This window comes from Misgurnus anguillicaudatus, chromosome 11 (genome assembly GCF_027580225.2).
Source record: "Misgurnus anguillicaudatus chromosome 11, ASM2758022v2, whole genome shotgun sequence".
NCBI classification, from domain to species: Eukaryota; Metazoa; Chordata; class Actinopteri; order Cypriniformes; family Cobitidae; genus Misgurnus; species Misgurnus anguillicaudatus.
The window spans coordinates 22,935,371-23,053,512 of record NC_073347.2 but is presented as its reverse complement, the minus strand read 5'-3'; the positions used below and the strand labels follow the sequence as shown (position 1 = coordinate 23,053,512).

The 118,142-nt window shown below is 38.2% G+C and overlaps 1 long non-coding RNA gene across 1 annotated transcript; it reads left to right on the top strand.

Moving 5' to 3' along the window:
- Positions 1–4,709: 4,709 nt before the first annotated feature.
- Positions 4,710–44,652, top strand: LOC129416779 (uncharacterized). Its single transcript, XR_012372165.1, has 4 exons — positions 4,710–4,919; positions 15,068–15,705; positions 32,646–32,768; positions 44,390–44,652. It is a non-coding gene; the product is annotated as an uncharacterized lncRNA (long non-coding RNA).
- The last annotated feature ends 73,490 nt before the right edge of the window (positions 44,653–118,142 follow it).

Below are 118,142 nucleotides of genomic sequence, written 5' to 3'. Positions count from 1 at the left end.
AAATGAATCTTTGGTGTCCCCAGAGCGCATATGTGAAGTTTTAGCTTAAAATACCATATAAATAATTTATTATAGCATGTTAAAATTGCCACTTTGTAGGTGTGTGCAAAAATGTGCCGTTTTGGGTGTGTCCTTTAAAATGCAAATGAGCTGATGAAATTCAAACACTGATCACAATGATGGTGGTTTGTTGCAATTCAAAATCAATTGTGCTTTTCTCTGCACTAAATGGCAGTGCTGTGATTGGATAGTGCAGATTAAGATGCGGTATTATTATAATAAGAGCTCCTTATGACATCATAAGGAGAGCCAAAGTTCAACGACCTATTTTTTCATGTGCTTGTAGAGAATGGCTTACCAAAACTAAGTTACTGGGTTGATCTTTTTCACATTTTCTAGATTGATAGAAGCACTGGGGACCCAATCATAGCACTTAAGGAAAAAGTCAGATTTTTATGCCACGGCCCCTTTAATATTGTAATGCATTACTTTTAAAAGTAACTTTCCCCAACACTGGGTGAAACCATTTAAAAAAGTACACTTTTTTTTCTTTTCATCTGCTTTGATTATGTAGAGGTAAAACACTGCAAAACAGGTGTTGGAAGCTACCCTCTCCCATAAACACTTTAATTGAGCTAGTTGATGATTGATTTTCATGCTTCACTGCTGGTTCTATTGGTCCATGCCATATAAATGTTGATTAAAAAATAAATATCACATACCTCCCACTGTCATATGAGCTCTTGACTTGTTAGAGGTTTGGCACCTGTGATGTAAACAGTAACACACTTTAAAATAATTCTGCGTAGTTTCCACCTATAGTTTAGTCAAAAATTTTCATTTTCTAAGTTAATTGGGTTTTTCCATATTTTACAAATCCATTGAATCAACCCAGCATTTTTCAGAGTGTGAACACTTTTATTCAAAGTAACATGCAGTGCACTCACATTTTATCACTATGTGTGTTTCCTGGGGATCGAACCCATGAGCTTTGCAAAGGCGACACTCTATCAACTAAGCTACGGGAACACCAAGCACTGCCAACAAAATGCTCCTTCAGCTTGCGGAAATCTGGCTTCTGATGTAAATGCGTGGTGTGGATATATTGCTCCTCTGATTATTAATGATGGTGGGCCAGAATGGGCTATATGATGGGGGACCCAGGTGAGCTCCAGGAGAGTCAGCACACCACACCCTGGGGTCCCACAAATATCACCCTTGTAATTTCATGCCTCTGATTATTATTGCACACTGTAGCTCTGAGCATTGCTCCTCCACCCATTCTCTTTTCTTCCCCAGCTGAGCTACTGTTTTAACAGGACAAGCCCACCTCCTGCTTCGCTCACACAAACACACGCAAATATGGGCACGATCACCTACTGTATTCACTGACTCTGTCTCTCTCTCTCTCTTTATCTCTGAAGTAGACACACACACATAAATACTCACACAAACTTTAATCTTTATTTTTTAATGTTTTGCCTCCCTGGACCAGTCATGAGCCTTCTCATTTCTTCTTCGCTCATTTTCTGTTAATTCGCTACCATCTGCCTCAGCATCTGTTTGAAGAATCAGAAAAAGTGTCTTCCATGATGCAAAACTCTCTGCTTTTTCTTTCTCCCGTTTCGCTCGTATCTCTCTTTTCCTCTCATTTACATGCCGACCCTCTTTGGTCTTTGTTTGGGTCCGTGCTCCACCCCTTTCACCCGATCTTTTTTAGCATAATCTCTTCTAACGCCTCTTCTGCGCCCTCGCTGTATTGGACAGAGAGTAAACCCGTGTTTTTTTCCTCTGTTGGCCTCAGAAGGAAAGGACAGAAGAGGGAGTCATATCCTTTCCATGTCCGACTGCTTACTTAATATCCACTGTCAACAGGAGAGCACAAAGGATTAGAAAAAGTGCAATTGTAATGCCCAGACAATAGCACAAGGCTTTCACAAGGTCCTCAAAACATCTCCCTTCCCCCTGGTGCCCCCCTTCAAATCCCCAACCTCCTCCCCTCATCTTTGAGGCTGGCCGACAATAGCGGCAGGCCTGCTGCAGAGCAGAGCCCAGGCCCGGCATCACCCCCAGCCAACCTGCCGATTACAGGCATTCTTTGTGAGGGCCAGGGTTGCTGCGGTCCCCCCTTCGGAAGAGGCCGTGGCGGAGGCTGTGCTGTGCCTCGGGCTGCATTCTTCTCTGTTTAGAGAAGTTATTGTGTTACCCCTGTTTGACTGACACAGAACCCATCATAATCTCCTCCCCGCGGGGACTTGCGCCAGTTGTCTAGCAGACCTTACAAACTGTTTCGACCCCACATCCTCTATTCCGTGCCGCATTAGTGTCATTTAATTAATTCAGCCTCGCATTTCATCTTCACTTACATCTCCCTGTGGTGTCTTTGTAAAATACACAGCATTTTAATATTTATAAATATATGGAATGAAAATTATTTTCAGATGGAAATGGTGCGGTATGCGTGTACTTTTAAATAAATGTAATTATCTTAAGTGCAACGTTGTTATAATTAAATTGCAGCGATAAATTGTGTTGCGTCTCCTCCGAGGGCCAGCACGAGCTCCCGGGTATAAATGATGTTGGCCTCATTATTTTATGCAGATTTTTAACTCTTGGAATATTTCTAATCCATAACCTATTAGGATTAGGATTATTTGTTTCACGGTGACACTGACCGACCGTTTCTATATGATCCTCTTGGCATTGGATAATAACCCTAATGGAGTGGATGCATTTGGCCTAGGGTGCAAGTGCATGGCATTCATTTCCCATAATGCCTCCCTCGCTCTCCCTCTTTCTCTCTATATCTCCACAGGGAACACTTTGCTGATAAGTTGCTGTATTACATACTAACTTTTCAGCAATAGCTCTGCCTTTGACTCCTTTATGGTCCAAGTCCTAATGGTTACCCTCGGGCTCTGCCTCAGGCAGTCATGTCACAAATAAATAGAGGCTGACACAGTCATTTACTTAAATCTTCTCTCTGCTTTCGCACCATTTTCCCTTGGAGATTACTGCTGGAACAACAGTTATTTGAAATGTCACTGATTCGTGCCTTTAGGGCATAGACAAATGAACATTATAAATCTATTAACACCTATAAATATTTTAAAAAATTGCATTATTTATTTGAATTTAATTTACGTTTTATTATTTTAGTTATTTTTTTCTAAGCTAAATTTAAATCCTGCTTTGTGAGTCAAGATCCATTCGCAGACTGTAAAACAATGTTTCTTATTTACTTTATTAATTATGGCATCTTTCACAACATGTTAAAATTCATTGTACTCCTCTGGTCCATTGTAACTGTATAACAAGGCTTTGTTGATGTCCGAGCGTGAGGTCATCTCCTTTGATGTTTCAGTATCCGTGGTGATGAGAGGATCTGCTATGGTGACACTGGAGTTGCCACGGGGACTTTGTTTGTGTTTAATTTCCTAGCTGGCTATTGTTTAGCGTGGCCGTGTTTAGTGAGGAGAGAGATCTGAGGCTGCTGTCACAAAAAGTCGTTCTACATGACCTCCTATAACCTCTCCTCTGCCCTCTGTGGCATCCCAACATCCCTATTGACCGCCTTGGCTGATGAAGATATTTTTACATGCACACACATCAAATAGGTAGATTTAAACAGGAATCAGTGTGCATGTCCTAATCGTCTCACAGCCTCTAGCATTAATAAAGACTCCTGGAGGATCAAGGCACCGTCCCGACTTACCTGTACTATTACATAGGTAAAATAAATTGCTCGTAGCGCTTAAGTCTTTACATCAGACTACTTTTATTCCACAGAATTAAAGTGCACCCAGTCGTATTCCACTATTGCACTGATGTCCACTTAAAATATGATGATATAATGATATTGCTCACAGTATCAATCTATTCCATTTGATTGCCTTTTTGAGATAGCCTCAAAATCCATCTAGGAATAATAGCACCATCTCCCTTTTTATATTGCATGTATTTGTTACCTTTAGCCCAGTAGCAATAAATTCAATCTAGTCTTTTGGATTTGGACCACTGACCACTAGGAACTGGTCACAGTGAGCTGCCACAGACCACTTTACCTCCACCACAACCCGATGACAGCACCATAACACACACACACATGCACACACACACACACAAAGTTACTACCTCACATCTTCATTCCACACACACCTTTTCAGTTAAAAATTTTATAAGATAACATTTATATGAAATCAATATCTTTTTCTGAAGTTTTCCATGTCAGCGCAAACTTTCTGCTTCACTCATATTTTTTAACTAAAAGACATTTACAGTAGTTATTAAGCGTAAAAGGTTTAATTATGAGTGTTTATAATTACATAGAGCAAAGTTCTGAGCAACTTAGAAATCATTCAAGATAATGCAACCAGTGTTTTACCACGGTAACCATTGTTATATGATGTGTTCGACTTTTACTGCACGAACCGGATGACATCAAAGTACCGCGAGAGCGGTTCAAGAGATCATGCGGATGAGTTTGCTTTCACATAGCTCTCGCGGTACTTTGATGTCATGTCATTTCTTGCAGTGCCGTCTGAAGTAAAACGATCAACGTGCCATTGGCAGAGCGATTCCAAAGCCGTCCTTCTTATCAGGTAACATTTTGATATTTTCTTTTTCAATGCCTAGTAGCTTTACTTTTCAAATTGTAACCAATCACTTTAAAAAAATAAATAAAGAGTGTGGATAACAAACACTGGTGATTAAAATATGCAAGTGGTGCACATCTTTAATAGGACCTGTATCTTATTTTCCGCGTTTATTAATGTTAACTACACGGTTAAACTGTGGCTGTAATTGGCGGGTTTTAAAATAGCGGTGTGTCTATCATGGTCACGCGTGAACACATGTCGCAGACAGAGCAACAGCATCATGCATACAACGTCAAATTTCTTGACGCGAGCTTTGCTTGAGTAAGTGATCTTTCCTATTATCGTGATAAGTGTTTAATATGTCTACTGGGAACGCAGTCTCTGAGTATCTCACTCATTAGTTTTTAAACTTAGCGACATATTGTTTCCTGTGAGTACAAACATTCAGAAAGTAAATTGCTTATGAGTGATTACTGTCTTTTATTACTGTTCCCACGCGAGATGTTAATGGAGCCCAGATGGCATGTAAAGCCACTTTTAGAAGAAAGAGAAATATAGTGATATCAGTCTGTATAACTTACATGGGGAATCAAAAACGAGATAAAGATTACTTACGTGCTCTGCTATTAAGTTACCTTGGACCTATTTTGTAAAGGACTCACTTTATGTACTAGGTACACAATTTTCAAAAACCCTTAAGCTCAAATTTTATCACATGACTAGACTAGACAGAGCAGACAATGCCCTTTACAAAGAGACATGGATTGTAAAAATCCGTTGAGGATTGAGAAAGTTATGATATTTTTAATATTACAAATCAGAGGAAAAAGTTATATGGATTTCAATGGAAGGAGTTTGACCGAAAATACTGTTTATTCACATGTTTTTGCTTGTAACTTCTATCATTTTATCAGATATTTGCATGAAATATTAACAGAAGGTAGAATTTTGCTAGTTGTTTCAAATGAAATCATGAACATTTACTGTTTTAGTTGAAATGGGCATCGGACTTTAGTGGAATCGGCATTAGACCCATGGCACCCATTGTTTTTAGGACGATGCCTGCAGTGGACGTTCTGATTATGTTACTACCACAAATGTGACTACCAAATTTCCGCAACTTTTGTAAATACCTTCTCCACTATAGATTTCGATGAAATTTCGTCAGTACCAAGATAAAAGATATATTCATGTGATCTACCTTTCATTAGTGTCCAAAGTTTAGTAGAAGCACACCAATGTGACACAAATTTTCAAACAGTTGCTGTGAACTAAAAACACCTCAGGGCTGAAAGCTCAAAATATGAAAAGTTTCTGGTGGTTGTTCTTGTCGTATTTAGTAAAAACATACTGCATGACACACATTGTAACAGTACCACGCAGGCTGAAACATATCTTTGACACATAATTTCAATGTGCGTACCCGCGATGTCAGCATTGCTATTACAGTCACGTGGATGTTTGATGTATGAAAATTTCTTGGTGAAAAAACAGGGATCTATAGACTGTTTCAGCAGTAACAACATAAACAAGCGGCTTTCGTTATAACAAGCAAAATAAACAACACATAGATTACATAGGAACGCAAAACATTTGTTATTTTCGACGAGGTATTTGTTTAAGAATTCAGTTTCAGAAAATAGTCAGACCATTAAACAAACAGAAACCGGAAGTAAAGCTCGGACCAGACGCTTAGCGCGTCACCGCACGTGCGCCCAATGAAACGGTCTATAGAAGACGTTTCAATGAATTTAGTGGTTAAAATAAGAATTATATTGTTTTAAATGTAAGCTATAATGATCTCTACTCTACTGGTAATGTGTTCGGTCCTGTTTGCTGGCAAATGGGAACCAATAGAACATCATTAAATAATACTGGAGTAATGTCCAAAACACAGAACATGAATTATTTAAAGGAATAGTCTACTCATTTTCAATATTAAAATATGTTATTACCTTAACTAAGAATTGTTGATACATCCCTCTATCATCTGTGTGCGTGTGCACGTAAGCACTGGAGCGCGCTGCGACGCTTGAATAGCATTTAGCTTAGCCCCATTCATTCAATGGTACCATTTAGAGATAAAGTTAGAAGTGACCAAACACATCAATGTTTTTCCTATTTAAGACGAGTAGTTATACAAGCAAGTTTGGTGGTACAAAATAAAACGTAGCGCTTTTCTAAGCGGATTTAAAAGAGGAACTATATTGTATGGCGTAATAGCACTTTTGGGAGTACTTCGACTCGCCTGAAAAGTCCGCTCCCCTTCTCGCTCTCATAATGGGAGAGGGAGGGTGTTACTGCGCAGAGGCGAAGTACTCCCATAAGTGCTCTTACGCCATACAATATAGTTCCTCTTTTAAATCCGCTTAGAAAAGCGCTACGTTTTATTTTGTACCACCAAACTTGCTCGTATAACTACTCGTCTTAAATAGGAAAAACGTTGATGTGTTTGGTCACTTCTAACTTTATCTCTAAATGGTACCATTGAGAATGAATGGGGCTAAGCTAAATGCTATCGAAGCGTCGCAGCGCGCTCCAGCGCTTACGTGCACGCACACAGATGATAGAGGAATGTATCAACAATTCTTAGTTAAGGTAATAACATATTTTAATATTGAAAATGAGTAGACTATTCCTTTAAGGTAATAACATATTTTAATATTGAAAATGAGTAGACTATTCCTTTAATAACCTGATAACTGTTTGTAAACCACTTTTTTTATTCAGCAGGCCCATGGCAAAAGTGTGTTCATGACGTGTCCTGGTTGAATTTGTGATCTATTAGCTGTGGATTTAAAAGTTCAGAGTGAGTTTTTGAGGAATTACTTTAAATGTAATAATGAAGCTCAGAAGAGTTGCATGCGCAGAGCTGCAAGCAACAGGCCAAAGCTGAGTGCTGCACTAGACTGCGCCTTTTTAGTTTTGTAGAAAACGCTGTTAAGTAACTAGCACAGTAATTAGAGTGCTTGCGTTATAAATGAAAAATTCAGTGACTCCCGTGACAGTGATGTATTCTACATTGATCATCCTCTGTAATTTTGACTTGCTAATTAATCAACTTTATTTATGCAGTAAAGGGAAAAAATTCCTAATGAGCAAAATGCCTCAGCAATCCAGACACGCTCAATCATATAAACTTTTAGAAATACGCTTAATATGTACATACTTTTACATAGGATAATGAACCATTTTCAAAATCAGTGTACGCTTTGTGGTAAACCTGAATGAGCATAAGATACTCTTGAGAGTTTCCATTTGTAACTAACCACCATTATTTAGGAGGAGCGTTGAATGAAACACTAGTTAGCAGGGTAGCTTGATATTAAAATGGCCACATTTTGTTTAGGAGATTTTCATATAGCACACAAGGTAGTGATCAATGCCCAGGTTTGACTTTTCGCTTTCGGCTGAGATTTAATAATTTCTTGGCCTTGGCCGCCTTGCACAAGTTTAGCTACTACAGAGTTTCACCTAATTCATTAGACCCCAAAATGGCCTCACATTATAATGCAGGTAAAAATATGCACACCCTCCACCCAAGGATTTTTGCATTGGGCAGCTCACTGTATTTTATGCAGTTTCTCTTGTGTTCATTTGCATTTTTATGCAAGGTTACGCACAGGGGCTCGATTACCGTCGTGAATAGATTAAGGAAACTATCAATCACATCTCTTGTCGGACACAATGAATCAGGCACACGGCTTACCTTAACACTGGAGGTGTGGACTGAAAACTGTCTATTCAGAAAAAGATGACCTCTGGTGGGATCCAAGTAATGTCTTGCAAGGTGATGTTAGAGGGGGAACTTTAAAAGTTATTATAAATGTCTGGACTACTCTTTACACAAAGATGCACTGGTTGCAGAAAATCAATGGCAGCTTAAATAATGAACTATTGTCTATTTTATCTACATTTTCGTATTCAGCAGATGCTTTATTCAAATATACAGTGCATTGCAAGGAAATGTTTTTATCAATATGTGTTTTCATGTGCACACGATGTACGGTGAGCGGGTCACAAACTAACGCGGGGTTAATTGTAACGCAGCTACTTTATATATTTCTTTCTACAGGGCTGAGCAATCTGTGCTTTTGGTCATTTTCTTTTACTCTCAGAAGATCTTCTGTGAATTTGTGAAAAGTTTGGATGTGTTTTGGTTAAAACATTGAACAAAGAGTGTTTTGGAGGCATAAAAGTATATTTCTGCGTCTTAAGTTTTTTTCTATTTCTGAGTTGGGTGTGTAAGTCACCAAATCCAACCATATATTATTTATAATCACTGTCTCTTGTTAAAACATAACACCATTTTGACACTCTTTAGTAACTGATAGCTGGGATTGAAAATTGTTTACACAGCGGGGTTAGTTGTAACACAGTGTTAGAACTAAGCCTCCAATATACAATGATAATGAAATGAAAACAATTCAAATACTATTCATCAAAATGATTAATAGATTTTAATACAATATCAGGAGAAATAACTTACAATTATGATTTTTTTGTCTTAAAGGAACATTATGTAAGAAATGTATATCAAATAATCATAAAATGGCCCTGATATGTCACTAGACATTAAGAAATTATTTTCATTTCAAATACTTATATCACTCACAACAATGGTCTGGCCAGGATACTTTCATTTAAAAAGTGGAGTTGCAGCCCTCAACTGATGTTTATGTTGTCATGTTGTGTATTGGCCACCAGTTGTGGGATTGCAGTACCAAATTTAGCCACAAGGTTTGTGATTGCAATACCAGTTTTGGCCACAATCCTACATAATGTTCCTTTAATTGTGCAGCCCTTTGAAAAAAATCTATATGCATTGATGCTTAATACAAAAATGATTAGATGAAGGATCATGGATGGATGAATGTGTGGATATCTATCTATTATAGGCAGATATATAAACAATATCCACCTTTAGTATATAGACAGAATTTGATTGAATTATCTGTGTTTAAACTAAATTTTCTAGCAGGTGTTACAACAAACCCTCTGTTTGTTACAAAGAACCCCACCTATGGTTAAATTGTAACGTTTGCACCCCTGTCACTTTCGTTGTAATTGTACAATAACTGTAGGACCCACAAACTGAAAGTTTAAGTGTTAATTTGTAGCTGAGATGTGTGTGTTGATTCTGTAAAAAAATGAATAATCTAACTTAAATATTTTTTGTAATGATAGAGCTAAAGCCAAAAAGCGTGAGGTTGTGCCCCGCTCTCCCCTACACGCTCTTAGGTATCACTACATACAAGCAAACGCTTTTCAGTGAAAATACTATAATCTGTGTTACTTTTCTGGGGTGAGATGGGCTTAAAACTTCTGGCTAATGATAACAAATGACAGCTAATGAGTTGTCCAAACATAACAAATGAAAAGAATTAAAGGCTTAGAAGCACCACTGTTTCATTAAAATGCAATAAGGAGAGGAAAGATTAGGTTTATGGATGAGTGAGGATTTTTATTGTGCAGGTTTGGTTTGAAAATGGAAATTTACGAACAAGGGCAGAGTTGTGTTTGGTTAGCTGATTAGATGCGATAAGCAAGCACCTATGCAATTTTAGCCTGCCTTCATAGTCCGGCATATGGCGATACATGTATTTTGCACAATTTCTTCAGCTTTCCATTGCTTTTGTGTTTTTTTCCCGATTAGCCTTGCTGTTTAGATGTTGTTGCTTTTTTGCATGGTTTGTAGTTTTATCCAAAGTCTTTGTGGTCGACATTGTGCGTGATATCATTTATCTTTATGATTGTATTCCTTGAGTAGCAGTTTTCTTAACAATAATCAATATTGAAGTCGCCATTGGCCAAAGCGACCAGAAGAGCCCAGCTGTATGAAGAAGGGGGGAGGTAAGGGAATTCTTCCACTGAATTGACCTTGTCAATGTAACAGTGCTGTTCAAGTTTGGCCCTGAGCATTCAAACACGCTCTCAATCACCCCTGAACTCAGCAGTCCACACTTGGCTGCAGTAGTAGCCCTTTGCTATGATCTCAATTTGTATGTTGTCTCGGGCTGTTACGACTTGACATGGTAAAATAAATGGATTGATCTATCGTTTGAGTATATCTCCTTCCTAGAGGCAGGATAAGTTGTTTTTGAAAACTTGTGTGAAGAATAAATAATTGGAATGTGAGAGATCACTAAATATCCTGAGGTCGGATATTGGATTAAACTAATTACCAAAAATAGTTTAAAGAAAAGCATAAGCATGATGATGCTTTATTATTGTTCTGTATTTTTTTTTCAATCATAATAGCCCAATAATTTTCTTGTTTTTGAATAATTTAGTTAGCGTTGCTCTCAGTACAGTAGTTTATTATTCGGATTTGCTCTATTTGCTCTATTTGCATAAACTGAATTTACATTGATGTATTTTGTATGTTTTTTCACATTGCTAGGCCCGGCTCATTTGTGTAATTTTGTTTTTATTCCACTGCAGCTCTGCAAACCATATAGTCTCTGTTTTAACTCTTGACTGCATTACATCTGCTAATGAGCTCGCGTATTCTGAATGCCACTGTGAATTACTTGGCGTGTTTTTCAAATGCCCAGCACACACTGGGTGCTGTGTGCTACCCATCTTTTTGCAGTCCCCTAGAGTGAGTGGAGAATTACACTTATGTTTACTGCAGAAAAGGAGGCGTGCTCACAATTAGATGGCAATAGAGAACCCAGCAGTCCACTAGACTTCATGCCAGGATTTACAGAATGAATACATTTAGCCATCACAGTGTCAAAAGCTTCATTTGTTTTCAACTCAGTGTGATAGGTCAACATAGGAAAGCTGTAAATACTGTAGTATGGTGCAAAATAATTGAGTATTACTGTTCCCAATCCTGTAGTCAAATAGACCTTTTTTGAAGTTAGGCTTGGGGCTATACTATACAATGCCATACTATACTTGACTATACTATAATGCTAAGTTCAGTGGTTCTCTGCTGGTTTTGTTTTTAGTATCATCAAGTGGCGACCCAACACAGTTTAAAGGGGACATTTCACGAGACATTTTTAAGATGTCAAAAAAATCTTTGGTGTTGCGTACGTATGTGAGGTTCTAGCTTAAAATATCATAAAGATAATTTATTATAGCATGTTAAAATTGCCACTTTGTAGGTTGTAAGCAAAAATCTGTCGTTTTTTTTGTTGTCCTTTTAAATGTAAATGAGCTGATCTCTGCACTAAATGGGAGTGCTGTGGTTGGATAGTGCAGATTAAGGGTGCGGTATTATCCCCTTATGACATCATAAGGGGAGCCAAATTTCAATGACCTATTTTTTCTTTTTTTTAATGTTATGTTTTTGGCCCGTTTTTTGCTTTTATTAGATAGACAGTGTGGTAGGAAAGGACAGGAAAGTATTGGGTGGAGAGAGGGGTACGGGATCGGCAAAGCACCTCGAGCCGGGATTCGAACTCGGGTCGCCGAAAGTGCGTCTGCACCATATGTCGGAGCACTTGCACACTACAACATCGGCTCCGACATGACCTATTTTTCACGTGCTTGCAGAGAATGGTTTAGCAAAACTAAGTTACTGGGTTGATCTTCTCCCATTTTATAGGTTGATAGAAGCACTGGGGACCCAGTTATAGCACTTAAACATGGAAAAAGTCAGATGTCCCCTTTAAACATTTTTTTAAAAAGTAGAAAATGCGAATGTATTTACTTATATTAAAGGGGCCATGGCACAAGACCTTTTTAAGATGTCAAATAAATCTTTGGTGTCCCCAGAGCACATATGTGAAGTTTTAGCTCAAAATACCATATAAATAATTTATTATAACATGTTAAAATTGCCACTTTGTAGGTGTGTGCAAAAAGGTGCCGTTTTGGGTGTGTCATTTAAAATGCAAATTAGCGAATGAAGTGCAAACACAGATCCCAATTATGGTGGTCTGTTGCAATTGAAACTCAATTGTGCTGTGAATTATTTTTTATCTAAAATAATTAAGGGGTGGTATTACTATAATAAGAGCTCCTTATGACATCATAAGGAGAGACAAATTTCAATGACCTATTTTTTCACATGCTTACCGAGAATGGTTTACCAAAACTAAGTTACTGGGTTGATCTTTTTCACATTTTCTATGTTGATTAAAGCACTGGGGACCCAATTATAGCACTTAAACATGGAAAAAGTCAGATTTTCATGCCATGGCCCCTTTAACATAATGCTGAAATAATACTGATATCGGCAGCCAATAATTCACAGCAAAAACACTTTTTGAAACAAACCACATTTATTCTCCGAGTCTTTTTTTCTCCCTTTAAAAGCTTAAAATCCAGTTTACTTTATGATCGTAAATCTGCACAATTGTATGTTAAGTTGCATTTTAATATTTGTATTGTTTTCTTCACTGGCACAACAGATCTTCCTGAATCACCTGTTAAGAATCACAGCTTTAGATATGAAACCTATGAGTGTTAAAAGAAATACATACGTGTACGTGTATTTTTGCGTGTGCGTGAGAGGAAGAGAGAAGCAATATCAGCAGTCACTAAATCATCCTGTAATCAGCTCTCTGTGTAGATCCATCCATGCATGTTGAGAGCGGAGTCTTAGTGCGGCCTGCCTTCGAACGCAACCCCCCCCCTCGCCACCTCCCCGTCAGCCGACCCCATCTGTAGCCCATCTCCTTCTGCATTATCTGGAACCTATAAAACTCCAGAGCGGCACAAAAGAGTTAATGATTCCTTTTGTTTTGCGGAGGGGGGACGGCACACGAACAAATGACAACAACAGATCCATCAAACTTAGCGGCGCTGGGCATATCAGCACTTTCTCTTCACCGCTGAAGTGCACATATTGCGCGCTGCCCCCCCCCCCCCCCAAGGAATGGCAAGCAGACCGCAGGGACAGGGCGGCCCTTCGGTGGCCAGCCAGGACTTGATAAATGACTGGAGCAAACTTCCCTGTCGCCAGCCGGAGAGGAGCCCCCTGCAGTGAGCTACATCGTCCTAACAGCATTATTCTCTGTATGCTGTTTGTCGATAAAGCCACCCCCCTATGATTGGCGTGGTAACATGGGCAGGTTAATTGGAAGGCTGAACTGTGAAATGGCACGGGAAGTGCACAGATATTGTCCCCACACCATAACATATGAAGACTGTGTATCTGTCTATCGATTACATGCTGGGTTCACGGCTTCTCTGTGAGCCACAGATGATTGGAGATGGGTGATAAATGTATGCAGGGACATTTTTTTTTAGTAGTCAGAACTTGTATGAACCTTTTTTAATACTTTGGATCTTGATAACCATAAACATGCCGTCACTGCCCATAGAGAAGCAATTCACTAAAATAGTAGTCACTTTGGTTATACAAAAAAACTTTCTTTCATGTTGTTTATCTTTCCATAGCTTCAACTCTAATCTTCAAGCATGTATACATGTACAAAATGGGACAAAATGTTGGCACGGTAGGTATACAGTATTATGTCCGCAATTGAATGAGAACTTCAATGAACTATAAAAGAACAATAAAACTTTCCTCTGGGAGACAATTTATCAGTTCAACAATCTTTGGCATTTGACTAAAAATGCGTCTTCCCAAAGGTTGAACTACATTGTGGATCAGTGCTAGTGTCAAAGAGGCATGGCAATGTTTAGTGTCTGGTCTCCTAGCTCTAGTAGCTCTCTTTAGACAGTGATCCTTTGCATCAGGAGGCCTTTTGATCAGAGGGCCATGCCTAACATCAGATGGAGGACACATGATACCAGACAGAGGAGGTAATATAACACAACGTCCTCCTCTAGAACTTTTGCTCTCCGTCTTGCGTGTCTGGCCACCCTGCTCCCTGATGCTATCAGTAAGAGAGAAAGACTGACAGTAGCTCAGTGCCAAAGGATAGGACATCAGCTTTTTACAAAGCCTGACAAGGGTCAGGTATTTAGTTGCTGTGCCTTTTTCCCTAGAGAATTTCATATTGACTGGGTTTATTTTGTGGCGGAAACGTGCATGTAATTTCGGTCGTGTTTGTTGGTCTTAACATTTGTGTGTTTCCATATGCCTGGCTGATCGGGTTTGTTTGTTTTCCTTTCTTAACATGTCTATCTGTTACCCGCGTTATCGCTCTTCGCATAAATGAAGCATTACGTGGTCAAAGTGCAGCCATCTTGGCAGCGTGATACTTCAATTACCGCCCCATCATTCCAGGTAGTGTCATGATTCATTGTTTGGGTATCAAGATTTTCATTAGAAATTAATTGAAAACGCAAAGTGACATTTTACAAGAAATGTTTAGCACGCCATGAATTATTACTTTGCTAAATTCGACGTAAGGCAAACGGGTGCATATTCTTGACTTAAGAGTTACAAAAAGTAAGTGGCTCATTTTTTTTGGTAAGTATTCGGTGATTGGTCAAAGTCAAAATAAATGCTATTATGGCACTCTATTCTAAAATAGACAGGCACGACTGAGCCAACCATTTTTTAAGTTAATCTCAATTTTTTTTTATCTTGTTCACAGTGGGACATCAGAACGACAGCTGATGGCGACTCGCTTCGACTTTGAGATCCGTTTTGCCGACGCAACTTCTGTTGCCTTTATACTTTAGCATGTTGTCAGATATCATCAGCAGGACAATTAAACCATCTTGCAGTAGCCTCAAGATCCATGTGTCCGCTTCATCTCCCGTGGTCTCTATCCGCACAAGCCTCTGTGAATGGGTGGAAGGCCCCAGCAGGCAGTGTTTTGGCCGCCTCCATGTTTCCTGTGCCTCCTGGGGCTGGGTGAGTCTGCCTGTTCTCTGGGTGGATGGAAAGATGAAGCCGTCCCTCACTGCACAGCACTGGGGTCCAGATTGCTATACTGGGACAGTCTGGAGGTGGGCTATGGCACTCCAATTCATCTCCCGCTGTAGCTCACCGAAGAGAGCGCCTAGTGCCCACTTCTCATCTGTGGGAGCGCTCAGGAAGATGGATTGGTTGGCCGGACGATCAGAGGAGGCAAAGCGTGTGGCTAAGAGCCTATGTAGCACGTGGCTGCTCTCATATGCAAGTTTGATGAAAGACATTTACAAACGGAGTCTGGGGAGCTTCTGTATCAGATGTCTCAGAGTGGCCTACACTTTAGAGATGGCAAAAGTATGAAACCGACACACGCAGGTAATGGCAATTCATCACCTGGTTTATAATTTTATGACTTAGTATCTGAAATACTTTGCAATATTACAATTATTAAAAAGCCACCACTGAATGCCAATGCAGAGATGTATATGATGCTTTAAAGCCTGCGTTTCACCTTGCGTAAACCAGTACTCATAATTACATGGGCATGTCCAGAAAGGCGACTAAATTACACAGATATAAGATGAGGTGCTATCAGTAATATTCTTATGATGTTCCTATTAATCAGCTTGGCTGGTTTTTATCACAGCCCGCCCTGCCCACCACTGGCCAGGCAATAATCAGAAATACATAAAGAATTTCTAGTAGAGCCGAGACCCCGGCTTTGTCTTATTATGGAATAAACCTTGTGGAAAATATCGGTTCATCCCCAGAAGCGCCTACAAATTGGTCCTGCGCGACACGCTCGGAATTTCTGCCGCATTCCATGACCTAAAACAAAAATGACATGAACATTGACAAATTTGACAAAGAAATTTGCACAAAAAACAACCTCTATTTGGTCAGCCAAGCAGCAAATATGTCGGATGATATGCTTTATTAAGCAATCCATTTTTCAGCAATAGCTGTGCCATCTGCAAAGGTTAGCGTGCATCAGGCTACAGAAATTTCATCTGCCTCTGTGGGCCTCGGCGAACACTCCGGCACATTTTTCATGTACATACAATTTTGGATGCAAATAGAATACTTGATGAAAGGGATGACCTTCTGAAGTGACTCCTTGGCAGTAAGGTAGGACAGAACAGGCAGAAGGAACCGAATGAGTTACTGCCCTGGCTGATCCAGCAGCACTGTAATATATGACTACTGTTCACACACAGACTGAAAGCTCACCCCACCGCCACACACTCTGCTACATCTCGTTTTGCTGTCCTGCCTTTAAAAACTTGGCCGAACTTGGAGGTGATATTCTTAAAAAAATATTATTATATGTTCTTGACTGTTTATAAACAAAAAATCTTTCACCCTTAAGCATTGTACATTTAAGCCAATCATATTAAACCAAAGGGTAAATTAAAAAAGTAACTACCTTTTACAGTAATTTATTTCTGATAACGAGGAAAATAAGTGACTAGTAAATTACCTTCAGTAACACTTAACTTGAAGGGGTGTTTATATAACTGACATGACACCTTCATAATTGAACTTCCATTGAACATGGAGTTTTTATGCACATTTATGACAACTGTCATGTGTTCAATGTTATTTTTAATGCAAAGATGACATTGTTTAAATTGTCTTTGTTATGACAACTTGACATAAACCAATACATCATAAGTTGTCATAAACATGACATAGCAGAATAATTATCAGACTTTAGATTTATGGGTAACCATTACATTAAACTGTCATTTAAATGTCATTAAGTGTTTATAATATGTGAAATAATTTTAAATACCATAACAAAATGCAACAGACACGTCAAAAGATTATACTTAACTTTATGTAAAGTACTGTGCAAAAATCTTAGGCCACCATGCTACCAATAGATAAGTTGTTTTTGCAGTGTTTCCCATACATTGATTTATTTGTGGTGGCCCACCACAGATTTAACACTGGCCCCCACAGATAGAATTTTCATGATTCCTATTTACATTTTTATTTCACTATTTAACAGCTTAATTCGGCTTAAAATTTAATTTGATATAATACAGATCAAATACAGATACAGATCAAAGAGTAGAAGTAAAACATATTTCAGGTGCCAACACTAGATCAAACGCAAACACGACATGATGACATCACATATATGCTAATTAGCAGGTGACGTCACCACCACCACAGTCTCCTCCTTTGCAATTTTATAGTGGTCGTCATATAATTATTTCTCAGTGTCTTTATTGGAATACAACCAGAAAATGCAGGAAATGTGTATGTAGTATTAAAAACTGTATAAAAGTATAAGCTGAAGTGTCAAGTATTTAGGGTAAACTCCTCTTTCACTTGAGCAATAGCAGGCAACTGCAGGATTTCTTAAACCTAAATAAAATAAAATCCTAATTTCTAATTCTAATCGAATGACTTCAGGACTTCAGTCTCCTCAAAAAAGCTGAAGATGTGTTTCGTGCCAAGAGAGGTCACACTAAATACTGACTGATGCCTAAAGAAGACATTTAGTTCTGAATTTTTTTTTGTTTTTCATTTTGTGTACATATTTCCTGTATTTTCTGTTTGTATTATAAAAAAGAGTGAAAAATAAATATGCATGGACATTAAAACTTCTAAAACAAGAAAGCTGGTGGTGGTGGCCTAAGACTTTGCATAGTACTGTATGTGCACAATGCATACAAAAACTGACAACTAACAGAACTTCCTCACACAGAGAGTTCTACATAGAAGAAAAAACTAACAAAACATTTAATCAATTTAATGTAATTAACTTTGCAGCAATAAGGACCCAACACTGCATTCAATAATGTAATTCTTGAATATTAATATTATTAAACACATGGATGAAACTTAAAAAAAACATTATGAACTGAAGAATATTCATGATGTTGTTATAAAACTATTTGCCAGAGTATTAACACTTAATGACATTTTAATGACACATTATTTTTGTACCTCTGTAGTTGAGGTCAAGAAAAATATTCATGACGCTGTTATAAAACTATATGACAGAGTATTAACACTTTTTAATGACAAATTTGTATCACTGTTAAAAAGTGGTCAGTTATGTTTTCTTGGTAATGTCAAGTTGTCATGACAGGTTATGATGTTTCATAACAAAGACATTTCAAACGATTGTCATCTTTGCATTAAAAATGACATAATTAAACGAATGACACAGTTGTCATAAACGTGCATAAAATCTCCTTCATGTTCATAGCACATATCATGTCATGATTATGAAGATGTCATGTCAGTCTTATGAACACCACTTCAAGTAAAGTGTTACCTTGCCTTCCTTTATATATAATTTGTAACACGTTTCAATTATTACACTGAGCTAATGTTACTGTGTACAATTAATGTATACAATGTTAGCTACAGGTCTTTGAGTTCTTGCCTGGCTGCCAAACCTCTCCACACAATTGTGATCCATGCTCGTCGTTTCCCCTCTTCTTTAGCATACCAAAACATTTTATTTTCAATATAAGTATTTATTTCAGAGATCAGTTTAGCCACTAGCCAGACCCATAAATAAATACATACCGAAAGTTCATACATATTCACGACAACGAAAATGGATAAAGAGACGGGACACGGGTGAGGCTGAGGTGGCTGGTGGCTAAAACCACGCCCGCCTAGCTTGACTGTAGTGACAGCAGTTGCAGTTCACCCTTCACCCAAGTGGCCACGCCCTTAATTAAGCAGAACTTTGAGGCTTAATATAATTTAAATGGATGAGTTACAAAAAAATTCACCCCCTCACGGTTTTCATGAACTATATAGACCAAAAACACTTTTTGTACCAAACTGTAAACACATTTATTTCTGCTCTAAAGTTGGGCATTTTAACATGGGGTCTATGGGAATTGACTCCCTTTTTGGAGCCAGGCTCTAGCGGACAGTCGATGAATTGCAGTTTAAGTCACTTCCGTATAGACCCTTTTACAGCTCACGTGATCAAATAGCCTGCGCGCGCATTTAGGCAACGGAAGTGGTGTTATTCCCTATTGGTTCTAACTTGTTAGCAACTCAGAAAGTTTATTGAAACGGTTTCCCAGCATCAAATGTCTGGTTGTTGCATTTGGTTGCACTAATATAGTATACTTTACGTATATATGTATCTGGCAACTTTATTTTTGGCCATCTACGTCGTCTAACTACTCCACTATAGTACACGGATCTGGTAGCTGTGTTGAAAATAATAAAGTCAACTTTTTAAAATAACTTTCTCTGTCTGTGTTGCTTCACTGCTGATTCTTACCATACTTCTGTTGCCAAAATGCGTGCGCATACGCTGCCACGTCATCATTTTGTACAAACAGTAAAAAGATCTATTTGAAGTCTTTATGGGATTTTATGTATTTGTGTGAATGCACGCAGATAATGTAATGCATATAGGTAATATATTGTTTTATATTTATTGTTTTATAAATCTACATATATTAATAAAAAATGAAAATGTAAAAGACTTTGGAGAATTTACGATGTTGATGACAGCTGTAATCAAAGTCTTGTGAAGAGTTATGGTAGGTTACAGATCAATAGAAATGATCAATTCCAGACCTCGCGACCATTTTCTTTAAAAAGAAGAGCAGATTTTAAAAGTTCTGCCTGAAAAAGGTTGAGTTAATTTACAAAAAACAACTTACAGTAGCTTTGCCTTAACACCGGCGGGTCATCATCCTGAATAGCCCCAGTATGTTCACGCATCGCGCTGGTACTGCTGTGATATGCTTACCAAACCTTACCGAGTTTACAAACATGCCTTTTATTACCAGCTAATCTTAAGTACTCCCATACTTTAGACCCATTTGGCCTTTGAAAACTAACTCTTTGACATTGCACTCGCTACATCCATCATCTTTGAAAACGGCGGACTTTAGAGATGGTGCTAGACATAAGGTTCGTGCCTACTAGTGGTGTGGAGAAAACGGTTATTGAGAACAAAATTTAAAAGTTAAATAATGTAATCGATTATAAATATTGGTGTCGAATAATTATCAGCGTCGACTCAGTCGATTGTGTCGATCAATCGCGACAGCTCTACATGTGTCAATATAGTTTTCGAAAACATATCAACAAAGTCTCAAACTATAATCAGATTCTATAATCAAGTCAAATCGCTCAAATGTTCCTTGTTATATTCTTCACTGTAAAAATGTTGCTGTAATTATGCAGCTGGTTGGCAGTAACTTACCGTAGATGATAAAGACTGAAAATGTTTCATGTTCATTTAACTTTGAACAAACTGTTGCTAGTAAATAACATACATTTTAAAATCTACAGTAAGTTACTGTAATTTCTACAGAATTTTTTTTGAGTGTTCCAAGACCAAATAATCTGAGCTATAAGACTTCTAGGCTGTGAAAGACAGCAACCTCTGATAAATAAAATTTAAATCTAAGGTGACTACAAATATTTCAAGCCTGTTATTGGTTACCTAATCTGAGTGTAGTTTTTTGTCTCCAATGATTTCATCACCACGTAAGCAACGTTCAACTCGCTTTGTCTTTGTTGTCGGTGGTTTAACAAATGGACAGTCAGACAGCTAGTGTTCCACTTACTCAGAGATGTTGGTCTCATCTGTATTGTGGCTGGCAGCAGAGTCATCTTCATTCTCTTTGTCCTTACTGAGGAAGGTGATCTATCAGACCACAGACATCATGGTGAATCTAGCTGGCCTCTGCCTTCTCCCATTTGAATTGAACACACACCGTTTTAGTGCTCCGCAAGCTTTCCTCTAACCGGGACAGGATTGAGAAGGAGTGAGCTGTCCTTGGCTTGTATTACTGTCCCAATATGATTGAGTTCCTTAGCTGGAATTGAAGAAAGGATGAAAATTGAGAACTTGACTTTTTGAGGCATAGGAATCAGTAATGTCATTTCCATCTAGGTCATTTTTTATATTATGAGAAGTGTAGTATTTCATTAAAACTTTATGGTTGGTTTTAAGCCAACATTATGAATACAATTAGTTTTCCAAATGTATACGTAGTCTCCTCTAATGCGATCGCATTAGGATGCCATTTTATTTCAACAACTTCATTACTGTTTTTGTAATTTAAGATGTCTTGTGGTTAAAGGATATTTAAAAAATAGTTAGCTCCAGGGGAGGTTGAACGCTGCTCTGTACAGTATTACGGAGCTTATGTTGTGTATTGATCAAACATGTTTGTTTTGCTTTCATTTGTGTATAACACTCAGCAGAAGTCTTCTGACTCAGGTGTGCGTGGACGATCACCGCACGATAATTCAAATGACTAAGAAGTTCCTGCTTCGATGACTTTATCCCACGGAGGGACGTGACTTTCAGACCCGTGTTGATTGATTGTTTACTTGGGAGCTGAGGGAAGTGAGCATCTAGTTGTTTCCCAAGGTGAGCGTTTTTCCAAACACCTGCTTTTAAATAAGCGGGGCAGACCTCTGGCCACAGCTCTTCGGCCTGGGGAATACACCACCTTTGTCTCCGTGATAAAGGACTACAGCTATTTATCCAACCCCCCCCATTCTCTCGAAGTGTCAACGGCTATGTGCTTACGCTTGAGTGTTATATATAGACTTCCTCAGCCTCTAAATAGAAATGAAATGGGATTGCCAGTGTTTTTGTTGGGACAACATCAGAGGAAAAAAATTAGAGATCCGCTCGCTGTGTATTTCATCACCTGCAAAGCCAATGAGGGAGAGCGTCGTGTGCCCGGCGACTGTAAACTGCGCCCAGGTTACTCCACGCTACACTAGCCAAGAATACGTGCTTCTGTAGATGATTAAATCAATACAATTTTGACAAGACATGTAGGAACATGCCTCTTTATTTCACGCAGTTCCTTCCTCTCCGTCAGGGGCATTTATCACCCGACCCGGGCGCCGTCATCTAATGGAGATTGTTCTTTAGTCTGTGCTTGATCGAGAGGCAGGATTATGATGCATGTCGATAGTTTGCCGAGGTATTGACAGAGGGACAAAGAGCACAGCCTGCAGCCGGTAGCCCGTCTATTTGTGTGACACGCACACACACAAAGTCATCGCAGAGGTATCCCCTGTGGATGATTCTCATTGATATCCCATTGATGAATCAGTCCGAAAGCCCGGATGACTGGAGGCAGTCATTAAGACCCCCACAAACTCATTCAGCTAGCGATTAACTCTGCCAACGTCTGGCACGTTTCTCATCTTTATTTACCCCATCGAAGAGCGCACTTTCTCGGACTTTCTCTGTCCGTCCTACCATAAGAACTTGAGAACACGTCATCGGGACCTTATCGCCAACATCTCTTATCAGATCACAAAGGGTTAATGATGAAAGACAGCACGTGAGAAAAGAAGGCAGAGGGATAATGAATATGAAAAGGGGGGGCCGTGTTGGAAAGAGGAATGAGAGGGGGGTAAGCTAATGACAGGTGTAGCTGTAAATTCTTCATTCTGCATGGGCTGATGGGAAGCACTCGGCTGTGCGTTCGCCTGTGACTTTACAACTAATCCTGTTTGTAAGTTATTATTTATCTTCGGCAAACTTTGTCAAACTTGGGCTTTGATTTTTTTCCCCTTCCTCCGATTTCCCTCTTGTGGCTCGCTCTTGCACATGCTCCCCACATAATTTATGACTGCCTCTGGTCCTCGTGACAGATTATTAAAAGTAGAATTAGTTTTTTGCGCTGGATTTTTCCACTGGGAATTGGGAAGGCAGTCCTCTCAGAGGAAGGTCTCTTACGAGGTCTCCATTACTAATAGAAGTTTTTTCCTTTTTTTGATGGGGGTGAGAAGACTAATGATTTGAATTTACTGTAGCAGGCGTCACGTGGTCGGAAAGGCATCAGCAGACGAGACAAGAGGTTAAGTTCTTCCCCGTAGAGAGCTTTATTGGATTGTTTAGCAGCAGAAGGATAATGTTTTTGTCATAGACTGCTGCTGCCGTGCTGGAGTGCGCTAGTCTGGATGTAGAGAACAGAAACGAGAGAGAGAGAAAACAGAGAGTGAGCTCTAGATATAAACAGGCAGAGTTGCTACTCTGTTATGTGGGTGGGATATAGAAACAAGTGCAGGGCGCGCATGCAACATTGTTTTATGTAATTCACCTGGACAAATTCAAAGGTGCGACTTTGAGGTTTAGAAACACAATCTATTTTCTCTTTTGTTCTTTCGTTCTTTATGTCACGAGCTCAACACACAAAAAATACAGGATAGATGGGCGCACGCATGCACGCACTCACACGCGCGCACAAAGTGCTATTTCCATTCACCTGATGGCCGTTTGGAGCTTGTTCTCCCAGCATGCTACTGCAGCATGGGAACCAGAGGGGAGTCACAGCACAGCTGAGAGCCTCGGCTTAATCTTATGCATCATTAAGCACTCAGCGGCAAGCCAGCGCTGTTCATATACATCATCCACGCTTAATAAACATAATGATGACATAAGATGTAATTCTAGATGAATTTTCATTTTATAGGGAAATGGAGAATTCCTGTAGAAAGGAAAAGAAAGAAAAAGTAAATTATCAGGGAAGAACAAAATAAATGATGTTTTTTTCAGCAAGATGAATAGCGGTGTTTTGGGCTTTAGAGCGGGAGTGGAGAGAAGGTGGTTATGTAGGAATGGGATGAAGGGGCAGTAAAGGCGACCGGGAAAGGGGGGCACCGGCCATTTGTACGTTTTAATCGCGGGAGTCTGATAGACAGGCTGAGGGAGTCGGTCTGGGACTCATCCATCATGGGCAGTGAAAATCAGTAGTATGAGAGGTAGAGTTTCAGCCCGGGTTGCCTTACAGGGGAGGAAATAGGATTCTGATGAAAGTGTGAGGGGAGAGTGGCCCTAGACACTTGCCATGGCGGCCAGGGTCACGGAAAGGCAGGGGAGACCTGAGATTGCCACGCCTGCTCCGAGAAAAGGAAAGCAAGGTCCCGCCTCGCCACCTGCCATAACTTTGTGATGCGATTGGGACATTGTTGCAAGCCCTGAGATGAGGGACCTTCTATGATGTAGTCTAGTCAACTACATTTAAGTAATGAATTTCATCAACGGCGCTGCGTTTTTTTAAAAATGAAAAAGCAGAGACCCATCTCTGGCAAAGACACCGCTCATGCCGATCGCACATCCCCATACGTCTCATGGCACAAGAGCGAGCGGGACCCATGAATAAATGCAAACAGGAGAGAGATGAATCGCCCTTTGAAATTAGTGAGCACTCTGAATTCCAACGGAGTGGGCCGGGCAAACTACTTCCCCTCTATCAGTGACTCTTGACACGGGTAGATAACGGCGCAGAACGAGCATCTACAAATCAAAGCGTAATTACGACTGCTGGCGTCCCATAAACGCTTTAGTCAAGATGGCCGCTCGGAGCTGTGCACTGTTTGTACAGCTGTGTGAGCCCAAGCTTCAGATGCGGTAGAGACGAAACGCCAGCAAGTGCACAGTTGCATGTCTGCCAAAAGGCTCAGGAAGTGGAATGCTCCGCTTCTGTCTAATGACTAACTAGAGCAGATCAGCCCAAACACAACATCCCTTATGCAGTACGTGAAACATGGCTAAAATATGTTTCTTTTTTACAATCGGCTATCAGGAAATGTGTCGTCTAATGTAATGTTTTATTAATTTCTCAATGCTTTTGACCAATTCATAGCTGGCATTTATTTTCATTATAGACTGCATATACATCGGTATATATTAGTAAAATGCATCAGAACTGATGCTCTGTGACTTTTTTGAATTGGGTGACAATGACAACCGAATTGCAGTTTGTACGCTTTGCACTTCTAGGATTTTATAATACTCGAAACAAGGAATGAAAAGCAAAACAATTCTAATACAATGTATTGGTATTGGTAGATGTGATTTTAAGTACATGAATATCTGTATCCTCACAGAAATTTGTATCGGTGCATCCCTAGTAAAATGTCCCATATATGCGTTATATAAATAGATTATAGCCCTCTGTATTTGTGAATAGCCAGATTATACACTGTTTAGCACGCCACTGTATTGCCAGGATGTGTCCCAATAAACTTGCTGCCAATGCTCAACTGGATCTCTTCCCAGAATGCAAGTACTTGTTAATATGGGCATGTAGAGTTTTCCAAATTTATGAATTCACGATTTACATAAATCATACAAGTGCAAAAAACAAAGAAATGAGTGAACAAAACAAATTGTTTCACGTGATAGATGATTTGCAAACAGCTTTCCACACCATCACTTAAACAGGTTACATTGCAAATATTATTTAGAGCGTTTGTTACCCAGTCTGTGAAAACCCAGCTAAAGACATTTTTTTCTGATTTACTATTTTTTGCATAAAATCATAAAGCATAATATAATATAATATATGGACTGAGTAAGGCAATGTCAAAGATTGAAATTAAAGTCAGTGATTGAAATCAAACTTCGAAGCTCCAAATATTGTAATTAGACACACATTTACTTAAATAGAAAAAGAATAGAAGTGAATCTGAGGTGATGTCATTATATATGAAGAGTTGGGCTCCAAAACGCGATAAATGGCATTTAAAAAAACGGGTTACTGCCAAAATCAGTATTATATCAGGTCAGTATTTAAAAGTAAATTCTTAATTTTACGCAAAATCCAATATCCGCCGTGTTATTCTGTCATCTTTTCTCCCTTTTTTCCCAATAAACGCCACTCCCCCTTTTCTGCAGAATGCAATAAATCCGCTCAACAGATCACAGTGCACCATTCCACACATTGTAAACAAACAATGGCGGCGCGTTGAACATACGGAATGCTAGTTTTCCTCATCTTGTACTTCATGATCAACAAACAAATACAAAATAAATACTTTGCATGGCGTTGATAAACCTGTGGTGGTTTTCTGTGACGGGAAAGAAATGTAAGAAATGTAAATGTCTAATAATTTACATGAGAGGCACTCGAGAGACGAAAAAATGCCGCTGACAAAATTCCCCCGACAGCATCAAGCTTCTGTCATGCTAACACATTGACCCCAGGGGATCTTATGAAAAACTTTTACTTATTTTACGCGAAGCCAACGAAAATTGAGCAGGACAAAAACATTTTACAGCTGATCGCTGTCAAAAATGTTAAGCGACGACGTCCCAAGTATAACCGCAGCAATGACAGTGTTATTAATATGACAAAGTAAGTGTTTTGGTTAATGCCATTAACGTTTATAACGTATAACTAAATGAATATAACATGGCAAAGATGAATGCACATTTATATATTAATTCAATAGATTTATAGCATTTTGAAAAAAAAACTTTATTAGTTTTTATAATAAATCTTTGAAAATCAAATTATGGATTTGAATTATTATGTTTTTATAACATAAAGATGCTATGTGAAAGTTTGTAACAGAAAAAAGTGGTTTCGTCTTGTCACTTTCTTGGTATAGAAAACACGTTTTTACCAAAATTACTCAAAATGGGTTTATTGCGTTTTGAAACCAAACTCTTCATACCTAGCACCTGTAGTTATATTGACAGTCTTCTATTGACCTTCAATTTGTGCTTTGTACTGTAACTCAACGTTAATGTCTGTACACCTGACATAATCTTTCTTTCATAAAGTGAACTCTCAACCATGAGCTACTACTGGTACCACCAGCATATTACATCTTGTTTCTCCAACTATTAAAAGTGTCAGCGGTCTTCTATTGCTTTTATATGCTGTTATTAACGGCGCAATGCTAACCTCCTAGAATGTACATCTAATTAAACCCCCCGAACAGTTACAGCGAGGAATGAAACCAAAAGATAGAATATAATCATTGCAAATAATGTTTTTTTTTTCCTACTGCTATTGGAGACCAGGATGTAATGGGCAATCTGTATTCATACTGTGGGTTGTGAACCTACCCAATGATTGTTATAGACCGCTATTAAAGTTGTGACTTCCTGTGTCAGCTTTTATCACTGCTTGCTCTCTTATTTCAAAGCCTCTTGTAATTTATTATATATTCATTGGATTTGTTATTTGGGACTAAGGTTAATTTATTGAAACACTGCTGATCTTTTTAGCGATAACCTTTATAAACTACTTTAAGGGTATTCATGTAGCTCAGCTGGTAAAGCATGGCGATTACAATGCCAAAGTCAGGGGTTTATACAGTACATAGACTGATAAAATGTATATACCAAAATCTGCTCAAGTGTCTATCAAATGTAATGTAATGCTGTATGTGCCTCATTTGATTCACTGAAGTATGACCACTGGTGTGACGCTTATGCATAAGCTAATGCTAAAATTTTGAAACAAAACAATAGGCTGGTGCCAGTCTCCAGTTATTATCTGAAAAAGCAAGGCTCAAACTTGAGAGTCGTGTATGTGTTTTCCGACCACTGTGATTTAGATGACAGTCAGTGGGGTGGTTTAAATATATCTTTTTGCTGTAATGCATTTTTGTCTGGTCGGCTGGGGTCTTCATAACCCCCCCCTCATTCCTGCCCTTTGACATGCTCATCTCCCAGACCCAAGCCTGTTGGCCTGCATTCAAGCCTCTTGTCTTAACCTGAAGAATTATGTGTGCAGATAATTAGCTCTTATAGGTACACTTTCCATTGCTTCACTTCACTAAGCACATCATCTTCCGACCCTCTTTATTGTTTGCTTTGCTTTGTCAGATCGATGTCTTGCTACCGCGTAAGTAGCAGTCATATCTAAAGCAACATAAATCACAACAAGGTTCCCTGTCGCACCAGTCACCGTGCACTCTGTCTTGAAACAGTAGGGAGCTTTTTGTATTTCGGTTGTTTGAGTATCACTGCGTTTACCCTTTCAGTGCTATCTGTGTGGCGCTGTGCTCACTGGTCTTTTGCCATGTAAAATGGGATGTGATTACACAGTGCTTCGCTTTGGCTCTCAGATGCTGTCAGAACGTCAGGCATTTGTGTCAGATCCCTCTCCGCCCATCCCATAATATCCCCCTGCTCTCTTTGAGTCGGGACGGACCGTTGAGGGGGAACTTATCAGATTATTCCCTATCAGGTGCCTCGGTGGGGAGAGGCAGGGTGGGCAGCACTTCTTCTGCCATTACTGCCAAGCCCTGTGATCATGCCCCGCTAATGAATTCGCAAATGCAAATAGCCCTTCTCTGTAAAAGTTGACATTGTCTCCTGTGATAAATTTTCTGCTGAGGTAAGAGACAATTTAGAGTGGAATTACAAGCAGGCTCTTTGTCACTCTTCGGGTCCATTTACATCCGTAATTAGCTGTAATTCCACTGCACCCATTAGAGAGAGAGAGAGAGAGAGTCGCCACTAAAACAGATAAGCAGTAAAAAGGGGTGAGAGAGAGAGGAAAAGAGGAGCGGCAGATCTCTTGATGCTTAGCACAGCGCCGTCAGCTGGTGATTTATATGCGCCCGTACGCGGCTGTCGCCACGCCAATGGGTGTAAACATTGATTAGGGGCAGGAAATGAGGCACACACTTTGTCCTCTGTGTCAGGGTCTTCGGGTCGCGCAAGAGGAAGACTTGTGGTCTTAATGTGCGCGGTCCTTAACACCTGAGCGCGTTTTAGAGGGTGGCGTTAGATACGCCTCTCAAGCATTACCCAAACAAACACATGACATTGTGCCACAGCGTTGTTTGAGTGACAAGCTCAGACTTGTCACCGAGTAGCTCTCAGACCCGTGACACTCGCACGCACACGGCAGTCTCATTGCATGCTTTAGATCCGTGACAACGATGTGATCTGTATAGGCCGGAAAAACAAATGTGGATTGATGGAAAGCTTCGAATGAGATGCACAGGGTTATTTCTGTTATGCGGTATCTTTGGTGCTCTTACAACACAAGCAATTTTGATGTAATCAACTACTTTTTAGTGAGCAAAACCTCAAAGTAAAAATACTGCATTTAGCTTTGCTTATAGTTTATTATAATATGCAATGTTTTGTAATATAAGGGTTAACTCTCAAAGTACTGTAGTTGACGATGACTTTATCTGTAAAAACCCCAAATTCAAATTCTGCCGTGCACAAGAGGACAAATTATCTGCAGTAAAGGTTAAAGTGCATGTCTCCTTCCTTAACACAACATAATTAAAGTGTTTCCTCTCTGCATGACATCTTTCATGGCCAGTTCTCCATATCCAGTCGTAAGGGCTAAAACGCAATGTTTACTTAGACGTCACAATGTTTGGTTCATATATGTTTAAAGGAATATTCCATTTTCTTAAAAGAAAAATCCAGATAATTTACTCACCACCATGTCATCCAAAATGTTGATGTCTTTCTTTGTTCAGTCGAGAAGAAATTATGTTTTTTGAGGAAAACATTGCAGGATTTTTCTCATTTTAATGGACTTTAATAGACACTAACAATTAACACTTAACTCAACACGTAACAGTTTTTTCAACGGAGTTTCAAAGGACTATTAACAATCCCAAACGAGGCATAAGGGTCTTATCTAGCAAAACGATTGTCATTTTTGACAAGAAAAATAACAAATATAAAACGCCCATTTGCGGACCATTGTAAACAATAAACTGACACAAAGACATTAATTAGTATCAGTTGACATACAACAACGTAGGAACGGTCCTCTTTCAACCACTTGTAAACACTGGGGCGGAGTTTTGCGTTCGTCTTCTGTGACCTCTTGACGTCATGACGTATTGCGTGCGGATCTAGACGAGAAGTTGTGCTTTAAAAGTGTATATTTGTTATTTTTCTTGTCAAAAATGACAATCGTATTGCTAGATAAGACCCTTATGCCTCGTTTGGGATTGTTTATAGTCCTTTGAAACCCCGTTGAAAAAAATTGTTAAGTGTTAATTGTTGGTGTCTATTAAAGTGCATTAAAATGAGAAAAATCCTGCAATGTTTTCCTCAAAAAACATAATTTCTTCTCGACTGAGCAAAGAAAGACATCAACATTTTGGATGACATGGTGGTGAGTAAATTATCTGGATTTTTCTTTTAAGAAAATGGAATATTCCTTTAATAAGAAACTAATATCAACAGCTTCCATTAGTACACAAGAGGTGTCAAACCAGCCTGATCACACGGCATAATGTATGATGTTAAAGGATTAGTCCATTTTCTTAAAAAAATCCAGATAATTTACTCACCACCATGTCATCCAAAATGTTGATGTCTTTCTTTGCCCAGCCGAGAAGAAATCATGTTCCCCGAGGAAAACATTTCAGGATCCTTCTCATTTTAATGGACCCCAACACGTAACAGTTTTAATGTGGTTTAAAATTGCAGTTTCAACGGAGTTTCAAAGGACTCCAAACAATCCCAAACGAGGCAAAAGGGTCTTATCTAGCGAAATGAATGTAATTTTTGACAAAAAAAGCACTTTTAAACCACAACTTCTCGTCTATGTCCGGTCCTGTGACGCACCACCGCGATCTTACGCAATACGTCATCACGTCAAGAGGTCATGGATGATGTATGCGAAACTACGCCCCAGTGTTTACAAGTGTGGACAAAGAGAACTGTTCCGACGTTGTTGTATGTCAAATGATACTAATTAATGTCTTTGTGTCAGTTTATTGTTTAAAATGGTCCGCAGATGTGCGTTTCATATATGTAACACATGACCTTTCTACGTCACTACGCAATTACGTGAGGTCGCGCTGGCGCGTCACAGGACCGGAGATAGACGAGAAGTTGTGGTTTAAAGGTGCATACTTCTTATTTTTCTTGTCAAAAATGACAATTGTTTCACTATATAAGACCCTTATGCCTCGTTTGGGATCGTTTATAGTTCTTTTAAAACTGCAATTTTAAACTGCATTAAATCTGTTACATGTTGGGGTCAATTAAAATGAGAAAAATCCTGGAATGTTTTCCTCAAAAAGCATCATTTCTTCTCGACTGAACAAAGAAAAATCAACATTTTGGATGACATGGTGGTGAGTAAATTATCTGGATTTTTGTATGATTAATAAATAAAGCAATTATGAAGCCCCACCCCTAAACCTAACGTCAGTGGTGCTAAACCGGATTGTATTAAAACATGAGATGTATTAAGGACATTCAAAACATCAGATATCATTTGGGTAGAGACTCCACACTCGTAGATTTAAAAATAGTTGCCATTTGAAACAAATCATGTACTGTATTTCTACCTCTGCTTTCTCGACAGTAGCGTTTCACTCTTTCTTTTTTTTCCGTCTGTGTGGTTTCATTCCCCATGTACCTTCTGGTCTGTTACCCTGGTGCTGTAAAACATAGATGCCTGAATTGTGCATTAGGGCATCGTGATTACATCCATCAATCATGTCAGAGATTTTGGAAATGATGGTTTAATGTACCTTTTTAACTACATGTAACTTTGTTGCTGCCTCTGTACATATTTTGTGGCATGGATATGAAATGCGCGAGAAGGAAGGGTAGAAAAGAGAGCAAAAACCCATTGTGTTTTTTCCCTGTCATTAAGCTGTGCCTGGGAGATGATGTGGAAGCCGTATGTGGTCCAGGGGAAGTATTTATGGCCCTGCTTGAATCTGGTTGGGCTTCGCTGATAGCTGAGATAATGTGAGCGAATGGGATGCAGCGAGCTGTTCTAATGGCACCAACAAGACATGGGAACAGCCAGGATAAATAAATGTTAGCCATTTTCTCCACTCCACGCCATTTGCATGTTCCATCATTAAAGCTGCTTAAATAGTTGCGATAATAGAATAATAATAAAAGTACCAGTTGCATTTAAAAAGTGCAAAATGGGTCTTTAAATTTTCCTAATGCATTTAATGCAAAGGCTCCGTGTTTCAATTGAATCGCGAAGTTGTGTTCGGTTGAAGATAGCAGCAGCTTTAATTTTAATTTGTTTTAATTCTGACACTTATGCTCCAGTGGCTTTTCTCGTGAAATGGGGATGAATACAAACAAGATTTCACTTCATTAAACAGCAACAAACTGTACGGAAATTGCACTTACTTATGGAAATGGATTTTAAGCATGCGAAGCATTACTTGCTCGGTCTACGCTGAAATTTGAAAAACATTACAGGGTGAGCCTATTAGCTCTGACAGAGTTGAGCACAATTACAGAACGGCGAGATCAAGGTACTGCTAAACCCATGGTGATAAAAAGTGACAAGCTATTAGGGAAGTATATTGACCTTAAAGAGCACTTAATTTAATAAACCACAGTTTGCACAGGTGGCATAACTCTGAAACTGGCATAAGAAAAGACAATGATAGAAATATCATGCTGCCAAGCTCTTGAGGTTTATTTTACAACAGGATCTCTATGTTGTTTATAAATTATTTTTATGTTGCATTAGCTTGCACATTATATAGTTGTATACAACACGTATGTAGGTTGGGTTAGTGACTCTGGTACTGTTAGTTTACTTCAATGTTATCTGCATTTTCAGTGTCTGTTTGGAATGAACTAGACTGCTGGATTGTTAACAATGGACTTGATCTTCCTTCTTCTGAAACGGCTGTTCAAAGGCAGATGGTGGTGGTACTGTTCACTTATTTACCTCATGCAGTAGGTAAGGCAGCAATTAGAAATATCCTAATTCATAAATATTTACTACATTTTTGATATAAATAGGGTCCTTTTTGGCGAATGCTATTTACACTAGCTCCACCCAGGGGCGTAGCGCAAGGTTCCGGGCCCTATGCATAGGCAGTCCTGATGGGCCCCCCCATTTTTCCATTTTAGTTTTCTAATCACTACATGAACAAACTGTATGATAACCAAACAAGACTTGATTCAGTCATATTTTATTTTGCTGAATGAACAAGACATTACATTTTTACATTTTTTTAGAACATTTATTTTTTTATTATGCTTTTTTACTTTAAGGCATACATAAAATTTTAAATATGCCATTTTAGTTTTGTACATTAACAAAAAGCTCCATTCATAATAAAAGACAAACAAAACTTCACTGTCACAAGTTATTTTTATCTTGAGAAAAAAAGGCCTAACGAAACAAATGGTATTGCTTACATGCTATAGCTTCCTCAAATGTATAGCTTTTATACTGAAGTTTATTCCCCAGTAAATGCCCACTGGCGTTTATAATATAATGTTGACATGATATGTAGGCTACTACCAAGCTACCTATGACACTGATTAGCCTATTATTGCTAATTTTAGATATTATAACCTATAGAAATTTACGCTCCACGAGATGCTCAAAAACGTAAACAAAATGCGCGTGCAGATGGACTAAACCATTTGGCGCAGCAAGGGGTGGGACCGTAGAGCGATTGGCTTGTGATGCGATGTCGCTGGTTCAAATCTGCCTTTTGGGTTTTGTTGCATAATAAATGTGTGTGTGTGTATGTAATTGTTTTGGATGTTTAAACACAAACACACACACGTATACTGACCTACAAAGGCTAAGTGCAGTAACTACGCAAACACTAAAACTGAGAAAAATGCCCTTAACGTTTTTTTACACCAGCCAGTCAAACGTGTTACTGCAATTTTGGCAAAAAAGTGAACCAGGAGATTTTGTCACAAGACACAACAGATCTCACAAAGCCAATTTCAACAGCATAACCAAATGCGTAGTTACTGCGCTTTGGCTTTGTAGGGCAGTATACATTTTTTTACATTTATTTAATGTATATAATGTAAAAAAAACACTTTTTTTGTACGCGATTAATCAGGAATCAGTAGTCGAAGTACTCCCAAAAGTGCTATTACGCCATAAAATATAGTTCCTCTTTTAAATCCGCTTAGAAAAGCGTTACGTTTTATTTTGTACCACCAAACTTGCTCGTATAACTACTCGTCTTAAATAGGAAAAACGTTGATGTGTATGGTCACTTCTAACTTTATCTCTAAATGGTACCATTGAATGAATGGGGCTAAGCTAAATGCTATCGAAGCGTCGCAGCGCGCTCCAGCGCTTACGTGCACGCACACAGATGATAGAGGGATGTATCAACAATTCTTAGTTAAGGTAATAACATATTTTAATGTTGAAAATGAGTAGACTATTCCTTTAATAATTCAGCTTTCATTTAATAATCTTACGAATATAATCATTTACACTCTGTTATCTACAAAAATGCTGAGGTGCAAATAGTATCTGCCAATATAGATATCTAATTACTATTTACACTTTGCAAATTTTGATCATTTTATTTATTAAATAAAACTTATTTTCACCTACTAGCGCTAAAAAAATCCAGATCTTGTCATTTATAAATAAAACAATCTCATTTTTACTTTGTGTAAACAGCATCTACAGCTATTTGCTATATAGCTAGTTGTGTAAAAGCAGCTGCTGTTATGCTGTTAACAGAACTGCCAGTGATCTTAAAATATCTGGGATTTTTTTGCCATTATTAAACCATGATTGTACTTACCTTGTAACATTGTACTGAAATAGCAAATGAATAGGCTATAAAAGAAGATAAACAATAGATGTTAGAGAATAATTCACATGGTTATCGAGGCCTATTAACAAACTAAATTCTTAACAAGCCTTAACACAAGATCCTCCTCCAGCTTGCCTTTAGAGTTGAATGATCTCGGGAGGTCCGACATGACTTCCCCGATCCTTTGAGACCGGGATAAAGCAGTCTCCACCAGCTCTTTTTTCCTCCTCTTGTGTCATCTTGTGCTCGGTCTAATCTCCCGAGCGTCTGAGGCCCGAATGCCGCTGAAAGTGAATGGAAACTTCAGCCGTATTGTTTATGTGCCGCTCAGTGTGACCGCTCTTTGTGTCCCCCACCTTGTTTTGTTTTTCATGCTACTTAACAGTGACATTGAATGCCATGTGTGTTTATCTGTCTTCAGCGCGTTAATCTATTTGCATTATACTGCCGGTGTTCCCGTAGTCCCATTATATATTAGAAAAGCAATTATCACTTCATTAAACATAGAAGGTGTTAACACAAGTCATAAGACTAAGCCATCTGTTGAATTATCTTTTCGGTCTCTTTTTGATACCATCCACTAAACGACGCTTCTCACCAATTAAGGTTATACTTGGTAATTTAACTTTGAAAATGGGAAGTGTTCTGTTACCCCTCTAATAATAGCAATGCATATGGCGGTTATTTAGACTTTTTAATGAGAGAGATGGCCTCTTCAATTTATCTTTGAGATCTGGAAAAGGCAGATTGGACCCCGAGGACTCAATTCACCTGAGCATATGTTAGAATCCGAGGCATTTTTTTTGCGTGCGGTGGCAGACGTTGTAACATTTTTGGCCTATTTTCGTATTCTGCTGTGGGATAAAAGCATGATTTCACTCGTGTTTATTTTTGTCTGTCGCTTTGTTGTTTTCAAGGTCAAAAATGTTGGTAAAATTCCAATCGGTTTGTTAGAATAATAACCAAGTTGATATATTTTGTAAGGGAGTTACTTTGTCACCTCTACTCGGGTTACGTTGATTTGCTGTTTTCCAAACGCTTGAAAAAAAAAACGTACCGTCACACGTGAACGCTGTGAAATATAGTCCTTTAGTTCTTCAGTTTAAGTGCAGAGCTGATATGTCAAAAAGCCTGTCATCAACTTAACCTCATCTCACTTCGTAAAATCAATAAATCAGTGCTATAATTGGGTCGCTTTAACATGTTCTCTGTTTTGAATCACATGCTGGGGTAATTTGAAACTTAGCAGTCATAAGCTAACATCTTGAATTATGTGACATTTAGGCATCTTCAGCCTCTTAAATCTGAAACGGAAGCATTAAGACAGATAAATGCGTTTGAAAATCAACTGGTTTTAAAGGCAAATGCTTATTTTTCATGCTTTCAGTTCATTTAGTTTAACACATTTTATCCGGTTGGAGCCGTCTGTATTTTTGAGATGTTTTTAATGCTGATAGAAACAAGATTTGTATCACTTTAGTTTTAAAGATGATGTTATCCCCTTAGCTGTGCCTGTACTGATGCAGAGATTTAACAGCTTAATACCGCTTACCTACTTCTGAAAAATAAATGATATGTTTGGCTAAGAATATTAAGAACCAATATTATGTGTTAAAATAAAAATGTAATTAAATGTAAATGATATTATAGTTGCCAAACGTAACATAAATTTAAAAATATTTGAAGACAGTACTTTTGCTTTGCTTTTAATGTGGTTTGGTTAAATTAATGAACTGTATACAGTTAAAATAGAGATAAAATCATAAGAGGTTAGCATTCATAAATGACCAAGCTTTTCTGGAAAGAAAACAAAAATGATGCATGATAATACATCGCAATTGTTTAGTGAAACTTTGCGTCTTAGAAAGCCGCTGCAGTCCACCTCTGACTGTGAATGTAAAGGTTTTCTCTCAGCATCTTGCCATGTGTGAGTGTGTATTGACAGCTCAGATGGGAAGCTGGCAGAGGAAATGGCCTCATTTGTTTCCTATGGCTCGGTAATGGCAAATCACCTCTTAGGGGCAGTCAATTGACAGACTCCAATCCTAGTGCGCAAACATCCATGAGGATTTTATTGGCTTCCTCCTCAACTCCTCCACCTAATGTGGTTAGCCCAATGAGGCCCAAAAGTTGTAAAGGTATTACAGAAAAAAATCAATCACTCGCTGTCCGGGCGAGTTCTGTTTTAGGATGGATCGTTTAAATGAGGACATCAATCAGACTTGTTGTGTTATGTTTATTGTAGTCTTGTGCCAGATTATTCACAAAAGAATGGTGATGCCACAGCTATTAGAGGGAAAAATATTAATAACAGCATGAAAAAAGAAGAAATGTTGTCTGTTTTGCTTTTTTAAACATCAGAAGATGGATTTTTCTAATCAATTTAAAGGATTAGTCAATTTTCTTAAAAAAAAAAAATCCAGATAATTTGCTCGCCACCATGTCGTCCAGGATGTTGATGTCTTTCTTTGTTTAGTCGAATAGAAATTGTTTTTTTTTTTTGGAAAACATTCCAGGATTTTTCTCATTTTAATGGACTTTAAAGGACCCCAACACTTAACAGTTTTAATGCAGGTTAAAATTGCTGTTTCAACGGACTCTAAACGATCCAAACGAGGCATAAGGGTCTTATCTAGCGAAATGATTGTCATTTTTGGCACGAAAAATAAAAAATATGGACTTTTAAACCACAGCTTCTCGTCTATCTCCGGTCCTGTGACGCGCCAGCGCGACCTCACATAATTGCGTAATGAAAGGTCACGTGTTACATATATGAGACGCACATTTGAGGACCATTTTAAACAATAAACTGACATGAAGACATTAATTGGTATCATTTGACATACAACAAAGTCAGAATGGTCCTCTTTCTCCACACTTGTAAACACTGGGGCGTAGTTTCGCATACGTCATCCGTGACTTCTTGACGTCATGGCGTATTGCGTGAGGTCGCGCTGGTGCGTCACAGGACCGGACATAGACGAGGAGTTGTGGTTTAAAAGTGCATATTTTTATTTTTCTTGTCAAAAATGACAATCATTTCGCTAGATAAGACCCTTAAGCTTCGTTTGGGATTGTTTAGAGTCCTTTGAAACTCTGTTAAAACTGCAATTTTAAACAATGCAATAAAACTGTTACGCGTTGGGGTCCATTAAAGTCCATTAAAAATAAGAAAAATACTGGAATGCTTTCCTAAAAAAAAAACATAATTTCTGAACAAAGAAAGACATCAACATTTTGGATGACATGGTGGTAGGTAAATCTGGATTTTTTTTAAAGAAAATTGACTAATCCTTTAAGTACACAATAGCTCTTGACATCCATCATTCTTTCTTAAGCTGTTGTGCGAAGAAGAAACGGATGAAAGTTGGGATTTTCAAATCTTCTGCCTTGTCTTAATGAACAGGTGTCTACATAACACAGCCCACCTCACAGATGGCTATATAATTAGCATTCATTATGGCAACCCTGCCAAGGCCAAGCTCTGTGTGGCCAAAAAAAACTTGCTAACCTCCTCACCTTCAAGCAGACCTCTCCCTGTAGGAGACTGACACCTCTTTTTCATGGCTCCGCCAAGATTGGGGGCCCTCTCAAAAAGTGTCATTTTAATACTGGGAATTACTGAGACATGAGGTTAAATTCAGACGAACCAAAGGTTAAAGAATCCAAACCCAATCCATAGCCCAAAAATTTGAATGACAAAATATAAATGCATGTCTCCTAGTATTCCTAATGCACATTTACTAATTGTGACAACACAATACAATGCTTAAACAACAAATTACTCAGAGCGTAGGTATGCAGAAACCATACATTCACTCAAGCCTTTACGGTATAGCATCCCATCTCGTCGAGCTTAAAACAATACAGTTTACCCCTGTAGTCACGGTAGTGGCAGCAGTGGTCAGGTCATTTCTCGAGCATGTCAACTTTCATGCCTGACTGCCTTCGTTGTGGGGCGGGGGGTGGGACAGAGTGCATGGCGCAGGAGTAGGCCTATAATTTTCTCCACTTAGAAATGAATTCTATCTAATCTCATTTCACCATGTCAAACGGCAGCGTGACATGCTGTTTTCCTCAGTAACATTTGGTTATGCTGCAGCACTCGACTGCCCTGCTGATGCAGGCTGACACCCTCTGGTTATTAAAAACTGTTTGTACTTTGCGATATTGTATGATGTGGGTTAAATGCAGAGCAATAGAGAGACTAAATAAAGCCGCTCTGTTTTTTAGTTTCGTGAGATGATGTCTCTTGCAGGTCACTCATCTCTGTTTCCAGGTTGGCTGGCTGTCAATGGGAAATAGAATAAATGGCTTATATATATATATATATATATATATATATATATATATATATATATATATATATATATATATATATATATATATATATACATATTTATTTATTTATTTATTTAATGCAGGTGTCTGTACTTATTAAAATGTACGTGCAGTATTACTAATTTATAAATAAAAACTCAGTTTACTCTGTGCATGGATCAATTTATAATACCAGTGCTTTATTGGCATGTTCTTTGTCATGTAAGATTGTGTATAACAATTCAAAACATATGAATAATTCAATTTCGAAATAATTTGAGTACTTCAGATGTTAATTGGGAATAAATTAGTGTCACTTGTAGATGGGGTCTGCTGAATTTTACAATTTTGTAGTACATGGTTTGCATAGCACTTCTTTTATTTTAACTATCAATTAGGTATAAATGAAAAATACATATCTTACATAGATCATAGTTTTTACAGTAGATTTTTGTTCATAATTCTAAAAACAGGCTTTTGTGCATTGTACGTTAAGACACAGATTGATAAAGATGTTATGCATGTAGCAGTAAATACCAAACGCACAATCTTGCATTCTGAGTGCCGACACACATGCGCGCACACACACTGAAGCTTTTCCCTTCACCTCACAATAAAGAAGTGCACATTTAGGAGATGGAGTTGCACACTCTGAGTTATTTGCAGGGCTAATGTATTATTCTGTTCAAGTAATGATCAGGTAGTGTTAGATGAATGCGAGGTGTTCAGCTCCATTACTGGCCGCACATCAGTGAGGCATTATTACATTATCACTGCTCCTTAGCAGGAGATTGGCTGTGTGACCAGGTTCTGAATACACTCATACTGCTCGGGCTGGCATAAATTGCAGATTGGCTCATTGCTTTCAATGATAAAAAGTAAGAATTGCTAGTAAAAAGAACATGGACTCGGGCTGCTCCGCAGTTGTTTGTCAACTAAACATGTTGGTGCACACGAAAAAAAGGACGTTAAACATCTGCACAGACTTGTAAATTGATGAAGAGGTTTTCATTTGGTTTGGAAATAAAAAAGGCAATTTTAAACATGTCATATGGGTGATTCTCATGAAATCCAGTGTCCAGCATCACAATAAAAAAAACTTGAAGCCAATTTTTTGAACATATAAGATTAAAGTCTGAATTTACTATAACTATTTTTAGAGGATTTAAAACATATTTCCTATAAAATTATATAAATTTTTTTAGATTATCATTATAAAAAATTATCATTACCGCAACATGAAACATGATTTACAAATGAGAACTAAAAAGTTGTCTAGGTACTATGACAAACAAAATTTCACTTTTTATCTGGAGAGAAAAAATAAGAACTGCTTACCTGGTAGTTTTTTTTAAATGTTAGTTAATTGAAAATTGTTGCGGAGGATGAGAAAATGAATTATTTATCCTTATTATTGTCTCTACATTTACCAATGATCACCAAACATCACATGTTTCTTCGCTGTAAATGTTTATAGTAACATGCACTGAAGCTTTTTATTTTTTTAGATTTTTTAATTGTAAATATTTCCATGTCAAAGAACCCAAATCCAGTCATGGACATGTTGCGTTAATGACAATTTTCTCCTTAAATGTGGAAAAAACAACAAAATTGGTTTGTGTGATCTCATTTGAAATCATGTGCATTTAGTACGTGAAGAGATGTTTGTAACTGTATGCTTCTTATTTTGATACACTTACTTTGCATTTACTTTTTTATCAAAATGTTTCATGACACCTCATAAGTCTAATTTCGCGAGAATCACCCATATATGAATAAGAAGCTAATTTTGGATGGCACAGAAAGAGAATAAATTCATATACTGTATGTAGATTTTCTGACTTTTGTCAATCGTGTGTATGGCTTGCTAATTGCTTTTATTTACTTATTGTTTGTCTGGCATACTAGACCCTGGATAATCCTTAGGAGGGAAGGAAATCATTAAAGCAAATTAGACTGTAAATATTCTAAAGAGCATTTGTCTTGAGGATCAATACTGTATGTTCTGCTGTTCCTTACCAGATTCTGTAGTGTTTTCAGGTCATCATGAGAGAGATTATGTGGAGAGTCCCTTTATTTGGCGTAGAGATGGATTGATGTTATTGACAGTTAGAAAACGAATGACTAAACTCCCCTTTATCTTGCTGCAAGACCGTAATAGCTAAACCAATTTTTACTTAGAAAATGCCACATGGCAGTATTGACGTAAACTACTGATACAATTATTCATTTACCCTACATTTAGTTTTTCAATGTTGTTTTTTAAATGGGTAAAATATGTATCACTAATTTTTCACATTTTGTTATTGTCAGCTTTAGCATATTTAACTCAATTCATTCATGACAGCACTGTACAGTGCAGGAAAGATTAAATTGATGAAAGTGTTCCTTTTAAAATCGGACAATATCACATGCATTCATTTCCTCCTCTTTGTACCTTTTTAAGCTTATTTTCACAAGATGAAAAGGCGAGAAGTGTCTTCACTAGATAGGATTTAAGATAGGATTTAAAGCCCAATGTAACCAAAGCTCTTTTGTCATTTACACAGTCTGGGCCCCTAACCTATTCCCCAGTCATATGGCTGAGGCCTATGAATTTGTGACCCCCCTCTCTACCCGAGATAATAAGTCTTAATGGCAACAAAATGACTCCTCTGTTTCATTCTGTTGTTATGGTAAAAACAGCTAACCCGAAATGACCACTCTCCCCATCTCAGGCTGGGATGTTTGCCTTGCTTTTGGTGGGCTGCAAGTTGGAGATCCTTCTGTTCTCCATATGGCAACATTGTCTTGGTAATGTGCTACAATGCCCCCCCTTGGAGCGTGCTGCAGGCCCTGCTGCTAGAGGATAAACTATTGGTTTCACTTTTTCTCTCTCAGAGCCCCTGGAGGCAAGCCTATGGCCTGGGGGACATGCTGCTCCCTGAGCTGGGGGGCTTTCAGCGCGTGGCGGCCCCGCCACCCCCGCCGCGGCTGCCCGAGAGGGCCCTTAGCCAACACAAAAAAAGAGAGGGAGAGAGAGGTTTTCAAAGGAGGGATGCGTAACTCTTGGGGGCACTGAAACAAAAAGGCAAATTCATTGTGTTCTATATATGGCGGAAATACAAAATATTGCCTTTTTAAGACTGTACGTATTTTTTTTTTTTGCATTTTCGATGCATTCTGCTTTTTAATGCTAATACAACAATTAATTCTCAACCTAAAAGAAATCTAATTGTGCATCATGCATAATTTTTCTTCATCACCTTTAATTGACTATACGCAGTTTTCTTTGAGGGGATTTTTTCAATTTGAGAAAGAGGATCTTATTAACAATGCACGTTTAATGCTGGTCCTTTAAAAAGATTTAAAACTTCGAAGATTTTAAACTCACCCTTGAGGCATCATCTCAATCAAGAGCCCAAATGAATAATGGGTCCAACTAAAATAATTTTAAGACCATTATATTATGTAAATGTATAATCATAAAAAGTGCTGCATTTGCAAATATGCATATGATTTCATCCTGACTGTTTTAATTAACCATGTTGTCCTGCCTGAGAGATAATATGATTTATAATCTATCATTAGCACATGATGCTGTTTTGTAAGTCTGTTTGTCGAAGTTGTCTGTAGTGTCTGCCACCGGATCTGTTGCTTGGTTGACATATACAGTAGTTCACCGTTAATGGAAAAATTTATTGCCAAGCGACATCAAGATTGTCATCTCTGAAAATATATATAAAAAAATGTCAGTTTGATCATGTAAACTAAGTAGAAGGGCTATATCACCCCACATCAGTAATTAAAAACATGTAATCAAACTAATTTATTAAGTTTAATTCTTTTTTAAAGCAAAACCTGAAGCTAACTTAATCCGACAGTGGAGATGCTTTAACGTTACAACTTACCCCATAGGTGGAGTTAATTGTAACAAACGGAGGATTTGTTGTAACACCTGCTAGAAAATTTTGTTTAAACACAGATAATTCAATCAAATTCTGTCTATATACTAAAGGTGGATATTGTTTATATATCTGCTTTATATTACAGTAGATAGATATCCACACATTCATCCATTCATGATCCTTCCCCTAACCATCCATGTATTATGCATCAATGCATTTAAATATATTTTTTTAAAGAGCTGCACAATTAAGGCAAAAAGTTCATAATTTTGAGTTTTTTCTCCTGATATTGTATTAACAGTTATCATTTTGATGATAAGTGTTTAAATTGTTTTAATTTTATTATCATTGTATACTGGAGGCTTAGTTGTAACACTGTGTTACAACTAACTCGCTGTGTAAAAATTTTTCAATCCCAGCTATCAGTTACTAAGAGTTGCTGACATATTTCAAAATGGTGTTATGTTTTGGGTAACAAGCCAGTGATTAATATAATATAAGGTTGTATTTTTTTGACTTACACACCCAACATAGAAATCGAAAAAAAACTTAAGATGAAGAAATTTACTTTTATGCCTCCAAAATGCTCTTTGTTCAATTTCTTAACCAAAACACATCCAAACTTTTCACAAATTCACAAGAGATTATCTTCTGACTGTAAGAGAAAATGACCAAAAGCACAGATTGCTCGGCCCTGTAGAAATATGCAAAGTAGCTGCGTTACTCAGTATACAAATCACGCTAGATTTAACATCAAGTGCTACCCAAGACATTGCATTGTTTGCTCTGCAAATTAATCTGACACATTTTTTCTATCATTATCCTGGGATGAGGAGTATTTGTAGGATTTAGAGTTTTATACAAATAATGTGCGTGTTTTCATGAATCCAGCTGACAAAAAATCAGCATAGGACTGTGAAAGGGAAAAGAGGATGTCTTGGGTAATGAGGAGAAACATTTTTTAGAGAATTAGGAGCTGAAGAGAAACAAATAGCGTATATTGAATGTTGTTAAAAATTGAATATTAGTATTTAAATTAGTGTCATACATAAAAAAAGATTAATTAATATTTTTATAATTTTAAAATATTAATAACATGTTCGGAGACACGTATATTTAAGTAAATATATTTAATATATTTTTTATCACAATTAATTTATAAATCAATATGCGTATCAAGGTTTTTTTTCTTAATTTAACCTAAACACAACTTGCCTTTTAATAAAATGACCTTGACATACAGACATTGTGGTATAAAGAGGGTCTTCTTTTTTATATGGTTATGTCACATAACAGCAAAATAACTTTCTGCATGTTGATGGACAATTTGGTGAACAAATAAATAACATTTAAATTGTATACATTAAAATATTTTATTTTAGGGAATGTATATTCTATTTTACTGTTAATTTAGAACGTAACACTAAACAATTTTTTCTAACTTTGTTTTAATTGCATTTTAATAAATTTTTGATACATCAAGAACTTAATAGATCCAGAAGTTTAACATATAAAAAGAAATAAGCAGAAACGGGTATCTGTTTATCTGTGTTTGTTCTGTTTAGAGACCTTTAGGACCAGATTAAGGACCTCTGAATATGTCTAAGTACTTTGCTTGTAATTGCATACAAAGTTCCAACTTCAATCGATCTAAAGTTCTCACAAGTGTCTCCAGAGTTTTTCTTCTGGCCACTTTCAAAGTTAGATAAAGCTCCTATGGTTCACTGCTCACAGGACAAACTTTTTTCACTTCTTTTTGTTCTTCCCCCCTCTGGGATTGTTTCTACAACACACATTTGTGAATCTTGAATTGATGAGAATGTAACAAAGCCACTCTGTTGTGGCAGGATGAAGGGCCTGTGAGAACACAGGGCTTATCTGCTCAATAAATATGATGCTTCCTCATACACCAACTCTTTGTCACTGACAAAGAGCAAACAGCTGGTAGATGAAATGCTACATTGCAGCACAGGACAAGAGACATTTTCAGCTTGGCTGACCAGACACCAGCCTTTGAGCTGGCTCTAGGAAGGCTGTTTGTTTGACCCAAAGGAGTGGAATTGACAGAGAAAGCCTGCAGCACTTTTCTCTTCTATGACTAAGGCCGCAAATTATTTTCCAGTTTCCTGTGTGAGGTGCTGTGTTTGTGCCATCTCTCTCTCTCTCATGACCGCATTGCACCTGCTGTGTCCACAGGGTGTGTGCTTCAACAAAGAAAAAACTTGTTTAGTTTTAACATTTTAAATACTGATTCATAAAAAGCGCCTCATACTTACTGTAGCATTTTATCGCAAGATTTTATTGTCGGCAGACCTCACAGGTCACATATAATGGCTATCATGGGTCCATCAATACTTGCCAAAGTCATATTGATTCTTTTTGTTTTAAATTATAGACCTGAAGGGGCCTTCGCAGGTAGCTTATATGCACGCCAGTGTCTGTTGATATAAACACTGAAATCCAGTGGCATTGATTTATGATACAGGGCACTCACAAATTGACTTATATGCAAGAGATGTAAATGGGGAAGGCTGTTTGATGGAGACACTCATTTCCTTCTATAAATGTTTTAAATTAACTCAACCCTTGTGGCAGAACAGCACAAGCTTTCTTTTCCCCCCACTTTTCCTTTTTTATTTGCAAGATTATCCTCATTATCAGGCAATTTGTTTCATAAACGGAAACATTTCCCTTTGATAGAGTTAGGACGAGGGAGTTTGATTAAGAGGATTCATTTCTGAAAGTAAACCTATGAAATTAGCCAAGGAACGAGCCATGTTAACAATGATGCAGAGCAAAGATGTTTATAATCAGAGCTTTCTGACAGCACATAGATCACAGTAAAGGTGGAAATAAAGCAAGATACGAAAGAATCACAGCTCCACAAAATGATACAATAGTATTCATTTATCAACTTTGCGGAGCTATTCCATCAGACCGTAGTCAATTACCGTATGCGTATGAATAGTAAAGATGCATGTGATTCGGAAAAACCTTATTGGCTTTTTGCGGCATATTGCTGTGCTTGGGGAAAAGAATATACATTTTGACAATTTTAAGTTTCTGCACAAATGTACTAAACACGTGGTGTACAGCGTTGTATATGTATACTTTTAATCTTCTCGTATTTTCTTGCATGACGTAATGTTTTACGAGTTCTTTGAATTTGACGTATTTTTTGTTGCTTCTTAATCTTGCATATCGAAACAAATTGGGCAATTTAATTTTAAACTCTGCGTACCTCTCTATCTCTGCCTCTGACTGCACATATCCTTAACTATATGGTTTTCAATTATACCTCTGTGCCAACAGACCTTTCAGACATAAAAGTTATCTACCAGCTCAAAATCTGTGGCTCATGCCTCCTAATGGCATGGTGTTAAAATTGTATTAATTAAAGAGGAAATATGGAATATAAAGTCATACGTGGTGCAAACACAGAGACTGCTGTGTGATCAGTTTTAAAGCGGGCACCTGCATTGCTCGCTGTTAGAGGGAGGACCCCTACTGGAGGCTGAGCATGTTATAGCTCTGCTGTGCAATGGGGCTGTGATACAGTATCTCCTAAATTGCATAAATAGTGAAGATAGTGACGGCTTTAATTATGTATCAAACTTTATTGAAATATTTTTTCTTAGTGATATATAGCTGGTTTTGTGACTGGCCGATTTTTGTCTAACTTGTGTAATTCATGATGACCATGCATTCATATACAGACATCTTGACATTTGCTCTTGTTTTGATGATTATCTGAATAATTGCATGCATGCTTAGTTTATGAGGTGAGCAGTAAAACTGTAAATTACTAATTTAAACTATTTTGGTGGGATGATTAAGCAAAAATACCATGCAATTGCAACACTAAAATGTGTTTTCTTTTCAAATGTCTGCGTATATAAACAACAACTTTTCAACTGGACACAGTACATTTTATTTTTAAGCATACATGTATGCCAGGTAAAATAAGCGTTTAAATTATAATATTATTAATATTATAATAATTTTCTTTCAAAAAATATATTAAATATTAACATCAAATAAATTGCGTGACTTAATGATTTAATTATTTTTTTGTAAACAAAGCTCACATGTTGGAAATGGTATCACACAACATTTTTGTGGTTTTGAAACCTTGGCTCTTTAAAACCTTAGTATACCTTGAAACCATTAACCGGACCATATACTACTATGTAATTTTTTTGTAAGGTTTAGTGTCAGATTTAAGAAAATCGCTAGACTTCAATAGATTTGAACTTAGACTCTTTATTCACTCAGCCTGCATATACAATAAACTAATGAACAGTAAAAAACAAACCTTAAACGGTTGTTACACGTAATTTGTGTGCTTTATGGTAACACAACTTTTTGTAAACGGTTCCCTCAAATGCTTTATCATGTTTTCCATGGTGACTATATGAAGAGTTTGGTTTCAAAACGCGACAAACGGCATTAAAAAATGAGTTACTGCCAAAATCAGTACTGTATCAGGTCAGTATTTAAAAGTAAATTCTTAATTTTATGCAAAATATAATATCCGCCATGTTATTCTGTCATCTTCTCTCCCTTTTTTCCCAAAACGCGATAAACGACACTCCTCCTATTCTGCAGAATGCAATAAATCCGCTCAACAAATCACAGCGCACCATCCCACGCATTGTAAACAATGATGGCAGCACGTTGAATACACGGAATCCTAGTTTACAAAGTACAAGATGAGGAATCTTGTACTTTGTGATCAACAAACAAACAAAAACAAAATAATACTTTTGATGGCATTGATAAACCTGTGGCAGTTTTCTGTGACGGGGAAGAAACGTAAGCCATCAACATCTAATAATGTACGCGAGAGGCACTCGGGAGACGGAAAATGCCGGTTGCTTGTTCTCCCGACAACATCAAGCTTCTCTCGTGTTAACACATTGACCCCAGGGGATCTTAGGAAAAACTTTCCATTACTTTACGCAAAGTCAACGAAAATCGAGCAGGACCAAAGCATTTTACAGCTGATCACTGTGAAAAATGTTAAGCAACGACGTCCTAAGTATAACTGCAGCAATGACAGTGTTGTTAATATGACAAAGTAAGTGTTTTGATTAATGTTTAATCTGTGTATACCACTAGTCAACTAAATGAATATAACATGGTAAAGATTAATGCACATTTATATATTGCTTTAATAAATTTATAGCATTTAAAAAAAGATTTATAGCATTTTATAATAAAAAAAAATTGTCATGGATTTATTGCATTTTGTGAAAAAAATAATTAGTTTTTATAATAAATCTTTAAAAATCAAATTATGGATTTGAATTTTTAATGTTATTATAACCTAAAGATGCTATGTGAAAGTTTGTAACAGAAAATAGTGGTTTTCATCTTGTCACTTTCTAGGTATAGAAAACACTTTTTTACCGAAATTAGTCAAAATGGATTTATTGCGTTTTGTAACCAAACTCTTCATATATTGATAAGGCTGTCAGGTGTAGTAATGTAGCATTTCAAGTCATTCAAAGAGTTTCCCTTTGCAATGGCTGTACATTTATTTACATTTATGCATTTGGCAGACACTATCCAAAATGACCTACAGTGCATTAAAAGTTATACATTTTTTTATCAGTATGCATGTTCAATGGGTTCAAACCCATGACCTTTTGCGCTGGTAATGCGATGCTCTACCATATAGGAGCACAAACAAGAGCTGTGCAGCAGTTTCACTGGCAGCTTAGTGTTTTTTAAACATTAAAACCCCTTTGTGATTAAAAGATCAACCTTCTTATCAAAACAGTAGTAAAAAATCCTTCTCATCTTTGATCAGTTATAACACACTATCCTCAGATGGTTATTCAGTATCTTTGTTCTTTGTGTATTTCACCGTTATCCTCTTATACAAAATAACTCTCTTCATGGGTTCATACAAAATGAATTGGGGGATATGTAGGAACGAAACCTTAGTCCTCTGGGAGGGAATTTGTTTTGCTGTACTTAAGAAGCAGGACTTGTAAATTATAAGCTCCTAATTTTTTGTAATTAAATATCACTTGAATATTTAACACCATTGTTCGGGTCCCCGGCAAAATGTCGTACAATGTCGTTCGGACTATCAAGTGACTATTGTCTCCCTTATTGGGATAAGAACTAAAGTGCAAACCAATCCCTTGCTCTTTTCCATAATTTATTTGCATAATTAGCTCTTAATTTTAATTCACTATGCAAATATGTGCCTCTTTTAAATTGCATTTAAATGTGAGCTGAGCTCACTGTCAAGACTAATGTGAATGTATTGTTAAATTGTGATGAGAAATGATAGAGAAAGAAAGCCTGTATAATGGAGAGCAGACAGCAGAATGTGCTCGTAGACCAAATCTATTGGCTATTTAATCTGTTGAGGTAGCGTCTGTCTCTGTAGGTCTTTTACAGATTATAGAAACTTCAGTGATTTGATTTCTAAGAAGTGAACCCGAGTCATTTCAACAGCTCTTATTTTTAATCTTGTTTTAATACACATGCCAGAAATATCTATGTCTAATTTGCCCAGTGTTGATTTGTGTCGATAGTTGGAGGACTTTATTCTGTATCCATTTCTGTTTGGATGCTCTTATGTCAGTTAAGGGAGTATTCGCTCTTGTTTCTCTACGGGAAGGGAGGTATGCTTTGAGGACACTTATTACCTTCTATTATTCAAAGATATCAAGTGGTCAAGAAATGAGCTAACTCTTAGTGGCTAAGCCCACCGTCCACCCCAATGGTGGCCTTTGTAGGGAAGGGAATACAAACCCTTGGCTAGGACAAAGTGAAGGGAAATTGACCTGCTTGATCCTTTATAGGGGAGCGGCTTTGTCTCTTTCATCTTCTCTTGAGGTCCGTGATCTTGAGTTAGCGCTTAAACAAATGAAATTATGCACCTGCCATCAGGAACTATCAGAGGGACTATCCTCACGTTTTATGTATTTATCCCGGTGTGTTTTGTCATTTAGTTAGAAAGCAAAAGCCTTGTTTGTCATCATTTGTCTTGGGTCAAGTGATTTTCTTTAACTTCTAAATTGGATTTCTTGAATAAAACCCATAGTTTTAGCCATAAGAACAAGACAATTCCAGGATGACGGTAAAAGAGAAAAGCAGCAGAATAGAAATATGAGACTGACAGGCCTTTAGGCCGAGGAAGTAGCCAAAAGGGACAAATTAGCTTTAAACAATAGGGGATCTCTTCCACTGGGGGATAATTAAATGTTTTCTTCATCAAAGCCAAGACAGTTTGCAAGCTGCTCATTTTGTAATCCTATCATGTTTGCCCCTGAGATATGCATTTTGAATTTCTTCCCCCTTTTTCTTTAGGTTAGTCACTATCTCCATTGATGGCAATTCCATTTAATAACACTGTTGGGGGCATTAATTATGCTAAGGGCTCAGGCCAGCCTGTTTCAGGCTGCTGCTAATGCTGTGCCCTATGTTGAGTCTGTGGGACTCCAGCCTGATGGATCAGGGCAAACAAAGACCTTCTCATTTTCAGGTGAAGAGCAGAGTCTGTCAAAGACCTTCAGTTGTTGGGATGGTATTGTGTGGAAATATTTTAAAAGTTTCCAGCTTTTGTTTTATCTTATATTTTTAAATAAGTGAGCCTTATGTTGGGGACAAATTGGTAAAGATTAGGATTTTACAAGAAAAAAAAATATTATTTTGTTGTTTTACCTCATGGTGGGTTATTTAACTCACGGTGTGGTCAAGAAAGGACAAACTCAATTGTTGTGTTAAATTAACCTTAAAATAGCCATATTTGACCCAGCCATGAGTTGAAACAACCCAGCTTTTTGAATGAAAACAACCCAGTATGAGTTAATTTATAACCCAACAATTGGATTAGGTTTTTTTTTGACCCACATTAATATTCTTATGCCAAGAAATACAATTTTACTCTATTAAATTGGAATTTTTACACTCTTATGCTGAGTTTACACCAACCGCGTTTCAGGTGTCAAAATCACGTCTACCGTGCGTGGTTTGCCGCTTGAACAATTTGGATGCATTCGCTCGTATAGAGCGGAGTAGACGCGTGGAAAAAGCAAGCATTTGACGCGCGTCAGAGGCAAACTCCGCTTTTTGTTGGAGGGGCAAGTGCTATGCGGTTGTCTGTTTGCAAGATGACTGATGTTGATTGTGCATTTATCGAGAGAGTAACCAGTTTGTTTTTGTTAACCTTATAGGGCAAAAAAAAACGACGCAGGTCGATAAACGTCACGTGATTCAAAAGTGAAGTGTGTATAACAACGTACCAGATTGCCCAATGTCCTCACTGACACTCTTCCAAGTGAGGTCCTTTTGTTTTTATTCCTGTCTCCTCTATAGAAATAAGAACTTGTGTCATACAGCTCCGGGTGACTGCTTACAGACAATATCAACGCTTTGGTTGAATGAGTGACTCCGGGCGGGGCTGCCACCACAGCAGCAAGCAGGCTCCTGATTGGTTAACGCGGCGCGTGAACCGCAAAATGCACAAAAAGCACCATTCGCGCGTATCGCGCACAACGCTGAATTCGCGTCTTTCGCGCGAGCATCACGTGCGAAAGAGGCGGAAACGCGTCTTCCGTGCCGCGGGACCTCCTGACGCGCGTCAACGCGTCTTCACATTGACTTAACATTGAAATCACTCGCGCTTCACGCCTCTTCCGCGGTTGGTGTAAATGCAGCATTAGAAAGGATGTGTTAATTTTTTACACATCTTTGTACGTTACGCTTTTAACACATGATGGGCTCTATCATACACCCAACGCAATGCGCGATGCAAGTGTCTCTTGCTAGTTTCAACCCAGCGCAATGATCATTTTCACGTTTAGCGCCGCGTTATTTAAATAGCAAATGCATTTGCGCCCAATTTTGCGCCAATGGTCGTTCTGGTCTAAAACGAGGTGTGTTCAGGCGCATTGTTGGCGTATTGCTATTTTGAGGCAACTAAAATAGACTATGCACTGTTGTTTTTGTTATTTAATAAGCGCGTTCGTAATACCAACACAATGCGCGTTTGCTTACACACATGGATGCGCAGCAGAACACAACCTTTTTTTATATATGAAAAAATTAAAGGATTAAAATGTAAACGATTATTATTGAGTCTCTTGGACATAAATGAGGACCGATTACGAGACGTTAGAAGGCGTAAAGAGCAGCTTCATCTCCTGTAGCCTGGTAAGAAATTAAATGTTATGCTTTAAACAAATGCAAATATTGCATTTTGAAAGTTTTTTAAATGCTACCCCACGGATTTACTGTATATGAGGACTCTGTACCTGTGGATATGGTGAGATGAGAAACATTTTTAAAGTAATGCTTTAAAAAAAAAAATCTCATGACGCTGTCCGAGTGCTAAAACAGCTCTCCGCACGTTTGTAAATTCTTTATCTCCTGTTTGTTACAAATACAGTATTTTTAGAGTACAAACCTTTTCTTACATAGGCTACTTGTAAACTTTTTTTTGATGATGTTGGATATTTATACATTTACAGCAATTAAAAGCCTGCTATTTTTACTTCCATGACTAAAAAAAATGTTTTTTTAAGGTTTTAATCCAAATAATAACAATGTTAATACAAATAAAAAAACACAATTATTTAACATTACTTAACATTAAAGTCTGTTATCTAAAGAGGGATTAGACATTGCGCCAGCGCAACTGGATTTTAAAGGGGATGAGAGTTAAGACTTTCATTGGTTTATTGCACGTTACGTCCAAAACACACCCATTACTCATTAGGGGAATAGGAACAACCCTTTTCGACCGTGCACTCGGCACACAAACCATTTCACAATTCGCACAAACTTGTCGTTGAATTAGCAAAAGTGGATTCGGACACACCCCTTTAGACTGTGTGCTTTAGACCATGCGCTTAGATCTTTAAAATAGGGCCCTATGTGTCATTTTGTGTTGATTTTGTGTTAAAATATAACACAAGTTGTGTTAAAAGTAACACAAAATGTGTAGTTTCAATAATAACACAGAGATGGGTGGATTCTGGGACAACGCATTTAGTGTGTTGTCTCAGAATAAAAACTTATGTGTAGTTTTTAACACATTCGTTCTAAGAGTGTAGAAGACATTCAAGTTCACCATATTTTTCCACATAATTTAAAAAAAATGTACACTCTAAAAATTATTTCCAACCCACGATTGAGTCAAAAAGGGACAAACACAGCAATAAAAATAACCCAGAAAATGTTTATATTTGAGCAAACAATGGATTTAAACAGCCCAGCATTTTGGGTTGAAACAACCCAGCATAATTTACCACCCAGTTGGCTGCGTTCATCTCTTTTTAACTTAATGCTGTATTGAAAATAAATTTTTAGAGGGTTTTTTTAAATGGACAATGGTTATGATTTCATAGAAATCGCGAAATGTCCTGTAGATTTAAGTTTACACAGTCCCACCCCAATTATATTGTTTTCTAGAAAACTTCACACTATACTTGAATGTATATCTAAAAAAATGCTGGGTTGTTTTAACCAACGGCTGGGTTAAACTAAGCTAGGATGTTCTAGATCAATTTGAACTGTTGGGTTAGTCCATATTTGACCCAAGCATGGGTTGAAAGAACCCAGCCTTGTTTTAGAAATACACATGCAAATAAATACATCAAAGGCTCAAACCTGCACGTAAACATGTGAAGATGAGCTGAGTGAAACTTTCACTGTTTCTCCTGGTTTGTCCAGCTCAGTCTGTCCCATCTGCACATGTAACAGGGCCATTCTGTGCCCGCTCTTTCTCTTTGGCCACTGAGCTGTGGATTACATGGTTTGTTGTATGCCGAGGATCAGAAGGAGGAAGCTGAATAATATTGCCCCTCTCTTTGAGGGAGGCCCACGGTCGGCCGGCTTCAGAATAGCTTTAACAGGATATCTCAGAGGAAACGATGGCTTTTGTCCAATGCTTTCCAAAAAAGGTTAAGTCAGAAAGAGCCGGGGGTCGCCTTTTAAACAGTCGCTGGAATACAGCTTAAACCCGTGCCCACAGCGTTGCCTATCTAACCTTGTGACACCATCAAACGGCATGCTGGGATGTTCAAATCTTAAATACGTCCCAGTGCAACATGCCGACTGGTCCCTGTGGGCATGGCTGAACATTAATACCGTCCTTGAAGCGGAAATTTTTAATGTAACAGAGGGAACGAAATGCATATGGTTAAAATAGATGAATACATTGTATTAGGCTGTTGGCACATATTGCTGATTTGTTGGAGCTCTCGTTTTTGTGAATATCTTTGGGTAGGAGGGTCATTCCAGCATTTGCTTTGCTAGTGCCGATTTGGCAAGAGGATCCTTGAAGTGGAGGAAAGGATTAGCAAAGATTATCAGTCACAACGAATAAGCAGAAGTATTTCACCTTCCAGGGCCCGTGGTGATATGAATAATCAAACGCTCCCCAAGCACCTTGTACTCCAATGCACACATATATTCACACACACCAATACATTTGCAGTCCCTTAAATTATCTCTTTTTTTTCTGGCATGGAAAAGACAATATGTTTTGAGGAATAAAGCCGTGCTAAAACAATTCCAGTGCCTTGCCTCAGGGTCTGACACAGACTCTGGGGATTGTGTTGAGCTCTGGGGCCTGTTTGCTCAACACAATCCGTCCTCTTTTTCCCAAAAGGCCTGTCACTGCTCAGATCATTTAAATAGCCATTTCTCTAACGGGAACTGAAGCCTGTCTTCTGAGAGCTAGTCTGTGCATGTTTGCTTACTTAGAAAAATTGTGTATTTAAAAGAAGTGGTGGTATTATTGTGGAAAATGTTTCAATAGAATAGAATAGAATGACATTTTAAACTAACAGAATGGCGTAATCTTTGTTGCTTTAAAGATATTGATATATTTAAGTACATTGTACAGCCTCAGATTTCAAGTCCTGAAATTCTTACTTTCCTTGTGAATGTATATCCTATATACCATGACAATGACAAATGACAGTCCCTGTTTTACATTTTAACGTGCTTAATTGAAATACCTATGTAATCTCAGTTTGCACTGGGAGGTGAGTAGTAATTCACAAACCAATATAAAATAAATACATAATCACATTAGAAAAACCCCAGAGGCAGTTTAATAGCCCTCCTGCCGTTGCCTGGGGTCCCTTATGAATGTTGTTTTAGTTGAAAGTGATATCTGGGAGTACATTAGCTGACAAAACTCATAAAAAGTAAATGTATAATGGCTCTGTCAAGCCTGATGGATTTGCAGACCATCTGAAGTATAGCCGCCTATACAGAATACAATCACACTGTGCTTTATGTAAACAGGCAGGACTAAAACTAACCCCTCCTTTCAAGTCACAGGCCGGGCAAAGCATGGGAGCCCGGATCAATAATACATTCATCCCTCAGTAAGCAGTAAGACAAAATACATGATGGTTAAAGAGTTCAGTCCATGAATCTGAAACGGCTCGTGAGGGTTTCTCGCAGGGAGTGTGTTTTTCCAGCAGTTTGGCCAAACGCAATTAATGGCAAAATGGGCTTCAGTTCATTGATGATAGCCCCGTCATTACAGATTACTTTCTGTGAGTAATGAGACCCCACTAGAGAAGATAATGCGATTCAATAACATGTTAACTGCGGAAAGACAAAACGTCCGTACCTGTGCAATTATCACCCAAAAATTAAAACGTATCATGTTCCCTCTCAGTTTATGAAGGATCAAGAGTCTATAAATAAAAGGGTTTGATTGACACAACGATATTATTACTTCATAAAGCTCTAGCTACACCTGTGCCCATATGAATATTTTAATCTAATCCGGGTCTTAATTTACAGAGTTGCAACTGAAAAACTGTCCTGCAATGCCAATTAATTAGGTGTTTATAAATATTTTAATGTCTTTGATACAAAGGCAACACCACACAGATACGATTTACATCCGCCTATAGAGAATATCAATAATGCAGAGATGTTATGTTTATTCTCACCTTTCAGGCATAGCCAATTAAGATATTTTTAATCACTCTATTCAGGCATTCCCATTTAAATAACATCCATTTTTAGCCTTTACATACACTGAAAACCCTAATAAGTTGATTGAACTCAAATGATTTGAGTAAACTCGTTCTCTCAATTTAGTAATGTAATGGGGTCTCCCAAAATGTGCATATTTAAGTTTACTTAACTTGGTGCTTATGTAGACTTGACTTAAATTGTTTAGTTCACCAAACTTTACGATTATTTAATGTACTTAAACAATAAAGTTCACTTAACTTAATTTCAAGTGTACTTGTATGTTTAAGTAAACTCAACATGACAATTTAACTGAAATTAGAATTTAATTCTAACGATTCTTTATTGACCAAAATGTCAAATGGAAACGAGTCACACCCTGTCACTGTAAGCCTGGATAAGTTGAGTTTACTTTAAAAAAAAAATGAAGGTAACTCGTTGCCTTTTGACATACATTGTCAGTACTGTGTAGAGAAATACAATAAAATGTTCTGAAAAGGGTTCATGTACAGAAACACTGATAACCTGAACGGTGACTTCACAAAATTATAATTTACAACAAAACAACATCAATAATATAAGAGCTTGAACCTATATGACATTTTATTAACAAATATTTGAGTAGAGAAAGTTCTTATCAGTTTTTATTCTGTGAAAAGGCAGAAAATAATCAAAATATTCAGGCACAAAGGATTATAGGTATTCCTCACAACATGAACTAATAATTTTAAGTTCATTTTACTTGAATGTTTTAGTTTAATGGATTTTGTAAGCTTAAAGTTAAATCAACTAAACTTTTTTAGCTTTGGCTTCAAAACAGAAAAATTAAGTGATGTTTACTTGATTGTTTAAGTAAAGACAACATTAGAGTTTACAGTGTACATTTATGCACATACGTATATTTAATACATTAAAATTACAGTAAATGTCAGGCCCTATTTTTGTGCTGTTTTGTTGTCTTTTCCTCAGTTATTGTACGGTAGGTCATCTGTTGCGGACCATTAGCTGAAAAGAATACCTTACAGATTTTTATGTCCTGTTAGTTGTTTGTTCAACTTAAAATTAGTCTGGGCTTTGTTACTGTTATTAAGGCTAATTCGTGCCACAACTCCACTCAGTCACTGTACAGCCGCTTTGACACAAACATTATGATACGCATTGGTGCATTGGTTAGTGATAAAAAGAAGCCCATTATCGCAATTATTAGCATTTTTTGGCACCCCTGTGAAAAGGCCATTAACAGTGTGTGTGTATGTGTGTTAGTGTCAGAATTTGATCTGTGCACAGACACGGCAGGAAGCCTCTCTTTCTACACTAATTCACATCAGAGTCAAATCAGCATGCTCATTGATAAGTGACATCAATGCTGTGTGTTCCAGCCCAGAGACGGCCCACCGCCATTAATCACCATTATTGTTATTTTGAGATTAGATGACTAAATGCTGATATTGGGGGAAGAGTCACAAGACCTTCAGTGTTTCATTTGCAGGGCCTGAAGGCTAGAAAGAAAGATAAGTGATGGCAGTAAAGTTGTTGTTTTCTCCTTAGTGATGTTATATTGTTAACCAACTAGACAATTTTGTATTCCATAGAAAGGATGTGTTGGTATGACATCCAGTGTCATTAAGTGATAAAAGAGGTATTATTTTGTCTGCTGGACACAAAGTGGCAGTTTCCAGGATAATGCTTAGATTAATCCAGGCCTAGGCCTTGGCGCAAATGGCATGTTTCGCACGAATTGAGTGTTGCCGCAGAAAACGTGCGAGTTGAAAAATCAGAACCTCACCAAAGTTCAGATTTTCCCGCATGGTAGGCGTGGCCATTCGCGTCGCGCCTACCTTGCCGCAGGATGCCTAATAGGGCTGTCACTTTTGTGAAAAAATCATTTTCGATTTTTAATATATAAGTGTTCATTGAATCGATTGTAAAATCGATTTTCCATGTCTAAAAATACGTTTCCATTTTCAACGCCAAATAACGGACAAACGTGAAGAGAGCGCTGGAAACGCACAAGTCAGCAATATTTCTTATTTTTTGTCATTAAGTTTCGTGCAGAATAACAAACAGCAACAGTAGTGCAACATTCTCGAAAAAAATATGCAGAGTGGACTGCTGCCATAACATAAATAAAAAACATTACTGCAGGCTTCAAACCGGCTGCATTTATGATTTAGGCAATTCAAAAATTATTTTAAATAATGATTCAACCCATTTCAAACAATTGTTCAAAAATGAAACTTTAAATAGACTTACTTGAAGTTGAGAACAGGCTGTGTGTTTTTTTATTAAACGTAACAGACACTTAGGCGGCACTAGGCAGGCATAATGAAATGCGCAAAAAGGCTAGGGCCATTACAAATTATTAATCAGGAAAACAAGTTGATCATGAACATTTTCGGGGTCCAGAGCGTTTTTTATTCACTATATGTCCATCTGTTGAGAAGACGCGCTCTGACCGCACTGATGTCCCAGGGAAACTCGGGTACTTCGTTGCCAGCTGCGCAAGGTGGGGGTATGTCGTACTGTCAATCTTCCACCACAAAAGCGGTTCGCTGTCAGCTGGCAATGGTGGCTCATGTAAGGTCTGTTTCGTCGCTCTCTCGTGTTGCGCAGGTTCATTGACGTTGTCCTCCATTTTCTTTGCAAAACAGATGCAGGGATTGAAAGCTTGAAACTATAGGTGCGTAAAATTGCTGGGTATTTTCTGTCTAGCTTTCGCAACGCCTACTGCACTTTCGGAATTCTTCATTTTATTTTTCTGCTTGTTTTATTACGTCTATATTTTTAATTGTTTAATTCTTTAAAAATTAATAGTGTACATATTTGGTAAAATCGATTACCTATTTTCGTTTTCGAAACTTTTTTTGGTTGGTCCGATCGATTGTGCAATCGATTTTCGAACGAAAAGTGACAGCCCTAATGCCTAATCGCGTCTTTGCATTGACTTAACATGTAAATCACTCGCGCTTGCCGCCTCTACCGCGTCTGGTGTGAACCCTGCATGAGACTAAACTTAAGCCTTGTCCGGAGAAACCGCCCCAAAAAGCAAAAAAAAAAATTTTTCATTGTCCATTATACAGTATTACATTGTAAAAAAAATGATGTTAGCTCAATTAATTATTTTTTAGTTATAGTTCCACAGAAATGTTACATTCAATCAATTTCTGCCTCCAAAGTGTTACCTCGATTGTTGTTCCCTTTCAGTCGGTCACTACGACGTCACGTCGTGACCGACGAATTGGGAACCGCTTCGCGGGTGACCTATCTACTTCGAGAACTATCAAAAACGCCAATGAACTTGGCATGCAGGTATTTGCATAATGCCGGCGCCGCCCCGCCAGGTGCGTATATAAGGCGCAGGTGCATAATACCAAATCAGCTTTATTGCTTCGAAGCCGGCAGACATCTGCTCACGAGAAGCTATTCTAAAAAACTGATCTTCGTAGATCCTGTTCTGTGGGAAGAAAAAGATCTCAGCTTGCCAAAGTTGGTTGGGCGAAGACACCTCAGCGGAGGCTCGCAGTGTTTTTTCTCCACCCTTTCTCTCTCTCTCTGTCTCTTTAATTTAGGACTTGAGTTCGAGTGAGTGCGTTGCCTCTCCCTGTGTGTTTCACCAGCTTGCACAAAGAGTGATTTCCCTAAAAGAGCAGCACGTTTGAGCTTTGTGTCTTTTTAAAGACAGCCACTCATTCGTGTCACGGTCGGGGTCGTCTTTTTAAAGATGGATTTCCGTCCGTGCTCCGTTTCTGGATGCGGTGTGTTCATCGCCCCCCAGGATGGCCACAAGCGTTGTCTTTCGTGTCTGGGGCTCCAGCACGCAGAAGCAGCGTTGCGTGATAGCTCATGCTCCTTCTGCGAGGGCATGACTATGGCGGATTTGCGGAGACGGGTGTCGTTCCTCCGGCAACGGCTCCCGCCTTCCCAGTCTGGTGCTGCTAAGGGCGCAGCTACCAAACTTGCGAAGGATGACCTCCGTATAACGGTGCTGGGTCGGTCTGCTGGTTCGTCCAGTAGCTCCCAGCGCCCTGATCCGTTGCCAGCGGAGGTCCCGATGGAGACGAGCGGCCCGTGTTCTACGGTGTCCTCGCGCTCTGTCGAGCCTCCACCTGACGCGATGTCCACCGTAACGTCGGAGGGGGGGTTGTCAGCCTCGGACGTCGATCCGGATCCGCTCCCGCCTTCGGGCCAGGTTGCGGGTTCTGCGTTCGACCCTGAGATGGCAGCCATGCTCGCTCGGGCGGCGGAGGCGGTCGGCTTGGAGTGGACTAAACCTCCCCCACCTGAACCGTCCCGCCTCGATGATTGGTTCTTCGGGGGTGCCAGGGCTTCTCAGTCCTCGCCCCCGGTGCCTTTCTTCCCCGAGGTGCATGAAGAGCTGACGCGGTCGTGGAAAACCCCGTTTTCCGCCCGGAACCGGCCGTATCAGCCTTCGCCTCTCACCTCTCTCGAGGGTGGGGATGCCAAGGGGTACACTGGTATCCCGTCAGTGGAGCGCCCGGTCGCGATGCAGTTGTGTCCGGCCGGTGTCGCTTCCTCCTGGCGGGACCAGCCTACTCTCCCCTCACGGGCCTGTAAGCAGTCTTCGGCGCTGTCCGGTGCTGCTTACAAGGCTTGTGGGGAGGCAGCCTCTGCCCTGCATGGCATGGCATTGCTGCAGGTTCACCAGGCTAAGGCTCTGAGGGACCTGCACGCGGGAGGTCACGACTCGGCTGAGTTTTCTGAACTGCGTGCGGCTACTGATCTGGCGCTTCGTGCGACCAAGGTCACCGCACGCGCCGTCGGGCGTGCGATGTCTACCCTGGTAGTCCAGGAACGCCATCTCTGGCTGTGTCTGGCGGACATGAAGGACGCCGATAAAACCCGGCTCCTGAATGCTCCGGTTTCCCAGACCGGCCTGTTCGGCGAGACGGTCGAGGAGTTTGCGCAGCAATTCTCCGCGGCCAAGAAGCAGACTGAGGCCATCGCTCAGATCATGCCACGTCGGAAGCGTCCTGCGCCTGCCCCATCCACGTCGGCGCCTCAGCCTGCTCCTCGCCGAGGGCGTCCTGCGGCGGCCGCCTCCGTTCCTCCCCGGGGCTCTTCTAAGAAGCGAGGAACCGGTCGTCAGCAGCCCGCCCCGCCCGCTCAGCCCGCTTCAAAGGGTGGTAAAAGAAGATCTAAGCGGCCCTGAGACGGGCGACCTAGAGATGGAGGGGATCGCTCTTCGGGAGATGGTGAAGGCACCACTCCCCCCACCGGAGGAGGGCCGGTTGGGGAATCTTTTGTTTCCTTTTTCTGTTCCGCCGACTTTTCAGTCGGCACCCACAAATCCACAAAAAGAGCGAATTCCACTTCCATCTCTAGGTCTTCAGATGAGCGCCGGAGACACGAGCGGGCTCATAACCCCCCCTCGTTCTCCGACTCATCAGAGGAGAACGAGAACGACGCACGGGCTCATAACCCCACCGCGCTCTCCAACTTCTCAGGCGGTAGGAGACAGCTACGGGCTCATAACCCATCGTCTCCCTCCTCCTTCGCCAGAGGGTGCATCGAGTGGTGTGAGGTGTCTTCAGCAGAGCCTCCCTTACTCAACCACCCAGCAACGGACTCAGGTGAGTGTTATCACACACAACACTGCTGTCGGTGCGGCCGTTACGCACACACCGGCGATCACCTCCGTTGCGCCCGCCGCGTGTACACCGATCGTGCCTTTAGTCCCCCTCGCACGGTATCTGGGGGCGTGGGAACAGCTTCCCAGCCCGTTGCGTTGGCTTTTACGCACGATTCGTCTCGGCTATGCGATCCAATTTGCCCGGCGTCCCCCCAAATTCTCCGGCGTTCGTTTCACTACGGTGAGAGCTGCCGATGCGCACGTCCTCCGTGCGGAGATCGCTGTCTTATTGGCGAAAGACGCGATCCAGCCGGTCCCTCCAGCCGAGATGAGGTCGGGGTTTTACAGCCCTTACTTTATTGTACCCAAGAAAAGCGGCGGCTTGCGACCGATCCTGGACCTGCGTTCGCTGAACCGTGCACTTCACAGAATGCCGTTCAAAATGCTGACGCCCAAACGCATATTTCCATGCATTCGTCCAAACGATTGGTTCGCATCTATCGACCTGAAGGACGCGTACTTTCACGTATCGATTCTCCCCCGACACAGGCCGTTTCTCCGCTTTGCGTTCGAGGGGCGAGCATACCAGTACAAAGTCCTCCCATTCGGGCTCTCTCTGTCGCCCCGTGTATTCACCAAAGTAGTGGAGGGGGCTTTAAAACCCCTGAGAGAGAGAGGTGTGCGCATTCTCGCGTATCTGGACGATTGGCTAATAATAGCTCAAACACGTCAGACGCTGTGCGATCACAGAGATTTAACTTTAAAACACCTCGCTCGTTTGGGTCTTCGGGTCAACTGGGAAAAGAGCAAGCTTTGCCCCGTGCAGAGAATCTCTTTTCTCGGTATGGAACTGGACTCGATCGATTTGACAGCTCGTCTAACAGAAGCGCGTGTACAGTCGATTCTGACTTGCCTGAATACATTCAAGAGCAAGAGCGCGGTCCCGCTGAAACAATTTCAGAAGCTTTTGGGGCATATGGCAGCAGCCGCAGCTGTAACTCCGCTCGGACTGCTTCATATGCGACCGCTTCAGCATTGGCTTCACGATCGAGTCCCGAGGAGAGCGTGGCTGCGCGGCATTCACCGTGTTATCATTACACCTGCGTGTCGTCGCACTTTGACTCCGTGGTTAGACCGTGCGTTTCTCCGAGCCGGTGTGCCTCTGAGACAGGTCTCCAGGCATGCGATAGTATGCACAGATGCGTCAGACACGGGGTGGGGGGCCACGTACGATGGGCTTGCGGCTTCGGGGGTCTGGACGACACCCCAGCTGCATTGGCACATAAACTGCCGGGAAATGTGAGCTGTATATCTTGCGCTCGTCCGTTTCAGCAACGAGTTACGGGGCAAAGATGTATTAGTTCGAAACAGACAACACTGCGACCGTGGCGTACATCAATCGTCAAGGCGGTTTACGCTCGCGTCACCTGTCGCATCTCGCCCGTCACCTCCTCACTTGGAGTCAGAAGAATTTGAGGTCTCTTCGTGCCATTTACATCCCGGGCACGCTCAATGTAGAGGCGGATGCGCTCTCTCGGGCTGCGCGTCCCGGCGAATGGCGACTCCACCCCATTGCGGTTCAGCAAATTTGGAGACGTTTCGGCAAAGCGCAGATAGATCTGTTTGCTTCCCCAGAGACGACCCATTGTCGCCTGTTCTATTCACTAGCCGACGACTCGCTCGGCGTGGATGCATTGGCACACAGCTGGCCGCGAAACATGCGCAAATACGCGTTCCCTCCGGTGAGCCTCATTGCGCAAACCTTATGCAAAATCCGGGAGGACGAGGAGAGCGTGCTGTTGGTGGCACCGTATTGGACAACCAGGAGTTGGTTTCCAGAACTCTCTCTCCTCGCGACAGCCCCTCCGTGGAAGATTCCCCTGAGGAAGGACCTTCTTTCTCAACAAGAGGGCACATTATGGCACCCGCGCCCCGACCTGTGGAACCTCCATGTGTGGTCTCTGGACGGGGCACGGAGGATATGAGTGATTTACCGCAAGAGGTATCTAACACTATTGCTGCTGCGCGAGCGCCGTCTACGAGACAGGCTTACGCGCTTAAATGGAACCTGTTTGTCGACTGGTGTTCTTCCCGAAGTGAAAACCCACGAGAATGCTCGATTAGTGTTGTGCTTTTATATCTCCAGCGTCGTTTGGAGAATAGGCTGTCACCATCCACTATTAAGGTCGATATCGCTGCGATATCAGCTCACCATTCACCCGTAAACGGTAGAACAGTGGGTCAGCACGACCTAGTCATTAGATTTCTCAGAGGCGCTCGAAGACTGAATCCTTCGCGTCCTCCCTCTATTCCTCCTTGGGACCTGTCCTTGGTGCTGAAATCACTCCAGGAAGCCCCATTTGAGCCTCTGCATAGTGTGAGTGTTAAATTTCTTACAATGAAAACATTAACTCTCCTTGCTTTGGCTTCTGTTAAGAGGATAGGGGATATTCATGCATTTTCGGTCGATGAATCGTACATTCAGTTCGGGCCGGCTGCATCCAGCGTAACACTGAGACCCCGGCCCGGCTTTGTGCCCAAAGTTCCCACCACTCCTTTTAGAGATCAAGTGGTGAATCTCCAAGCACTGCCTTTGGAGGAGGCAGACCCAGCCATGGCTTTGTTATGCCCTGTTCGTGCACTACGTGTGTATATAGACAGGACGCAAAGTTTTAGGACCTCAGATCAGCTCTTTGTTTGTTACGGTGGTCAGCAGAAAGGAAAAGCTGTCACCAAGCAGAGGATGTCCCATTGGATTGTGGATACTATAGCCCTTGCATATCAAAAGCAGAATGTGCCTTGTCCATTTAATTAACGTGCCCACTCTACACGCAGTGTGGCATCATCTTGGGCACTGGCTCGCGGTTCCTCGCTAACAGATATTTGTAGAGCTGCAGGCTGGGCGACACCTAATACGTTCACAAGATTCTATAGTGTTCGTGTCGAACCGGTTTCCACTCGGGTTCTTTCTACTAACTAGTTAAGAATGCCGAGGGTCGGCTCGTGTGTCGGCTTGGAGCCTCTATTTTGGTGCTGTACAGTTGCACCAATATGGAAGGCCATCGGGGCAAAAACGTCACAAAAACTGTTTTTGCCTCTCCTCCACCGCCCTGATAGCTGGTGTTGCGGAGCATCCGCTGTCAACCTATCACTGATGTATTCTCTGTAAACCTGTGTAGGCTAGGCGTCCACATTTGTCCCCTACGTGGGGTTCATTTGTGTGTAAAGTCCGCGGGGTTCTAATCCTCCACGTTTTTCCTTAGCAGAGCCTGCTCTGCATCTCTCAACATACCATGTATTGTTCAGAGACTTTATTTTGAGCAACCTGTCGGTTGTTTCATATATTTTTATGTCATCCATTTAACCTTCTTAGGGGATGGCTTCCGCAGTGTTCTAACTCCGCTCAGTTTAGACGCTTCCCCAGTTCGCTGCTTCACTATCGTGGGTTAAGGAACAGGTAGTGACCGGCCTTCTGCATTTTGCCTTAGGTTCCGCCCCTTTATGTGGAGGGCGGAGGGCTTTTGCAGGCACTGGAAGGGTTCAGCTGCAGTGGCGTTTTGGTAGGGATTCCCAATTCGTCGGTCACGACGTGACGTCGTAGTGACCGACTGAAAGGGAACGTCTCGGTTACGTATGTAACCCTCGTTCCTGAAGGAAGGGAACGGAGACGTCACGTCCCGTCGCCACAGTTTGCTGTTCCATTGCTGTTTCAGGCCGGGCACTGTTGCTCGGCTTCTCAGCGGTAATGTGGCTGGTTTGGTGTTGTGCACCTGCGCCTTGTGTGCGCGCCTGGCGGGGCGGCGCCGGCATTATGCAAATACCTGCATGCCAAGTTCATTGGCATTTTTGATAGTTCTCGAAGTAGATAGGTCACCCGCGAAGCGGTTCCCAATTCGTCGGTCACGACGTGACGTCTCCGTTCCCTTCCTTCAGGGAACGAGGGTTACATACGTAACCGAGACGTTTTTTAGCTGGCCCAAAAAGTATGTTTGCTCAACCAGCTTTATAGGTCATTTAACTAAAATATTTTAATCAGTTCAATATTTAAAAACATACATCAAAGACTCTTTCAATTAAAATGTAAGTGTTTACTCCACGTTTTTTGTGTTACTTCAATTATTATTTAGGAATTCAGGAATTCAATCATTTTTTATTATTTAACCAAATAAATTTACGCTGGTGTTGTTAACCAAATTATTAACTTCAGTCACATAAAACACAAGCTTTTTATTCATTATAATCACTTATAACATACTGAACAAACAAAATTAAGTCTAATCTAAATAGAGAGCATAAAGCACTCCAAAGTCAGTCAGAACACCAGCAAAGGCCATTAAGGAGAACTTCTTCCTCCACCACTACAGGAGGAGACAGTCTTGCCATATGCATCCTTCTGGTCTGCCTCTCTACATCATTGCCGCTCTGGTTTGATAAACGTAATATTTAAAAAAGAAATACACACACATACATAAATACATGTTTAATATAATAAAGCTTTTATATAGACGACAAAAGACTTTATTTGTTTGGCCAAATTTCCCTCAGACATCACACGCAATTAAACACTATTGGCCGATTTCTCGGACAGGGCTTATCCTAGTCACTGACTAAAATACTGACATCTCTTAACATATATTAGTGCCATTGTTTTGTCTCCAAATGCACAGCAGTATTGTATTTTGTAAGGTTTGTTTGTAAAAATGTCCTAATATAACTAAGACCTAGTCTTAATCTAAACCCTGTCCGGTAAACCGCCCCTATATGCCTAGGCTATCTTAACTAAAATAGCTCCACTTTACCTTGGACACATAACATAACACACCTTTATATATATATATATATTTACAAAAACATTGATTTTTTTGCTTCTTTGTCAATTAATATAGTCTAAAATTAACATTTATTTATTACCACTTACCTGACGTGATCTTGCTAAAACGGCCGATGACTTCTGTGATGGCAAGTGATTCCGGCAGTTACGTGCGGATAGATCTCAAATGAAATGACCTGTGATTCAGATCCTTCCTACTAAAGACATTTTTAATTCAAAACAAACGCACGCTTACACACACACACACACACACGGATGCAGGGCTCTCAAGTGTCATGCATTCACCGTGAGACACGCATTTTAGCCAGTTCACACACGCTCACACGCCACACCTTGTATTTCTCACGCTGAGGAGTAAGAAATAATTTTTACTTTTACAAATAAAGGAAGAGACGCAGGAAGTTCTCTACCGGGAGTTCATAGCTGTCTCGAGTTTTAAGATGTGCTCAACTTCATGCAGTGCTGCAAGAACCGAAACACACATTATATCAAAGTACCGCGGGAACTATTTGAGAAATCATACGGAGTCGTCTGATTTCAAATCGCTCTGGTGCTATTCTGATGTCACACACACAGCAAGTCCTGCTTGTATGTTTACAGTATGTACATTGAGCAGCGCTGTTCAGTTGTCTTGTTTGGGGACAGATTTCATTTTCATTTGGATACATTCGTATTTTTTAAAAAGGCTATATAAAATTAATTTGTCTATCTTTTATCAGACTTACCAATTGTTAGAATTTCTATTTGTTCTTGTCAGTTATAAACAGTGGGTCAAATTGAATTGCTAGCACTAACTTGAAAGAATTGGGTGGGGCTGAGGGGCCACTGCTTCAAATACCTTAGGGTGTTTTCACATATACACTGTTTAGGTTGGCCCAAATGACGTGTCGCTCCGAGTACGGTTCGTTTGGGTCAGTGTGAACACAACAGCTGCACTCGGGTGCGCACTAAACGGCCGCTCCGAGATCGCTCTAAACAGGTGATCTCGGAGCGGCTGTCGCCGAACTCTGGGGCGACCCACCTGTGGTGTGAACACTGCTGGACCTCGGGCTGAACCAAATACAGGAAGTTCTCCACATGTTTGAGCCATTGGGCTTCCGTTGTGACGTGAGCTGGGTGTTATATTGTGGGTTAACAACAAACAAGCCAAACGTGGTCCGTTGCAGAGATTCGCTGTCTCCTTTACGTTTGAGGTGATGATTTTATAAATGCATAGCTGTCCTCCACACACAAATAGTGACATTACGGGCTTTTTAGCAAACGGCTCCGTGAGAAAGGCTTTAATAGAACAGCTACGCAATTTCGCGTTAAAGCAAAGAAACTTCGCAAAGACGTGGATTGTTTATCTCCACATCTTGATAGCTGCGCTCTCCCTGTCAGGCTGGTTGTCGTGAAAACGTGGGGGTGGTCATGAGATGGTAAGAGCTGTCAGAGACCAATGACAGCGGTGACCGTTGTCACGTGGTGTACAGTGCGGCATTTTGAGTACAGTAAAAATAATAATATGTGAACACGGACCGCACTAACTGAAAAATGATACAATGTATTTTGGTGCACTCCGGGGCCGCACCACGGTGCGCACCAACATATGTGAAAACACCCTTAATGGCCCTGCCCTAATCTCACTCCAGACTTATGTTAAAACTTGAGAGCTCTGCGAATATATTTATGAGTTTTATTTAAAATTGTTATGTATTGGGAATATTTCTCCACCCGCTCCTTCAGCTCTGGAGTTCAAACTCGCAAGCAGGACGCAGTCCGGTTATAACAAATGGGACATCCGAGTAACTAACATGATGCATCACTCAACTGCGATATCAATTAAGTGCAATCCTGAAATATGATTTAAAACATAATCTAAAGAAATGAAAACGAATTAAATCCCATGTTTATACACCACAGAGATATCAGAGCCAGCGGTCGATTTCTGAAGGACTTGCCGAGGCGAGGTTGCGTTGGGTGGGGTGTGAGCGCTGAGTGCCCAGTGATCCTCTGGAGCTCATCTCCGAAAGCGTCATTTTTAAGCGAGCACATTTTTAAATAGACGCTATCTTTATTAATCGACCTCATATTTGAACGTTAAACACATACATTTACGCCTTTTTAAACACTTTATGTCCAGAATGGTACATTTTGTGACCAAATAACAGTAATATTATGAGCATTTTACGTTCAGGAAACATAGCTGTCATAAGTCCACATATGGAGCAGATTTGTCTTTATTAGTTTAGTCAATATTAGCCATTCTGAATGTTCACTGGATTTGAAAATAACCCTTGATTTATTGTTATAAAAATTGATTTATGCAGCCTTAAAATAATATGTCTCCTCAACTAAGCCTGAACAATAATACTGGTTTAACTCTTTATCATATATTTTTACCCTTCCAACATTTCAATAATTGGTGTTTTTACAGTAATAGGGATTAATTGTATGTACATTGTTGTAAATGTTTGTAAATATTATTGTGTCCTATCATCTTATTGTAAATGATTAGTAAGCATTTGTTATGTGAAACACTAGCATGTTCAGGGCAGTACTAAATAATAATCAAATATTTTTTTTCTTAAATACTAACATTTTCTGCACTTTAAAAGCTCATGTATTCAGTAATCCCAACATTTGCTTTGCCATACGAGTTAGAGTTGTGCATTTTGAAAATGATTAATCTAGTGGAATTCATCATTTGCTTTGATAGGTCCTGATTAACATGTATTTATGCAATTAATCAAACTGCTCTTGCCAAAACAATGATCACGCCGATGACTTTGCCAAAGATTTTACACCTGCTGCCGAATCATCCTACACATTATTCTGGGAACGCTGGAGCATGTATCGTAGCATATTTTACTCCACCAAAATCACTGAGGCTACATGATTAAATTCATATCCTCCACACTAATTTGTCATCCATGACCCTTAAGTAAACAAATAATCTCAGAACAATCTATCAAACAAATGTACACAACGTCAGCACAACATGGGGATTGGACACGATGAGCATCTCTCGTGATAAAGTAACTGAAAACAAAGAAAAAAACTTAAGAGGATTAAGGTTATAATGTCCACACTTTTTGCAATAATTGCTGTGGTTGTCTTATAAAAGAAGCATGTAAGTTTGTTATTCATGAATTCAGTCATTCTCATCAGCATGGTTGGGTGGGAAAGCTGTAAAATACTTTGAGATAGCTATAAACACATCTGATGAAAACAAATTGGGGCAGAGAAATATAACTGTCGGAAACATTACAGGCTGCCGTCGAAATGCATTAGGGGAAAATTTGGATGTAAATGTAATAAATGACATTTGTATCACATAAAATTCTGAATCTCAATTTCACACTGATCATTTAAATGCGTTTCTTTTCCATTAAGCATGCTATTAAGATTACCTCAACACATTTATGGAAATAAGGTTTTTGTCGCTAACCTAACCTGTTGATACACAAGTAACCTTTTATAAGAAATAAACTCTCTCACATAAAGTAGCCGCAATCTTTTGACAACGTGAGATGAGAGTTTGGCTGATTTGTTGGCGGGCTTCTGTACTATTCTTGTTAATGAATTTTTAATACCCTTAATGACAGCAGAGGAACGATGTAATTAAAGGAGCAAGTTAAGAAAAACGCTGACTTAAACTCTTTATGAGGACCATTTTAATGTTAGTTTAATTGGAACCAACACATTATCTTAATGAACAGATTGCCTTCAAGGAGGTTCTTTCCTTTAGTGGGCTCAAACTAGCCTACGTGCGATTTTAAAATGTCTTTTTTTCCCAAGTGGGTTCTTGTTTGACAGAAGTTAAAGGATATTGTAATCATTCATACAATCCAAAATCTATGCCAAAATCTACTCTCTTCTCATCCAAATTTCAAATGGGAACCAGAACTGGCCTAGCAAGCAATGTCCAAATGCATGAAATAAATGCGATGGATGAGGGTCCAGGACCCAAGCAAATGGACTGTCCCGCAACCTTGACATCGTACAGACAGTCACGTCTTTTTTCAGGAATGTCTGTGCACTTGGGTCTGGGGTGGATTGGTCGTGGTGGCGGGGCAGAGGGTTGTTTTTATGCGGTAAAGCTTTGGGCAGTTGAGTTTAATTTGGGATTTACAAGTGACATTGTGCCCCCACACCCGTCCTCTTACTCTCTGGGGTTTATGGAGTGAGACAGCGGGTCTTCTCCTCATGAATAGACAGCCTGCAAGCGGCCATGCACAAAGTATTATGGCTCTGCTGCATTATGTATCCAAATACAACCCCCCCACCACCAACCCCCTCAAACAGGCTCTCGCAGACTTGCGAAGGTCAAGGCTTATCCACAGCACCAAAGCAAATGAAGATGTTTATGTTAGCCTAGAAACATAACCTAAGAAAAAATCTAACTACTGTGTGTGGTGCCAGCTACCGTACAAAGATGCTGCCCTTTTATACAGAGATGTTGGCATGCATGCAGAAACGGGTTGGTCAGGGGGTACGTGAGGGAAAGATGTACTGTATGAATTCATGCACCCACATGTCAACCGCAGGGCTTATCTACCAGAAGCTGTTTCCATTAAGCCCTGGCATTAATACACTGATAGGCCAAGGAATAGCCAAGCATAAAATGAATGTAAAAGGATGATGAAACAACAAGAAAGGGAAAAAAGAATGAGCAGGAAAGTGTTTAGGCCAAAAGTTCAACAGACCGGTAATACAGAACTACCAGGGGCATTACAGGATGGCTCACATCCATGTGTGTATAATTTGTTGTTGTGCCGTATGAAGATGAAGCTCTCCAGATGAGCATTAAAGGATCACGGTTACTTTTTGGCATGTCAGCAAAAATCATGCACTGTTGATTAACCATCTCACCATATAAGCATGAACTGACTGATTATTGACTTTGTAAATACCTTCTCTTAGGGTCCAAAGGGCTGTCATTTATAGCTCCAAATGAGGCTGACAAAGACTAATAATGATTCATAATGTCCTGATTTTGGTATTATTGAGTAGCTGTTTTTCGGTATTTGACTTTGTCCTACCGTGAAAAGACGTTATTACATCAATACTTTCTCGGTGTAGTATGATCAGAAGCCCAGATGAAGTGAAGATATTAAGACGGAGGATATTAACATTGTGTCTGGGCTGTAATTTAGCCTCTGGATCTTTTGCTCTAGTGAAGTGTAAAACAATTTGTAAAGGACAGTTAAGTTGTTGCCACAACTCCACCTCCTGTGTGCACAGGACTGTGCAACTAGCCACTGCAAAGTGTCTGAATGACCATTACTACATAAACTATATACCGCGTAAATGCTTGAAAAAATAAACATTAATGCGTCAAAGTCAAAACTAAGGATGATTAAGGAATTGGTCAATCAATTGATCATCCGATCAACCAGCCAATCAATATTAAGGAATTTTGGTGAGTTTTTAAACCAATACCATTTATTATTGACACAGAAATACTTTTATTTCCTTATTTTATTGATTTAAAAAATGCCCACAGGCACTAAAACACACAGGCAATGATTAATGTCCCTCTCTGAAAAAGAAATTATATGGAATAAATTAAACTACTGCGGCAGCAAATTGAAAAATAAGGATGTAAATGAGCTTTGAATACTTAATATCTTATAAAGAAAAATAGTCAATGAGGCCCAAAAATGATGAGGGATCACCAAAGAAACATAATATTAACACTAATGACCGAGGCTAGGTTTCCGCACTGTCAAAAATCTAACTGTCACATGTGATTTGCTCCCCAGAAAATGAGTAATGGGGGACAATATAGACCAATTGAAAGAGCTAACCTTGTTCACAAAGCGCAAGACAAGAGCAGTAACCCGCTGGAACGTCGGCTGTGAAATATGGCCTAGAAAATTTCTTGAATCTGTTGTATTTAGTGAAAGTGGTCATTAAGGGAATTGGTGTTATTTTTACATTTGAATCATTTCTGACTTTTTTAATTAAAGTTGATTCCATGTTAAAGGAATAGTCTACTCATTTTCAATATTAAAATATGTTATTACCTTAACTAAGAATTGTTGATACATCCTTCTATCATCTGTGTGCGTGCACGTAAGCACTGGAGCGCGCTGCGACGCTTCGATAGCATTTAGCTTAGCCCCATTCATTCAATGGTACCATTTAGAGATAAAGTTAGAAGTGACCAAACACATCAACGTTTTTCCTATTTAAGACGAGTAGTTATACGAGCAAGTTTGGTGGTACAAAATAAAACGTAGCGCTTTTCTAAGCAAATTTAAAAGAGGAACTATATTTTATGGCGTAATAGCACTTTTGGGAGTACTTCGACTCGGCGCAGTAACACCCTCCCTCTCCCATTATGAGAGGGAGAAGGGGAGCGGACTTTTCAGGCCAGTCGAAGTACTCCCAAAAGTGCTATTACGCCATAAAATATAGTTCCTTTTTTAAATCCGCTTAGAAAAGCGCTATGTTTTATTTTGTACCACCAAACTTGCTCGTATAACTACTCGTCTTAAATAGGAAAAACGTTGATGTGTTTGGTCACTTCTAACTTTATCTCTAAATGGTACCATTGAATGAATGGGGCTAAGCTAAATGCTATTCAAGCGTCGCAACGCGCTCCAGTGCTTACGTGCACGCACACAGATGATAGAGGGATGTATCAACAATTCTTAGTTAAGGTAATAACATATTTTAATATTGAAAATAACTATTCCTTTAACGTTAGGTTTGGTAAATTGTCCAATTTTTTTTAAAATAAAAAGCTAAATGATGTAATTTTGGCTCTGCAAAAGTCATAACCCTCCACCAATGAATCCCACCCGGAGGTGCTGGTGAAAGCATTGAGGTGAGCGAAGAGATCTGGCGACGCTCCCCTCGTTCCTCCCTGCCCATCGCAGCAGCAAGAAAAAGAGGAGAGGAGGTGCTGTATATTAAACGTGGCTCTTTCAAATGGAACCTTTAATTAGAGGATCTCGGTATCAGTTACAACAGTCCTGCACAGCTCTCCGGGCCCTTCGAAGCTTGGTTACTCTACCAAACTTAATCTGGGCGGGGGGAGGCAAGGATGCAGATCGGGACGACTCGGGATATTAGCTGCCTCTCGGCTGTCCTCCAATTACAGAGGCGGCCAGGGACACATGACCCAGCATCCGAGTCCTCTCCAAAAATCTTTGGTTGCGTTATTGTTATTTGTAATTTTTACTCCCCGGCGAACCCCCACACTGCGTCCCCCACTCTCCGATCTAAGGATATACTGAAGCGTGTGTTATGCGCACCTAAAGACGCTATAAAAATTGCTGATGTATAAAATCGAAAGCTCTCAAACTGTCGGTGCAGAAATACCTGGCTGCACGGCCTATAGGATGGAGCGGGAAACGCTGGCAAGGCCAGAAGCGCTGTAAATCAGGCCAAGTTCCGGCCTGTTTGTTTACATATCACGGTCTTTACTGTGGTCCTGGTAAGCTGGAAGCCCTTCTCTGCTCAGGCTATTGTATGGCTCATAAAATGCAAGAATATCATGATTGTGCAGGGTTTCTCTCTCTCTTGCTTGTTTGCTCGTGGGTCTGTTATGGTCTGCAGAGTGGAATGTTGAAAATGGAGTTCATGGTTTGATGAAAAAGTGTCGGTGCATTATGGAGCTTGACGTTCACAGTGCCGCGTTCCCAGACGTTGACATTTCGGAACGCTATCAGATAGTGTCATTTGCCGAATTAACGGCTCACAGCATTTATTTATTTATTTATTTTCTTTAGATTTATGGAAACTTTATATAAAAAAACTATATGAAATAAAATAAAATATATGCAATATCATTTGTAATAAATAGTCAAATTGCAATAGAAGTCTTGTTTACTGTTCACATTTAGGGCCCTATTTTAATGATCTAAGCGCATTGTCTAAAGTGCACGGTCTAAGCGGGTGTGTCCGATGCCACTTTTGCTAATTTAACGACGGGAAAAATGGTTTGTGCGCCGAGCGCACGGTCGAAAAGGGTTTGTTCATATTCTTGTAATAAATAATAGGTGTGTTTTGGGTGTAACGTGCAAGAAACCAATGAGAGTCTTATCTCTCATTCTATTTAAAAGCCAGTTGCGCTGGTGCTATGACTAATCCCTATTTAGATGACAGACTTTGTAAACTGAAAAACTAAGCGGAAGAAGAAGACCACCAGTTTAAGAATAATGTTAAAAAATGGTGTTGTTTTCATTTTTATTGAAATTTAAATTTTTTGGATTAAAACCTATAAAAGACGTTTTCTTTCAGTCATAGAAGTACAAATAGCAGGCTTTTAATTGCTGTAAATGTATTGATATCCTACATAATGTTATCTCATAAAATAATTTGCAAATATGCAAGAAAAGATGTATGTATCAAAAAATACAAACAAGAGATAAAGAATTTACAAACGTGCGGAGAGCCGAAGCGTTTCAGCACTCGGACAGGGCCATGGGATTCTTAAAAAGTATTACTTAAAAATGTTTCTTATCTCACCATATCCACAGGTACAGAGTCATCATATACAATAAATCCGTAGCGTAGCATTTAAAAAACATTTAAAAATAGATGCATTTGTTTAAAGCAAAGCATTTATTTACTTACCAGGCTGCAGGTGAAGCAGCTCTTTACGCCTTCTAACGTCTCATAATCGGTCCTCATTTATGTCTAAGAGACTCAATAATAATCTTCAACATTTTAATCCTTTAATTTTTCATATTTACAAGCGTTTTTGTGCTGCTTGCCCATTCATGTATGTAATAAGCAAACCCGCGTTGTCGTCCTGTTTATAGGCGCATATTACTAACGCATTCTTTAAATAATAGAAAGAATATGCCATTGACTTTAGACTAGGTTTTTGTTGTACATTGGCGTAGTCTATTTTAGTTGCCTCAAAATAGCAATGCGCCAACAATGCGCCTGAACACACCTCCTTTTCAGACCAGAACGCCCATGGGCGCAAAATTTGGCGCAAATGCATTTGCTATTTAAACAACGTGGCGCTAAACATGAAAATTATCATTGTGCCGGGTTGAAACTAGCAAAAGACACTTGCTTCGCGCATTGCGCCGGGTGTATGATAGAGCCGTTTGAGTTAAACACACATCTTTGTTTCTAAAGCTGGTTCTGTTCACCATCATTTTATTTACAACCATACCAACATCAGGGTACATTGCAAATTCCCCTGTCCAGAGTTGTTTTCTGTGTGTCACCGGGGTTATGTACAGCATATTTAAAATGGGTCAGGGACATTAAAACAAGCATTTAGTTAGATGTCTAGCTGTTTATAATGTATGTGTTTACATGTCACACGGGCAGCGGGTTTGTCCTGTTTTACAGCAGAATACTAATCAATGGAGGCGTCCTGCTGTAAAAAATCCTGCTGTATATCAAGCACACATGTGTTTTTACATAAAATCTGGGGCAATCTGATATGTTATCACCTCTTTTTCTCCCTGTCCAGCGTGTGCGGTAGCAGGCCTATAGGGAGTTAAACCAGACAGGTCAGGCATGCAGTCTGGCTTCCTCTGCCCAGTAATCACAAGCTTTTAGTACACACACATACTGATGTCTCCCTCAGTCCCAACCGCCTGCATCACTGAGAATAGAGTCTCTCCCAAGCGCATGGCTTGGAGCGAATATATACCAGACTAAAGGCTTTGACCATTCCTCTGAATGGTTACACCCATCTTCATCACACCTTGTCCTGCCTGATAAGCCAAGATTTTCATTTTACGCTTTAGGTGCTGTTGCACAGGCAACTCCCAGACCTGCAAGCATTAGAGAACACAAAAACCCAGCTACGTGAATTGTGCTAATTTAACTAAATGTTGAGAGATTTACACTTAAAATGGTGTTTGAATTGGTACATTGGTGGATTCAACGTGCCTGACAATGAGAAGGCCACAGAATGAGAGAGAGAGAGAGAGAGAGAGAGCGAGCATGGGGGGAAAGGGAGGGGAAAACGTGGGACAGGTAAACAAATTCCTTGTCATTTCCTGTTGTTGTCTTCACTGTGCCACTTGGCATTTTAATGGAAGTGAACCTGATGTTACATACGGCGGTATGGCGATCGCGGCATCATACAAGCCAAGAAAACTTAACTCCACAGACCTATGCATTAAACATACTGTAGAATAGAGTGTAACATTTATCACTGTCAATGGCACAGAGTTTGTATAAATTTAAATGCAGTCAAGCGTGCTCGTCCCCCCTCCCCACTGTATATGTGCACAAAAGCCCATTTTCCCGTCTTTTCCATTGTTCTGCAGCCCTGTGCCAAAAATACAACTCGAGTATTAGGAACGTGCAAGACCATTTCTCAGCATCATATCGAAGCAGCTTTTTGTGTATTAAGTGAATGTCATAAATTTTCCATGGCATTATTTTAAGCATTTAGCTGACTTTATTTGTGTGTGGTATACAGTACAAAATTGTGAGCATTTAATGTATTAAATGTTTAAAGGATTAGTCAATTTTCTTTAAAAAAATCCAGATAATTTACTCACCACCATGTCATCCAACATGTTGATGTCTTTTTTGTTAAATCAAGAAGAATTTATGTTTTTTGAGGAAAACATTCCAGGATTTTTCTCATTTTAATGGACTTTAAGGGACCCCAACACTTAACAGTTTTAATGCAGTTTAAAATTGCAGTTTCAAAGGACTCTAAATGATCCCAAACGAGGCATAAGGGTCTTATCTAGTGAAACGATTGTCATTTGTGACAAGAAAAATAAAAATATGCACTTTTAGACCACAGCTTCTCGTCTTCCTCCGGCTGTGTGACAAGCCAGTGCGACCTTACGTAATTGCTTAATGCGGTTGAAAGGTCACGTGTTACATGTATGAAACGCACATTTTAAGACCATTTTAAACAATAAACTGACACAAATACATTAATTGGTATCATTCGACATACAACAACATCAGAACGGTCCTCTTTCTCCTTGTAAACACTGGGGCGTAGTTTTGCATACATCATACGTGACCTCTTGACGTGATGACGTATTACGTGAGGTCCCGCTGGCGCACCACACGACCAGAGGAAGACGAGAAGCCGTGGTCCAAAAGTGCACATTTATTCTTCTTGTCAAAAATGACAATCGTTTCGCTAGATAAGACCCTTATGCCTCGTTTGGGATCGTTTAGAGTCCTTTGAAACTGCAATTTTAAACTGCATTAAAACTGTTAAGTGTTGGGGTCCATTAAAGTCCATTAAAATGAGAAAAAACTAGAATGTTTTCCTCTAAAAACACAATTTCTTCTCGAATGAACAAAGAAAGACATCAACATTTTGGATGACATGATGGTTGAGTACATTATCTGGATTTTTTTAAGAAAATGGAATAATCCTTTAAATGTTACATTCAGATATTTACATTTATCATTGAAACAAAGCCACTGAATGACAAGTTATGGCACAACGTTAAATATCTAATATTTTATTATGAATCAAAGCTTTACTTTACCAGCGAGCAAGACTTTTGGACTCCACAAAGCAAGCAGAAGTGTAGAGCAGGACTGCTGAATTAGAATGTGAGCGTAATTTATGGGGAGCGCTTTTGCCCGAAATAAGGGCTGATTTAGAAAAAACAATCACGCATGTAAGTGTGGAATCTGTCGGAGACCAGAGCATGGCAGCAAAGCTAGCTGACACTTTGCACATTAAAATAAATTACCTAACCTTTCCACTTGCAGTGACAAAAACAGGAGAAATGAAAGATAATGGGTTATTATTCACGGCAAGATCCTATACATAATAATGATATCATCAATAATGGCCATGATACCACAGCTCCTGCGGCTTTTAAAAAACATTTAATGGAATTACTTTTCGGAATCATCACTCCTCGTCCAGTCCCTAGCTATTCAGCTGGAAACGCGCAGGCGAAGAAAAGTCTGCGCTGGAGAAAGGGAGAGAGAAAGAAAGAAAAATGGAGAACATTATTTTTCTAGAAGCCTGTTACCAACCGCCAGTCATGAGTCAATTTGCCAAATAATGTGAGCAGAAGCGGAGAAAAAGGGGGCCGCATCAGAACCGACTTAACTTTTTTAGGCAGCGAGTGGCCATTATAAGCAGTACATTTTATGTAGAAATGTAATGAAGAAGATTGGCTGGCCTTCAGGGGCAAATATTTTTTAGTGCGTCTTGTAATTTTGGGTGGTGAGCTGAGGCTGGGCGCATTTGTGGACTTTGAGGGCAGGAGGCAAAACTGGCACAGAGACCCAGGGGGCTGGAACGCTCGACTGCCCGTCACTCTTCACTGTTGCCCTGCTTAATGAGACTAAATCCTTTGAGTGGAACACACACAATTTGTCCTTAGGTGATAGGCAGTAGTTAGATTTGGTCTTTTTTGGTATTGGTTTAAACAAGGATGAGTTTTTGTAGAGCTGATTTTGGAACTGTTAAAGGGATTAAACTACCCGAGAGTGTATTTGGATGCCGTGAAGCTCAATTATAAATCTGGCACTCAGAAGATATCAAGCAAATGCACACTGGAAGTCAAAAGTGAATTATACAGTAGTCATTAACGCACAAAATCTCATAGGGCATTGATTTTGGTTTCTTTTTTGAAAGACCCATGTCTCCCTCCATATGCATCTATAATGTATCTCCCCATATATGTCACCCTGTCTCTTAAATTTTACAGGCAGGGTCACATATATATGAACACTTCAAAAACGACATTATGCATGTATTTGTTCATACATGATCTGTGTGTAGTGTTTGTAGGGATGCTACAATAGTCTAGTTTTATTTGTAATGTGTTTGTTTGGTTTGCTTGTCAGGTCATCCCGAAATTTAATAGAGTATTGAAAGTTAAGAGCGAGTTCCTACAATAGATAAGATGTCTTGAGCATCTCCTCTCTGAATAATCACAGTGATTAGCTTTTTTAATTAACATTAGCATTATGGCATATGTGCTGTGACTGAATACCTTCATTTCACCGAGCATGGAGAGTGAAGCAGTATACTCTGCAGAAAATTCACTAAAGTAAATTTAACTGTCTGCATCCAATATAGTCCACCGGAGATTGCTTTATGCATTTGACTTCATAATTAACAGGTTTCAAACCCATAAACTTAAATTATTGAACACAGCTGGCGACCTGTAATTAAATGCATTAAATATTTCAATGAACATCTTCCGCAAAACAAGACAGCAGTATCATTTCTCTGCAAGCTTGAACTTGAGTTGCATGAATTTATCATTAAAGAGAATGACTTTTGTGCTCTGTATTTATCTTAAGACCACTTGTCTTTGTCATTTTAATATTTATTAGATATTTGAATTTTTAGTTTGCTTTATGAGTTATACAGTGTACAATGTTCATCATATTCATGCATTTTTATATAATGGGGAGAGCGGGCACAACCTAACGCTCTTTGGTTTTGGCTCAATCATTCAAAAAATATTTGAGTTTGATTAATTATATTTTTACACAAGCAACACACACATCTTTGCTACAAATGAACATTTGAAGTTTGTTTCTAGTACTTAACATTCTTGAACAATTACACCAAATGTGACAGAAGTCCAAACGTTACAACTTACCCCATAGGTGGGGTTAATTGTAACAGGCTGGGGGTTAGTTGTAACACTTGCTAACAATTAAGTTTGCAGGCAAATATTTCAATACTATTTTGTCTATATACTTGAAGTGGATATTGTTTATATATATATCTGTCTATAATAGACAGGTATCCACACTGTATTCATTCATCCAGCCCTTTTCCAACAATAGTTCAATTATAAATGGATACAAATGTCTAAAAATGGGAGAAAAAGCAGCACAATTATGACAAAACATACATACATATATATGTGACCCAGTCTGTAATAACCATACTACAGTTTCAAAATCAAATTCTGAGATAATGAGCTATTAACTATTAATTTCATTATGATTTCAATCTTAACCTTATTCAATCAATATTAAAGATATGAACAAAAATAAATTTGATACACGATTTTTGATAAGACAGGCACATTTATTTTGTTGGCAGCCAGCAATCATTCGTGTGTAGCCTTTTTTAAACAACAGCAAAAATGACATTAACGTTAGCAGTTTTCATATCGTAAGTGCTGAGGGGTTAGTTGTAACACAGCGTTACAATTAACCCCGCTGGGTCAAAATATTTTCAAGCCCACCAAAAAAGTTAGAGCTCCAGACATATTTCAAAACGATGCTATGTTTTAGTCAACAAAACACTTATTAATATGACATACCATTGGATTTGGCATCTTACGCACCCAACTTAAAAACCGAAAAAAACATATGATGAAAAAATGTACGTGTATGCCACCAAAACACTTGTTCATCAATAACTCTCTGGAAAAACATTATACATTTCCAATAAATTGTGGGGGATCGTCTTTTGGCAGTGTGAAAAATATACCAGAAAAACAAAACGCTTAACCTTGTGCAACAATGTAAACAGTCCGTGTTACAACTAACCCAGCGTTAGTTTTTGCCCCGTGCACTCCTACTGTATGTTGATTATGTTGAGTTTAATGATTTATTAGAGCTTATGTTCTCTATCAAAAAATAGTTTTTGTCAGTCTTGTATTTCTTATAATTGTCTTGACGTTGTTTCATTCTAAATAGCCTAAATATTCCTCTCAAATTCATCTCAAAGCTTGTGTTTTTACACATTTTGTAGCACATGGTCTTGACATTGCCAAGGTCACAGTTTCGATTCCCAGAAAACGGACGTAAGTCACTTTGAATAATGCAGCTGCCAAATGTATTAATGTAAATGTGTTTTTAAAATCTGCAGTTTTTTGCATCGTCTTCTAAATCAGGCCCTTCACAAATGCCACATTGTTGGACCACCGCTGTTTGTCGGATTCTTTTTTCTGTCTCTTCTCTACCCACCAATGATGCAGGACTCAATGAGATGTGTCCTGGATGCAGTGTGAGATTGGTTAATACAAACGCTTGTTGGTGAAAACAATGTCCTCTCAGTGGTGACAGAGACAAAGTAGCTCCGTTTGGGGGACGCGTGCGCTGGAGACAGGTGATGGCTGCTAGGGAGCCTTTGAAGAGAATTTGAAATTCATGTGCAAGAAGAGGCAGCTCGTCATTAAAAAACCTTAATTTCTATGTCAGGTAGTCCTACAGGTAATCGATCATCTTGTCAGATGGATTTTATTTTTTCCACTTCTTCAAATGGCCCTTACAACTCTCCAATTAAACTTGTAGGTGAAATGGAAAAATGTCTTGTGCTGTTAAAAGAAAAATCTGAGCACCTAAATATGCAATAAAAAATTCATCCGCAGGGCCTGATCAGTCAATACAGTAATATGGAGGGCATTAATGATTTTAAATTAGTGCAGGAATAAATTTGAACCGCAAAGCCTTTCTAGTTATTCCATTGCCTCCTTCTGTGTAATCTGAATTGGAGCATTTCAGTTACTGGTGCAATTCTATTAGATTCTTGCTCTCCCTTGCACACAGTGTATAACAGACACATTGTTACTAATTGCATTAGAGAAAGCTAAAGTGATTGTATGAGGTTGTTACACGTCTGTTGTTCGTCTGTTCTCTCATTCTAGTTTACATTCTGCGTTCTTCTACTAAGACACACTCTTGGTGCACAACCAGAATATCTCCACATGAGAGCCATTTATTGCTACATTTCTAAACGTTAACGCTTGTCAGCTCCAATTTCTGTCCCAGACCCTCTTGTACCTGGGGAACAAAATGCTTGTACACTTCTGCTGGAGGATTTCTGCCTCCCAAGGCACACATTAGATCAGACAAGGAATGACAAAAGCCACCACATGACAATATGGCATGTTATCTGTGAAGCTGTGTCAAATGTTTTTAGGTTTTGCTTTAAAGGAAACACCACCGTTTTTCAATATTTTACTATGTTTTTACCTCAACTTAGACAAATTAATACATGCATATCTTTTTAATCTTTGCACAGCGTGTCGTGAATGTGTTGGCATTTGGCCTAGCCCCATTCATTCCTTGGGATCCAGGCAGGGATGAGTTTAGAAGCCACCAAACATGAGTAGTTACACGAGTAAGTATGGTGGCACAAAATAAAACGTGGTGATTTTTAAGCGGATAAAAATGAGAACTATATTGTATGGCGGAAGAACACTTAGTTTGCAGCACTTCGACCTAGGCGCACAGTAACATCATCACTCTTGACTTCTCTCCCTCTCGCTCAAACTTCCGTCAATATTACTTCGCCCGAGGTCGAAGTGCTGCAAAATTAGTGCTACGTTTTATTTTGTGCCACCATACTTTCTTGTGTAACTACTCATGTGACAGTCTTTAAATAAGGAAAACATGGAAGTGTTTGGTGGCTTCTGAGTTCATCCCTGTTTGGATCCTGGGGAAGGGGTGGGGCTGGGCTGGGTGCTAGCACATTCACGACACGCTGTACAAGGATTAAGTGCACGCATTGAAAAAAGATAGGTGTGTATTAATTCGTCTAACACTCAAAAAAAAGAAATGTTGGTTTCACGCAATTTGTTTAAGTAATCTCAACAAATAATAATTTTGTTCATTTTACAAAAGAAGTTTAAGTAAACTCAACAAACCTTAGTAGAGCCAACAAATAAAAATTTAGTTTATTGTACCTGAAAAAATTTTAATAATGCCATTTTATAAACTCCACCCCCTTTAATTAGGATTAAATAAGTTCATAACACCGAATCAATCCATCAAAGTGCAGCTGCTCAATACAAACTAGTTTTAAGTAAAGCTGACAAGACACACTTTTTTGTTGAATGAACTAGATTAAATTAAGTTCACATTGTTAAATAGATTTTTTTTTTAAAGTTATTACAACATGAAAGAATTAAGTAAAATTGGCAAAAGTGAAAGTACATTTTTTTGAAGAACATAGTAAAATATTGAAAAACAGTGGTGTTTTCCTTTAATATTTGCCAAAGTGAAAAAATCAAACTGTCTGTATTACACTCTCCAGCTTTGGGTTGTAATTTAACCTAGTTTCAACCGAAATGCTGGGTTGTTTTTACCCATTGTTGGGTCCAGTATAAACATGGGTTAATTTAACCAAACGGAATAAAAAAAACACCCAGAGTGTAGAAGACATTTTCCTTTACAACTAAATTTAACACCTTTAACTTTAGCTTGTTAAAAAATTGGCTGCACCTCATTTTGCATCCATATAGACTACTGAAAAGAATGTTGGTACTTGTAGAAATCAAATGAAACTGTTTTGAATAATTTACTTTATCTGCTTTATTTATTCTATGAGTTTAGATAAAATTGTTACATAATAATAGCAAATCTATGGTTGAATATTTGAAAAAAAAACATTTACTAAACCTCAGTATGCAGCATGCAGAAACAGCCCTGTGAAATGCTCTAAGCAATAGCTACAGCGAGAATGCTTTCTATAGTCAGTGTTATACAGCCTAAATGGACAAAAATGCCATTGCAGCAAAAAAGAAAAAAAAAAACACTAGTGGAAGAAATAGAGTTGATTAGCAGAGCCTTCCCAGCATGCTGTGCAGTGACAAATGATTGACTTGGAACAATATCTAAGGTGATCAGGATAAAGCACTGGCCATTTCAAGGCTCAGCAAAATTCAAATTCTAATTAGACTCCGTACCACATTCCAAATAAAAATTGTTCCCTTGGTATTTTATCCTATCAGGTGTCTCTATCCGACCACTGAAACAAAACGAATAAAGAAAATGATTAAAGTGATAACAAAGGCATAAAATTTAAATTATTGCGGCCTCACATCTGGGATCTGTATGTCACCCGGCTGCCATTGTTGCCCCCACACTCAGAACTCCATTCTTTCTGCATGAGGGCAACTGTGAGAACAGAGGAGAGGAAAGAGAGAGAGAGCGAGAGGGGGAAAAAGATGAAATTAAAAGGTAGAAAGCGAGAACGCAAATAGGCTTTCAGCTTTAGCGTTATTAATGACTCTTCAAAAATCTCCGACTTTTCCAATCTCTCCGAGAAGCGCTTGAAGGAGCTTGCAGATGAAGCTGACCTTCAAAATGTTCTTTGGTCTTTAGTTAAGAAATTCACTCACCATTATGGCATCATTAGGGAAACAAGGATAAAATTACTCCATGGTTAATGACCTATAGGATCCCCCACCAAAATTTGTTTCAGATCTAATAAAACTGCGCTTAACACACTCGAATGAATTATGAAGACTGTTACGTGGGGTATTAAAATGTGGAAAATAGATTTTCTGAAGCTTGGAGGACTGGACTTTTCAAATCAGATAGTAGAATGGAATTTTCTGGGCAATAAATTCTACCATGTCTCAATTTCATTTTTTTCCCACTCGGAATTTTTCAGTCTCTGAGTGGGATGGCCTCTTAAAAATATATTGCCAATAGACAGCCACACCCCTAAACATCTTCCCGCAATCGACCAGATAAGTATAATGCGTAAGCAGTGCAAAACATGGATAAAATGCTAATTTAACCTCCTTAACGTTTTCTATCGTGGACCATCAGACGTGTGTGACACATGCGAAAGAGCGGAAGTATAGAATAAAGAGTTTAATTAAGAAGATCTGTGTTATTGAGCTTGATAATTTACCATGAAGACCTTTATGAAATTGGATTTGCATGTAAATTTACTCAGCGTGCTGGCCAGATTAACGAATGCCAAGGTGCTAATTAGCAAAATGTGTCCTAGAACTGAGAAAGCATGCAAAAAGCTGTTAGTGAGAAAAAATGAGGCTGCAGGCTATTGGACCTGTTCTTTTACACGCACACACACAAACACACAGTCATTTAGGCAGATATTATGTTATTCTCCACAGTCTTAATGTCAACTTATTTTGAGAAAAGGGAGGAGAAGTGGAGAGTTTGGCTTAGTGAGAGCTGCTTATAGCCACTCAGAGGTGGTTTGTGCCGTAATGCCATTTGCTCTCTTTAAACTTTAATCTTTCCTATTAATTCCCTGCAACTGGAGAATGTGCAAGAGTTAATGTTCCATGAACGTGTTGCTCACTCTGCAATCTCTTCAAGCTAATTACCTTCAGGTGCTAAATGGAGGGAAATTGCAATCCATTTGGATGAGAGAAATTTCACCTCTCTGTCCCCTGTGCAAGATTTTTGGGTGCTTTATTGAAGTAGGTTGAAGAGATGAGGGGTTGGAAGGAAATAAAGTCTAAGTAGAGTAGTTTTCGAGACGTATCGTCTAGTTTAAAGGGCTTTGCTGGTTGGGGCGTGCCAGCGCTGTGTGTCCAGTGTGACCCCAGAGATGACGCCACTATGTACCTGCGGAGGTCACGCAGAGGTCGGCAGGTGCCGTCTGTAACACGTGGACAGTTTAACAGATGTTTGATTGACATGAATCATTTGGATGGCCCATTAAAGTCTTGTGTTTGGCAGAATTGATAACGCAGCCATTTTGAAGTGTGTAAACAGTGAGACGCTGTAGAGGTGAAGTGTCCAAGATATTTGCAGTAATGATTACACCTGAAGGTTAATACCAATGCACATAATTATAGTCCTAATTTTTGTGCTTTAATTTGTACTCATTTCATATATTTTAAGGAAATAATTAACAATCAATCTGACATTCACCATCATGCTGTTAATTGTTGTCTCGTCTCGCAATAAAAATAAAAGTTTGTTCAGCTCCGGATATTACTTGAGACCTGCAGGACTTTATGACCTCGCTCACCCGCTCCAGAAGTGCAACTATGGAGTGATGTCACAAAGATATCTCATATCAGACATGTGAAGAGGCCAGCTGGGGAGGGCTGGCCACGTTGTGATCACTCACCTTCATCCTTAATTTGTTGTCATTACCTTTACGAGCATTTCAAGATCAAAAACATCCAGAGAGGGAGGACTGCCATGTGACAGAGTGGGATAGAGGGCTTGAGAGCGAAAGCGCGCGCGAGAGAGAGAGAACGAGCGAGGAGACATTTTGGACACCCTCTGCTTCATTATGGCTTTCATTATCCCAGTTAGTGATGAACAACACGCTCTTTCCTACCCAGCATGCCCTCCTCTTGTGTCGCTGCCGCTATCTACACTCGGATCCAAATCCTGTATTTTTAGTCTCCCTGAATTTCAGATTCCTGCGGCGTTTGGGGGCAAATTGCCTTTCTTGCGTTTGCAATAAACCCCAACTGCTAGCTATTGACAGATCTCGCTAAATGTTTGCAGGAGGGGGATGTAATTATCTTTTATCAAAATTTTCCCTCCACCTTGCGGGAGGGTCCTCAGGAGGGGGCTAAAGGGAGAGGAAGTGAGGAGATAAGAGCAGAGGGAGGGGGGTGATTATCTGTAATAGAAGAGCATGGAGGGGCACTTTGTCCCCTGTTTGATGTGTCCCTTTGGATGACACAGCAGGAAATTAAAGATGAAAGAGCTTTACCACCACTGTCTTGAGCAGCGGGAAAACACAGACTCATTTGCCGGTCGCGCACGGACCTTCGGCCTAAACCGTAGTCACCTATTTCAATCATTATCACGCTGTTTGTTATTCTTACATGCGTGCGGTTTAACAAACTTGTGTAGAAATGTTTTTTCACTTTCATTTTTTGTGATTTAAGAAGAGTTTTACTTGCCAAGTGTCCCCATGCACGCAATAAGTTTGATTTGGCAATGGAATTTAATAGCTAAACCATTTGAGACAATATTATTTTCAATTTTTATTTTAATTTTTATAATTAGGCAACACCAGTGTGAATACTGGGGATGTCATTGTTTTTTATGGCTATGATGAATATGAATGATATGTGTACAGAGAGCTGTTATATTAATGCCAAACAAACACAGTATGCTGCATATATACAAATTTTCTTGTTTCTGAGATTCGTGTCAGTAGGGGGCTTTGTTTTCTATTTTATATCAAAATATATATAAAAATAGAGCTTTTATGTTAATATATACAAAATGTAAAAACTAATACAAGATCTCCCTTTTGATTTACTGTAATATTGATTTACATTAACATGAATGACACTTTAAAATGAGATCTTGGTTTTCTCAGAGAGACTGTGATTTATATTACTCATTACACTTATTTAAACAGAAGAACATCTTTGGCATGATGTTCACAGCGGCCCTCACATTTTTCCTCTGCCATATTTCACCAAGGTAATAATAAATGAATTAGCACAGAGGAGGTTTCCAAACAGCCTGTATCTTACATAAACATGTTGAGTGACAGGGCAAAGCTCCCACCGCGGTAAAGAATCTCCCACAATTAACACTCCCGACATATATTTCAACAGCTGAGAAAGGGAAAGAGAGCCGCTAAGTACTTCAAAAGAGACATGAATCTCTTAAACTTTGTTTAAAAAAAAATTAAAATAATCAATCTTAAATATAGCATCACTAACAACCTTAAAGTGATTCATTGTACTTATAAGTTTGCTGGTAGCTAATCATGGTTGACAGTAGTGCATGTCTATTTATTATAGGAAAGAGATATAGTCTATGTTGTTTTATTTAAAGAAAACATTCTGAATAGTTTATGGTAGAGGATGTAATGGCTTTCTGGGTATTATAAAGCATAAATGCCCTTTGAAACACATATGGGCCAGTGATCCTTTGAAAAAAGCATTGACATTTGAAGTGAGGGAAAAACCACGCTCATAATCTCTTTGATTTTTCAGTTACTTGCTACTGTATGTGCCAAAGAGGCAAATATTTCTGCAGAAAACCTTTCTATTAGCCTGTGTGTGGTTATGAGACTCTTGAAATGAATTGCTCAGTAAGTGTCTCTACCCTACAGCAGTACTTATCCTTCAATGTAGCATGAAATATCAAATAAGAGTAATCGGCTTTGCAAAAAAACACTAAAAGTAAGTTAGCGAAGTACTCTTTGTTTCCCTCTCATGCATGATCTTTCTTTCTTATTTTCTTTCTTTCTGTCTGTCTTTCTTTCTTTCTGTCTAAAAAGAATGATTATGCTGATGTAATTTTATCTTCATCTAATTTTTTCATCTTTCTCTTCTATCTCATCTCATTTTAGTTTTGCAGTGTTTTTACCTTTGCATATTTATTAGTGTGGTACAAAATATTTTTAAAACATATTTTGTTTTATTTAGAAGTACTTTTAAAGGGGACATTTGACCAGACTTTTTAAAAATGTAAAATAAATCTTTTACGGTGTCCCCAGAGTCCAAATGTGATGTTTTAGCTCAAAATACCCCATATATAATTTACTATAGTATGTAAATATGTGAGCAAAATGTGCCGTTTTTGGGTGTGACCTTTTAAATGCAAATGAGCTGATCTCTGCTAAATAGCAGTGTCGTGGTTGGATAGTGAAGATTAAGGGGCGGTTTTATCCCTTCTGACATCACAAGGGGAGACAAATTTCAATGACCTATTTTTCCCATGCTTGCAAAGAATGGTTTATTAAAACTTATACCTCGAGCCTGTTGAATGCTTTATTCTGATTGGCTGGCACCTAACTTGTCAAATGCCTTAAAAGTAGGCACCAGAGCAATGTTGTTGATAACCGTGGTGTAAGTGGAATAATTGACTCCAGTCCATTGAATTATTTGAAAATAATGCACACCCGCGGTGTTGGGTGTGCATTATTTTCTTATAATTCACGGCCCGTCGTCAATTATTCCTTACTAAGTTACTGGGTTGCTTTCTAGGTTGATAGAAGCACTGGGGACCCAGTTGTAACACTTAAACATGGAAAAAGTCAGATTTTCATGATATGTCTTCTTTAATAAAGAAATTATTCCAAACCTCCTTATAGATGGTTTCAGCTGTAACAACATAAACAAGCGGCTGTCGTGGTTCGCACGTAACTTCCGGTAAACTCCGCTAAGAACAAATAACAACAAAGTTCTTTAAACGTAGTTTATTTATATAACAAGCAAAAAAACAACACATCGATTACATAGGAAACCAAAACATTTGTTATTTTGGACGAGGAATTTGTTCAAGAGATCAGTTTAGCAACTAGTCAGAGCATTAAAAAAAAAACGAAACAGGAAGTAAAGTTCGGATCCAGACGTGTATAGCGTCAGTGCACGTGCGTCCGATGAAACTGTCTATACAACTTCTTAAGTGTCATATTTGTTTATGGTTTGCAAATGATTCAAAAAATGTTTTCAATAAATTAATAATAATAATAAATTTCACTTTATATATTTGAGTTGATACTGGGTGCGAAAAGTTTACTGATAGCTGATAATATTAATTTGCTCCTTCTGCTGGGCAGACAGACCGTATAACATTGTAACTTAAAAAGTGATTTATCTTGAAGACAGCCATAACACAACCGTATATGTAATTCTCTTTCAAATAATCCATCATTAGACTGTACTGTTTTTAAAATTCCTGGCACACGGACTATGTATTTAAAATTGACCAAAGCTTTAGCTCACAGCTATTACTAAACAATTCAGCAAAATTGTCATACATTTCTCCTTGTACCATTTGGGTGTGTGAATAGTCAGGTCGATGTAAATGGAGCAGTTGGCAAAAACTGTGAGTGACTCCTGCAGCTACGCTGGTGGTGGCTCACAGCGCTCAGAAACATAGATTTACTATTTCACGCTCCAGAGTTCATGCTGTCCTTAAAGACTTAAAGGCATTTCACACCAGGATTACAATTTTACAATCACAGAGAGTGACCTATCACTCACTCGCAGGTCCCACTGCTCCAACCAAATCACCTATTCTTTCTTTAAAAATGAGCTGCCCTCTATCAGCTTTATTCATTCTTCCCCTGATGGGAATTAACAAAGTTGGAAACATAGTCATGAGAATTTTACTTACTAGATTCTAGCAACCTGTTATATCAGAACCGGTCGGAATAGGTGAAAGGAATTAGAGTAAAATTACTTGCCACATATATCCGTTTATGGGGCTTGGAGAAAATGCAGCTGTCGACCTCACAGTAATTCTGGACTGTAAGTCTATAACATAATCCTGTTTTTCCTTATCTTATAATGATGCAACAAAACTTTTTACTTTATACTTCTACTGAAAATGATTATGCTCCGCTATTTTCAACCCAGCGCTGGGTCAAAAAGCCTTGGGTTGTTATTCAATTCTGTAGAAATTACAGTGTTACTTGCAGCTGGTTGCCAGTAACTTACTGTAGATTTAAATTTGTTATTTACTGGCAACATTTTGTTCAAAGTTAAATAAACATTAAGCATCAACAAGCCTTTGTCTTTACAGAGTAAAACTAAAATAACAGCATCAAGCAAAGCATTCTGGGAAACAAAATCTGAAGCAAAAAACAGAAAAGGGTTAATGATGGTTCCCAGAATGCTTTGCATGAGGCTGTTATTGTATAGTTTTATTCTGATAAAGACTTTATTTAATATATTTATTTAACTATGAAAAAATCTTGCCAGTATACAAAAATGTAAATCTACAGTAAGTTACTGGCAACCAGCTGCAAGGAACTGTAATTTCTACTGAATTTTTTTACAGTGTACAGTATGCTGGGTTGTTTTAACTCATTGTTGGGTCAAATATAGACATTTTCTGGGTTTCTTTTACCCATCAGCTGGCTTCATCCCTTATTGACCCAACGCTGGATTAAATTTACACACCAATTTTAACAGTGCAAGCTTATTGGATGCAGCATATTTGGGTAATTTTTTTATTATTTGTACATCACATTGTATGCCAGACTACCACACTGTGTCAAATATGTAAAATTAAAAAAAGAAAAGATTAATAAAAGAAACAAACAACACAAGCTAAATTGCATCATTAATATTTTGTTAAGGTGCTGCTAGTACACTCGTGATGCAGATGATGCATTTTTTTATTCCAGTGAAAACGCAGCCTACACTAATATATTGGTTTATTATACACTAAAGCTTTATTGCTGATCTAAATTGGGCTCCTTATGCGTCTTCACAATCCTTGTTTCAGTCTTGGTGTGAACCGTTTGGATGTGTGCGCATTGAAGTAATATTTAGTTTAAATTTTGCAGATAGATTTTCAATTGTATTTATATTGAGAATACTGTAGAGGCCATAATGCGCCTTATCTTTGGCCATAAATACTACAAATTTGAAACGCATATACCCACTGTCAGTAGAAGACTGCCATGCAAAGTTGTACATTCAGGTGGCTTGAGCAGGTAGACAGACTTCTGTGCCAAAGCTGTGACCATTTAGCTGCCGATAACGCAGGTAATTGCATTTCTGGAAGAGCAGAAGCAGATGAAACACGACGCGAACAGATACCACTGGCACACCGGCCCCTTCTGTCGGAAAATTTCATTTCTTTCCACGAGGAAGCCATGAATGCGAAGGCTGAATCCAAATCCGTTCCCCCTGCACGTTTATCAGGCCTGGCCCACCAAGTGGGTAGATGGAGGTAATTCACTCAGCTGAGACTCACCACTTTAATCCAATTTACAGCCTCCCCCAGCAAGAGATAATTACAAGTCTTAAACCAGTTAGGAAAAGGGTAGAGGGGGAGAGCTAAAAAAACCTCCACTCTCCCGAACTGCTCCCGGGTCTAGGAAATATCGACGGAAGACGGGAGAGAAGATTTCTGTTGGGAGGACTCAAGTAAAGGCGTTGTTAAAAACTAAGAAAGTGTGCAACTAATGAGGCAAAGTGAATTTCATTGCAAATGGAATTCTGGGAAGTGTCGGAATACACCCTGGGTCACGTTTGCACATTTGTGCACACCCTCGAAAAAGGAGAGTCGAGTTGTGGTCAATATTTCTGAGCTTTATAGTGTTTATGTGAAGAAAATGGCCATGTAATGCTGCAAACATGGCTTAATGTTATTTTATTTCTAGAGCAGTGCACGGACAGGTGATTTGCTAGTCGAATTTCATTTGTGACTTGCAAAATGTTTTATCAAGGCTTTAAAAAATAAAAACTGTTACTTTTCACAGTAGAGGTTTTGTCACGTAATCTCTCCTTTCTCTTAGTCTTCACAACTATACTGCTGTTTATGTGTTCATAGCATCACCTCACAGTGATGAAATTTATCACACTACATATATATTCAATTTTCAATGACCTGTATCCCACTAGCATCTCAAAAATGTCTTTGTAGTAAGCCTTATCGATTTTCAAAAAGACGTTATAACAAAAGAAAGGGCAGGTATTGATTTTTCCTCTGTGAAAATAATGTAACATTTAGCCCTTTGTAAACAGAATTAACCTGGTATCACTGGGCTATCCATGGGAAGTGACACTTGTACTGTCACATTAATAACCATACAGATGAAGTGTCAGTGTGCGATCCTGAGGTCATGAATTGTCATTATTTTTTGGAGTCAGCTCTTAGAAACCGGCTTCTGAGTGTCCCATCGAAACTGCGTGCCAATGTCTTAGTCTCTGTGTTTCGGGAGGGTTAAAACGGATTCCGGTTCCAGATATCTGGGTCACAAAGTCGCAAACATTTCGGTCTGAAGAGCATGTAATCAGAATTAATGTGTTCATTGATTTTCTCTAAAAATGAGAGCAATTCTGGTAAAAAAAAAATTTTGGAACAAGGTGGATGCCATGAAAAGGCTTTGCATTTACATTTTTGCATTTGGCAGACACGTCCAAAGTGACTTACAGTGTATTACACTGGAGCACATTATCAATGTACATCTTGTTACATTACAAAATATGTTTAGGCTTTGTGTTTTTGCTTTGTGTTTACACATAATCTATAATCTGATTATTTGTAAACACAAAGCAAATTAAGAAGGTATAAAAAATATTTTAATGAATTTTAATCCTTAAACATGCACTCCCACCTCTAAACATTTATTATAAATAGGGTTGGGAAAAGATTAATCGCGATTAATCGCATACAAAATAAAAGTTATTTTTTGCATAAAATATGTGTGTGTACTGTGTGTAATTATTGTGTATATTTAACCACACACACATACATATATTCATGTCAGATTTTTTAAATTTATATATCTTTTTTATATATATAATATAGAATAATATATTTTTATTTATGTTTTTATAGATATATAAAAATATAAATAAATATATATACACATGTAAATGTTTCTTAAATACATACATGAATGTGTGTGTATTTATATGTACATAATAATTACACACAGCACACACTCATATATTATGCCAAAAATCACTTTAATTTTGTATGCGATTAATCGCGATTAATCTTTTCCCAGCCCTAATTATAAGTAGTTTTTATAACATTTAGTCTCAATGATAACATAATTTCTAAAATTTCAATAACATTGTTATTAGGGATGCATAACGATTAATCGTGATTCATCTGTAGCAGAATAAAAGTTTTTGTTTACATCATATATGAGTGTGAACTGTGTTTAATATTTATGTGTGTATATATATATATATATATATATATATATATATATATATATATATATATATATATATATATATATATATATATATATATATATATATGCACTCATGCGTGTATAATTTTAAGAAAAATATATATTTAATGTATATAATTAACATTTATATGTATATATAATATAAATTATACATAAATATACAACATTTCTTAAATAAATACATGCATGTGTGTGCATTTATATATACAAAGTTATTATACAGAGTTCACACACATATGTATACAGAAACTTTTATTTTGCTATAGATTAACCAAGATTTATCGTTATGCATCCCTAATTGTCACAAAAAATAATACTATACAGTTAAAAAATAGATTAAATTGTTCTCACAGCTACCTGATATGACCACTATAAGTTTATTGTACATTATGTTATTATTGATTTACTAAGTGTCACAACTATTCTTGATCTCCTTTCTGAATGGTCTAAAGTACAAGTGTGTTTTTATATTATAAAATTTCATAAAGTTTATTTTTACCTTCTCTCCAAATAACACTTTGGTCACCAAGGCTGAAACACGCACAGTATGCAACTGCAGCCAAGTCAGTCAGTGACTCTGGCCGTCCAATTCCTTTCTTTGATGTGGATGAGGAATGGGGTTAAGTTGTGTTAAAGAATGTGAGGAAATCATAATGAGGCAGATTCTCGGGGAGCGGAAGCGTCAGTGAGCCCTAATTAATGGAGGGAGAGACGCTCCTAAAGTCTCCCATTCAACGCCTCACAATGGGCGTCTCTCTGAAGCAGAACCTGCGGTGGAATATTAAAGAAATGAATGAAAACGGGCGCAAATGCCGGACCCTCAGACACCCCTACCCCACCTCCCGTTCCTTTGGCACCCCGGCTCTCATTGTGTGTCTGTTCTCGAGTGTCTTCTCCAATCTTGCAGGGGAGTCCCATTCAGGACAATCTGCTTCAGAAGATCCAGCCGCGCCGTTTTGTAAATATGGCCCTGGACAATACGCACAAGGGGAAGGCACGTTGCCAACAAGTATCCAATTTAGTGCTTAAAAAACGTTAACTCCTCAAGCTCACCCTGACTCATTTAGATGGTGAGATGTGAAGGGCCACGGTGTTGTGGAGGGGCCCTTGTGTAGACACAAGTCAGATCGGGGTATTTGAGAGGGGTGATGGGAGAAGTGTAGACCCACCTGTCACTGGTTATCCCTCCTTTTAAGGGGTTTAGCATTGACCTCTCCTCCTCCTCTCCGGCCTTCACCACTAATCTGTTCATTAACTACCAGCAACAAAAGACTAAGAGTTTTGATGGGGGCCAATGTCGTGTCACAGCATTCAAGATGGCTTTGGTTTGTGTATGTGTGAAAGGTGAACAGGGTATTTGGGTATAACATTGACTGTGCATAACGGTCAGATCTGGTCGATTTTGAGGGGATGGACCACCAGAAAGTATTTGTGAATGGTTACTGTATGACTTCAATTTTTACATTTTTAGTTTGTTGTGAACCTTGCGAAAAGCCATGATGGAAAGGACCTTGTCTTTGACTATTATCTTTTTTTTACAGTACACCAAGAAACATCAGAAACAGCCATGTCAGATATATACATTAAAGGGTCCAAGGAGTAAAAATCTGATTTTTTTCCATGTTTAAGTGCTATGATTGGGTCCTCAGTGCTTCTATCAACCTAGAAAATGTGAAAAAGATCAAGCCAGTAACTTATTTTTGGTAAACCATTCTCTACAAGCACATGAAAAAATAGGTTGTTGAAATTTGGCTCTTCTCAATTGAGTTTCAATTGCAACAAACCGCTTGCATTTTAAAGGACACGCCCAAAATGGCACATTTTTGCACACACCTACAAAGTGGCAATTTTAACATACTATAATGAATTATTTATATGGTATTTTGGGCTAAAACATCACATATGTGCTCTGGGGACATATTTGACATCTTAAAAAAGCCTTGTGACATGGCCCCTTTAAAATATAATAATTTAAAGGAAAACCTCAAACATAAAACCAGTAAAAAACAATCTGAACAGAACAAAAATATAAAATTCTGGAAATAAGTAATGGATAGCGATAAATGTAAAGGTATCGATAGCGTGTACATGTAGCCTTTAAGCAATGGCATGTTAATTTGCCGTAGAGAAGTCAGTTAGTTGTGTGTTTATTAGTATGTGACAGGCATAAAGGCATGTAGATTAATGCATGACCCCGAGAAAGATTGGACAACAATTACTGCCAAACGTGTCTGTCAGAGCAGAAAAGTAAAGGTAGCACAAAGATGACAACAATCCATGCTCAATTCATTATACATATTAATGAAGTTCTGCTTGATTACTTGGAGATGACATTCAACGCCTTAGTGTTTCGCTTATTTCTCACCTGACATAATGGACACTCACATGTAAATAATTGAATCCTCAATGATTAAGCATACTAACATTTTGAGTTTTATTAATGTCCTCTCTGGAAGGTCTAGTAATTAAACGCAGTACAGTCATTGGTCATAATTAAACTATTAAGCATCTCAAGGTTTGACCTTCTCCCCTCTGACCCACTGTTAAAACAAATGTAATGACTCAGAGAAACTCGTTTGTGCAGGCACGTGAGGTGACCTTTTACTGGCAAAGGATGGCGGTTATATAAGGTTTCTCTTGAATTCAGTTTAGATCCATTCATTTTAACCTCTGATACAGCTGTCGCTAGTAGTAGTAGTTTCAAATTTAAATGGATGTCAATTATCTTATCATTTACCGTACATGTCATTTGGCTTTCTTATTGTATTTATTTTTTCAAACAAACATTTGAATATTAGCTGTCTGTGGTCCTTATCCACTTCAAAAAAGCATCTTGGACATTTAATGACGTCTAAGTTTTTAGGTAGCAACATTAGTAAATGCATTAACAATGAGCAATATATGTAGCACTTATTAATCCTTGTTAATGTTAGTTAATCACTGTTAGACTTTTTATTGTATATATGCGGTAACACTGGCAACGTGTTGCCAGTGAGTTACTGTAACTGCCCCATTACATAACTGTACATGTTTTTACAGTATGATGCCTTTACCGCAGTTCCATTTTACAGTAAAATACCCTTACTGTAACCTAGTTTAAAAAAATCTATTGCCTTGAAGGGGAATCAAACCCAGGTCACTCGTGTCGTAGGTCCATAACACTACCACAGTGCCACAGAGTCACTTGATAAAAGTTACTCGCTACACTCCCCAAGTAGCCTCTTATGTCACTCTCCTGACAATCCGAGGAGCGAAATCTTGGCATCACTGTTTTGAAGTCTTGAGGTCAAATTCAAATCTGACGGTCAAGCATTTATCCATAATCCCTTTCTTGTTTCTAACTACAATTCTCAATAAATTATTTACACTGCTGAAAAACAATTCAAATTTTAAATTTGCTTTACTGCTTAAAGCATAACAAATAAAATGTATTTCATTTCATAGATATATTTTATTTTTCCATTTTATATGCTTTTATAACACTGTTTTATTCAACTGCAGTAGCACTACTGCTGTTGTTTTACAGCAGTCTACCGCAAATTCAAAACATACAGTAAATCACTGTAAATTAAATGTTAATAATGCAATGCATATTACAGTAATTAACTGGAAAAGAAAATTATGGTATTTTACTGGGCATTTTGTGGTAAGTAACTGTAGAAATTACAGTTAAGTTTAACAGTGATGGCAAAACAATTATTCATGTTAGTTCATTGTGCGTTACCTAATGTTAAAGGGATAGTTCACTTTAAAATGAAAATTCTGTCATCGTTTACTTATGTTTTTCTAAGGGGTTGTGCACACCAAAACTTTAAAACGCGGATGAAAACGCCTAGACAACACCGAATGCCAGCTGGTTTTGAACAGCTGCCATTCGTTTTTGAAGCGCTTTGGTAGCTCTGATAAGTCAGCTGTGAGACGGTTGGTTGCTGTGATACTTGTCCTGCCCCCCTCCACTGTGATTGGACGGCCGCGTGAGAACTGACATTGACAAGGGGAGCTTTTCATACAAAGTTGAACATTTTTCAACTCTCGGCGCTCAGTGCTGAGCACGGAAAAACCGCCACGCAGGTTTTCAGCGCAGAAGAAAACCGGTAGCTGCTGGCTTATTTGAAAAACGCTGAGCTTCCATTGAAAACATGCGCCGGCCGCGGACATAAAAGTTTTGGTGTCCACAATCCCTAAACCTGTATGAATTTCTTTTATCTGATGAACACAAAATCTGAGAAATGTTGGTAAACACACAGCAGATAGTGACTATTGACTTCCATAGTAGGAAAAATATTATCGAAGTATTGTGATAAATGATGAAGAAAATATTTTGATAAATGATGGTAAGCACACAGTTGACGGTACCCATTAAATTCAATCATATTTTTTATTCCTACTATGGAAGTCTATGGTCACTATCTGCTGTGTGTTTATCATCATTTTTCAAAATGTCTTCTTTTGTGTTTATCAGAAAAAGAAATTCATACAGGTTTAGAACAACATGAGGATGAGTAAATAATGACAAAATTTTCATTTAAAAGTGAACTATCCCCCTTTAACAGTTACAACATTTGGTTTTTAAAATTAACAGACTGCGGTTTAAAAATGCTGTAGAAAAATTGTTCATTGGGATGCATAATGCATTAGCTAACATGAACTAACAATTTTTGCATTGCAATCCATAATACGTTCCAAATATAACTTTACCATGAATTACTAATAATTATTATTTTTATTTATTTAAATATCCCTTAGTACTTTAAAAGCATAAATAGTCATAAGCACTTCGCACCAGTTGGTTAAAAACGCCATTATGAATTTCAATTTTAAAGGTAGACTAACAAATGGCTGCTGCCTTGAATCCTCCAGCATTGACGTCTTTCCTCCATTTCTTCTAATTCTGATGGTCCAGTAAACAACATCTGCCATTCCATTTGCCCACCTTACACTATAACCTCTGTCTAGTATAGTTAAGTGAATGCACAATGGAGGGTAATGATCTTCTACTAATGTCTGCTATTACCAGCACTCTCACAGTGATAGATTAGACTTGATACCTTGTATATTTTCCCAAGGCCGCTGTTGTCTAATGTGCTTGCATTGATGTTTTTGTATTGAAACGTTTTGCTTTTCTCTCCAGTTTTTCTCAAGTTTACTTAAGGTTTTAATCAATGAACTGAATTAGGATGCTCGCAGTGGTATTTGAACTGTTCTCAAAGGACATTAGATTTGTTCACATTAAGGCATCCTCTATTATTTGGCCGTGTTAAGCTGTTGATGAAGATAATGGGCCTCAAAGCCCAGATGAATTTGCTTTTTAAGTGCGCCACTGCGGCCGAGCCGTAGATCAGCCTCCTACATGCAGATCAGGACCGGATCAATATGGCACTACAACGTGACCCCGGGACCCGAGGTCAATACCCTTTAAATCAATGCGCACCGAATTAGCTGTCATCAACCTCGGTTAATGGAGATGCCTCATCCAGAATGGTAAACGGATTGGCGTTGCCTTTTTGTTACATGCCAAGCAAGGGTTCGTTGAGCGGGTCAAATTGTGGCACTTGGCTTAGCGGACCTCACATAATGCTTTGTGTTTGCTTGTGAATTCTTGGGTTTTTCTTTGAAGTGTGTGAAAGATCATTGCTTTTCGGTTTAAGTCTTGCCGTTGAATTTTAGATCCATTGTTTTCTTAAAAACCAGTTACATTTTTCCCCTTTGTGGTTCCAGGCGTTTCCTTTGGGGAAGTAATATTATTCCAAATATTATGGGCTCTTTGAACTCATTTACACACGGTTACTGTTTAATCCACGGGCATTTTATTTACACTGGTGAGTAGGAGCAGTCTAAGGGATATTGTTTCCCTGAGGAGATCATTGACTAAAGCACATCACATTCCATTCACTGTATGTAAGTCATTTTCAGAGGTTATAACCCAAAGCCATGCGGAGGAGGGCACAGGTTCCTTTACGGTCCATATAAAAGAAAGCCGTTTTTCCCAACGGGAGATTTTTAGTTTTTCCCACAGATATTTACACCTGTTCCCCATTTTCATTATTCCACGATGTGTTTGTATGGTTTCCTAAACCCATGAAGAAGATTAAAAGATTAAACTGTTTTAAAAGGCATACACTATGTGTGTTTTTGTAGCCCGTCAGTGCATTCGATCAACAAGTGCATGGGATTATTCGACTCTCACCGCTAGACTTCCCCGCAGGTGAACAGATCTGAGACCAGCCATGCGGACCCTGCTGCTGCTTAAACTGACCGTCACAATCGCAGGCGGCCCCGGCCACAGCTGAGACTTTAACTGAGCAGCACAAACTGTTTTCTCAACAAAGGGATTGGCTCAAACAAATGTCATAAGCCTTTAATGAGAGACCTGATCTCGCTAATACCTACTTCTATTCACAGGCCCTTTAGCCATTGGAATCATTGAAAGTTAACAGAAGCTGTTTCTCTTAGTAACCCACCGCAGCCCGGCCACAAGACAATGCAGGTCAATTAATTGGTTCAAAAAGTGGGAATCCAATTAATGTGTATCAAGCTGGCATTTTTGCATGATGATGGCTCATTAGTGGGGGTCTTGTGCTGGATTATCCCCCCCTCATTAAAAGGCTGTCTCTCTGTAGGGCTTTAGGCAGCAGGGAGGGGAGTCTTTATGCAACAGGTCTGAAACAAAAACTCTATGTTATCCCCATTTAATGGATTTAACGCTGTTGAATTTTTAAACGGCTTGGGCAGATTTACATTCACACTCACTTTCACACTGTTTCTAAATTACTTTGAGGCATTTTGGGAAAAAAGTGAAAGCAAGTAAAAACTTCTATCTGAGTTTTACTTGAATGACAGTACACTTTATTTCGATATAGTCCACTTTAGTGACTGTAAATATCTTGGAAACTACATGTCAACTAACTCACATTAATTTTTAACTACATGTCAACCAACTATTAAAGTATTAGTAGCCTGTTAGGGAAGGAGTTTGGCTTAGTGAAATAAAGCAGCTAAATGTTGAGCGATTTTTACAATAAACTCTTATCAGATAGTCTACTAATACTGTAATTATTGGTAGTTGGCAAGCAGTTACAAAGTTACTAATAGTTACTAAATTGTCTAAAGTGGACTATTAAAATAATAAATTGTTACCCTGTTGATTTTTATGTTATAAAATCTACCCAAATCTCAAATGGTTTTGTGATGTAGTCACGTAAATTTTCGATTCTTTTTTCGTGATATTACGAATTTCTGCGTTTTTTCATGATCGTATAACGAATTCCTGTTTTCGTGTGATTATCACGTATTGGTTACTCAACTGTTTTCTCCTATTTTTATATAATTTTTTTTCTGATTATTTTTTTATATGTCGCCTGGCGTTAGGGTTAGAGTTGGGTTTGGGCAGGGATATCATTTTATGTAAATCTAACCCTAAACCAAAGCGGCAATGGCAAGAAAATAGGACAAAACAGTTGAGTAACCAATACGTGATAAGCACACGAAAACAGGAATTCATATACGATCACGAAAAAATGCGGAAATTCGTGATAATATCATGAAAATAATCATACATTTATGTGACTATATAACGAAATTTCATGAGACTGGGCTGTATAAAATAGAAATGTACCTACTGTACCTATACAGAATTTCGCATGAAGAAAAAATCTACAAACCATTAAAGTTTGCACACTTTAAAATGAAACAAAAATAGTTTGTAATACTGTAAAACATATCATGACTTTACACCCAGCATTTATCAATTTGGAGATATTGGAAATTTTCATTAATTTCTTTACACTAGTTATTTATTAATAGTAATAATTTACTACATGACTGTAAATATCTTGAAAACTACATGTCAACTAACTTACATTAATTTTTTACTACATGTCAACTAACTATTAAAGTATTCGTAACCTGTTAGGGAAGGAGTTTGGGTTAGTGAAATAAAGCGGCTAAATGTCTGTTGAGCGATCATCACAATAAACTCTTATCAGATAGTCTACTAATACTATAATTACTGGTAGTTGGCAAACAGTTACAAATTTACTAATAGTTACTAAAATTTCTATAGTGGACTATTGAAATACATTGTTACCCTGTTGATTTTAATGTTATAAAATCTACCCAGTCTCACGAGGTTTTCGTGATGTAGTCACGAAAATGATTCAAATTTCCGCGTTTTTTTGTGATCGTATAACGAATTCCTGTTTTCGTTTGATTATCACGGTTTGGTTACTAAACTGTTTTGTCCTACTTTCAAATCATTGTTGCTTTGGTTTAGGGTTAGATTTGGTGCTTGCATTAGAATGTCACTTTATGTATTGGTTTATACTTTTTTTTTTCCGGATTTATTTTTTATATGTCGCCTGGCGTTAGGGTTAGAGTTAAGTTTGCGTAGGGATGTAATTTTATGTAAATCTAACCCTAAACCGAAGCGACAATGGTAAGAAAATAGGACAAAACAGTTGAGTAACCAATACGTGATAATCACACGAAAACAGGAATTCGTTATACGATCAAAAAAAATAATCAGAAATTTACTGGGCTGTATAAAATAGAAATGTACCTACTGTACCTATACAAACCATTAAAGTTTGCACACTTTAAAATGAAACAAAAATAGTTTGTTAATACTGTAAAACCATATCATGATATTCTATTTTTAGAGATTTTCATTAATTTCTTTATACTAGTTATTTAATAATATAGTAATAATTTACCATTTATTTTTTTACTGTATGTGCACCCTCAGAAAGACGTGCTATCTGACTTTTGTTTCTCTGTTGTTTTTAGTTTTTCTCTGAGCAGAAGATTGATATCCTTGCCATACTTGTGTAGAATAACTTCACTTTAATCTTGTTTGAGGCAAAATTTCAAGTGGAGTGTGTCTAGTTGTTTCCGAGATTACTTCATCTTTCTCTCTGCAGCCACTTCCGATTTTGTCCTCTGGCATTCAATGTCCCATTACCCTTCACAAGCAGCTAGTTTCTGCTGTTTGCCCAGTGCTTTCCACTGGGGCCAACATCCCAATGATGTGCAGAAATACCTGTTCTTCTCTCTCATAAATGCCCTGCTTTACAAACACTGATTAATTGATGTTCGTCTTCGACATAAACCGTTTTGTCATCTCCGGCATGCACGTTTTTGCCCGAAGAGATGTATTTTTAATTGAAAGGGATATTTATGTTTGTTTTGGTGCAGCCGATCGAACTGAAGAAAATCCCACATTTGTGTCATGTGACATGTTCAAAGAGCTGTGAGAAGGACAATTAGTCCAAAGTCGGAAAGCGCCGGTCATGATAGGTCACAGAGGCTGGCTTTAAAGTAGAGAGTACTCTTTTGTTCCTGGAAATTGTGTGGAAAAACATACTTGTGCATCCAGCCACACCCATAATTCATCCCCGTTGTACATTCATAATGGTTTTAATTAGCTTTTAGTTTCTTTCTGTGTTTTCCCATCATGCTCAACAAACAATGAGTTATCAAATCAAATTGCTTTCAATGGTGTATAATTGAAGTTAGTAATTATAGCCTTAGAACATTAAAAAGTAGTTTTGTATATTTGCTATGTGCCCTGAAAACTATGCAAAATGTAAAACGGAGTGTCTCTGTTTCATGAGGGTATCAAAGTTTAGATTAATTCAGCCTCAAGTCATGGCAAATGTTAATTGTCAACGAGTAATGATGAAGTGGGAAAATAATTAGGAATATGTTAATATGTTAGTGTTTACTATGCAACCCAAAGAATCCTAATTTTAGCTGTAGATTGCACTGAATGTTTTTCCACAGTCTTCAGGTCATTATTGAACATGTTTACTGGAAATCAATTTTGACACATGAAGCATCATAGCAGAAGAAAATCTTTGCATTAAAAAAAATATATTTTTTTTGTAGTGTGGGAGTCTGATGAAGGCCATTCTGTCAGTTTCAGAACCGAACGAAAACATTTTTTGGCAATATAATTCTCCCATTCCTCTCCTAATCATCTATTCTGTGCAGTCAGGCGCATACATTGACAAATGTTTCCAATGTTATGTACCTAGCATAGAAAACAAATGTAAAACATTTCTAATACCTAATGCATTAGAAAGGCAAAATTATACATGAAGACTCCTCAGAAACACTTTCTTGTTTGGAATAGCAAAGAAAAAAGATGCTCTACGCACAACTTTTAGGCACAGTTTTTCCCAGCAAGCAACTTTGCGTTTAAAGACATCAAATAGCCATCCAAACACAGCCCAAAGACCTTGTTTTAGCCTAAAACAAGGCACAATTTGGCCTTTCAGAGAAAATTTTATAGATGTCTAACCATAGCCCAAAAATAAATAAATAAATGAAACAAACACCTTGTAATAACTTTGGTTATTATGGCAAAAACAACATGAAACCAAATTCAAGTTTATTTTGTCTAAAAATTAGTTAGTTATAGTCGGACTATATTTGGGTTAACAGTTAACCTAGAGGGAAATGATGTCTACTGCTTGCTGGGTTGAGTTGCATAGTGAATTTTGGTAATCTTTGCTCTCCTCGTTGTCAAACCAAAACTATCATTGCACATTTCATTTCTGTGCTTTGATGTTTCAGACCCTCTGGTGTTTTATATGCTTGTAAAATGATTTTTTGATTTTGGTTTAATGTTTTGAAGAATTAAATGTCTAATAGCTTCTACTTGCAAGCCCTTATTTTACTTAACTTCCAAAAGAGACGTGCCGTTTTAATGGGCAACATCCCAGAGGCTCCGCATTACAAGCCACCCCCTAAAAGATTACATTCGAGATCAGTTAGAGTTCAGCGCAGGCTCCTTAGAAGGCCACGAGAACACGGTAACGCTGTTAGTTTAAGTACTATTTTAACTACACAGACTCTCCATGTGTCCCGCCATGAAGCGTATACATTTCGAAATCAGTTTAGACGGTAGCAGTGAGTCTAACCGTAGCCGTGGGGTTAAATCCTTTTCATTGGTTCCCTGTAATGTACTGAAACACTGTACAGTACAGCCGTACATCGGGGAGTTTGATTTCAGGCAGATACTGACCCTAACAATGAATAGATTTAATCTGCGGCAGTCACTGTAAAGCAGGGTGCTTGTGCGGGAGCAGTCAGTGAGTTTACCCACTCCTGCCATCTGTTAAGAGGCTGCTCCAAAGTTCAGCTTGGATTCACAAGCCCCAGGAGTTCGACCAGCCTGTACACTTGCGCTGGCCGCTGGATCGTGGCGCGTGTGTACGTGTGGTTTATGTTTGTATGTGTGTTCATGTGTGCATGTCTGGACCCACCTCTGCTTCACGTACCAAACCGATTGTCACTGCATTCACACAGGCAGGTAGGAGACTCGCAAAACAGGGTAAGCCTACCGCAATAGCGTACTGTAGATGATTTGATCCTTATTAAACACAATGATAGACAGGTATTATAAGAAAGTTTATTTTTTTGTGCTTTAAATGCATTAAACTTTGTGGCTTTGAGGAACAGCTTTTGTTTAGATTTGGCCTTTAAGTGCAAAAGTGACAGCAAAGTCTCTCGCTTTCTCTCTTCTGTTCTCTAATTTCCTGATTTATAGCGCCACCATCATGCTCAGACTGACTAATGAATTAAGGTGGTTGTATGTTTCAACAAGTTCAGCTCTACAGCCCTCTTTTTCTAACTATAATCTCATAATTCTCTGTCTTACTCCTTTTACATATTTAAATAAGTTTGATGTGCATAGTTGATATCTGGTTACATTTGTAATGCACAAGATGAGTCTTAGTCTTTTAGTTGTGTATGCTTTGTAATGGTTACAAAATAATTGAAACATAAAACAAAATATATGCCCAAAACATTTAAGAGGAACTGTATGATGGCGATTTAGATGCAATTCACTACAATAACAATAAAGTAATTTACTTTATTTGAGGATTGTGCTTAAAAGGGTACGGAAGGGACCCTACTTTATTTTTTATGATAGCTTGCAAAGCAATATGGCAATTTGTTTTTAAATAAATACATTTGTGTTGTATATGATTCCTTGGCCTCTCCCCAAACTTTTAGGGTTAATGGATAACCAAAAAACAGCTTGTTGAAGAAATGATTTAGTTTGACCCACAAAATCATTTTAAAGTCTAGCCTATACCCGTACATACTTTATTATTAAAATAATTTTGTTTTGTGTGATTGAATTTCTGACCTTTATGTGAAATGAGCATGAGCTGTTTTATGTGCCGTATTGCCGTACAGACAAAGGTCGCAACTTGACACATGTAGTATGCAGTGTGTACAAGTTAACTGTGGCTGTTTTAGGCACAGCGTTCCCGAATGGTGTTTTTAGCAGCTGAATATTTGAAGATTTATTTTAAAAAAAAGACATTTATTTTGCACTCATGTCAGACTGCAAGAGTGTAACTTTTTGGTTTATGCATTCTTGAATGCATTTCATTTGGAAAGCTTGTTTATTAAAGTACAAAAACAATAAGAGTTTGATCATTGTTGTGAAAAGTAAAAAAGAGAGATTAAAGACACTATGTTTGGTAATTTGCTGAGTTAATTGTCAGTGGCTGTATTGATGTGGTGAGAGTATACTGTAACTGTAGGAGACGGGATGGCGGGAAAAGTTTTGAGGGAAACCTGGCAGGGCCCGCCAATCAATCGCAAAGTTCACATTAAAAAGTGCTGACAGCAATGGGAGAGAGAGTTCCCACTTTCATCTAGCAAGAGACCTCCAGCTAACCTCCACGTCACACTTTTCCTCTCCAGACCTTCTTTCTTTATTAAATTGTGTTGCATCCCACGGTGGAATTCAAAGCAGTACTTGCTTTGTCACTTATCGCAAAACTTTTGACTCGTTGCATTTTTCATATGAAAAACAATTCGCATGACATGATAGCCTTGAACTGCGAGCCCTCTTTTTGTCTTTGTAGAGGCCACACACGTTTTCCCTGTCCAGTTTGACCGTCTTTGCATGAGTTTACTAAAATACATATGAAATTGTTGGAATGTGATGAGTTTGTGTTTTTAAGTTTAAGGGTTTTTTTTGTATCTTTTTATGAGTTATAATGGGCAGGAATAGGTTAATAAGTTAATAAAAAAACATTACAGCATTGTAAATGCACAATTTAATTTGTCATACATTTTTTCTGCAATGTTGAATAAAATGAAACAAAAAATCTTCAATGTACACACAATCACTATTAAAACACACATAAAGAAATATAAAGTACTGAATAATATTTTATCACATTTACAAACAGTACAGAAGAATGAATGAAACCATATTGATATAAAGTTAGATTATTTTCATTTTTTAAATCAGGCAAATTTATAAAGAAATAAATATTGCTTTATATTTGGAAATTGCATTACAGTTCTAGTTTTCTTATTATTATCTAAATCATGAAACAAGTAATGTAACTGATTAACTTTTTATGCCCTATATAAGTTTCTGTTTTTCCTGTTTAAATTATGCACACAGTAAATGATGCAGCCACAAAGCAACCAACCCCAGTATTTTTACTCTTTAACATTTTACCTTTTACCACGAAAAGCTGAATATTATGTTCTGTAAGTGATGCTGGTTACCAGTCGGTTAGATGTACAATATTAGTGTGTTTTGTTGAAGATGCTGGTTACTCGTGGGCTTGATCAGATAAGTTTAGTGTGAACTGTAGAAGATGTTGGTTATCACTGGTTAGTTTAGGAAAGATTAGTGTGAATGAAACTCTTAAAGGATAGAGACGATATTTGGCTTTATAACACAGTCTCTTACTGCCCCTTAAGGGCGTATGGAGGACTAAGTTTCTACTATCAGTGTGTTTATCTTACCATGAACACATTTGAATTACACATTGTTACATTTCTGTTAGCTTCAGAATTAATATAACCAAGCTTAGTACAATGTCCAGGTACACACCGGACTGTATGATTTTAAAAGATGTGGATGTATGGAAGTGCTGTTTTGTTTTCTTTTTAGGTTAGATTTTGACAAGTATTTGTTGTTTCATGGGTCAGAGAAGATTTATGCTTTATTTTTTATTTTTTATTTTTTTTTAGTCGTGCTTTTTTTACTATGTTTGATTATTGTTTTATTTTTTATTTATATATTTTAGTCATTTATATTTTTTAGCGTTTCCCTTTTTGCTCTTTATTTGTAGCATTTTTGTCATGAATACATTTAGTTTTTTTAAACAGTAATAAGTAGATGCTCAATTTAAAGAGAAAAATTGGCCAATAATTTTGGCAAAAGAAGGTGGCTTTTCTAGCACCAAATACTGCCATCAGGTGGTGTAAATATGCTACAGCAACAAAACTTGTGCACAATGGATTCAATATTAAATACATTGGTCATTTTAAAATACATTGGGGAGGTTTCCCGGGCAGAGTTTATAGTTCCAGACTAAAATACACGTTTGAGGTGTCTTAATTTAAAAACAAATAAATTTTCACTTGACATATCTTAACATATTTCAGTGCCTTGTTTTGTCTCAAGATGCACATCCTGTAATGTTTTTTGTAAGGTACACTCTCAGAAATGAAGGTACAAACGTTTTCACTGGGACAGTACCCTTTTATAAAGGTACACCTTTGTACCCAAAGAGTGCATATTAGTAGTTCAAAGGTACATATTGGCAGTACAAAGATACATATTTGTACCTAAATGGTACATATTAGGACCTTTTTATACGGGTACTGCCCCAATGACAGCTTTGTATACCTTTATTTTTGACAGTGTATGTTTGTAAAAACTACTTAAATGTCCTAATATAACTTAGACTTAGACTTAAATTAATCTAAACCCTGTCTGGGAAACTGCCAAATTAAGGTTTAAATAAATTTTCAGTGCAATGTTTCTCAAATATGAATTATTTTTGTTGTAGTTGTTTTACTTTTATTTAAATATTAACTATATTGTTTTGAACATTAATGATTAATGGTATTTTTAAATATTTATATTCTTTAAAGCTTTCACTATACATTTTATAAAATATGTGATTTTTCTTATTCAACTGACATGCTTTAGGTTACACCTCAAAAGAAATTCATAATTTGTTCGTATAATTTCTATAAATGTGTATTTGTTTATAGTTAAGCTTAAACTTGAAGTTCATTCAATGTCAACATTGATCCAGAACATTATAAATAACACAGATATATAAGTGGCCTCTGCTAGTATTAAACCTCAGTACCTTACCTTTGCTTCAGCTTGATGAGACCGTCACTTCAGTCTTGTTACCTGTAAAATATGTTTTTCCCTTTTTCTCTTTTTTACTTGAGCCCCACTACAACCTGTCAAGTGGACACAAAGGAAGGAAGTAGGATATTAAGTTGCTGGCTTTGCTTGTGTGCTGTTTATTTGCTATGTCAGAGACTGAGAGATTACACTGTTTGTATGTAGGGAGGCAGGAATCTGGTCAGGTGTCTCCTCAGGGCTAAAGCGGCAGGTCAGAGGCTGATACACTGTTGAGACTTTTGCATTGAGAATGAAAGTTGGGACTGGAGACTATTCACTGAGAGTAAGTGGCTGCCATCAATCATTGGGTGAAAAGTGGACACATACATTAAGAGGGAGAAAGGAGATCCTCCTTTTGAAAGAGAGCTAGTGTGCAACAATGCTATAGTTGTTTTTTAACATCCTGTCTGAAAATTAACATTTTGCATTAAGTATTGTGAGTAATATTACAGTTTTTCTAAATTGCTAAAACACATTTTTTTTAAACCATCACTCTTTTTCTCAAAAACTTAAACACAAATACAAATTGTGAAACTAAATTCACAGAACACCTGACCAAAAATGTATGACTTCTACCAAAATCGAACAATTTCTTCAAAACCATTTCACCAAAATGATTAGCTTGCTTTCAAATCATACACACATAAATCTATGATATAAAACACTATTAGACACTATCGAAAACACAACATCCATGACACATGCTTACAGAAAAATACACGTTTATTGTATAACAACACACTTGACAAATATTGTTAAAAATCTCTACACTGTAAAATAATTCCGTAGAAATTACAATGTTACTGCAGCTGGGTTGCCGGTAATTTGCCGTGGATTTCGATTTGTGTTATTTACTGGCAAGAGTTTGTTCAAAGTTAAATCAATTTTCTTTATTAATAAAAAATTTACAGAAAAAAACTAAACAATAACAGCCTCATGCAAAGCATTCCGGGAACAGAAATCATCATCAAACTTTTTCTGTTTTTTGCTTCAGATTTTGTTTCCCAGAATGTTTTGCTTGATGCTGTTTTTTAGTTTTACTAAAGACAAAGACTTGTAAATATTTAATGTTCATTTAACTTTGAACAAAATGTTGCCAGTAAATAACATAAATCTACGGTAAATTACCAGCAACCCAGCTGCAATAACACTGTAATTTCTACGGATTTTTTATAGTGTATTACTGTAATCACAAATTTAGTTTAGTAAATATAGTGTATACTTTACTGTAAGTAGCCGACGTAATAGTATACATTTTCAACATTTTCAATTTACTACTGTAAGCAGCACTTGTAAGTCAGCAATCTAACTTCAAACTTTACCAATTGCATCGTCTCTGGTGTCCTGTTCTTCCTCATACTCTTCATCGTCCTCTCAGACTGTTTCCAATCCATACAACTGGTAAAAAGGTGGTAAAAAGTGCATTGCATTGTAAAATATGTGTTTTAGTGAAAAGTTTGTGTTTAGAGTTTTGCAAAAAGAGTGCATGATTTGACAAATGAATTTTGTTCAGAGATTGGGGTTTAGTGTTTAGCAATTCAGAAAAACTGTAAAATAGTATTCAAATTTCCATTGTATGGAAGATTATTTACATTGCATAAACTTATCCCTCCACATTTATTTTCTTATAAATGTATATAAATCCCCCAAAACATTTTTTTAAAATAACAAAGACTGACAATAAAACTGGAAGATTAGAGTAATATTGCCGTTTTTCACAGTAGCGACATCATCAGAAAAATGGCCAGTTGCCAGGCCTGCTGTCAGTGGATTTTGATTGATTACCATAAAAATATCTATTTGCTGACTACATAGAAAGTTGAACCTGCAGACCGGAACCCATTTGAAAAATTAGGGGATATGTGTGAATTTCAAACTGTTTGTCTATAGAAGCAAAACCACAGAAAGCAGTCTTACAGTCATCAGAGGGCGTCGCTCCTGCTGGTTCTCTATATAACCTGAGGCACTATAAACAGTAGAAGTGCTTAGATGGTTTCTCATAGTCTATTCTTTGGCTCCACTGTCTCACTGATGGGAATAGATGGAGGTTTTTTTTGCTTACGGTAGTTATAGAGATGGTATCAGAATGAATACAAATCTATGTGTGTGTGTTTTTAGCTCGGCACACACAGGTCTTCAAGGTCAAAGAGGATGTCTGTATGTTAGTTTTCGTGTGCGTCTCATCACATCTGTTGTACTCATATCATAAATAAAATCTTAAAGTAGGAGTTATATGTAGCAGCTCACAAGACAAAGAAAAAATCAAAGGTTTTATGTGTGTAGTAGAATATTTCCTTTCGTAACTCATGTCATTGTGTTGTATTTTCTTTTTAATTAAAGTAGTTAGACTTTTCGAAATTGACTCGGTGGAGTGTGCTGTTTTACAGGAAACTCACACACGGACATTTCCTGATAATGTTAAGCAATGCTGGCAAAGTAGTCTTTTGATTTTTTTTTTATTATTGATCCCGTAGGACTGCTACTCACCTACATGTCAATGTACTTACCAATTAGAGCTTTGTTTTGTTTTCATCTGGTTTTCGTCAGAGTTTCAACAACTGTAACATTGTCAATGTCAAAAAAGTCCCAAGTGTCTGTTGTTTATTTTTAAATGATTGCACAAAACACTGACATTCAAGTCTTTTTGGGGTAGAGGATAAGCCTCTTACTGACTAAAAAGTTTTCCGTAATCTTTTAAAGAAGTATTCATTATTATTACATTCTTAAATTTTTCCAGCGATGCTCTAGAAGAACTATTTTTCATATCTTTATATAATCTTTTTTTCATTACAAAAATATATTTTAAAGGACATGTTTTTTGTTATGGAACCATACGGCCAAAAATGTTTTTTCTATACAGTATCATCTTTAAACACTTTTATTTTTAAGAATGTATAAAAAGACATACACATTTATTGTACTATATGTTGCACATATTTGTTTTAAAGTAGCTGTGATTCCTTTAATGTGCGTGATTGCTGAATTTCCACTATGATAGGTGCCTTGGCATGCATTATGGATGACTACAACTAAAGCGGCTTTAGCTAATGACCTTACCCTTTCCACATAATATCACTGAGGTAAAAAGCTCTGTATATTACTCTGAATGATGCATTAGCGAATGGTCAAGCGATTAAAAATGCAATGTTTATTTTAGTGGGTTTAAAGATGCCCTCTTTCTCAGACTGGCGTGGGATTCCCTCTTACCTCACACACAGAGGAAAAAATGTCATGCTATCTGTTACAGAGAGCATGAATATTGTAAGAGCAGAACAAATAGTCCAGAAATTACTTTTCATAGTTCAGGACATTTGAGAAGGTTCTCCCAGCAGAATGACTGATGGATTTGTGTTTACGAGGCGCGTTTGGATAGTGTGTCAGTGACGAATAAACTCTTCATTATTTATGTGTGCAAAGTGTTGACCCCATCGGCCTTTAGAAGTACACTAGAACGTTCTAAGAAAAGGAAAGAGTGATGATGCCTTTATTTTAAACTGATGCATAACTGTACTAATTTATTAAAATTATGTGAAAATTATATGAAATTATTATAGGAAATTATAAACATTTGTCTCTTAATTTTTTGTTATGTCTTAACTATTTTATAAAAGCAGTAAATACTTTAAAAAAGCATTAAAACAGGTTGTGGACATGTTTTAAGTACAGTTGTAACACCCTATATTACTACTGTATATTTACATTTGAAGTGTTAATCGGTTAATAATTCCTCATTTTGTTTAAACTTTGTCAGAATTTTTTAAGTAACAACCTTTGAGTTTGAATTTGAGGCATTAACAAGATCCAAATTTTAAACTCGGTATGCAGTAGAGTTATAGTTATAAATGCAGGTGAAGATAAAATGGGTGATTCTCGCGAAATAAGACTTATGAGGTCTCATGAAACATTTTGATAAAAAAGTTAATGCTATCAAAATAAGAAGCATACAGTTACAAACATCTCTTCATGTACTATTTTGCACATGATTTCAAATGTCATCATACAAACCAATTTTTTTTCTACATTTAAGGGGAAAATTGTCATTACCGCAACGTGTCCATGACTGGATTTGGGTTCTTTGACATGGGAACATTTATAACTAAAAAATTAAAGCTTCAGTGCATGTTATACTATAAACATTTACAGTAAAGAAGCATGTGGTATTTGGTGATCATTGGAAAAATGAGACAATAATAAGGAATATAGATGTGTCCAAGAAAAATTCTCATCCTCCGCAACAATTTTCAATCATTGTTTAAGCCCTCAAGGAAATAACATTTTCCAAAAAAAAACTTAATTAACTAAATTGTTTGAAGGGACATAATTGACTTTGACACTCAAGATGGCTACTAGGAAAGCAGTTCTTATTTTTCTCTCCAGATAAAAGTTAAAATTTTGTACCTGGACAACTTGTTCTCATTACCGAAACATGAGTTTGTAAATGCATATATTTATGTAATATCATGTTGCGGTCATGATAATTTTTGATAATGATAATCTAAAACATCTAAATAATTCTATTGGAAATATTTTTAAATCTTCTAAAAATAATGGTTATAGTAAGTTAAGACCTTAATCTTATATGTGCATAAAAAATTGGCCTTTTAAAAAAAATCTGATGCTGGACACCTTCAAAGTCTGGATTTCAAGAGAATCGCCCAAATATGTTAAAACAAAAGCAAAACAAAACGAACAAATGATAAAAATGGAAGAAAAAAGAGGTGATGCTACTATGATAACTGACATTTAAAAAATGAAAATGACATCTTTATGACAGTTTTTGATATAACTAAAATTATAAACTGTTCTATTCTACACTCTTAGATCATCAAACATCCAGCCATAGCCGTTGTTTAGTTTTAATTATTTTTTTAAATTCAGTGCGACTTTTTTGGCCTTTTTTATGGATATAACCAAGCATCTCAAAGTCCTCTGTGCTTTTACAAGCTGCAGGTATAGCAGCACAATAGCTCATGTAAATGATAGGGGCTTTATATTATCAGCGAACATTATAAAGCTCTTCCTCATTCAGTCAGACGCAGATGTGAACCTTCTCATATTACAGTGGAATCCAAAGGGAAAGGTCCATAGCCAGAACAGGTAGATGATGGACAGCACACTGCTCCTGTGAGGGACCATAATAGATCTAACATGCCATTTTCCTGACAAGCTGCCAAGCATCTCCTTTACTTCTCCCAGTTTGCTTAATTAAAAGAACACATCCATAGAAGTGCCCGTCCGACCGGTGATCACAGAGACAGCTCAATAAAGATTATGTAATGCAATGAAGACAACATCAGCCTTAGGATCTTTATGTGCATAGGATTGCAAAAAAGTTTTGATTCTTGCTGTTAAAGGCATCGAAAGAGCGAACAAAACAGAAAAAATGAAGCAGCTTTTTAACAATTTCAGACTTAATATGTAAGTGCATATACATTTTTACATACTTTTTACAATATGAAACCATCAAACAGAATATTTTTAAAATACAAAGACCTTGACAATTCTCCCCATGACTGACATCCACAGTTCACTGCCTTCAGATTGTGGGCCGGTCTGATTTGAGACATGGTTGACCTCTCAACGCTTGGTCTCTAATCTCTGTGAAATATTCATAAGTGTCGCCCCTGCGTTTGTCTTTGTATGGGAGGGTTTAGAGGTGTGGCAGCGCTGCATGGAGAAGCGCTGATGTTTCTTCTTCTATCAGCACACACGAGCAAGCTGCTTACATTTAACCCAAACATCCACAATCTCAGCGTATCTCCCACCTTTATCAGAACCAGTCATATAAAGAGACGCTTTCAAAAATACGAATTATCTCAGGAAAGTAGGTAAACCATCTGTGTTTGCATTGCAGGTTTATTCTGAGAGAGAAATGTGAGCTGATCTATATCTGTGCTTTTTGATTGTTTGCAGGCATAATGAGACGCGCAGGGTCACAAAAAAAACATTTTTATGAAGTTGTGCAAATAATTTATATATCAGTGACCTCAAATACAAAAGGAAAGTTAAATATATACAGAACTGTGCAAAAGTCTTTGGGCACCACCACCAGACTTATTGTTTTAGAAGTTTTAATGTCCATCCATATTTATTTTTCAATCTATTTTAAACAGAAAATACAGGAAATATGTACAAAAATTTAATTTTTTCTTCTTTAGGTATCGTCTGTGTTTAGTGTGATCTCTCGGCACTAAACACATCTTGAGCGTTTTTCAGAATGAAGTAAAAAGAGTAATTTCTTTAAAATTAGAAATTAGGATTGAATTTTATTTAGATTTAAGAGATCCTGCAGTTTCCTGTGGAAGGGGAGTTTAACCTAAAAACTTGACACATCAGTTTACATTTTTATACAGTTTTTAATACTTTATACACATTTATTGTATTTTCTGGATGTATTCTATTAAAGAGACTAAGAAACAATATATGTGATCACTATACAATTGCAAAAACAACAAATCTAATGGTAGCATCAGCATGGTGGCCTAAGACTTTTGCACAGTACTATGTGTGTAAAAAAGCCAGGTTTGTCTGAGGTGCTTACATTTTTCTCTTCAATGTTTTCTTCCATAACGGTCAGTGAATGAAGTGAAAGGTTGTTTCCTTTGGCATTAAATAGTTTTTGTCATTGCCGCCAATATGGCGCATAATAAGAGAGAAGGAAGTCTTTGAAAGTAAGAGGAACAGTTATGGTAGTGGACATTGTCTGGCTGTTTTTTTATTCTGACAGCGATTACCGATGCCTGACCCCGTTTTATCAGTTTTAAAAGACAACCACAGACTAAGGAAATGCTTGTTAGGTCTTTTATGGTCTCAAGCTTTGATCATTACCGTGACTTCTCTTTAATCTATCAGTCAAACAAATTAGATGTGTATTCATGTTTCAAATGAACTTTAATAAATGTAACTAAATCATTTTTCCTCCTTAACAGAAAATACACATTCATATTACCGAATTCAGTTTTGAAAATAAATAAATAAATTGCAAATACTGTATATTTTAATGATGTAACAGAAGCTCTAGAACATCAAAAATATAAAATGTTTTTTGTATGGCGTACAGTATGTTGGGTGGGAGCTGGGTATTAGTGTGGTGTGCCCATTAGGAACCGAGTGACAGAGTTGGGCACCCCTGTCCGCCATTAACTGCGGATTAGTGCTGGACCTCACACCCTTTGATTCTTCACATCCGCTCCACAGAAAGTCTACAGGCAGTCACGCTTTCACGCGCACACTTTTCCCTGAGACCTACTGTATTGGACATAGGAAACAGGGTGTTTGTCACATTCATTATTCCATGAAACCAAGGACCAGAAGACCATTTTCTTGACCATAACTATACTATTTGAAGCTCTCAGGAGAGTTACAGAGAGGCAAAACTTAACTTTTTAACCTTAAGTTTAAAGTAATAATAATGTATAAGCTGGTACTGACATCATAAGGAAGAATTATTATTTATTTTTTTCTGACAGGAGCTGTTTCAAAGGCACTCATTTTCTAGTGCACACTGCCCTCTACAGTTACAGAACATAAACAACATAGTCTTCAGAAAAACCAAACGTCATCAAGTGGTCTTAAAAAAATATTTTAGGCAATAAGCCCTATGAAATCAGGGCCCATGTCTGTTCGCTCTCTATATAGTACATTTATGCTAAATTAAAGTTTAACGCATACACGTGTTTAAATAATCCCTCGTGGGATCATGTGGAATGAAAACGACTTCAACTTTGGAGGGCTTTGAGCGACTGTTTATTTTTTAAGGTAATTATTAGTATAAACAGACAAGTCTCTCTCTCTCTCTGGTCAGGCCACATTTTCCCTCGCTTTTTTTACATAGACCTGAACCCAGTCACCAAAGATAAACATCTGCAGCAAGACCCAAAGAGCTGCATGACTGAGCAACAATTCAAAAATAGACCGTCAGGGCTTTTCTTCTATAAACACACATTAAACAGTGCATTCTCAGACACATTAATTGTTAGGCATCAATGAACCGCTTTAGGAAATCCAGTCGATGTGACTGAGTGGAATAATCCCACTGTGTGTTGCATACAGTATTATTAGCCAGCCTCTGGAAGACCAACAGTCTTTTGAGTCATGAACAGGCAAGCCTGTGTGCCATGCAGACTGAAGCTTTGCAGAGTCGTATGAAAGGCCTGTTCACCCGCAGTCAGAGCGCTAGTGTGGACACAGCGGCTCTCGGTAGGTGTGGCACATCCTGCGGGGATGGAACATATGCACATACACATCGAGGCGATTTTCCTGTTGCCCTGCCTGGACAACGTTCCCTTATTGAGGCATAGTAGTCCCAAAACTACGAATATGTTAAAAAAAACATATTTTGAAAATATGCTAATTTTCCAGCTCACCTAGAGTTAAACATTTGATTTTTAACGCTTTGGAATCCATTCAGCTGATTTTTGGCGCTGCACTTTTAGCATAGCTTAGCACAATCCATTGAATCTGATTAGACCATTAGCATTGCGCTCAAAGAGTTTCAATATTTATCCTGTTTAAAACTGGACTCTTGTAGTTAGATCGTATACTAAAACTAACAGAAAATTAAAAGTTGGGATTTTCTAGGCAGATATAAATAGGAACTATACTCTCATTCTGGCGTAATAATCAAGGACATTGCTGCCGTAACATGGCTGCAGCAGGCGCAATGATATTACGCACTGCCTGAAAATAGTCCCCTTGGTAACTTTCAATAGCTGGGGACTATTTTCAGCCAGTGTGTAATATCATAGTACACGATGTAACTACAGAAGAGTCGAGTTTTAAATGGGGAAAAAATATTGAGCACAATTTTTGAGCACAATGCTAATGGTCTAATGCGATTCAATGAATTATGCTAAGCTATGCTAAAAGCGGTACCGCCAGACCCAGAGATCAGCTGAATGGATTCCAAAACAGTAAAACTCAAATGTTTAACTCTAGAAAATGCTCTGGAAAATGTGCATATTTTCAAAAAAAGTGGAGTGTCCCTTTAAGTAAATTTTTTTTAGAAAAGTTTTGAAATTTTAGTGTCCACAGTAAACGTCATAGATATCCATCTGATACCGTTACTGTACCATAATGCCACCTCACTACTATTTTGTAAAGGTCGAGAGGTAAGAACTGCGCCAAGGAAACATGGCAAAGGTCCCTGATGTTTGCACAAGACCTCAGCAGTAGAAATCTTACAGATCCTACTTTGTGCTCAGCAACAGTCATGCTCAAACTTCACCTGCGATACATAAAATTTGGTGCAGATTCTAAAATCTGAAAAGACTATAAGATTTTGATTTTAAGGACCATTCACTGGTGTATCATACAGCCATATTTTATGACTGTGTGTGTGTGTTTGTTTGTTTATGTTTGTGATACCAGTGTGTAGGCAGACACTTGCTTGCTCTCTCTTTGTTTAACAGATGCTAGATAGTTGAATGCACATTTATCTTATGCTGGCATGGAGCAGTGACTGAAATAGCAGATCTTAAATTATT